Source organism: Tripterygium wilfordii, chromosome 19 (genome assembly GCF_013401445.1).
Source record: "Tripterygium wilfordii isolate XIE 37 chromosome 19, ASM1340144v1, whole genome shotgun sequence".
NCBI lineage: Eukaryota > Viridiplantae > Streptophyta > Magnoliopsida > Celastrales > Celastraceae > Tripterygium > Tripterygium wilfordii.
Window position 1 is genome coordinate 3,368,807 of NC_052250.1, and position 144,179 is coordinate 3,512,985.

The 144,179-nt window shown below is 37.4% G+C and overlaps 10 protein-coding genes and 1 long non-coding RNA gene across 18 annotated transcripts in view; 5 read left to right on the plus strand and 6 right to left on the minus strand.

Moving 5' to 3' along the window:
• The window catches only part of LOC119985841, an 18,076-nt gene extending 11,645 nt beyond the window's left edge, over positions 1–6,431 (plus strand). The window contains exons 1-3 of one of the 3 annotated variants that reach the window (XM_038830273.1): positions 3,254–3,443; positions 4,768–4,903; positions 5,378–6,431. In XM_038830273.1, coding sequence (XP_038686201.1) covers positions 5,398–5,991 — 594 coding nt within the window. In that variant the 5' untranslated portion in view covers positions 3,254–3,443; positions 4,768–4,903; positions 5,378–5,397 and the 3' untranslated portion in view covers positions 5,992–6,431. Of the gene's footprint in view, positions 1–3,253; positions 3,444–4,767; positions 4,904–5,377 lie in introns of those variants that run through there. The other 2 variants (XM_038830272.1, XM_038830274.1) reach the window with 2 other exon arrangements.
• Positions 6,432–21,888: 15,457 nt separating this feature from the next.
• LOC119985478 lies at positions 21,889–23,541 on the minus strand. The gene is made up of 4 exons (XM_038829773.1): positions 23,514–23,541; positions 23,334–23,398; positions 22,212–22,806; positions 21,889–22,111 (listed from the first exon to the last, which is right to left on the minus strand). The coding sequence occupies exons 1-4, from the start codon at positions 23,539–23,541 to the stop codon at positions 22,038–22,040; spliced, it is 762 nt and encodes a 253-aa protein (XP_038685701.1). The 3' UTR covers positions 21,889–22,037.
• A 2-nt stretch (positions 23,542–23,543) lies between these two features.
• Positions 23,544–25,413, minus strand: LOC119985479. Its single transcript, XM_038829774.1, has 3 exons — positions 24,266–25,413; positions 23,815–23,891; positions 23,544–23,706 (listed from the first exon to the last, which is right to left on the minus strand). Exons 1-3 carry the CDS (start codon positions 25,346–25,348, stop codon positions 23,544–23,546), a joined length of 1,323 nt encoding a protein of 440 aa, XP_038685702.1. The 5' UTR covers positions 25,349–25,413.
• Positions 25,414–35,906: 10,493 nt separating this feature from the next.
• LOC119985066 lies at positions 35,907–39,233 on the plus strand. 3 transcript variants are annotated; one of them, XM_038829233.1, is made up of 3 exons: positions 35,907–36,087; positions 37,383–37,706; positions 38,181–39,233. In XM_038829233.1, exon 3 carries the CDS (start codon positions 38,201–38,203, stop codon positions 38,795–38,797), a length of 597 nt encoding a protein of 198 aa, XP_038685161.1. In that variant the 5' UTR covers positions 35,907–36,087; positions 37,383–37,706; positions 38,181–38,200; the 3' UTR covers positions 38,798–39,233. The 3 variants fall into 3 exon arrangements, with proteins under 3 accessions (XP_038685161.1, XP_038685162.1, XP_038685163.1); XM_038829234.1 differs by having other exon boundaries at positions 37,571–37,706; XM_038829235.1 differs by lacking the exon at positions 37,383–37,706.
• An 11,169-nt stretch (positions 39,234–50,402) lies between these two features.
• On the plus strand, positions 50,403–58,103 carry LOC119985866. Of its 2 annotated transcripts, XM_038830313.1 has the most exons (4): positions 50,403–50,726; positions 52,416–53,993; positions 55,890–57,452; positions 57,535–58,103. In XM_038830313.1, exons 3-4 carry the CDS (start codon positions 55,910–55,912, stop codon positions 57,765–57,767), a joined length of 1,776 nt encoding a protein of 591 aa, XP_038686241.1. In that variant the 5' UTR covers positions 50,403–50,726; positions 52,416–53,993; positions 55,890–55,909; the 3' UTR covers positions 57,768–58,103. The 2 variants fall into 2 exon arrangements, with proteins under 2 accessions (XP_038686241.1, XP_038686242.1); XM_038830314.1 differs by lacking the exons at positions 50,403–50,726; positions 52,416–53,993 and adding an exon at positions 54,965–55,435.
• A 397-nt stretch (positions 58,104–58,500) lies between these two features.
• Positions 58,501–64,817, minus strand: LOC119985020. Of its 3 annotated transcripts, none has more exons than XM_038829171.1 (7): positions 64,576–64,817; positions 64,211–64,279; positions 63,919–64,086; positions 63,356–63,472; positions 62,827–63,036; positions 59,899–59,990; positions 58,501–59,377 (listed from the first exon to the last, which is right to left on the minus strand). In XM_038829171.1, the coding sequence occupies exons 1-7, from the start codon at positions 64,658–64,660 to the stop codon at positions 58,730–58,732; spliced, it is 1,389 nt and encodes a 462-aa protein (XP_038685099.1). In that variant the 5' UTR covers positions 64,661–64,817; the 3' UTR covers positions 58,501–58,729. The 3 variants fall into 3 exon arrangements, with proteins under 3 accessions (XP_038685099.1, XP_038685098.1, XP_038685100.1); XM_038829170.1 differs by having other exon boundaries at positions 63,306–63,476; positions 64,576–64,814; XM_038829172.1 differs by having other exon boundaries at positions 63,356–63,476; positions 64,576–64,807.
• Positions 64,818–79,528: 14,711 nt separating this feature from the next.
• LOC119985194 lies at positions 79,529–80,256 on the plus strand. The gene is made up of 3 exons (XR_005465061.1): positions 79,529–79,597; positions 80,089–80,145; positions 80,243–80,256. It is a non-coding gene; the product is annotated as an uncharacterized LOC119985194 (long non-coding RNA).
• Positions 80,257–88,541: 8,285 nt separating this feature from the next.
• LOC119985956 (probable aspartic protease At2g35615) lies at positions 88,542–89,980 on the minus strand. The gene has a single exon (XM_038830453.1). It carries the CDS (start codon positions 89,937–89,939, stop codon positions 88,653–88,655), a length of 1,287 nt encoding a protein of 428 aa, XP_038686381.1. The 5' UTR covers positions 89,940–89,980; the 3' UTR covers positions 88,542–88,652.
• A 13,069-nt stretch (positions 89,981–103,049) lies between these two features.
• On the plus strand, positions 103,050–106,794 carry LOC119985270 (ubiquitin domain-containing protein 1-like). Its single transcript, XM_038829516.1, has 4 exons — positions 103,050–103,316; positions 105,153–105,275; positions 106,210–106,329; positions 106,483–106,794. The coding sequence occupies exons 1-4, from the start codon at positions 103,280–103,282 to the stop codon at positions 106,545–106,547; spliced, it is 345 nt and encodes a 114-aa protein (XP_038685444.1). The 5' UTR covers positions 103,050–103,279; the 3' UTR covers positions 106,548–106,794.
• A 1,027-nt stretch (positions 106,795–107,821) lies between these two features.
• LOC119985044 lies at positions 107,822–115,752 on the minus strand. Its single transcript, XM_038829203.1, has 8 exons — positions 115,488–115,752; positions 114,257–114,312; positions 114,028–114,152; positions 113,011–113,170; positions 111,910–112,325; positions 110,781–111,266; positions 110,008–110,110; positions 107,822–108,270 (listed from the first exon to the last, which is right to left on the minus strand). The coding sequence occupies exons 1-8, from the start codon at positions 115,554–115,556 to the stop codon at positions 108,132–108,134; spliced, it is 1,554 nt and encodes a 517-aa protein (XP_038685131.1). The 5' UTR covers positions 115,557–115,752; the 3' UTR covers positions 107,822–108,131.
• Positions 115,753–139,572: 23,820 nt separating this feature from the next.
• The window catches only part of LOC119985976 (gamma-glutamyl hydrolase 2-like), a 24,788-nt gene continuing 20,181 nt past the window's right edge, over positions 139,573–144,179 (minus strand). The window contains exons 7-11 of the mRNA XM_038830484.1: positions 142,246–142,335; positions 142,098–142,160; positions 140,873–140,961; positions 139,947–140,039; positions 139,573–139,856 (exon numbers count right to left, since the gene is read on the minus strand). Coding sequence (XP_038686412.1) covers positions 139,823–139,856; positions 139,947–140,039; positions 140,873–140,961; positions 142,098–142,160; positions 142,246–142,335 — 369 coding nt within the window. The 3' untranslated portion in view covers positions 139,573–139,822. The remainder of the gene's footprint in view (positions 139,857–139,946; positions 140,040–140,872; positions 140,962–142,097; positions 142,161–142,245; positions 142,336–144,179) is intronic.

A 144,179-nucleotide genomic window follows, 5' to 3' on the forward strand; every position in this document is an offset into this window, starting at 1 on the left:
ATTGAATTAATTAGTGGTTTAATTAAGATGGTACCAGAAGTAACACATTCCGGATCGAGGCGTTACAAATAATGTCGGCACTCCACAAGGACACACTTTCTCTAATAAATCCTTTCCAAAATAATTCTTAAATCTTCTCTCTCAAAATACAATTTTTCTTTGGGCATATCCTATAACGTGGAAGATTTGTGAACTTGAAATTCAATGGTTGTAATAAAACAAAACAAAAGTGGGTGTCACACATTTGCTGTAAGACCTGCCATATCTATGGTTGAAAAGCAAGTTCACAGAGTTGGTCACACTTTTGGTTCATATAGGAGAATTTATATATATATATATATATATATATATATATATAAGTTTCATATATAAAGGTGGTTGTATTTGGTGTCAATATCAGAGTCAACAAATTTACACCATTGTACAATTCCAAAAAAAATTTCTTTCCATTTCCAATCACATTAGCAAAATACGTCTCGCTATACTTTTTGTTGACCCAATAACAAACCACCATGGTTGTTGCTCAATATTAATAGGAGGGGAAGGGATGGGGGCCTACAATCTATTTCACTAAAATTGAAATACAATATTTTTAATCACAACCCTCCATTTGATCTAATGGAGATGAGACTGACATGTAGATAAATTCACAATTTTACCTCTCTGTCGAAAAAAAAGCTAAGTTAAAAACCCCCAAACTCTACAACCATTCGCGAATCGCGATTTCTACTCTTTTTTCCATGTCTCACCTTCTACCTCTCTAATCTCAACTCTGGTTCCGTTCTTTATTCTCTCTCCCCTCTTCCCTTTCCTTCGACAAATCTTTGGCTCCATCACTTTGTCACTGTCAACAAAGCCACGACCCAAAAATGGATTCCCCATTGGTAATGGTAAGGGCAAACAATTCTTGTCATGGGTGAACCATGACCAAGAAGCATATTTACCACGGATAGGGGTAAAGACAAGCGATTCTCCTCTAACTCTTATTCGAGCTTGTAAATTGTCATTTGTCATGCCATTAATTTATCTAGGGTTTTTAATTTTTATGGTTTAGGGACTCTTTTTTTCTTTTCAGATTTTAATGAAATGGTTTGCTTCTCCAGATTATTCAATGATTTGATTAATTTGGCTTGATTGTTGTTGCTGTCGATGAAGTGTTTTGACTTGGTATCCATATTTGATATTGGCACAAAGTATTGTTTGAGCAGTTGATATGTTCTGGGTGATTGAATTTATAGGGTTTTGTTATGCTAAAAGTTTGGATAGTGTTATAGTTTGTAAGAGATCCTTGTAAGGTTGAATTGTTGTCAAATATTATCCTACTTTTAACTCTGGACTGTAGACCAAGTTCCAAACCTTACAAAGCAGTGAACAATATAGAAAAAAAAAGTCCATACTTTCCACTTTCTTGTTTCAATTGAACCAGTAATCTTGCATGACAATTTGTTCTTGTCTCATCTCTATGGTTGACATGGACTTTACGTTTGTCTTCCTGATGGACACCCTCTTTAGAACATACAAATTCAATTTGACTTGTTTCTATTTAAAAAAGTCTTTCTTGTCAAGAACCCAATTTGTTTTCTATAGTGACACCAATGCTCCCAAGCCTCATCAACTATAGCAAATTCCATGTCCATGTAAAGAGCCCAATCTTTATCATTATCATCAGTCATATTCACAACTTGTATAAAGGACAATACAATTTAGATGATAAGTATATGTTCACAACCTATACAACCTATATAAAATCACAGTAAAATTTAGATGAAAGGAAGCTGAGATTGAGAATGAACGACACTAAGGGGCTGTTTAGTTTGAGTGTTTTCCATTTTCCTTTTCTGAAAATATTTAAAAATATAGAAATGGTGTTTGGTTTATCATTTTCATTTTTCAGAAAATGAATCCTCATTTTCTGAAAATATAGAAAACGTCCAAAAGACGTTTTCAAAAACTGAAAACGTGATGAATAGTGTTGCTCCGTCAATTTCCGTAAGTTACCGCGTATAACTACTGCACTTTGGTGGTTGACGAGCTTGACGAATCACTTGACTCGGGATTTCTTTACCGTCTTCTTGGCCGAATCCTTCCTAATGACTTTCCCCGGATACTTCTTTATCCTTCCTTGCGACCAAACAGTGAGCATATGCCTGTTTGCGAGTGCCATCATCAAAATTCTTGACAATGTGGCATAGTGGCTTTGAGGAAATTTCTTCTTCTTTCTCTCCAACTCCCCTCTCTAGTTCTAAACCTCGACAGCTGTTGACGGTGATGGTGAGCAAAAACGAAACCCTTGGTCTTGTTGCGCTTATGTGCTTAGTTGGGCTCCATAGAAAAAGGCTTTTGTGAGTTTTTTTTTATGCATGTGTTCACAACATTTAATTGAAAAATTCACTGGTTAATGAGCTTTTGTTGGGTTCCATATAGAATGAGCTTTTGATAGAATATAGGCTTTAGCAAAGCAAACATGTTTTTCATTTTTAGAAAATAGAAACATAAAATAGAAATGAAAAATAGAAAATGAAAATAAAATACAGAAAATAGAAAACAAACCAAACAAACCCTAACATTCGCAATCTCATCAATTTCTTATAACAAAAGAAAGAAAGACTTAACAATTTTTTTGTTGAGAATGAGAATGAGAATGAAAGACGTAATAAAGTTTGAAAAAAAAAAGCTTTTAAAACTTGTGAATTAAACTCAGCAAAAGATATAAATCTTTTGAAAGCTGAGACTTCCAATAAAAGAAGTAAAATCTACCAAATCTCTCAACTCCCTACCCGTAAGATTCATTAAAACTGTGAATTAAACTCAGTAAAATATATAAATCTTTTGAAAGCTGAGACTCGTAATAAAAAACGTAAAATCTACCAAATCTCTCAACTTCCTACACGTTCAGTTGTATCACAATGATGATTTTATTAACAAAAGAGTCGTGAGAAGTATCTGAGATCGGTCGTCCCTAATGTCTTTCTCACATTAGCTTTTCATTACTGAGAGCGATTGAGTTTCAAACGGGAGGGAAAGGGAATAGGGAAGCGCGAACATTGCATAGTTCGAGGTTTTTACCCTAGGTTTTTTTAGATAGAGATTTAAAATTACGAGTTTATCTACGTCTCATCCCAGTTAGATTAAATTGAGGGTTGTGATTAAAAAGATTGAAGGTCAATTTGAGGAAAATATATTGCAAGTGTCATCCCGGGAAAGCCCTTTGCCCTAAATGTATTATATATATATATATAAAAGAGTGCACGTTAGGGAAAGAAACGGAGATACTGGGAGGCGTCCTTCCGTCTGATCTCAGCCTCTTCAGTCTTGGACGATGAACTCACAGATCGCAGACGATGACAATGACGACGACGACGACGAAGGCCGCTTCTTTAGGGATCTCCAAGAATCAGTTCAACAATCCACCAAAAATGTTTTATTTCTGAATCTTCATTCAGGTTTGATCAATGACATCCTTTGAAGTCTATATTTTGGTTTAATTTTTCTGTGCAAATGGTTGAACACTAAAATTAAATGAAAAATGAGACAAGTCGGTGAAAGAACAGCTCGACAATCTAATGGAGTTTTTTGAATATCTTCTATTGAGTTTTTCTGAACTATTATAATAACAAGTAGAAATAAAATGAACCAGAAGGATAAATAGAAAGCCGAATTCGAGAATGGCTACCCTTCAAAACAAGAAGAAATCACCAGCGGTGTTTTCTTTTTATAACCCTAACTAAAATAGCTTCAGCCTATTCTATTATCTTCTTCCAAAAATAAGTGTCGTTGCTTGACTCTCCAACCGGAGTTTTCACCGTCTATGGCATTCAATGTATGCTAACGACTATTAACGATCTTTTAAACTGGTTTAAAGAGCCGCCCTCCAAGTGTACATAACGTTGCGAACTTAGTCAAAACGTCACCGTCCCACAAACTTCCACCGTTGTATAATCCTGTTGCGCATGAGCAAGCATAAAAATGATTAACCCCTGGGAAATTGATTAAATACCTTTCTACAAAACAGAAACAGCCTTAAGTGTTTGGCAACAAATGATTAATTATGTTTTTCTAATTTAATGACTTCTATGTTTCCAAGTTTAGATGTGGCTGAAACACCAACATGAAAGATTTACTCATTGGATCATTGGAGTAGATTGCTTATAATTGCCATGTAGTCATCAATGTGTCTTTTGACAGCGTTACTGAGAATTATGTTCCAGATTTAGAGTGCAATAGATCATAACTGTGGGTACATTTTTGTTACAGAAGGGGAAAGAAAATATAAGAAGCGCATAACGAAGATCAATAATTAATAATTTAATAGTTGAGTTATCTAAATTTTTAGAGGAAAATTTTTGTGAAATGTAAGAATATCTTTAAGAAAACTGTTTGTTTGAGTGGATTCTTTTTTTTTGAGTGGCTATGTGAAATTGGTTTTGGTGGTTTTGATTTAATTTTTCAAAGTTTTCAAATGGTTGAACTCTAGAAAAAGAGATTATGTGATTCATTGATGCAAGTGAGAATTATTTTATAGATACATAATTTGAGTGAAAGGATGGTATTTTGAGCCATCAGTGGATTCGTTTTCCTGCAACTAGATCACATCTGCGAGTACATTGTTATAGAAGGGGAAAGTTTTTGGGAAAGCGAGACTATATTGTTTTGGAGTGTAGCTGAAGTTCCTTTGTAATTGTCTCAAAAGCAATTGTTGACTTGCATGGATGAATCGCACAGACTCGATCAAAGTGGTAATTCACGTTCAGATTTTTCTGATCACAGGCGTGGCTATGTTCTTGTAATTGGGGCTACCAATAGGCCTGATGCTGTTGACTCGGCACTAAGGAGACCTGGACTGTTTGATCTTGAAATTGTTTTAGGTGTTCTTGATGGGAGTACGAGGGTTGAGATTCTTTTGGTACTTACTCAAAATCTTATTCAACAGTTCTATTTAACCATTTTATTGGTTTGGATTAGATTTCTTATCCTTAATATGCAAACAATTACGAAGGAACTCAAATCATATTTAAAAAGTAATTGATACATATATTCTCTTATAATAGTGCATTAAACTAGACTGTTAGACTGTTTGGTATACAAACTATGTGCTTTCATTCTCTGTTCTCATTTCCAAGAAATTGTTTTCACTTTTACTTTGTTAGTCTGCAGAAAAAAGTATTTTGATATGGTAAAGACAAGACCTTGTGATTTCTATCCTAGAAAACAGAGTCCCTATTTAGTAGAAAATAATTTAGAAAACAGAGCATTTTTAACATTTCGACAGCATGGGTCAAAATTTTGAATTCTTGCAGGAGACCACATAAAAGATAACTTTTTTTATTTTTAAACCAGTGAGTGTGATACAGGATTATGATTCTTTGTGATGTTGCAGGCAAGCACTACCCTTGGAATATGGCAGAAACTGATAACTCGATCGATGCTCGCATCTACGGCTTCATGGTTGATGAACAAAAGACGAGGTTTCGGTGCAACTACTGTGCAAAGGAAGTGAGTAGCTTCAACCATCTCCAGAGCCATTTAGGAGGAGTGAGAGCAGACTTAAAACCTTGCATGCAAGTTCTTGAAAACATCACGAAACTGAGAGAAGTGATTCACTTGTTCCTGCTTCTGGTAGTGCAAGTAATAGAAATGAAGCGACATCGTGGTCGCAAGCGGAAGCTAGTAGATGCATTGGAAGATTCATTTACGAAACTGGAGTCGACTTTGATGTTGTTAATTCTCCTAGCTAGGAGAATTATCAATGCTACATTCAAAGAGGGTCAGGTGGAGTATGACATGCCAAATCTCCAAGAACTGAGAGGTTCAATGCTTGATGATGAGTTTGAAGATATGAAGGATCACTTCAACAACATAAAGAATCTTGGGCAGGATGCAACATACTTGTCGATGATTGGGTCAGAAGTGTCAAGCACCTTGTTAGTTTTCTGGTGGATTCTTGGGAGGGCACTGATATTTCGTCCTTGGTTGGTAATACTGTTGCCCTGAACTTATCGCTGGATCTAGTGATTGTGGCAGTTGGAGTAGGCAATGTAGTAGAAGTCATTGCTAATTCGGCGACTTTTCGGACCAAGAGATTCAACCTGGATTATAATAGGAAGCACACATCTGTGTTTTGGGCCTCACACTGCATTGACCTCATGTTGGAAAGGATTTTGATGACAATAAGGCTACATGTTCATAGGACTGTCAAGAATCAGATCAGCAATTCACCAAAAGTTTATTTGTGGATATTTATCGTCTAGGTTTAATCAATGACACACTTTGATGTCTATATTATCGATTTAATTTTTGTGAGATTCAAGACTGTAGGGTAGAAGTAGCTAGGGTTTTATTTCACCTCAATTATTACTATTTTTTTGTTAATTTTTTGGTCCTTGAGAAGATTGTTTCATGCTTCTGTGATTCTTGATGATTGATTTGCTTTTGGTTTTGGTGGTTCAGTTGATTTAATTTTTTTTATTTTTTCACATTGTTGGAACTCTAGAAAAAGAAGAGATCATGTGATTCATTGATGTCACACAACCAGTAGTTTGAGATTTATTGTAATTCTTGGATGGAAAATATACTTGGCCATAGATTACTTTGCATGGAGACTTTCGCAATCAAGTTGTTCATGGAAAAAATCGATGAGATATTAGCCAACTCTCGTATTTTATTCGGAATTGCTGCTGGGGTGGACTACTGTTTGGCATACTCGCAATCAAGATTAATGTTGAAACTAGCTTCACAAAATGTGGATGAGTTTGCTGGTCTTGGTATGATTGTTCGGAATCATCACGGTGAGGTAATGGTATCTGGACCATGATCTCGAGTAAGAGGTGTTGGTAATGCTCTGAATGCAGAATTAATGGCTATTAGATTTGCAATTAATTTGGCTATTAACCTGGGTTTTGGTAGCTTCCTACTAGAAACAGATGTCTTGGCCGTGGTTAACGTTTTGCAGCGTAACAAGGAATCTGTCAAAGCTTTAATGCGTAGCTTGCCTAGTTGCAAAGTGTCATGTGTAAGAAGAGAGAATATAATTCAGTGGTTCATAACATCGTAGCTTTGGGCAAAGAGGGAGGCGAGTATAGAGTATGGATGGAAGAGGGTCTCAATTTATTGCTTGGGATGGTTCAAAGAGAGACTTCAGACTTTTAATGGTTGCTTTGTATTGTATCCATGGCCTATTATTTTAATAAGAAGTAACGTATTTTTTATAAAAAAAAACTGATTTATTTTGACAGCGAATAAATTCTACCAAATAGTAGAAGTGCTTAAATTCTCAGTGAGAAATAAGTTATGTTTGGTGGAACGGTCCTGCTTGAGCAACCCCGTTCCCTAACAACCTTATTAAGCCAGCTGTACCGCTAGAAATTTTTTTTCCAATTAAGAGTGTTTTGATGGACTGCTAATATTTATATATATATATTTTTATTTTTAAAGTTTTATTTTATGTTTTTTATTATATTGTAATTAATTTGAAAATTTTTAATACAAAAATAATTTTATTAATAAATATAATATAATTTTTACAAGAACTATCATCATCTAAAATTTTATAAACACCTCACCATTTTTATTGCAATTTTTTTTTCACGTTGAAAATAAGAACACTTGCTCTAGCAACCAAACGAAGCCCATAGTAGGAGTAAATATTATTTTTGACCATTAACAGATATCCACTGTTGCAATTTAGTCCTCCACGTTTTAAACTGGTCACTAACTTTACTAATTCGTTCCACGGGCAACTTGGTTGAGTTTTGGTCAGTCAACGTATTACATGACACATTGACCAAAAACAATTATTAACAAATGGGGGAAAGGCAACAAGTATGGAGGTGATTTTGCCAGCATATAGATTTCTCAATATTTGGTGCAAGCATCTTTCAGGAAACCTTTCAAGTCCATCTATTCTTTTGAGGACCTATTTTGCCTCATGTTGGCTGTTGGCGGAAATTTTGTTTCTATTTCATTCATACAATGAAAAGGAAAATCATTACTGACCCCATCAACGAAGCCCATTTTTGGTGATGGCATTGGAACGCCCGTGGGTTTTGTTGAAGCTAGTTGAACAAGTCCACCAGTTCCTCTTGAAGCTTTCTTTAAACAATCATCCATGGGACCCGAACTCTGAGAATCGAGGTCATCCGAACCTTGATCATTCAAGCAATTTTGAGCCAGGGAAAGTTAGGGTTGAAGATGAATTTTATTTTTTTTGTTTTTAATTTTCTTTAATCTCAACCGTCGGCGAGATCCAATGACTAAGATTATGAGGTGTAATTTGTAAAATTTAAAAAAGAACAAAGTGAGGTGAACTCATAATTGTTATAATTTTAATTGAGATATATTTGAGGTTTTTTTTTTTGTATATGACACCCCCTGGATAAATTAATTAGACATATAACACATAATTTATATTTTTTAGGAATATAGCACTTTGCCGCTGTTGAGAACAGCAGCACTAGCTTGTCTTTCCCATTGCCGTTGTTGTAAATAGCGACATTAACAAAAATGTTAATGCCGCTGCTTGTAGTAGCGGGATTATATCAATGGTGCGCCACACACTGTACAGTAGATGACAAGCTTGTCTTTTCTTCTCTGCTTTGATTCATAATAGCGAATCTTAATTGACTATTCTACTTGAGCATGCAGTTGGGACATTGCCACATTGATTATGCTTCAGCATATGCCAACCAGAAAGAGGTAGTTATTTTGAATCCATACATACACGCACCATCTACTATTAGATTATTGCTTACATACATGAGTTGTCTTAGTGTTGTTATTCTTTGTGGTATTCATTTGTTAAGGTGTTGAATGCAGTCAAAGACGCAAGAATGGACGTGAATTTCTGTGTGTGTCCATGATGTGTTTTTGACATGTAGTATTGTGCGGGGACACATGAGCAAGGTAGACGGTTTGGGAAGAAGAAATGTAGAATTTGGTGGAAAAGGTGAAGAGGGACACGATTGCGACATGCATGACTTGTCCTCTCTGCAATAAACTCTTCAGAGATGCCACCACCATATTTGAATGCCTCCATACGTGTGAGTATTTTTGCTCTCATAAAATTATGTTTCATTTCACTTCAATTTGTCCATAGATGTGTGTTTTTTTTTTTTAGAATTCTTTCGTTATATGATGTAGATACAAATTTTGATTTCATCACTTTATGCAGATTGGTCATGCTCTTAAGAAGATGTTTAATGATGGTGTTATGAAGGGTGAGGAGATATGGATGTGTTGATAGTTGCAGTGAACTATTTATTGTAGCGGCATTAACATGACGAGTACGTGCCATTGTTTTAAACAATGGCTTCACTAAAGACAAAATCATGCCGTTGTTCTCAACAACGGCATGATGCTATATCCCTAAAAAATTGAAAATGAGTGTTATATGTCGAATTAATTTGTCTTGCAATGTTATATATTAAAAAAAATCGATTTATTTAGAGTGAGGTGTAATCAATAAATATTAGGGTACAAATAAGGTTTATCCACATGTTTCTTCCTTTCATGGCTCACCACTTTCCGGCTCCTGCTCTTCGCACTTCGCAGCAATAGCAGAAGTGTTGAAGGGTTTAAAAAAGAGAGTAGGGCTTAACATTCACTATATAATAGAAGCCCTAATAGGAGATAGCCTGGTTGGTCAGGTTGTCTGCCCAGAACCTTGAGATCCAGGGTTCTATTCTCACCGGGGGTTTGGGATTTGGGTAGTTTTCCATCCGCAGTGGTGGCCTTCATGCCCCTCGGGCATGGCTTAGCATGTATGACCTGTGGGTCTTTCAAAAAAAAAAAAATTTATTATAAAAAACGGCCGACATAAAATAAAGAAACCGAGATAGTGGGAGGCGTCCTTCCGTCCAATCTCATCCGCTTCAGTCTTACACACGATGAACTCAGAGATGGCAGACGATGACGATGACGATGAAGGCTGCTTCTTTATGGGGATCGTCAAGAATCTGTTCAACAGTCCACCAAGAATGTCTTATTTCTGCATCTTCAGGTAGGTTTGATCAATGACTTATTTTGAAGTATATATTTTGATTTAATTTTCATGGACAAATTTTAGACTACGTAGGTATAAGAAGCTAGGGTTTTATTTCGGTTTTATGATTTGTTGGCCCTCACTATCATTGTTTAATGCTTATGTGATTCTGGATGATTCTGGACAATCTAATGGAGTTTTTTGAACATTTTTTCTGAACTGATTTTAATAGCAAGTAAAAATAAATGAACCAGAACGATAAATAAACTGATTTTTTTTTGTTGACAGTGTTATATGGAAGACGTTGCGCTGCGCAGAGAGTCGCAATGAGAATTGTAGGCCAAACTTGCTATACTGGTTCAAGATATGAGACCAACAAAATCTAGCTGACAAGTTGCTCTCAATAGGGACAAATTCTATTGAACAACAACATTTGAAGAAACTAGCCTATCTTCATTATAATCTGCAGTTGAGGAATGCTCGATCGAGCACAAGTCAGTCTAGATGGGAACATTGGAGAACACTGTGTACCATGAGAAGAGAGGTTGAAGGGACTTTTTGCTTCCTCTGAATCAACTCGGTGTTCAAGCAATGAAGGTAAGAGAATGACTAATCTGGTAAAAAAAAAGAGTCCTTTTAGAGAAGAGGAGAATTGGTCATCAAGGCAACAATCCCACTTATCAATGTCATTTATTCGATTGATCGGCCCCTGAAACCATCCGTTGCTTATATTTACAACACGATTGATGAAGTAAAGGCTTCGATTGAGAAGGAATTAGAGAAGAGGAAACGTGTATTTTCAATCAGCTGATATTTTGGGCATCGTACTGTATTGTCCTCATGTTGGAAGGGCTTTTGATGACTATGTCAGGCCACATGTTTGGAACTGTCAGGCCACATGTTTATATAATAGTTTGAGTGAAGTATGGTATTTTGAGTGAGAAGTGTATTCGTTTTCTAGCAACTAGATCACATCTGCGAGTAATTGCTTCATCCTGGGTTGACATACAGTGCGACTTGTCAGATATAGTGGGCCATATGAGATATCCTTCAGCTTCGCCAAAAAAGGTTGATCGAATCATCAATTTGGAGCGTGAAGTGAAATGAAATATGATATTCCCAAAATACCCCCACTAATGGGAGAAGGCCACGTGGCGGAATAAGTTCCGGTGAGGACACTTCGGTTCTCGACCGAAGTGTATACTTCTGCACTATCAGACCGAAGACCACACTTCGATAACCATACTACAGAAGCATGAATGCACGAAGTCCAACTGATGAAGAGTCCTCATAGGACGCCAATTCTAGGCAGAGTCTTACTCCCCTTTGGAAAGGGATACGGATGGAATTTACCATCCGAGAAACCCTCTGGAAAACCAATGAGAGAGAGTCTGACTCCTACTACAACTCAAACACTTCAAACTCATATAAAAGGGGAACCTCTGCCCTCAGGTGAGCAATCTAACTCCTGCACTCTAAAATACTTACTGAGCAAGAGGCAACGCTCGAAGCAACGAGCCATCCTCCCAAGTTTAGTACCGTACTGACTTGAGCGTCGGAGAGGTCCCCCCGAGTACACCCTCGGGGCCCTACCGAAGCTTACGTTCGCTTCTTGTGCAGGAAGGAAGGAAGAGATCACGTACCAGCAAAGGAGAAATTAGTTATTCCAGCTCAATCTGACTTGGCTGATTTGTCTGATAGGTAGACCTGTTTTAGACATCATCAGTTTGGCGCCGTCTGTGGGAAGGAAGTACACTTCCCTAAAGAAACTCACAATGGTCAGATTGAGAAAGAATGTCGCTTCCACTTCAGAAACAAGTCGTCGAGTTGATGACCCTAATGCTCCCGACCGGGGGCAGGGTGAACACCCCCGTCATGAGGAGGTAGAACACCAGGAGGATGTTGCTGACCGAACCAACCAGTATAACCAGGACGCTGGACCGTCCCAAGTACCTTGCACTCAGGAACAATTCCAACAACTTTCCCGGCAGGTGCAAATGTTGACTGAACTAATCATGAACCAACAGACACAAGTGAACCAAGAAATCCCGCACAATGAGGAGGTGCGAAGTTCACACTCAGGTAGGTCTAAAGAACTAAGCCGAGGGGTGAATCCCGATGGTACCATTGGAGAAAGTACCAGAAGGAGAACTACCTACAATGAAGATGGTGGCCGACACCTAGATGAGATGAACAAGAAGATTGCAGCACTACAAGGAATGTCTCCAATGGAGGGAGTGTGGGACAGTACGTTGACCCCTTTAGCTCCTGAAATACTTGAAGCTGAGATGCCACGTCACCTTGTTGTTCCAAAACTGGAGAAGTATGAAGGGTTAACTGACCCCTGTGATCATATTCAGGGTTTCAAATCAATGATGGAGTGTCGGGGGGCAAATGCCCTGATAATGTGCAAGATATTCCCATCAACCCTTTTTGGACCAGCAAGAACTTGGTTCAATCGATTACCGAGACACAGTGTGACTAGTTTTGGGGACTTGTCCGAGAAACTTGCACTTCACTTCTCCGCCGCACGAAGGACGGCAAAGACTAGTTTGGATCTGATGAATCTTGACCATGAGCATGGAGAATCACTTCGATCATTTCTTGCAAGGTTCAATAGAGCATGCTTGGAAATCCCACATGTCCAGGTAGAAGTAGCTATTTCGGCCTTGGTAAGGACAGTAAGGGATGAAGCGTATGTACGCTCATTAACTAAAAAACGCCCGAAGACTATGGGAGAACTCTACGCTAGGGGAGATAAGTTCATGCAGTCAGAGGACATGATGAAAATTTCTCAGTTCTCTTCTTCCTCGGCCCCTGCCAAAAAAGGCTCGAGCGCCCTGGGAAAGACGGAGAAAGACTTACCCCCTCCAAGCAAGAAGCAAGGAAGAGTAGAAGGAAAGAATGACAAAAAGAAGGATGATCAATCTAGTAGGAAGACTGACCAGGGTCCAGTCCCTCGGTATAATTCCTATACTCCTCTTAATAATTCATTGCATAATATCCTTCTTGAAATAAGTAACAGGGATATACTGAAGTGGCCTAAGAAAATGAGGGCCCCGGCAGAAAAGCGTACTTCAGATAAGTATTGCCTGTTCCATAGGGATCATGGTCATGACACTGAAGAATGTAGGCATCTCAAGGATGAGATTGAAGGCCTCATAAGGCGAGGCTACCTGAAGCAGTTCACTTCAGATAGAGAAGGAAAGAGAAGAAGAACCGATGGTGATGATAGGGATAACGACCGAAGGAGACAAAGAAGAAGGGATAGGTCTCCTTGTCACCAGAGGGGGACTGCTGGGACAATTGGAGTTATAGTAGGAGGTCTGGCCGCAGGAGGAGAAAGCTCCTCAGCAAGAAGGGCTTATGCTCGAATAAATGAAGTAAGTAAGGAAAGAAAGAAGCCGAGAAGGGATGAAGAAAAAATTATTTTCTCAGAAAAAGATGCTGAAGGTATCCAGGATCCACATGATGATGCCCTAGTGATAGAAGCAGTCATCGCAAATTTCACAGTGAAAAAGGTTCTGGTGGATAATGGAAGTGCAGCAGATATCTTGTTCTATCACGCCTTCAAAGAGATGAAGATCTCAGAAGAAAAATTGAAGAACTTTTCGGTTCCTTTATATGGGTTCGCAGGGGAATCCATAGTTCCCAAGGAAGTCATATCCCTACCTGTTACTCTGGGAACCTATCCAAGGACAGTTATGCATATGATCGATCTTCTTGTAGTAGATGTTCAATCCCCCTACAATGCCATCATTGGCAGACCATTGCTGCACAAGGTTCGGGCGGTGGTCTCTACTTACCACCTCAAAATGAAGTTTCCAACTTCTAATGGGGTAGGAGAAGTGAGTGGGGATCAGAAGTTAGCTCGAATGATGTACTATACGGACTTGAAGGACAAGAAGAAGACCTCCATATCAGTTGGAAGCTTAGATGTTCGTGAAGAAGAAAAGATACTGAAGCCAACACCGGTTGAAGCACTTCTTCCAATAACTGTGGAGAAAGGAACTGAAAAGAAGTTATTTCTTGGGTCTCTGTTAAATAATAAGTTAGCTGAGGAGGTAACCAAGCTCCTCCTCTCTAACATAAAGAACTTCGCATGGAGTGCTCATGAGATGCCAGGAATTAGTAGGGAAGTCATCTCCCACAGTTTGAGCATCATACTGGGGACTAAACCGGTCAAACAGAAAAAGCGTAACTTCGCCCTAGAGAGACAAGCTGCTATCAAGGAAGAAGTGGGGAAGTTACTTGAAGCCGGTTTCATCCGAGAGGTGCGGTATCCAGATTGGTTGGCCAATGTGGTCATGGTAAAGAAGGCGAATGGAAAGTGGCGTATGTGCGTTGACTTCACGGATCTAAACAAAGCTTGTCCTAAGGACTGCTATCCTCTTCCTAAGATTGATCAATTAGTGGATGCAACTTCAGGCCACGAACTCCTTAGCTTCTTGGATGCTTATTCGGGGTACCACCAGATCAAGATGAACCCAAGAGATGAGGAGAGCACCTCATTCATAACTCCAGAAGGGACATATTGCTATAAGGTTATGCCCTTCGGACTTAAGAATGCTGGTGCCACATATCAAAGGTTGATAAACCATGTCTTTGCTGATCAGATAGGAAAATCAGTAGAAGCATATGTAGATGATATGGTCGTGAAGAGTAGAAGGGCGGAAGATCATCCTTCAGATCTTCAAAAAGTGTTTAACACTTTAGATAAGTTTCAAATGAAGTTGAACCCAGACAAATGCGCTTTTGGAGTAAGCTCAGGAAAATTCCTGGGCTTCCTTGTCACTAGTAGAGGAATCGAAGCAAACCCAGAAAAGGTTGAAGCCATTCTTCAGATGGAACCTCCGAAGTCTCCAAAAGAGGTTCAGAGATTAACTGGAAGAGCAGCGGCACTTGGGAGATTCCTTGCTAGGTCGGGTGATAAGTGTAGACCCTTCTTCCAGGCCTTAAAAAAGGCCAAGGAATTTCAATGGACTGAAGAGTGTCAGAAGGCATTTGAGGGTTTAAAGGAATACCTCGGACATCCTCCTCTATTAACATGTCCAAAAGAAGAAGAGGTATTGTACTTGTACCTTGCTACGACAGATCAAGCTGTAAGTGCAGTCCTTATCCGGGAAGAAGATAAAATTCAGAAGCCAGTGTATTATGTCAGTAAGGTCATGATAGATGCTGAGACCCGTTATACCGAAGCAGAGAAATTTGCTTTAGCATTGGTTACCGCGGCTCGAAAATTAAGACCCTACTTCCAAGCCCATACTGTAGTAGTTCTTACTGACCAACCATTGAAGAACATACTTCAGAAGCCGGATACATCAGGCAGATTGATAAAGTGGTCCATTGAGTTGAGTGAGTTTGACATTCAATACAAACCAAGACAGGCGATTAAGGCTCAAGCCTTAGCCGATTTTGTTGTAGAATGTATTCGACCAACCATGATAACACTGACCGAAGAGGACTACCCAAAATGGAACCTTTTCGTTGATGGTTCTTCTAATCAAGAGGGTAGCGGAGCTGGAGTACTCCTCTTCGGTCCGGGGGGCATATGTATTGAACATGCACTTCATTTTCACTTTAAAGCGTCAAACAATGAGGCAGAATACGAAGCGGTACTAGCTGGATTGAGACTTGCTGTCGAACTTGAAGTTAAGTATTTATTGATCAACAGTGACTCTCAGCTAGTAACTGAACAAATGAAGGGAGACTATGAGGCGAGAGGCTCAAATATGGTCAAGTACTTAGCTGCGGTCAAGAAATTACTGGCCAAGATTCCCAAGGTAGAGATCAATCGAATACCTAGGGAGGAAAATGCAAAAGCAGATGTCCTTGCTCGATTAGCTTCAGCCTGTTCAGCCAAAGGACCTACTTCGGTCAGAATTGAAGTCCTTCCTCAACCAAGTATTTCGGCTGAACTAGAAGTTGCTCCGGTTGAAGCTGAACCATGTTGGAAGGACCCAATCAGAGAATTCCTGCTTGAAGGGAAACTTCCTGAAGACAGGAATGAAGCAAGGAGTCTCCGGAAAAGGGCAGCAAGATATACTCTGATTGATGGAGAATTATACAGAAGATCCTTCACACTTCCATACCTGCGATGTTTGGCGCCCAGAGAGGCCGATTATGCCCTAAGGGAAGTGCATGAAGGAATTTGTGGAAGTCACATAGGGGGAAGAACATTAAGTTATCAGGTGCTACGTTGTGGATACTACTGGCCTACAATGGTGTCGGACGCCAAAAAGCTTGTTCAAAAATGTGATAAGTGCCAAAGGCATTCCAATGTACCCCACTTTCCTCCTAGCCAGATGGTGCCTATTCAGAGTCCCTGTCCATTTGCTCAGTGGGGTATGGACCTTCTTGGACCATTCCCACCAGCATCGGGTCAAAGGACATATCTTATAGTAGCCGTAGACTACTTCACTAAGTGGGTAGAAGTGGAGCCACTTGCCACTATTTCTGAGAATAAGGTAATAGACTTCATCTGGAGAACCATTGTCTGTAGATATGGGATACCAAGAGCCCTTACTGTTGATAACGGTAGACAATTTGTTGGAGGAAAGATGAAGAAGTTATGTGAAGAATTGGGGGTTGATCTCAGAGTCACTTCGGTCAGTCACCCACAAGCTAATGGGCAAGCCGAAGTGACAAATCGAGTGATCCTCCAAGGTTTGAAGACCAGACTGGATAGTGCCAAATGAAGATGGGTGGAAGAACTACCGAGTGTGCTATGGTCCTACCGAACAACAGCACGAACTTCTACTGGAGAAACACCCTTCTCCCTGGCATTTGGCTCCGAAGCCGTGATACCTGTAGAAATTGGAATCCCATCTACAAGGATCATTAACTTCAATATCCAAGAGAATAATGAAGCACTTCTGAATAATTTAGACTTGGTGGAGGAAGTTAGAGAAGAGGCTCGAATCAGAACTGCTGCGTACAAGCAGAGGACGGCCCGGTATTACAACCGAAGGGTCAAAGAAAGAAAGTTCAACAAAGGGGACCTTGTCTTAAGAAAGAAGGAGGCCGCAGGACAACACCCCGGAAAGCTAGGGGAGACGTGGGATGGACCTTTCAAAGTAATTGAAGCATTCAAGGAAGGAACCTACAGGATTGAAGACCCAGAAAACCCTGGGAAGAAGATGCGTCCTTGGAATGCTGATAATTTACGCAGATATTTTGTTTAGTTGAACAATAATTTTTCAATAAGTTGTTACTTATTAATCAGCTTAATAAAACAACAGTTCAGAAGTTGTTGCATAATCTCTTCATCCCAACATAAGACCCTTCGGTCCAAACAGGCCCTTCGGCCCAAAACTTAGAAAAATTTTCTAAGTCTCAAAATTAGGCCACTTCGGCCCTTAGACCCTTCGGTCCAAACAAGACCTTCGGTCCACATAAGACCCTTCGGTCCAAACAGGCCCTTCGGCCCAAAACTTAGAAAAATTTTCTAAGTCTCAAAATTAGGCCACTTCGGCCCTTAGACCCTTCGGTCCAAACAAGACCTTCGGTCCACATAAGACCCTTCGGTCCAAACAGGCCCTTCGGCCCAAAACTTAGAAAAATTTTCTAAGTCTCAAAATTAGGCCACTTCGGCCCTTAGCCCTTCGGTCCAAACAAGACCTTCGGTTCACATAAGACCCTTCGGTCCAAACAGGCCCTTCGGCCCAAAACTTAGAAAAATTTTCTAAGTCTCAAAATTAGGCCACTTCGGCCCATAGACCCTTCGGTCCAAACAGGCCCTTCGGCCAAAAACTTAGAAAAATTTTCTAAGTCTCAAAATTAGGCCACTTCGGCCCATAGACCCTTCGGTCCAACCAGGCCACGTCGGCCCAAAACTTAGAAAAATTTTCTAAGTCTCAAAAATAGGCCACTTCGGCCCATAGACCCTTCGGTCCAACCAGGCCACGTCGGCCCAAAGCTTAGAAAAACTTTCTAAGTCTCAAAAATTGGCCCACTTCGGCCCAGATACCCCTCGGTCCAAATAGCCACTTTGGCCGAAAGAATAATAAAATTCTCTAAGTATTTAAGTGTTATGCTTAAGTCTTGAAGTGGGCTTCTTCCGAAGCTAACACTTCAAATACAAAAAGTACCCCACGCCTGAAGAGCACTTCGGTCATGTAATGTTCTTCGTTAAAAGAAGCCACTTCGGTCAAAGAACTAACGTTAAGTAATATAATACTCTTCGAGCATCCCAAAAAGAGAAATATTATTACAAAATGGTATTAAATTGTTCATACAAAAAATAAAATAAAATTCTTAAAGTTGAATGTCTTCGGTTGAAGGGCGCAGCTCGGTCTCTAGAGGTTCAAGCAGGGTAGCTTCTGGCAAGATCGGTTCAGGAGGATTTGGTGGAGGAATACCCTCTGGCGTAAAGGGACGAACTTCGCCAAGCTCGGCTGAGTGAATGGGAGAATCACCTTCGGTAGGGATGACCTGAGGGGGATCTTCATCCGAAGTAACTACGGTAAGATCAACTGTGGAAGGATGTTCATCCCCATCCTCGAAATCTTCTTCATAATTCTCGTCATCTTCAGCCTGTCGACGAACTTCTTCCTCAGCCCTAGCAAGTTCAGCATATATCTCCTGTTTGGACTCCTCCAATTCGTCCTTTCCAACCAAAACCGGGCAAAGCTTATCAAGAACACTTGGATCTTGCCCAGCCTCAATTAGAGCATTCCTGGCCATTTTGAAGGCACCACGACCACCGAAGTAGTCTTCTTGACGAAGAGTTAACTTGAACTCCTCAGAGGCTTTGAACTCTTGAACCCCCAGGGCCTTGCCTTTGGCAATAGCCTTCACTCGTTCAGCTTCAGCAGTTTGGGAAAGCCTAGTGATCTCAGCCTCCAGCCTGGATTTTTCCTTACGGTATTTGAGCTCCTTGGCGTTAGCAGCATTTAGAGCTTCGGTCCTCTCCGTTAGTTCGGCCCGAAATGTCTCTAGCTCAGCTTCAGCTTTCGCCTTCGCCATGGCAGCTGCTTCGGCCCTTTCAATTGCTGCCGTTTCATTGTGAGCCATGTTCGCTATGCCTCCAGGAAGTGTAGCAAGAACAGAGACAACCTACATAGGCATAATGAACTTCAGTACTTCGGGACCAATTTCATCTGGAAAAATACCAAGTCAAAAAAGGAGAACCGAAGTTAAATGAAATCATTATACCTTCATAGCTGCAACGTTCAGCTCTGACACCTTGTCCGACAAAGCAAGCGCTTCGTATCGACTGAAATCAGCCGGAGTTGGAGCCTTCGTAACCATCCTACCCGCAATGGTTGGGTTATTGGCAGAATCACTCACCAGAACATCCCAGTTCGGTGTATGAATAGTGAGGTCCTCAATTTCCATCCTTCGAGGAGGTTGGGTCACTGGAAGAGGGATGTTGGCATAATCTGAAGTCCGAGAGGGGTTTGAGCTTAGTTGAGTCACCCTGACCGAACTATGAACAGTTGTGGGAGCGTTGAGCACATTGGCTGCAGCAGAAGTCTCTCCCGTTGTATTCTTCATTGAACGCTTCGGGTTCGGCTTCCTCCTGTTTCCCTTACCAATACCGTGCTTCTTGCCCTTTGAAGCCCCAGCGCTGAACATGTTGACGTAATCCTCCATGCTCGCCATATCTGCACAATGGATGACCGAACATGTTAATAAAGAAGTAATACAGACAAATGAATTTCTCTAAGTTTAAAAAGACCAACCGAAGCACACCTCTCTGTAGAATAACCGAAGAATAGGCATAAGCGGAATCAATTCTACCGAATGATAGAGAGACCGAAGGATTAGGAGGAAGGTAAGACTTCAATCGATCTAGTAATTCTCTATCAGTCTCAAGCCTGAGTTCGAGGGGATTATTGAACTGAAAAACGTGAGGAATACCGAAGGTTGTTCGGAACGGAAGGTTCTCTCCGGGATGAAGGGGGGCCTTCACAAAAAAGTAACCCTTCTTCCAATCTTTAATTGAAGCTTGGTAGTGAGGGGCTTCAATTGGAGACCGAAACTGAAAGTAGTACAGCCCGGCCTCCCTACCATGTCGACTCAGTCTAAAAAGGTGTTGAATGATAAAAGAATTGAAGGGTATTTTGTACTTGGCACACAAGTTGATGACGGTATTAAGGAAAAACCAAGAGTTCGGGGTTAGAAGGGTCGGACAAATACCGAAGATACGGAAAAAACTGGTCAGTGTAGGGGGATAAGGAATCCTTGCACCATATTTTAGAGAGTGAAGCGAAACGGCGAATTCACCTTCCTGTGGATGAAGAGGGTGTTCGTCTGAAGGTATACGACGACATGCCCAGGGGATACCGAAGTCCCTCTTGATGTTTGACACCCCATGATCATCCAATCCTAAACCAGATAGACAGGTCGGTTCAGATTCGACCTCGTCTCCCCCCGCTTGTTGATTGGGTGGAAGCTCACTTGGATCAGCAATTTCGGGATAAGCTGACCGAAGTACTGAAGCCTCGCTAAGGCCGGGGGTAGGAGAATCAATGATGTTCACTTCAGAGTCAGACGCAGTCTGTTCACTCGAAGTAGAGGAAGAAGACGCGTCTCCCGAAGAGGAAGATGAAGTGGAGGAACTTAGAGACATAATAAAAACAAAAACAATAGAAGGAAGTAAAGACTGACCTTATGGTATGGAAACTGAGAGAACTAGAGATTGAAGAATGTTCGGTTTTGCAAAGGAAGGCTTCGGTCGGTCAGTCAGATTAAACGCTCTAAATAGTAAAAATGAGGCGAGTAAAAATCGAAGAGAACTGCAGGCCACCTATTTATATAGGGGGAAGATCTGATCTAACGGTGCGTAGGTTGAGACGCTCTGCATCCTTCGATCTTGTCCGCAAAGATGAACCGTCGAACAAACATTATTACACTCATACTCAATTCATCATTAAGATACCTCGGTACGAGTGTGGGGGGCAACTGATATTCCCAAAATACCCCCACTAATGGGAGAAGGCCACGTGGCGGAATAAGTTCCGGTGAGGACAATACGGGAGACGTACCGAAGGGTACACTTCGGTTCTCGACCGAAGTGTATACTTCTGCACTATCAGACCGAAGACCACACTTCGATAACCATACTACAGAAGCATGAACGCACGAAGTCCAACTGATGAAGAGTCCTCATAGGACGCCAATTCTAGGCAGAGTCTTACTCCCCTTTGGAAAGGGATACGGATGGAATTTACCATCCGAGAAACCCTCTGGAAAACCAATGAGAGAGAGTCTGACTCCTACTACAACTCAAACACTTCAAACTCATATAAAAGGGGAACCTCTGCCCTCAGGTGAGCAATCTAACTCCTGCACTCTAAAATACTTACTGAGCAAGAGGCAACGCTCGAAGCAACGAGCCATCCTCCCAAGTTTAGTACCGTACTGACTTGAGCGTCGGAGAGGTCCCCCCGAGTACACCCTCGGGGCCCTACCGAAGCTTACGTTCGCTTCTTGTGCAGGAAGGAAGGAAGAGATCACGTACCAGCAAAGGAGAAATTAGTTATTCCAGCTCAATCTGACTTGGCTGATTTGTCTGATAGGTAGACCTGTTTTAGACATCATCAAAATAAAATAAGATATTTTTGTTGGGAGGTATCCAGATTAATATTTTATCTATTAGAATAAAATTTATGGTTGGATTGTTAGCAAACAAACGCGTCAAATAAATCTCAATCTCTTAACGATTGTGACTGAAGTTTGGAAGTGGGCGACAGTGAAAAAGTGGTCTATCTCCAATTAACTCTTATTAATTTGAAAGGTGTACAAGAGTAGCATCAGTTGTACTAATCCATATTAAGAAAACGTGCACAATCCAAATGAAGGCAAAAGCTGCATTCACCCTTAGGACACTGGAGGCACGCATCTCTGCAATCCATATCGCACACCATACATGGAAGACACCCCCAACTTGTTCTTTTGACAATGCTAAGAGTCATTTGGCGAGGTTGAATAGTAAATTCATCTCCCAAAACACATTTAAGATGAGCACGGAAATCACATTTTCCGCAATAAAACAGGACGCTAAATACCATTTCTTGGCATATCCCACAAGCATCCATTCCCATATCATAGTTGGCTAAGAAGAGAGGATGTTTATGTAACTTGAGATCACTAAATGTTTTTGGAATCCACGGAAGTGATCGACATTCACTACATAAATTAATGTTGTGCTGAAAATCAGATCCCCGGATGATGAAAAAACGACATGACATATTGAATAATTGTCCTGGAAGGATATATGGAAACATACCAAGAGCACAAATAGGGTGACCAGCATATTCGCATTGAGCACAATAGTAGTACCAATGCTTTGGATCTCTCTTCTTTTCACAAATATCACAGTAATAGGCATCAGAACCATCATCATTTGTATGATAGGTGAGCACTAGAGGATGTTCATGATCCCAATATCTAGCTGTAGACGGTAGTGTAGCACATCTATAATCTATGTCAAATGGACACTCATTGCATTTAAATAGATATGCATCTTTCGAACTGCAAGAGTAGCAATAACTATTATAATTGTGTATACGAGTGAAAGAGAGTCTGTGATCATGACCAGGATGTCTAATGTTTAGCGGGATTGATGCACATCGAACATCAGCATAGAAGTTTTTGCATTCTTCACAAGCATATACGAAGCCATGGCAATTATTAGAACAGAGAGAACATTCGAAAGTCCCATTGTCATGAGGCGCACTCGGAAGAAGGGTTAGGGGGTGGTCATGAAAAACAGGTCTTATTTGGTTTGGCAAGTCAATACAGGTCTTGTGGAGAAAAAAGCCACACTCCACGCACCTGTAAAATGGATGTGAGATAGGTCGTGTCAAAGATATCAACAAAATCTTTGATATCTTTGAAATTTATCTTTGACAATATCCACTCTTGACCAACCTGCTGATCTCTTCACCAAGCCACTCCTGCCAGGTCGTTTCAGAGACTTAGTTTCCAAACTCAAGCTTACTTCTACTGCACCAACTTGAGTTTGAGGGGGGATGTCAAAGATATCAACAAAATCTTTGATATCTTTGACAAATGAACAAAATCTTTGAATTTGTCAAAGATATCATTGATATTTTGTAGATATCTTTGACAAATTCAAAGATTTTGTTCATTTGTCAAAGATATCAAAGATTTTGTTGATATCTTTGACATCCCCCCTCAAACTCAAGTTGGTGCAGTAGAAGTAAGCTTGAGTTTGGAAACTAAGTCTCTGAAACGACCTGGCAGGAGTGGCTTGGTGAAGAGATCAGCAGGTTGGTCAAGAGTGGATATTGTCAAAGATAAATTTCAAAGATATCAAAGATTTTGTTGATATCTTTGACAGAATTGAATAGAAAGAAACCAACAAACCGAGAAGCCAAAAAAGGACCAGTCCGGCGACACGCACCAAAACCCAAACACAAAAGGATGGGTATCCAGCTCTGAGAATCGAGGCTACCAAAAAGCAAGAAAAAATCCACATGGGAACCCAAGAGGGCAGACAAAGGAACACCAAGACTGCACGCAGAAATCCGGAATGGGACCAAAGAGGGCAAATAGTAAGATTAACAGCAGCAAAACTCCGAGAAGGGACCCATCTCTAGAGAAGCCTTAAAAACGCAGTAAAAGGACTCCAAGAGAGGACCGAGATCTTAGCACCAAGAGCGATGGTAGAAACAGTAGGGAAAAGCAGCCAGAAACATGGACACCACCATACGGCAGCAGGAGGCCAAAGGAACGAACTGCGAGGAACCATGCTCAAACTGATGAAAAGGCAGAAGAAGCAATCGGGTCTAGCTAGGGGCCCGAGCAAAGGAGTACCCCTGGAAGAGCACGACTAACGGCGGAAGGAGCACCGCCACGGAGGACACCAAAACTCAAGAAAAGAGAAGAACATCTCAAAGGAGACCGCAACCGACTGGGGACGGACCCAAAACCAAGATCCCACCTAAGGAGTGTTGGACCAATGCTGTAATAATATGTGTTGTATCAATGGTAGTACGTACACTACTCTGGAGTGCCTCAACAGGAGTGGCTCCGATACCATGTTAGAGAAGTGAAAGGATATGTTAGAGAAGTAAAAGATCTGTATTTCACTATATGTTGATTGTGTACAACATGCCTTTATATAGGCGTTAGAAAGGAAAAGTAAGAAAAATAATGTCAATAAAGTAAATCAAAGATGTTGTTGATATCTTTGACAAATTCAAAGATTTTGTTGATTTGTCAAAGATATCATTGATATTTTGTAGATATCTTTGACAAATTCAAAGATTTTGTTCATTTGTCAAAGATATCAAAGATTTTGTTGATATCTTTGACAGGTCGGATGCAGCCATCACAACATTTATCCTCCATTTCATCACTACGACTTAATTTGTGCTCGTGACTGAAGTGCTTAATCTGTAGGGGGAATTCATCTTCCGTCAGCTCAATCTCCCTGACCAAATCAACAATTGCTTCTTGAGCATTCACGATTGAGTTATTTGTTGAAATCTGATTTTCAATCGCGCAGCCCACATGGGTAACAAACTGGCACTCCACACAATAGTAACCTCCAAAATCCTTGTCAAACTTGGTACGGCAAATTCGACAATTTAGTTGGTCAACAGGAGGAATGTCTTCTTTTATAAGTAGAAAGAAGAAAGTATGGGTGAGGGGGTGATCATGATGAAATATATTGATTGTATGTGGGAGTGAGATGCAGTCGTCGTGAACAATGATCTGACAAATGGTGCATAGGAAAGATCCGCCTAACGACCCAAAATTTTCAATTTCGAGGCCACAAGCATCACAGGGAAAAGAATATTCTGACCTCATAAAGGGAATAAATTGATGTTTGTGATTTTCTGGTTCCTGTAAGCACAAAGGTCGTTGGAGAGCCGTCTTTCCATCGAGGGTGAATGTGCAACATTTGCAGAAGTAAACAAAGGCACCACTGCCGTCACATGTGCCGCAATTGGAGAGAAGAAAAAGAGGGTGCTTGCGGTGGACAACATGCTTCAACTCTCTTGGCAAATCGCTTGCGCAACTCTTGTGAAGATGAATGCCGCAGAGGAGACATGCACAGCTTAGATGAATGTCTAAGACTATTTCCCCACAAATGCAACAATTATAACATTTATCCTCGTCTTCGTTAATGGAAGTCCACCAATGGTAACGCGTTTCTCCAACAACGTCTGCACAAGACTTGTGAAGAGAGAAAGAGCAGTCTTTGCAATTGTAGGTAGCATCCTTCACTGGATCCAAACACCAACCACAAAGAATTTCTTCATCATTCTTCATCTCTTCACTGAATACCAAGTTATGGGGATGAATTGAAAGCAAAATAATATCCTCGCTTCCTCTTCCTTCTTCCCCAATTAAATCAAAACGATCCCACTTAATTAACTCAGGAGAACCCATGATTTTTTACACCATACATACAATCAATCCCACGCACACTTGCATATTTATGTTATCCTCCCACATGGCCACTTGCATATTTTACTTCTAATAATGCAATTGGAATATATAAATGGAGCCAACTTTGTCTACATGATTGATTCTTTAGTTTTCTTTGAATGAATCAGTATCAGACTGACTTTACGCGTTTTGCTAATGTCAACAAAAATAATTTAATGTTAGTCTAACCTATTTAGTAACGTAGAGTGCATGTCATGGAATCTGGCTTCTTAATTAATTGCTCTCATGAAGTCAATCAAAAAAAAATTTTAAAAAAAAAAACTGATTGGGTAGAATTGTCAACTTTCCATTACTTGAATTAAGTAAGCCAAGTTGAGAAGCTGAGCAATTAATTAGAACCGAACTACGATATATTTTTAAACTAGCGGGGACAATTGATTAGAAGCTCTTAACTTAATTCAAGTAGAAATGCTGAGCAAAATACCTTACCAAACTAGCCCTTGTCTTTCGTTATTACGTTGTCTAATTCCATATTATGACTGAATTTATTAGGGATACATAATGGTATTGTGAATTAAGTAAGCCAAGTTGAGAAGAAGAGAAATTAATTAGAAATGAAACTATGAGATGTTTTTAAACATGCTGGGACAATTGATTAGAAGCTCTTATCCTCAACAAAGGTTTTATTATTTAGGATTTTTCTTTTTCAATGAAAAAAGATAGTAAACTTCACTGACAATTAAAAAACCTTACATATCATTGGACCGATGGCAAGGTTAGGTACCTAAACATTCATTTTTGTTCTTTTAAAAATAAACAGGGCAGTCCTGCAATTGAGCAATTGAGATGTGAATTTGGGAGAACCTAAAGGCATCCACATCAGATTACCTAAACATGGTTCTTTCCCTAAAATAGAGAACAAATATAGAGAACTAGTCAAAAACAAGCATGCATCAGATTACCTAGTGGTTATCTAAACTAGGTCACTTGAATAGTGGTTCCCTAGATGTAGGAAACCACTATTCAGTTACGTAAGAATAAAATAATATTTGTTCCTCATGTCCTGTGACACAGTTCTTCTCTCTCTCATATTCTGTGACGGTTCACTTCCTCTACGAGTTTTTGTTGATTTTCTTCTCTAACGCCGCCGACTAACTCTGGTGATAATTGATTGTTGCCGATCAGGTATCCTTCTCCCCTCTTCCCGCTTGTATCATAGAGTTCCATCGGGATTGATTTGTTTTTGGTTGGTAGGTATTCCTGGGTTTTGAGTTTTGGAATGGGCCTGACTTCATATGGGTATTTCATGATATGCTATGTGATATTTTTTTTGCCCTTTATGTGGTTTGATTTTGGTTTTCATGCTATTGGTTTTTTGTGATCCTACTTGAACTCAATTATTGCTGTGGATATGCTTCTATTTTTTCCTTTGTGATACATAATTTGTTGGACATTGATAAATACCATATGATAAAGAAGCTGAAGTATTTGCCAAAAATATATCATTAATAATTATTTTTTATTTTTCAATAAATTAATTCATTTTTTTTTATTATCGGGTCATCAATATGTATTTGATTATTGATAAAAACAATTATTTGGTTTATTATTTATAAAAATTAATGGAATAAATAAAGGAAAGAGACAAATATTATTTCAAGGGAGTAAAGAATATTATGGGTAATCTGATGCATGGTTTGTTGGATATGGAATATGTAAAATTTGAAACAGTGGCATTTTGTCTGTATTTTAAGGAATCTGTTAAGATAAACTGATGGAGATGCCCTAATATTTTAGTTTTCATGATACAAAAGATTCAATATTAATGCAACAACATCAAAACAACGCATATTGAAATGACTCTCTTCATTCTATGTCAAATGAATTCCACCAATGATCAACAAGATTTAAATGGAGTTGGGAATGCTTTAGAATTTTAAATTTAGAATTATTTAGTTTTTCATAAATTATTTTTAAATTTTAAATCATTAACCATTTAATTTGGGTAAATCATTTTTTATATTGGAAATGGACTTGCTATAATGGGTTAATTTAAATGGGGTCGAGAAATTAAATAGTTACTCGGGATCACAATAATATAGCATAGTAGTAATCAAATGAGCCTTTTGATTACTCATTTTGTTACTTGGGTTGGAGATGCTAATTAAATCAAAGTCCTCAATTTTATTTTAACTTTTTCCAACTTAAGTTGTTTGAGAAGCCATATAGGTACCGGAGATGATATGGAATTAGTTGTCAATTCAGCTTATCGACCATATTCTTTTTTAGTCAATTGGGGTAGAAGTAGTCACGCAGATGAAAACAATCGAGTAAGACTAATCAAAGTTAAACTTAATAAAGAAAACCGACTCTTAGAGGTCAGACACATTGAAGGTGTTAGAAATACCCATGTGTGCTGGCAAATACACCATCTAAGCATTATCTTAATCTGCTTCAGGATCTTGAAAGGGTCATACTTCTTAGGCTTCAACTTGTTATAGGTGCCGACGAGGAAACATTTACTGCTCAACAACACCAAGACCAAATCACCCTCCGCAAAGAATTTCACCCGTCTATGCTTGTCAGCAGCATCTTTATACTTAGCATAGATCTCCTTCGTTTTCTTCTTAACTTCAGCATGGATGGACTTGTTGGAGAATATCAGCAATGTAGAATTGTTGGAGAATTTTCAACAATTTAGATTTTGCTTCAAGGCACGGATTAACGCTTTCCTTAAAGTGTTATTTGCCTCCACCAATTGATGTGCACAGGATAGCAGCAAATACACTTTCAAGATACAATGAAGCACCACGTATTTAACCTTTGATGTTCGGCCTTTGCACAAAGGAAGAACATCCAAGAATGACCAAGAAAAACAGAACTTTAACAAGTGCTTGGAATTCTAGTTTGCAAGAATAGAATCCAAGTTTGAGAGTTTTGGAGATGACTTTTTGATTGATTATTGAATGTCTTGGAATGATGTATTTATAGAGAATAACACACCTTTTGGTGAAAGGTTGTGTCCAAAAAGAAACACACCTTTTTGGTGAAGGGTTGTGTCTAAAAAGAAAGACATCTCTTGTCAAGAGAAACACACCTCTTTTGAAAGGTTGTGTTCAAGAGAAGTTTTAAGAGAAGAGTTGTGTCCATTGGTATGAAACTACCAATGTAAAATTTTCTTTATTATTTTGAAAATATTTCAACAGGACTATGCTTCCTCCGCAAATTACTAGCAGCGACACTCAATATGGGATTACTTGGTAGCCACAACAAATCCACAGAATATCTAGTTATCTGTATTTATAGCAAAGCAAAAAGGGTTTACCAGTAGCACCATGAACAACACTGTTGTATGCAAACTCTGCTTGGGCAAGGGCATGATCCCATTGTTTTGGTTTATCTAGATAGTGCGAATGAGATTTTTCAACGTTTGATTCACTACTTTTATTTTCCCAACAGTATGAGAATGAGTTGCTTCCACAAAGTAAGCAAAAAATGGCTAAGAACCATGAAATCATGATCTGATGTGATAGTTAGTGAGACTCCATGCAGTCGAACAACCTCTTTGAAAAATAAATGGGCAATGTGCGACGCATCAAACTTCTTGCAGCAAGGCAGAAAACATAACACTTACGCACAAAGTTACTAACATCCCGTTGTAACTGAGGCCAATAGTATCTCCCTTCCAAGCTAGCCACTGTGTTATCCCTGAGCAAGTGGCCACTAAGACCTCCATCATGAAAGTCCTTGATCAATTTCTCACCTAATGACATTTGGAAAATGCAAAGTCTGTTAGCAAAGAATAAGTTACCCTCATGGATATGGAAATCTCCCATGGAGGCTTGCCTCGTCTGACACTTTTCCCAGACATCCTTGCAATCATCATCATTTGCATACAAATCCTTCAACGGCTAAAACCCGATGACGTCATGACTAATGGAGAACTAAGAACAATAATGCTGCTGGACGACTAAGAGCATCCGTCACATGCATGAATTTTTTGTGGGGTGGAAATGCCTTGAGGAGAACCTCTGCTCCTGTTGCTTGGGATAATATTTGCTTGCCTAAGGCGGAAGGGGGTTTAGGGCTAATGGAGCTCAGGGCTAGGAATATTAGTTTTGTTGTCAAACAACTGTGAAATATTCATATCAAAGCTAATTCTTTATGGATACAGTGGGTGCATCATCACTATCTGAATCATCTTTCTATTTGGCATGTTGGTCTACAAAGGAACTCCTCTCCTCTGTGGAATGCCATTTTTTATCTTAAAAACCAGCTTGTGTAGGATTGTGGAGGGTATAGTCAGGTCATAAGCCTACTTCAAAGTTGGCAAAATGGAGCTCATCTGTTTTCCAGTTATGCCTATGAATATTTCAGGGTTAAAAGGCCTATTGTTAGCTGAGATAAAGTGGTGTGGGAATCATGGTCTTTGCCTAGATATAATTTTATTCTATGGCTTGCTGTTTTAGGGAGGTTGAGAACAAGGGATAGACTGAGATTTATACCTACAGACACTTTCTGTATTTTTGCAGGCAAGAAGAGGAATCTCATGAGCATTTATTCTTCAATTGCAGTTGGACTTCTGACTTTTGGAGAAGGATCAAATGCTAGTTGGGGATTAATAGAATAATGGTAACTTTGAATAGTGCCATTAGAGGGTTGAAGAATGGAAGGAATGTCTCTGTTGCTAGAATGAAGAGGGTTTCTTTAGGCCTGACGGTGTATCTAATTTGGCAAGAGAGAAACAACAAAATTTTTGAGAAAACTTGTAACTCAGTTGGTTCTTTGATTCATAGGTTTCAAGTGATGTTTTTTACTATCATGTTCTTCCATGTCATGGATTCCTCCCTTCCTCTAGAAGTCTAATAGGTTGGTTGTTAACCTCATTTGGTCTTGGTTATGGTATGATGATCTGCTGGGATGGAGATGGGTCTGGTGGTCTTTGCTTGGTGTGCAGGTATTGTTGGTCTGGACTAGGCTTCTAGAACTCCTAATCTCTAGTCTAGTTCTTATGGTGGGCCAGTTTGACTTTGGTTTTCCTTGTTTGAGGATGTGGCTGTGTTCCTGCTGGCTTTTGAGTTATATGTCTGGTTTCTGGTCTGATTAATCCTGGTGGAGCTTTGCTTGCTGCTATTAAATCTCAAGTTGGCTTTATTGCTGCTGTTGATTATATTTGGGTTTGTGGACCTGCTGTTGAGTTTCATTTGGTTAGTTACCTTTCTGGTTTTCTCTGTGATTGCTGGTGGAGAATTGCTTCTTCTAATGATGGCCTCTGCTTGCTTCTCTGGCTCTTTTCTGGGTGTTGGTTAACCTCAAGATTTATTATGCCTCTACTGGTTTCTGGTGTTGATTGCCATGTTACTGTCTTCATGGTTGTTGTTTTAGTTAGGGAGGTTATCCCAGAAACCAGGTTCCAATACTGGTGTCTTGGTTAACCTCTTCTTGTTACTTTGCTGTTTTTTCCTTGTAATGATTAGCTAGTTTTTGGTTTTTGTCTGGGTGCTTTCTCCCAATTTGGTGCACCTGGCTTGTCAGGGTGTTTGTTGGCTTATATATAAACTTTCTGGACATTCCAGTTTTGTTTCACTTTTTGATCATCGATATATACTTACATTTTGATCAAAAAAAACTTCTACAAGAACGCAAACCACCTTGCATGCCTACCACCCAGATGTTTCTGACTATCGATGAACTTCAACGCTTGATGATCAGTATACATGATGAACTCAGCCTACATCAGGTAGGACTCCCAATGCTTTAATGCACGCCTCACATCACAAAACTCTTGATCATATGTGCTCCACTTCAGCTGCGAATCACCCAGATTTTCTCTAAAAATGTAATAGTTCTCTCAGCTTGGGAAAGAATAGCATCAATACATGTACCACATGCATCACGCTCTACTTCAAATGACTTCTCAAAATTTGATAATTCTAGGACATGCACGATACATAATTTCTCTTGATTAGTGCGAAACCCTTCTCTGCCTCATCATCCCAACTAAACTTTGGCTTCTTCAACCAATTTGTGATATGCCCCGTGAGAATGTTGAAATTTTTGAAAACTCTCTTATAAAATGTCGTAAGTCCATTTTGAACCTCACTAATGTTTTTATGTGTTGGCCACTCACAATTGCTTTGACCTTCTTTTCATCCACATGAACTCACTCAGAATTTATTACAATGCCTAGAAATAACATACTGATCGTCAAGACTCAAGAAACTACACTTATTTAAGTTCACAAAAAGTTTTTTTCTCTTACATCCCTTAAATGTGGCATATGCTCTTCCTCGGTCTTATTATATCAGGATATCAATACTTTATTCATTATTCACATAGACGAGCAAGGTCGCTATTATGACGTTTTTTTTAAATGTGGCAATGCACTACAAAAACTAAATGTTTTTATGACGCTAGTTATCGACGCTTCTCAAGAAGCGCCAACGCTTATTAACTATTACGACGCTCTTTTAAAAAAACGTTGTCAATTTATAAAACACATACGATGCTTTTCTATAGTGTCGGGGCAATGGTGATAACCCTTAACATGGTAAGTTTAATTTTATTCCTTTATTACTGTGAAGTTATGATTTAATGAATTGCCTTGGGACTTGCTAGTTGTTAGTACTACCGGTGGTGGATAAAAATAGTATGGCTCCCTAACACTGTGTCTTACTTTCCAGCTGCTGCTGCTTGTGCTGCTTTACATGTTCTTTATCACCTTTGTTTTATTTCCTCTTTCTTGTTTCTCTTCTTTTTATTTATAATTTTTATTTCTAAATTTCTAATATGTTCCTAAGACTTTATTTACTTGTCACACATAGGTGGAACTGCCACACTTTCGCTGCATTACACTGCGATCTTGACGAAGAACATTGAGAAATGAGGACCTGATCATTTTGGTGGCTAACCGCGCAATTTCTCTTACTGTCCAATTTTGTTTTATGTATGTTTTTGGGAACAAGCTAGCTAGTTTAGTGTTTTATGTATGTTTTTGGCTTATTATCACTTGTGGAGAATGGAAAGTGCTTGCTCAATTGTGTAAACAATGATTGTTTTTATGTTACGAAGTGGAGAATGGAAAGTGGTTGCTTAATATTGTGCTGTGATTTCAGTAGCCTATTGAATTCTTGCTGGGTGTTGAACCGTTTAATATGCTATTTTTGGTTATAGGTTTAATTTGTTCACAGTGCTTTTAAAACGTCGATAAATTAATAAAATAAAATAATTTGACATTTTAACGACGCTTTAAAGGAGTCGTTAAAACACAAATTTTAAAAAATAGAAAATTAAAAATCTTTTTGCGATGCTTGAGAAGTGTTGTAACTTAAAAAATAGATGACGCTTTATCCGTCTGCGAATAGCAATCCTACGTTGTAGATCACAGCGCTTTATTTCTCTTTTACGGTGGTGTTTGAAGCACCACATTAAATATCACTATCACTACATTTTCAAAAAGTGTCGCGTTATCATTAACGGCACGAATATTAACGGCGCTTGTTCGACGTTTAACAAAGCGTTGATAAATACCTTTAACGACGGTTTTTTATTATTCACGGCGCTTTAAAAGCGCAGTGAAAGACATCACTATTGTAGTGATGGCATGACTATCCACACACATCCTCCGACTGCCATCTTTTTTGGATACTAATAAAGTTGGCACTCCACAAGGACACACTTTGTCTAATAAAACCCTTCCAAAATAATTTTTAAACCTTCTCTCTCAAAATATCATTTTTCTTTGGGCACATCCTATAGCGTGGAAGATTTGTAAACTTGAAATCCAATGGTCGTAATAAAACAAAACAAAAGTGGGTGTCACATATTTGTTGTGGGACCCACCACATCTACGATTGAAAAATAAGTTCACAAAGTTGATTCACACTTTTTGTTCATATAGGATAATTTTTATATATATATATAAGTTTCAAATATAGAAGGTGGTTGTATTTGGTGTCAATATCAAAGTCTAATACTTTTACATCATTGAACAATTCCAAAAACATTTTCTTTCCATTTCCAATTACATTAGCAAAACACGTCTTGCTTTACTTTTTGTTGGCCCAATAACAAACCACCATGGTGGTTGCTCAATATTAATAGGAGGGGAAGGGATGGGGGCCTGCAATCTATTTCCCTAAAATTGGGGTTCATGGGGGCCGCTGTAGTAATAACTACAGCAGCCCCCGCTGTAGGCCTTTTGGGCTTCAAAAAAATTTTTATTTATTTTTTAAAAATTATATATGTGTAGTATTCGGTCTAACGATTCCAACGACATATTTTTTGTTCGAAACAAAAATCAAATTCATCGCGATCGAAACATCGAATGTTTTGAGTTTATATTCAACGGTTCAGAATTGTTATGCATTTTTCACATTAAATTTGATTTTTGTTTCGAACAAAAAATATGTCGTTGGAATCGTTACTCTGAATACTACACATATATAATTTTTTAAAATAAAAATAAAAATATTTTGCAGCTCAAAAAGAGCTAGAGCTGGGGCTGCTGTAGTTATTACTACAACAGCCCCAGAGAACTCCTAAAATCGACCTACAATCTTTTTAATGATAGGCCTCCATTTGATTTAACAAAGATGAAGCAGATATGCAGATAAACTCACAATTTTAACTCTCTATAAAAAAAAAAAGCTAGCCTGCCACCATTCGCGATTTCTACTCTTTCCTCCATGTCTCACCTTTTACCTCCCTACTCTTAACTCTGTTTCTGTTCTTTCTTCTCTCTCCCCTCTTCCCTCTTTCCTTTCCTTCAAAAAATCTTTGGCTCCGTCACTTCATCACTGTCAGCAAAGCCACGACCCGACAATGGATTCCCCATTGGTAGAGGTAAGGGCAAACAATTCTTGTCATAGGTGAGCCACGACCAGGAAGCATATTTACCATAGATAGGGGTAAGGGCAATCGATTCTCCTCTGATTTGAGCTTGCATATTGTCGCTTCTCATGCCATCAGTTTATCTAGGGTTCTTAATTTTTTATGGTTTAGGGAAAAAAATTTCAGATTTTAATGAAATGTTTTGCTTCTCCAGATTATTCGATAATTTGATTAATTTGGCTTGACTATTGCTGCCACTGATGAAGTGTTTTGACTTGGTATCCATACCTGATATTGGCACAAAGTATTATTGGAGCAATTGATATGTTCTGTGTGATTGAATTAATAGGGTTTTGCTATGCTAAAAGTTTGGATAGTGTTATAGTTTGTAAGGTTGAATTGTTGTATCAAATAGTATCCTACTCTTAACTTTGGATTGTAGACCAAGTTCCAAACCTTACAAAGCAGTGAACAATATAGAAAGAAAAAAGTCTTCTTCCCTCTTTAGAACATACAAATCCAATTTGACTTGTTTCTATTTAAAAAAGTCTTTCTTGTCAAGAACCCAAGTTGTTTTCCATAATGACATCAATGCTCCCAAGCCTCATCAACCGTATCAAATGTCATGTTCATGTAAAGAGTCCAATCTTTATCATTATCATCAGTCATATTCACAACCTGTATAAAGGACAATACAATTTAGATGATAAGTATATGTTCACAACCTGTACAACCTATATGAAATCTCAATAAAATTTAGATGAACGAAAGCTGAGATTGAGAATGAACGACAATAACATTCTCAATCTCATCAATTTCTTATAAAAAAAGAACGAAAGACTTAACAATTTTTTGTTGAGAATGAGAATGAAAGACGTAATTAATTTTGAAAAAAAAGATTCATTAAAACTGCGAATTAAACCTAGCAAAAGACAAATCTTTTGAAAACTGAAACTCCTAATAAAAAAAGCAAAATCTACCAAATCTCCCAACTCCTTACCCATTCAGTTATATCACAATGATGATTTTATGAACAAAAGAGTCGTGAGAAGTATCTGGGATTGGTCATCCCTGATGTCTTTCTCGCATTAGCTTTTCGTCAGAGCGAATGAGTTTCAAACGAGAGGGAAAGGGAATAGGGAAGCGCAAACGTTGCAGAGTTTGAGGGTTTTTACCCTAGTTTTTTTTTTTTTTGACAGAGTTAAAATTATGAATTTATCTACGTCTCATCTCCGTTAGATCAACTGGAGGGTTGTGATTAAAAAGATTGTACGTCAATTTTAGAGAGTTAAAATTATGAGTTTATCTACGTCTCATCTCTGTTAGATCAAATGGAGGGTTGTGATTAAAAAAGATTATAGGTCAATTTTAGGGAAATAGATTGCAGGTGCCCATCTTGGGAAGGCCTTTTTTTTTGTAACCGCTGGGGAACCATCACAAGACTCGATCCTTTGGGCCAAGTCCTATACTGTAAACCCCAAGGGGAGAGTCCAACTACTCCTGCCAAACCTCTAGGCAAGTCACCTCAAGACCTAACATGCCACTAACCTACACCTGGCCGAACATTCACGACGCATTAATGAGAATGTTTCGACTCGAACTTGGAATGGACGGATATCCCGTTGGTCCTCAAACCACTGGACCAAACAAGGGGGTCTGGGAAGGCCCTTTGCGCTACGTGTATTATATATAATAATAATAAAAAAGTGTACGTAAGGGAAAGAAACGGAAATACTGGGAGGCGTCCTTCCGTCTGATCGCAGCGGCTTCAGTCTTACACGATGAACTCACAGATCACAGACGATGACAGTGACGAGGACGACGACGAAGGCCGCTTCTTTATGGGGATCTCCAAGAATCAGTTCAACAATCCACCAAAAATGTTCTATTTCTGAATCTTCATCCAGGTTTGATCAATGACATACTTTGAAGTCTATATTTTGATTTATTTTTTATGTGCAAATTTTAGACGGGGTAGGCATAAGAGGCTAGGGTTTTATTTCTGCTTTTATAATTTGTTGGCCCTTACGATGATTGTTTAATGCTTATGTGATTCTGGATGATTGATCTGGCTTTGTTAACTTGATTGATTTCTTTTTTTTGAAGTTTTCAAATGGTTGAACCCTAAAATTAAAGCAAAATGAGACAAGTCGGTGAAAGAACAGCTCGACAATCTAATGGAGTTTTTTTTGAATATCTTCTGTTGAGTTTTTCTGAACTATTATAATAACAAGTAGAAATAAAATGAACCAGAAGGATAAATAGAAAGCCGAATTCGAGAATTGCCACCCTTCAAAACAAGAAGAAATTACCGGCGGTGTTTTCTTTTTATAACCCTCACTAAAATAGCTTCAGCCTTTTCTATTATCTTCAGCCTTATCTTCTTCCAAAAATAAGTGCCGTTGCTTGACTCTCCAACCGGCGTTTTCACCGTCTATGGCATTCAATGTATGCTAACGACTATTAACGATCTTTTAAACTGGTTTAAGGAGCCGCCCTCCAAGTGTACATAACGTTGCGAACTTAGTCAAAACGTCACCGTCCCACAAACTTCCACAGTTGTATAATCCTGTTGCGCATGAGCAAGCATAAAAATGATTAACCCCTGGGAAATTGATTAAATACCTTTCTACAAAACAGAAACAGCCTTAAGTGTTTGGCAACAAATGATTAATTATGTTTTTCTAATTTAATGACTTCTATGTTTCCAAGTTTAGATGTGGCTGAAACACCAACATTAAAGATTTACTCTTGGATCATTGGAGTAGATTGCTTATAATTGCCATGTAGTCATCAATGTGTCTTTTGACAGACTGAGAATTATGTTCCAGATTTAGAGTGCAATAGATCATAACTGTGTGTACTTTTTTGTTACAGAAGGGGAAAGAAAATATAAGAAGCGCATAACGAAGATCAATAATTGATAATTTAATAGTTGAGTTATCTAAATTTTTAGAGGAAAATTTTTGTGAAATGTAAGAATATCTTTAAGAAAACTGTTTGTTTGAGTGGATTCTTTTTTTTTGAGTGGCTATGTGAAATTGGTTTTGGTGGTTTTGATTTAATTTTTCAAAGTTTTCAAATGGTTGAACTCTAGAAAAAGAGATTATGTGATTCATTGATGCAAGTGAGAATTATTTTATAGATACATAATTTGAGTGAAAGGATGGTATTTTGAGCGATCAGTGGATTCGTTTTCCAGCAACTAGATCACATCTGCGAGTACATTGTTATAGAAGGGGAAAGTTTTTGGGAAAGCGAGACTATATTGTTTTGGAGTGTAGCTGAAGTTCCTTTGTAATTGTCTCAAAAGCAATTGTTGACTTGCATGGATGAATCGCACAGACTCGATCAAAGTGGTAATTCACGTTCAGATTTTTCTGATCACAGGCGTGGCTATGTTCTTGTAATTGGGGCTACCAATAGGCCTGATGCTGTTGACTCGGCACTAAGGAGACCTGGACTGTTTGATCTTGAAATTGTTTTAGGTGTTCTTGATGGGAGTACGAGGGTTGAGATTCTTTTGGTACTTACTCAAAATCTTATTCAACAGTTCTATTTAAGCATTTTATTGGTTTGGATTAGATTTCTTATCCTTAATATGCAAACAATTACGAAGGAACTCAAATCATATTTAAAAAGTAATTGATACATATATTCTCTTATAATAGTGCATTAAACTAGACTGTTAGACTGTTTGGTATACAAACTATGTGCTTTCATTCTCTGTTCTCATTTCCAAGAAATTGTTTTCACTTTTACTTTGTTAGTCTGCAGAAAAAAGTATTTTGATAAGGTAAAGATAAGACCTTGTGATTTCTATCCTAGAAAACAGAGTCCCTATTTAGTAGAAAATAATTTAGAAAACAGAACATTTTGAACATTTCGACAGCATGGGTCAAAATTTTGAATTCTTGCAGGAGACCACATAAAAGATAACTTTTTTTATTTTTAAACCAGTGAGTGTTATACAGGATTATGATCACTTGTGATGTTGCAGGCAAGCACTACCCTTGGAATATGGCAGAAACTGATAACTCGATCGATGCTCGCATCTACGGCTTCATGGTTGATGAACAAAAGACGAGGTTTCGGTGCAACTACTGTGCAAAGGAAGTGAGTAGCTTCAACCATCTCCAGAGCCATTTAGGAGGAGTGAGAGAAGACTTAAAACCTTGCATGCAAGTTCCTGAAAACATCAGGAAACTGAGAGAAGTGATTCACTTGTTCCTGCTTCTGGTAGTGCAAGCAAAAGAAATGAAGCGACATCGTGGTCGCAAACGGAAGCTAGTAGATGCATTGGAAGATTCATTTACGAAACTGGAGTCGACTTTGATGTTGTTAATTCTCCTAGCTAGGAGAATTATCAATGCTACATTCAAAGAGGGTCAGGTGGAGTATGACATGCCAAATCTCCAAGAACTGAGAGGTTCAATGCTTGATGATGAGTTTGAAGATATGAAGGATCACTTCAACAACATAAAGGATCTTGGGCAGGATGTAACATACTTGTCGATGATTGGGTCAATGAGAAGTGTCAACACCTTGTTAATTTTCTGGTGGATTCTTGGGAGGGCACTGATATTTGGTCCTTGGTTGGCAATACTGTTGCCCTGAACTTATCGCTGGATCTAGTGATTGTGGCAGTTGGAGTAGGCAACGTAGTACAAGTCATTGCTAATTGGGCGACTTTTCGGACCAAGAGATTCAACCTGGATTATAATAGGAAGCACACATCTGTGTTTTGGGCCTCACACTGCATTGACCTCATGTTGGAAAGGATTTTGATGACAATAAGGCTACATGTTCATGGGACTGTCAAGAATCAGATCAGCAATTCACCAAAAGTTTATTTGTGGATATTTATTGATGTCACACAACCAGTAGTTCGAGATTTATTGTAATTCTTGGATTGAAAATATACTTGACCATAGATTACTTTGCATGGAGACTTTGCTCTGACATCCTTCCTATCAGGTAGGCGTGTTCACGGTCGGTTTCAATTTTTTTTTTTTACATGAATATAATGGACGAAACAGTAGGGTTTTTTCGATTCGGTTTGGCTTTTAGTGAAGAGATGTGTAACCTTTTAGTAAAAACAATTGATCAATCAGTTTGGTTTTGATTGATTTTAGGTTTTGACGGGTTTTTTGAAAAGTCCTACGAGGGATATAAGTTGTGGAGAAGGGGTGTTGCAATTGAGTCAATAAAGTGTGTCTTGTGTGACCAAGATGATGAGTCTACCTTACATGTGATGAAGGATTGCGAATGGGCAAAGCGAGTATGGTTTGCATCCTTCCCTTTGGTTCAGGTTCCATTACAATCCATCTCTTTCTCTATGCACCTGGTTGGCTAGGATGTTGAGCATTCTTGATAAAGATCAGGTACTTCTCTTTGTGATTATTGCTTGGAGCGTTTGGCATACTCACAATCAAGATTAACGTTGAAACTAGCTTCACAAAATGTGGATGAGTTTGCTGGTCTTGGTATGATTATTCGGAATCATCATGGTGAGGTAATGGTATCTGGAGCATCATCACGAGTAAGAGGTGTTGGTAATGCTCTGAATGCAGAATTAATGGCTATTAGATTTGCAATTAATTTGGCTATTAAGCTGGGTTTCGTTAGCTTCCTACTAGAAACAGATGTCTTGGCCGTGGTTAACGTTTTGCAGCGTAACAAGGAGGACTTTTCAGTATGTTGTCATGCAATTGAATATGTCAAAGCTTTAATGCGTAGCTTGCCTAGTTGCTCAGTGTCATGTGTAAGAAGAGAACACAATTCAGTGGTTCATAACATCGTAGCTTTGGGCAAAGATGGAGGCGAGTATAGAGTATGGATAGAAGAGTGGCTTGATTCAGTGCTTGGGATAGTACAAATAGAGCCTTGTGACTTTTAATGGTTGCTTTTGTCTTCTATCCATTACTTATATTTTCTATAAAAAAATAAATTTATTTTGATAACAAATAAACTCCACCTAATAGGAGAAGTGTTTAAATTCGCGGTGAGAAATAGGGTTCTGTTTGGTGGGACGGTTCTACTTGGGCAACTTACTCCCAAACAACCTTATTAAGCTAGCGGTATCGCTAGTAAAAAAAAGCTCCAGCCTCGAACTTACATGCTACTATTATCTAAAAAATTTATAAACACCTTAACAAATTTTTTTTTTCACGTTGAAAATAACAACAATTGCTCTACCAACTAAACGGAGTCCTTAGTAGAAGAAGTAAATGTTATTTTTGTTCACTCACAAATAAGTCTTGTTACAACTCAATCCCTCGTTTCAAACATTATAAACGGGTCACTGATTTTATTGATTCCTTCCACGGACAGTTTGATTGAGTTTCGATCCGTCAACGTGACCCAACACATTGACAAAATGAAAAAATATTAAAAAACTGGCACATTGTTTCTTGGGGTCTACATATTTCTTCGTTTCATGGATTTTTTTCTCATGTACCATCCGTACGAGTTTTATTTCCCAATGTAACATCCGGTTGTAAATATTACACAATCTATCATTTCGAGCCTGCATGATACCACAAAAGACATGATAATACCTCACATGTCATTCATGTGTGAGCTCTATTTTTTTTAGACCGATTCATTCTCACATCTCCACAAAAGATGACACATGCATTAATTACTAGAGGCAACAACGTGTTGTCTATTGTAGTCAATAAAGAGATTATATAAATAATTTATAAAGGCTTTCGCATGAGAAGGATTATATCATAGAAGTAATGCGTTTTTTGCATGGTACGACAAACATTCACTAATTCCATGAAGAGTTTGACTCCCCCTCTGTTGTAGCAAATGCCAATAGAAAAAGATGTATTCCCATCAAAACCAACAGCAATCAACAATTTCCCTTGGTATTTCTCATACAAGTGAGTACCATCTACACATATCACCGGTTGGTAATACCTTAAACTTTCAATTGTAGGATCGAATGCCCAACATACTCGTTTGAACATTGGTACATTTGGGCGGTTAGTTTGTTCACAATTGCAAACAATAACCATCCCCGTATTTGATCTTTGGAGTGCATCCATGAACTCTGGTAGAACCCTGTACGACTCATTGATGCAAACCAATATCAATTCTCACAATTGTACCAGCAAGCAAAAGGAAAAGACAGAATCACTCTCGATTTTATAGATTTATAGGAATCACTCCTTGAAAGAAAGAAACTTTGAATACAAAACATCGTAATCCAAATTTGAAACAACGCAAGACTTAAATAACAAAGAAACAGCAACAAAATAGCTACGTGGTTATTCCAATGGCTAGACTTCAACCACTAAGACCTCCACAATGGATGCGGTTGACTTGGCTTGAGCAGTTGTTAACCTTCCTCTCTTCGTGCTTGATCCTCGGCATCACGACAACACTCAAGATATTACGTGCAACTATTGGTGTTAAGAACATATCATCAATTGAAGTGGCAAGCCCATTGTGGCCCAGCCCATCATCAGTACTAACGAAACTCAGCATATGCTTCGCATCATTTCCTCCCCTCAACAAAAAATTCGACTTTGTCGAATATTGGTGACAGTAACTCTCAAGCAGACTGGGATTTAACTTAGCCAACTCGCCTGCATTCATCCAGGAATCCTCTGAGGATGGTTTGCCAGCGAAGTGCACCAGGAACTTATGGTATCCTCCCTTTCGTGTTGAAACAAACTGGTGATCGAGGATGCTATCAGCCTGTTCATTCAAGTCCAGCATAGGAGGAACATTGGTTGTGATCTCTGATTGTTCATCAAGACCTCAATCAATAGCCGCATTATATTTAATCAAATCCGCCACATTGAAAACCGGATGTAGACGCATTAAAGGTGGAAGAAGTAGGCGGTAGGCATTTGTTCCAATCTTCTCAATGACTTGAAATGGACCAATTCTCCTATCATGTAATTTATGAATACTACTTGGCGGATAACGTTCTGGTTGAAGGCGAACCAAGACCATATCCCCCACAGCAAATGTCTCCTCTCGACGATGTTGATTGGCTTTAGTATGGTAGAGATCATTTTGGAGAGAGATTCGACAGCGAACTTCTTGATGAATGCTCTAAAATGTATTAACCATATCAAGATCTACTACACTACAATGTGGTGGAGTGGGTAGCGGAATTAAATCTATGGGTGCCTTGGGTTGCTTTCCATACACAACTTCAAAAGGGCTCCTACCTGTAGTACGATTAACGAATGCATTGTAGGCAAATTCTGATTGGGGTTGTAACATGTCCCAGATTGTTGCATGGTCTTTTACTAGGCAACATAGCAAGTTGCCTAAACTTCGATTGGTTACCTCCGTGAGCCCATCCGTTTGAGGATGGAAGGCTGTGGAGTACTGCAGCTTGGCTCCTAATTTGGCCCATAAAGATCACCAAAAGTGTCCTATGAACCTGGGATCATGGTCTGATGTGAGAGAACGAGGTACACCATGTAGTCGGATAATTTCACGGAGGAATGGTGTAGCCACATGCGAAGCATCGTTTGTTTTATGGCAAGGAACAAAATGAGCCATTCTTGAAAACCTATCCACCACTACCAACATGTTGTCATGCTTCCTTGTAGTTCTGGGTAATCCAAGGACAAAATCCAACGTGAGCTCCTCCCACGGACCGTTAGGAATGGGCAGTGGTGTGTAAAGCCCAGTATTCCTATGAGTGCCCTTGCTGTATTGACACACCTGGCAATGATCGACTGCTTTATGTACATCACGTCGTAACTTTGCCCAATAGAATCGGCTGCTTACCAATTTCACCATTTTATCTCTCCCAAAATGGCCTCCCAAACCTCCCGCAGGGATTTCTTTGATCACTAAGTCTCTGAGAGACCCTCGCGGCAGACATAGATGAGTTCCCCTGAAAAGATAGCCATCAAAAAGTATATATGGACACTGAGAGCTTACTTCTTCGTTGGTTAACTGTTGCCATGCGTCATGGAACTCCTCGTCTTCTGCATATTGTTCTTTCATGCTTTCGAACCCAACCACACTAACCACAAGGTTGGACAGCACATGTGCTCGACGACTTAGGGCATCTGCCACTTTATTTCAATCCCCTTACGATGTCGAATCACAAAGCAGAATTGTTGTAACTTGGCTATCTATCTTACATGTCGGAAGTTGAGCTTCTATTGTGAATTAAGATGCCTTAGGGAATCATGGTCTATCAGAAGAATAATTCATTGTGAAGCAAATATGGCCTCCAATGTTTGACCATTTGGATGATAGCATATAGTTCCAAATCATAAGCAGAATATCTCTATCGTGTTTCATTCAGTTTCTCGCTATGGAATGCCACCGGTCGCCCTTCTTGACTCAGGACCCCACCGATGCCCACCTGAGCAGCGTCACAAGATAACTCAAATATTTTGTTAAAGTCGGGCAACCGTAAGATTGGAGCGGTAATGAGTGCTTTCTTTACTAATTGGAACGCTTCCTGTGCTTCCACAGTCCAAGTGAACCCTGGTGCCTTTAGACAATTTGTTATAGGAGCCACAAGAGTGTTGAATCCCTTGATGAATTGGTGGTAGAAAGATGCGAGGCCATGGAATTCGTGCACTTCGAATATATTGTGAGGAATAGGCCACTCGGAGATAGCTTGAATTTTGACATGATCCATACTCAGCCCACGGTCTGAAATAACATATCCAGGAAATGGACTTTTGATTGCAAAAAGGCACATTTAGATTTGTTCACGTAAAGCTTCTCCTCTCTTAGAATGTGAAACGCCTCTCTCGGGTGAATTAGATGATCATCAATCTGTTGATTGAAAACTAGAATATCGTCAAAGTAAACCCCAACAGCCTTACCGATTAGTTTTTGCAGTACATGGTTCATCAACCTCATGAATGTACTTGGTGCATTAGAGAGTCCAAATGGCATGACGCACTATTCGTATAGGCCATCACGTGTTTTAAACATTGTTTTCCGTTCATCACCTTCACGGATTCGAAATTGATGGTATCCACTCCGTAAGTCTATCTTGGAAAATAACACAACACTTCTCACTTGATCCAATAAATCATCAAGGCATGGAATTGGAAATCTATACTTCACCGTAATTTTGTTGATTGCCCTGCTGTCAACGCACATGCGCCACGTGCCATCTTTCTTGGGTGTGAGGAGTGCTAGTACTGAACAGGGACTCATATTCTCCCGGAGATAGCCTTTCTGTAGTAACTCATTGACTTGGAGCTCTTTGTGTTCTTTGGAGCTCATACGGTAATGAGGAAGGTTAGGTAGTGTGGCACCGGGCACCAAGTCAATAGCATGCTCGATTCCTCTGATTGGTGGCAACTCGGAGGGCAACTCATCAGGAAAAATAATATTGAATTCATGTAATAAGGCATGTATCTTTGATGTGAACTTTGTGCTAAAGTCCTTCTTTGCTTCACGTTTGAGTAACAACAAGATGACCTGGGACTCCTTACAAGTTGCATGAAACTATTGTGGAGGTAGAGTTATAGCCAACATAGGATTCCCCTGTAGTTGGACTTCAGTAGGCTTCATGGGGCGTAGAGTAATCTGGTGTCCACCAAATAAGAAAGAGTAAGTATTTACGCGGGGTTTGTGAACCACATCCCGATCATACAGCCACGGTCTACCCAATAAGAGATGGCACGCCTTCATGGGGATAACATCGCACCACACGAAGTCTCTATAGTTTCTGCCTAGTGAAAAAGACACTAAACACCTGTGTTTGACTGGAATGGTTGTATCATCAATCCATCCAACCATATAAGGTTTGGGGTGTTTTTCAATTGTCAACCCAGCGCGTTCTATCTTGTCCTCAGAAACAACATTCATACTGCTTCCCCCATCAATGATTACTTCCAACGATTTACCATCTCTCTCAAAATGAGTCCGAAAGATGCGAGTCCTCAACCAGTCCTCATCTGGCATTGCAACCGCTTGTCCTGTGAGGATATGTCGCACAACACACATGGGCAATTGAGATGGTTCCAACAATTCATCGGTAGGCTCCTCTGAGAACTCTATTTCGTCCCCTTCATAAATCAATGCGATCTTCCTCCCTTTGCCAGGACACACATATGCATAGTGACCCAACACACCACACTTGTAGCACTTAGGACCAGCTGAATCTTTGCCACGCTGAATCTGTGGGTTGTTACTTGTAATATTTGGTACATTCTCCACTCTTTGTGTCCCTTGTGTATGATTTTGTCCCCTTATAGGCCTATTCTCATAGTTGGTTGTCGTTGGAGTGAACTGCTTAGTACCACTGGATTTTAATCGGGCCTCAATTTTTAGTGCCAGTTGGTATGCCTCTCGCACATTCTCCAATTTGAATGTATCAAGTTCTTTGCTAATCTCTGCACGTAAGACCTTTTTGTATCTCGCAAGTGATTGCTGGGAATCCTCCACTATGCGAGATCGAACAATTATTTCATGAAATTTTGTATTAAACTCCCGCATGTCTTGTTCCCCTGTTCCAACGAAAGGAGCTCCCGGTAGATTAACTCCTTATAATTATGAGGGAGATACTCTTCTTTGATGACATCCTTCATGTCACGCCAGTCAGTAATGGATGGCAATAGGGCCTGGTACCGTTGTTCTTCGAGATTCTGCCACCAAACGTAAGCTTGCCCCTTAAACTTCATTTTGATGAATAGGACTTTCTGCTCGGCCGTCATTCCAACCCAGTCAAAAAAATTCTCTACCTTGATGTGCCAATCCATAACACCATGGAACTCTTGATCTCCATCAAATTCAGGAACATCAGCTTTGACGTGCTTCATCACCTGCTTAGCCTGATCAAACTGGCCGTGTGGTCTGAGCCTATTTAATCCAGTTTCAAATTATGGTTGAAAAGATCGAACCTAGTCCCCAGAGTATCCAGGAATGTTGTTGTGGCCTCTGATAGGTATGATAATACCTATTGTTTTTCGTAGAAATCTCCCCCTTTTAAGCTTTTTTTTTGATAAATAATGAGTGTATTTATGTGTTGATTTATATTTTGATAGGTTGATTGCGGTTTGGATGAAAAGCGACGGAAAAGGGGCTGAATTGAAGAAAATGTCCACCGACCTTCTTGTGTTCAAATAGTCATAACTTTCTGTCACGTTATTGGAATCGAGCGAAATAAAAGACATTGGAAACTAGACATCTCAAGCTTTCCATAGCCTCTAAAATCATGCAAATAAGAGATCATATGGAGAAGTTATGGTCAATTTAAGATTCCTAGGGTAGAGCTGGAGATTTTGGTGAAGCAGTGTGCCTAGGCGTGCGCCTAGGCGCACTATTTGTGCACGCCCAGAATCATTTTTTTCCACCCAGTCCAGCGAGCATTGACGTGAAGATAACTTAAAGTATGTACCACGCCTAGGATTGCACCTAGGCGCGTGCCTAGGCGTGCGCCTAGGCTTGGTACGCCTAGGCGTGAATTCAACACGCCTAGGCGCACAAAACAGCTTTTGGGAAAGTTTTAATTCACGATTTTCCCTAGCCACACACAACTTTTGGACTTCGAACATATTTGCTGGAGAGCGAAAATAGAGGGGGAAAGTGATTCTTGGAGCTAGGAGGAGAGATTCTTCAGCTCAACTTGGATCTACTCAAACTCATTGGGTTTATTCATACTTTTCTCATCTATCTTCTTGTGTTTTTCTCTCTTTATGTGTAACTAAACCACTTTTTCCAAGGCTAGGATGAAGCCTTGGGTTTGATGACTTTGTGTATGACTTGATGTATATATATATGAGTTGATTTGGGTATAAATCTTGTGTTTCTATGTTTGATTGCAATTTCTTCACGCTTGTTGTGTTTGGCCAACACTTTAGGTTTTTGGATGAAATTGTTTGCAGAATTTGCTTAGACGATAATATGTCAAGTACATTATGCTTCTTGAAACTCTTGATTATGAATTTGTCTCCCTTTAATTAGGTGACAATTTATATGAATCGTAATCTCCATGGAACTTCATGAATTCCTTTGCATGTTTAGACCAATAAGATGGCTAGAATGTATTTAGGAATATCCAACCTAGACCAATAAGATGGCTAGTAATCAATTTTAGGGAGATTTGGCTTAAGTGCGCTAAAGCCGTCTTAGGTACGGATTCGTTATGCTCGAATTAGCAAATATGTGTGTGAATTTGTCTGCTTGCCAGTCATTTCCCAAGGGGGATTCCGAAGCCTTGGTGTTCATCTCATATTCATTAACTCATCTCATTTATATTAGTTGCATTAGTGATAGTTTGCATTAGCGTAATTTGCATCCTTATTCCAAGAAAATACCAAAAATACTTTATTGTTTGCTTGTCATTAGTTTAATTACTGAACCAAACAAACTTGAGTTGATCTTTACTTTGTTTGCATTGTCCATACATACATACAAGTATACAATTGGATTAGACATAACTCCGTCCATGTGGACTCGACTCTTGCTTATCATTGTGCTATAGTAGTACACTTGCTAGTAAGGTTAATTTAAGAACCAACAAGTTTATGGTGCACCACGCCTAGGCACACTTCTTCACCAAAATCTCCAGCTCTGTCCTAGGAATCTTAAAATGGCCATAAATTCTCCATATGATCTCTGATTTGCATGATTTGAGAGGCTACGGAAAGCTTGAGATGTCTATTTTCTAATGCGTTTTATTTCGCTCGATTCCAATAACGTGACAGAAAGTTATGACTATTTGAACACATGAAGGTCGGAGGACATTTTCTTCAATTTAGCCCATTTTCCGTCGCTTTTCATCCAAACCGCAATCAACTTATCAAAATACAAATCAACACATAAATACACTCATTATTTATCAAAAAGAAGCTTAAGAGGGGGAGATTTCTACCAAAAACAATAGGTATTATAATACCTATCAGCCTCTTTATGATGGTGTGTGGCCCTCACTTGCATGTTCAAACTCCAAATAATCTTCCTCCACTTGAATGGCTTTCCCTGTGTTTTTTGGATTCACTAGTGAGGTGGTTTTGGACTTCTCGTGGGACTGCTTCAGCTGGTTCATTTGTTCTGTGATTTGTTGGATTTGTTGGGTTAGTTTAGGGAGCTGTTGCAACGCCTGAGAGATTGCTGGCAACTGTTGTGCCAAGGTGACCATAAGTTCACTTTGTTGTGTTGGATTGGTAGGATCGAATTCCATCATGGTGTATTCTTTCCCCGTACGTGTTGGCATGACGTAATGCTTCGATACCAAGTTGATGCAAACCAATATCAATTCTCATAATTGTACCAACAAGCAAAAGGAAAAGACAAGAAAAGCTTGAGAATCAATCTCAATTTTATAGATTTATAGGAATCACTCCTTGAAAGAAAGAAACTTTGAATACAAAACATCATAATCCAAATTTGAAACAACACAAGACTTAAATAACAAAGAAATAGCAACAAAATAGCTACGTGGTTATTCCAATGGCTAGACTTCAACCACTAAGACCTCCACAATGGATGCAGTTGACTTGGCTTGAGCAGTTGTTAACCTTCCTCTCTTCGTGCTTGATCCTCAGCATCACGACAGCACTCAAGATATTACGTGCAACTGTTGGTGTTAAGAACATATCATCAATTGAAGTGTCAAGCCCATTGTGGCCCAGCCCATCATCAGTACTAATGAAACTCAGCCCATGCTTCGCATCACTCATCCCAATCACCAAACAACTGAGCAATGGCCATCTGTTTTGCAAGCCACGCTTTCTTGTAAGAAATTATGAAGTTGAACCGTGCCTTAATGACAACAATAATAGCACCGATGGTAATAGACATATCCTTTTTCACAATGTCTTTGATATAATCTGTAACGAAACCAGAATCAAGTTGAGTGTGGTCCTAATTTATAATAGGATTCGAACAAGTATGAACAGGTTGTATTCTCGCAATCCTAAAGAAATCATGCCCATCGGGCATCGATGCAATCAGTTTCCAGTTGCAGCCACCTCCTTTTTTGCACTTCAATATAAGACGACTAGGATCAGAGTGTGTTACTTTGTATTGCGCATGTGCTTCAATGTGGTACATCTTCATAGCATAAATCAGTTCTGCCTTTGTTGCAAATTGTGCTCCGACATACAAGTTTTCATTTGTATTTTGGAGTTGAACTTCTTGTTACATCCACTGACTATCCACAACTTGGTTGGCCCAGCTAACATTTATAAATTTTGGAGCTAGAGGCTCCATATAGTGAGTAGACGTCCCGACACCCATATTACCATGATGTTGAAGTATGCAGAAGGCCCTGCGTCCATATTGCTCTGAAACTATGAGAATGTCGAAGGCCCTACGCCCATATTGCCATGAAACTAAGACTACTGGTCAATCTCGTATTGATGCTCAGCATGAGCATCATCATCATTCTCCAAGATCTCGTCCTCTTCTTCAGAATCATCGGATCGAAGATCATTGTGGCTGAATGTATCAGTGCTGAGAGCACATATATCCTCTTGTGATATCAAATTTGGAATTACATTTAAGTTCACTGTGTTAGCCCTAGGATCCATATTCCCTTCAAAGCACAAGTAATAATCTAATCAGATGCATAAAGAACAATTATATATATATATATATACTCTAAACAATATTTATATATATAAATATTACATATATATAGATTACCTTTGCAGTAGTGTGTCGTCGATAGCAGCAAGTGGAGACTGAAGAAAGGTGAGAGGTGTGAGGTGGTGTGAGGGAAACATCCAACTGGTGGCAGGATTTAAGGGCAGCAGAACACATCAATTATTGGTGAGAGGTGTCTACTCCATGAAGTGATGTGTGATTGCATGTGTAAGGTGACCCATTGAGCATTATCATCTTTGTCTCCTTTTCTCAAACTTTATCATTTCTTAATGCATGTAAAAAAAAAAATAAGGTTGATATAGGCTAACACACGAAAGAGATGTAATAAATTATCATGTCTTTTTGTGGTGTCATGTAGGCTCAGAATGATAGATTGAGTAATATTTACAACCTAATGCTATATTGAAAAATAAAATCTCTGACTAAGGTCATGGATTTTAGTCTCACCTCCTCCAAATATTTATAAGGAGGTGTGTGAGCTTAATCTGCCACTACCTGAACTTGATAGTCTGTTCCTGCGTGGAAGCTGTTGACATCTATACTTTCATAAGCTTAATCTGATGGTGTGTTGTATATTGTATTTGTACTTGTATTAAAAAAACAATGCTACATTGAAAAATAAAATCCGTACGAATTGTACATGAGAAAAAAAAAAAACCCTTTCATGGCTCACCACTTTCCGGCTCCTCCTCTTCGCAGCCGGTGGTAGAAGCGTTGAAGGGCTTAAAAAAGATAGTAGGGCTTAACATTCACTATATAATAGAAGCCCTAAATTTATTATAGAAAACAGTCGACATAAAAGAAAAAAACGGAGATAGTGGGAGGCGTCCTTCCGTCCAATCTCAGCCGCTTCAGTCTTACACGATGAACTCAGAGATTGCAGACGATGACAATGACGATGAAGGCCGCTTGTTTATGGGGATCGTCAAGAATCAGTTCAACAATCCACCAAAAAATGTTTTATTTCTGCATCTTCAGGCAGGTTTGATCAATGACATACTTTGAAGTCTATATTTTGATTTAATTTTCATGTGCAAATTTTAGACTGTGTAGGTATAAGAAGCTAGTCTTTTATTTCTGTTTTTATAATTTGTTGGCCCTCACTATCATTGTTTAAAGCTTACGTGATTCTGAATGATTGATTTGCCTTTGTTAACTTGATTGATTTATTTTTTTGAAGTTTTCAAGCGGTTGAACTCTACAATTAAAGGAAAAAGTGAGACAATTCAGTGAAAGAGCAGCTCGACTATCTAATGGAGTTTTTTGAATATCTTTTATTGATTTTTCTGAACTGATTTCAATAGCAAGTAGAAATAAATGAACCAGAAGGATAAATAGAAAGTCGAATTCGAGAAATGGTTACCCTTCAAAACAAGAAGAAATTACCAGCGATGTTTTCTTTCTATAACCCTAACTAAAATAGGTTCAACCTTTTTTATTCTCTTCTTCCTAAAATAAATGCCGTTGCTTGGCTCTCCACCCGGAGTTTTCATCGTCTTATTAACAACCTTTTAAACTGGTTTAAAGATATGCCCGCCACATGTACGTAATACTCACCGTCGCACAAACTACTGCAGTTGTATAATCCTAAATCCATCGGATCGCGCATGACCAAGCATAAAAAGATTCCCCTGCAAATTGACTAAATACCTTTCCACACAACAGCAACAGAGCCTTAAATGTTTGGCAGCAAATAATTAATCATGTTTTTCTAGTTTAATGACTTTAACATTTCCAAGTTTAGATGTTGCTGAACACCAACATTAAAGACATACTCATTGAATCCCTTTTCTCATTGGAGTATTGATGGCTCATAATTGCCATGTAGTCATCCATGTTTTCTTTTGAACACGTTAGTGATAATTTTGTTCTAGATTTAGAGTGCAATAGGTCATGTAAAGTAAGTAATTTGAATGATTAGAGTACTGCTGTTCATGCAAGTAGATCTTAGCTGTGGTTACATTTTTTTTATAGAAGAAGGAAAAAGAATATATAAGCGCATAAGGAAGATCAATAATTAATAGTTGAGTTGTCTAAATTATGAGGAAAGTTTTTTGTGAGATGTAACAGTATATTGTTAATGAGCGAAGCTACAATTCTTTGGATATATTTGTTGTAGTTGTTTGCTTTAGGAAAACTGTATGTTTGAGTGGATTCAAATTTGTTTTTGGGTGGCTTTGTAAAATTGGATAAAAAATTATAACCTTTTCAAGTTATACTTTTCCTTGCAACATTGTAAATACCGAGTAAGTTTGTTACCTCCGAGGTTTGGATTAGATTTATTATCCTTACTGTGCAAACAATTTACAAAGGAACTCAAATCATATTTAAATTTTAAAAAGTAATTTAAACATACATTCTGTTGTAATAGCATATTAAACTAGACAGTGAGACTGTTTGGTTTGCAAACTATCTTTGTGCTTTCATTCTTTGTTCTCATTTCCTAAAAAATGTTTTCACTCTTACTTTGTTAGTCTGCAGAAAATGTATTTTGACATGGTGAAGACTGAAGACTTGTCTTCATTTGCTTCCTAGAAAACAGAGTATTTTTAACATTTCGACAATATTGGTCAAAACTTGAATTCTTGCAGGAGACCACATAAACAATCATTTTTTGGTGTTTTAAACCTGTAAGTTTGATACTAGCTCATGTTCACTTCTTACGTTGCAGGAAAGCAAGCACTACCCTTGGAACATGGCAGGAACTGAGATCTCGATCAATGCTCGCGAAAATGACGTGGAAAGAGAGTTCAGTGCAACTACTGTGCAAAGGAAGTGAGTAGCTTCAACCGTCTCCAGAGCCATTTAGGAGGAGTGAGAGGAGACGTAAAACCTTGTATGCAAGTTCCTGAAATCATCAGGAATCTCTTTTCAAACAAAGTGAATAAGAGATGGGCTTCACTTGTTCCTGCTTCTGGTAGTGCAGGTAACTGAACTGAAGCGACATCTTGGTTGCAAACTGAAGCCAGTAGATGCATCCGAAGATTTATTTATGAAACTGGAGTCGACTTTGATGTGGTCAATTCTCCTAGCTTTAGGAGAATTATTAGTGCTTCCTTCAAAGAAGGCCAGGTGGATTATGCCATGCTGAATCTCCCAAGAACTGAGAGGTTCAATCCTTGAAGATGAGTTTGAAGATTTGGAGAATCACTTCAACAACATAAAGGATTCTTGGGCATACACAGGATGCAGCATACTTGTCGATGATTGGGTCAGCACCTTGTTAATTTTCTTGTGGATTCTTGGGAGGGCACCGTGTATCATCAATCATCAGATATTTCGTCTTTGGTTGGTATTATTGTTGGCTTGAACTTATTGCTGATTGTGACAGTTGGAGTAGGCTATGTAGTATAAGTCATTACTAATTTGGCGACTTTTCGAGATTCAACCTGGAGTTTAATAAGAAGCACGCATGTGTGTTGGGCAATGAGCTTGTCTTACTGTATTGGCCTCATGTTGGAAAGGGTTTTGATGATTGAGACTGTAAAAGAGATTGTAGAGAAGGCCAAATTTATCACCAAGTACATCCATGGCAATCCAGCTCTTACGATCCTATTTAAGGATTTTTCTGATACAGATAGCCTTGTCGTGCGTTCAAATATCATGTTTTCAATGCCGTTCTTAACATCAGAGAACATTGTGTATCATCAGCATTCAGCAGAGTTTGAGGAGAATTTTTGCATCCTCTGAGTGGACCGAATCAACTCCGGGTTAAAACAAGAAAGCCAAGAGAATGACTAATCTGGTAAGAAATGAGTCCTTTTGGAGAAGAGGAGAATTGGTCATCAAGGCAACAATTCCACTTATCAATGTCATTTATTTGATTGATCAGCCCCAGAAACCCTCTGTTGCTTATATTTACAACATGATTGATTAGGCAAAGACTTTGATCGAAAGGAATTAGAGAAGAGGAGTTGTGTATTTCCAATCAAACATGAAGTATTCAATCAATAGGTATTTCATCTTTGATTGGAAATACTGTTGCCTTGAACTTCTTAATTGACCAAGTGATTGCACAAGTTGGAGTAGGCAAAGTAGTACAAGTCATTGCTAATTCGTTGACTTTTTGAACCGAGAGATTCAACCTGGAGTTCAATAGAAGGCAGATATCTGTATTTTGGGCATCATACTGCATTGTCCTCGTGCTGGAATGGATTTTGATGACAATGAAGGCCACATGTTCGTGGGACTGTCAAAGTAACAGATCAGCAATTCGCCAAAAAATTATTTGTGCATATTTATCGTCCAGGTTTGATCAATGACCATACTTTGATATCTATATTTTAATTTTACTTTTTGTGTACAAATTTAAGACTGTGCAGCGTATAAGAAGCTAGGGGGTTTTTTCCTCCTCAATTATTATTATATTTTCTTTTTTTATTTTTTGGTCCTTAAGAAGATAGTTTCGTGCTTCTGTGATTCTTGATGATTGATATGGTTTTGGTTTTGGTAGTTTGATTGATTTAATTTTTCGAAGTTTTCAAATGGTTGAACTCTAAACAAAGAAGAGATTATGTGATTCATTGATGTCACACAACCAGTAGTTTCAGATCTATGCAAGTGAGAATTATGTTTCTATAAAATAATTTGAATGAGAGGATGTTATAGAACGGGAAAGTTTTTGGTAAGGCAAGAGTATATTGTTCTTGAGTGTAGCTGAAGTTCTTGGGTCTATAAGTTTAGGCACTGTGTAAGTTATGGTTTGCACCAGCTTGGTACCTCAATAAAAATTTTATGTTTAAAATATTAATAATTTCTTTTACTCATCTTTACTTGTAATTGTTGGACAGAACAGAATATACTTGACCATACGTTACATGTAAATTTATTTTATGAACTTTCCATGCATAATTATCCAAAAGCATTGTCACTGTGGTTTTTTTAATAGACAGTTTAACATATGAAGTAAAAAATGCATAAGTGTATATGACTATCATTATTCGAAGTACTTCATACTAGATGATCATAGAAATTATTATTTATAAATTAGACGCTATTGTAGCCTAGTAGCAGTCCGTACAAAGTGCAAGGTTTGGTTCCTCCCTCCTTCAAAATTGAAATTAAGAATATAAAATGAAACAAGGATTATTTATAATACATTTAAGTAAACCAATTTGTAGCTTTATAAATAGTAAACTTTAATCTTTCTAATATGTATTTTGAACCTTTAGAAATGATAAATAGCCGTACTAAACATCTTAATCTTTTTAATGAGTTTTGGCATGTGATTTCTCAATAATGCTAGAATGGTAATAACTTATTGGATAAATTTTTAGTAATCAACAGAAATACCATTGACTTTTACAACAATTATATTTATAACTAATCAAATTATATATATATTTGAAAAATAAGCGTTTAATTGTTTTCCAAAACTGTCGAGCCAACTGGTGGATAACTATGAAAAAATGCCCGAAAGGCATGTTTCATATTTCGATATTTGATTCCGAGTGACGCCAAGAGGAGTAGGTGAGGCCTCAAGTAGGAAAACGAAAAAGGTTATTATAATTTTGAAAAAGTTCCATTAAAACATTATTTTCCTCTATTGGTGTTGAATTAGGTCTCTGATTCAACCAAAAGAAAGGGCGAAGACTGCTTGCAGCTCTGCTAAAATATTTCACGTTCGATTTACTGTTTGTAAAGAGAAGCCACCATTCAATTCTATCAACTCTTTAGCATCATTTCTTTGAGGTACATGTATAATATTGATCATAGGTTCTTATGTTGTTTCTCGATTTCAATTTTGATTTTAGCTATCTTTCTTTGTAATTCCATATCTAGTAATGCATAGCAATGATTGATCTATATTTTGTCTTGGTTAATCAATTATGTTAGAGATTAATAATCTAGACGTATTTCCCCTTAGGTAAATAAAATTTATTGTGCTTATGTACATATGTTGGATGATGGCTGTTGGGATGAGGGGAGCTGTAGTTACTACAAGAATACAGTGTGTAGTACATGTTTTTTATACTTTCAATTGTATTAAACAAATTTTTGAAGTTTTGTGGGATCCACATAAAAGATAATTTATAGTGTTTTGAACCAATAACTGTCCTGTAGTGCTTTTGCCACAACACGGGCCCCCCTTGACCCTGTAAGTTGTATATTGAATAATTCATCACAATTTCTTGTCACTCTGCAGGCAAGGATTACCCTTGGAATATGGCAGGAACTGATAACTCAATTGATGCTCGTGACTATGGCGTCATGGTTGATGAACAAAAGACGAGGGTTCAGTGCAACTACTGTGCAAATGAAGTGAGTTGCTTCAACCGTCTTGAGAGCCATTTAGGAGGAGTGAGAGGAGATGTAAAACCTTGCGCGCAAGTTCCTGAAAACATCAGGAAACACTTTTGGAACAAAGTGAATGAGAGAAGGGCTTCACTTGTTCCTGCTTTTGCTAGCACAAGTAACAGAACTGAAGCGACATCGTGGTCACAAACTGAAGCCAGCAGATGCATTGGAAGATTCATTTATGAAACTGGAGTCGACTTTGATGTTGTCAATTCTCCTAGCTTTAGGAGAATTATCAGTGCTACATTTGAAGAGGGTCTGGTGGAGTATAACATGCCAAATCTTCAAGAACTGAGAGGTTCAATCCTTGAGGATGAGTTTGAAGATATGAAGAGTCACTTCAACAACATAAAGGATTCTTGGGCAGACACAGGATGCAGCATACTTGTTGATGATTGGGTCAATGACAAGGGTCAACACCTTGTTAATTTTCTGGTGGATTCTTGGGAGGGCACTGTGTATCATCAATCATCAGATATTTCGTCCTTGGTTGGTAATACTGTTGCCCTGAACTTATTGCTGGATCAAATTATCGTGGCAGTTGGAGTAGGCAATGTAGTACAAGTCATTGCTAATTCGGGGACTTTTCGGACCGAGAGATTCAACCTGGAGTTTAATAGGAAGGAGACTTCCGTGTCTTGTGCAATGAGCTTGTCTTACTGTATTGGCCTCATGTTGGGAAGGATTTTGATGATTAAGACTGTAAAGAAGATTATAGAGGATGCCAAATTTATCACCAAGTACATCCATGGCAATCCAACAGTTATGATCCGATTTAAGGATTTTTCTGATATAGATAGCCTTGTCGTGCATTCTAATATCATGTTTGCAATGCCGTTCTTAACATTGGAGAACATTTTGTGCCATGAGCAGAGCTTGAAGGGATTTTTTGCGTCCTCTGAATGGACTAAATCAACTTGGGGTTCAAGCAAAAAAGGCAAAAGAATGACTGATCTGGTAAAAGATAAGTCCTTTTGGAGAGAAGGAGAACTAATCATCAAGGCAACAATTCCACTTATCAATGTCATTTATTCGATTGATCGGCCCCAGAAACCATCTGTTGCTTATATTTACAACACGATTGATGAAGTAAAGGCTTTGATTGAGAAGGAATTAGAGGAGAGGGAATCATTATACGAAGAAATATCGGATGTGATCGATGATATATGGAATGATTATCTTCATGTCCCACTACATGCTGCAGGATATTACCTAAACCCATGTTACTTTTACGCTGAAGATTTCTTTCTTGATGCAGAGGTGGATAATGGACTAAAGGATAGTATCTTGCAGCTGGTACACGATAAAACGACTCAAGAGTTGATATTTAAACAGCTTGAGGATTATAGACAAGCCAAAGGTGGTTTTAGGAAAGGCCGTGCTGTTCACATAAGGGACACTCTCCCCCCAGGTTAGTTAAAATTTCTGCTATGTCAATTCATATCTTGAAAACATTCCATGAATTGTTTTGCATAAATTTTTTTGGTTGACAGTGTTATGGTGGTCACAATATGGAAGAGATTGCCCTGAACTGCAGAGAGTGGCAATCAGAATCTTAGGCCAAACTTGCGATATTGGTTCAAGATACAATACCAACAGAAGTCTAGCTGACAAGTTGCTCTCAATAGGGAACAATCCTACTGAAGAAGAACATTTGAAGAAGCTAGCCTATGTTCACTATAATCTGCAGTTGAGGAATGCTCGATCTTTGCACAAATCGGTCTAGATGGGCTGGAGGGAGCATCCAGAAGGATGATTCGATCGTTGATGATGCACCGGATCATAAGGAACAATCTGTAACAAAGAAAAGGCACAGGTTGTCCCTCAAGAAATAGATAATGTGTGATCTCTGTTACTAAATTGTAAATGTACTCGGTCAATGTTGGTATAGATTGTTATTTTAGTTGTGATCATAATTAATAACTTCCTTTCTTAAAGCCCTAATGAGATGCTTTTCGACATTGCATTTGTCCTTTTGGTGCTCCTAGAAGTTGAAGTATGGATTATGCTTCTTGAAGTTGTTAAGGTCAACTATTTATTATAGAGTTTTTGGGTATACCTTTATTACTTTTTCCTTCTTTTGTTCTTTTGGTTTCAAGGAAGGAGTCAAGGACAATACTGTGGTTAAAAGCTCATCTATGTTCCTCAAGTAACTATTTCTTGTTTTTGCTTTTGTAACAAAGAAAACAAAGAAAAGGCACAGGTTGTCCCTCGTTGAGGCAATAGCAAGCGCCCCTTGTGCTTATTTCTATAGCTACTTTCCTTCAAAAATTGGTATTTGAACTCACCAAAACTACAGCTAACATATTGCACAATCACAACATAATCACAGTAAGTTTATTTGACAAGTATAACCGTAAAGATGCATCCCATTGAGAGGAGACATGAGGTATACTCTCGACGGTCTGCCACGACCCCAACAGCCAGTAATGCTGCCCTGGCATGTGTAGCACCCAACAGACCAAAAAATGTCCTGAATTAACTCATAAGTAGAGATGTCTAGCATACATATGATTGCTTGGAGATATGAATCTATTCATCAATGAAGATCTCTAATATTCATATATCCTTCTTTGAAGTTATACAAAGACCAGCTTAAAAGAAAACATACCAGCACAAAATGAACACAGAGCTAAATGTAGAGCTACAGAGCTAGGGTTGGTTGTTTTTAAAGATCAGAGATTTTCTTCAAAAGTGGTAGGAATTATCAGGCGTATACTTGCTCCTGATGTTATAATTGAACTTTGGGTTTTCATAATTAACTGGATTCATGTCAACAGGTTTCCTCTCTGGCGCAACTGCACTGACACCTGCCTCTCCACTTTTGTCTCGCTGACGATGTCTTGTTCTTTCTTTCTGGGTCTTAGACCTTGTAAACGAAGGAACTTCACCTGATCCGAAATATTCAGCATATTCTTGTCGTTTGGATGACCGGTGCTTGCTTGACAAGGAAGGATCCTTGAAGCTAGCAGATTTTATTTTTTTGGCCTTTGCTTCTGAATATTTATCAGTAGCATTCGGCGCATTGACCTGCTGGGTTTCAGAAAGAGAAGGAAGAGTACTCTGTCGGTGAACCAATGGCGTCTCAGCTTCATCTTCAGGCAACTTTAAGCGATCTTTCAGTGGTGTAAGGCCTTTCATGGCTCCACCTGATTTGAAACGAGAAGGGACGAAATAAAGAAAAATACCACCTAAGGCTTCCACTGCAAGTTTTGACAGATCGATGATCAGCTGTCCAAATGATGGCCACCCAGGGGACTCCTTCATGCTATCCATTACAAGAGCGGGTTTCTCCTTGCTTGTTTGGTCCTCATATTCACTTTCTGAATGTTGTTGCTGCATTTATATGCATTAAATTAAACCGAGAATAAAAGTGCATGAAAAAGGATAAGTAGCTGCAGCATGTAGACTCCATAGGCACAACCAAAATTAGATGCTTTCACAAAGTCAGAAACAAAGCATTTAAGTACTAAAACCACCACAGAAAGTGGGCGAAGCAGAAATACTGTTGATTTTTATATAAACTGTTCAGTTTAAAGAATGAGTAGGCCAAGATAACAAACAAACAAAAAAAAAAAAGAGAAGCAATGATACACTGAAACCATATACAAAAAGATGCCAGCAAACCTTCATTGGCCATGTTGCAAATATAGTTAAAAGGAGGCTTTTCGACATTTTCGCTTTCTTCTTCATTCTTCTTTTTGAGAATGCAAATCGACAAAATATTTTTTTCGGGACACTCACACAATAGGCTGTTAAAATAACTTTGAGGGACTATTAATGTGAAACAGTTGTAAGCATTCTAAGTTCACCGTTGAGCAGAAAAATTGTGGATGGCATTCTAAAATTTTACTTACAGCAGTTCTTGCCAGGAAAGACGGTTGAAATCCTTGCTGCAGGATGCACACAGCATATCCAACCAAGACAGCGCTAACAACCATAAACACATCTGCCAAAAACCCAAGAAATATGTTTCAGTAGGGGGCAACCTGAAAAATAAGTGACGATGAAAAAAAATACTGCTTGCATTTGATTTTTGGCAATGACAGACACATAAGCACCAAACATAAGGATCATTGTGTGTGGATGGAAAATTGATAGCCTCTCAAAAGCAGGTAGGCTCACCCTAATCAAAATTCAAAAGTGCTCTCCAACATCACTCTGTCTACCATGTCCCTCAATCATATCCCTATTGCTTATGCTGCTAGAACGGAAGCAAAACAATACAGGCTCCTCAGGTGTGTGGAACATAACCAAGCATCATAGAGATTTGGATGGTGTGGCCTCAGGATTTCTTCTCCAGTTATTTTCAACAAAGCATGCTCAGGAAATGGCTTTGGAAGTTTCAAAAAAACAAGGAGCATCTCCGGAGAAGTCATTATCGCTAAGTATGAAATGCACAGAAATGGTTGGATGTCAAAGTAAATAAGAGAAGCAAATGGAACTGGGGACTGGAGTTAATATTTTTATTAAATGGAGTTATATTAGAAAAGGGTGGGAAGAATGGTTTAACTATACTTGCTTAAAGGTTTGGAGGGGTAACAACATCTGCTTTTGGAGAACAAGTGGAAAGGTCAATCGCCTGTGAAAGGGAATCTCTGAAATTTACAACCTGGCTTCACAAAAATATACTTTCATAAGTGATTCTTTAGACACTTCCCCTGCTGGCCTATCATGTGACGTCGATTTCATTACATATGAACAGGATTTGGAACTTGGAAGTGGATCCTTTTGTGAGGTTCTGGCATGCTATTTATAACACAAACATCAATCCTTCTATAGGAGACAATCTCTACCAGAAACACACCAAAAATAATGTTTTCATAGTAAATCCTTATTACAAGGAACTAAGTAAGACCAATTTTCATGGGGATGCGGTTTAGGGAAAGATTTTGAAGGCAGATAACTCAAAAAGAATGTGAGTGTCTATGACTAGCAGATGCTTTCTCTGTCCAGAAAAAAAAAATGAGAAAATAAATAGTTTTCTCCTTCACAGTCCTTGGAATGAGAAAATATAGGTGTCGGGTCTGAATTTAATTGGAATTCACTGGGATACTACTTGTTTTGTTGACAAAGAGCCCATTGCTTGGAGTAACTTGGCCTTGGATAGAACTAAGAAGAAGATTACTCGATTCATTCCTATCATCCTATGCCTATCTTCTGGCTGACTTCACATGAAAAGAAACCAGAGACTTCAATTCCACAGAACCACCAATAGGTGCTTTAATAAAATCTCTATTCAACCAAACAATGTCAAGCAACCTTCCTTCAACATAACCTCAATAGGCCTGCTCTACTTGCTACTGACTAATCTTAATCCTTAATCTGTCTTAGCTATATTTATGCACAACGTTAAAAAAAGTCTTGAAGATAGTATCAATTAGAAATACTTTTCTTTTTACCGTTAGATGCAAGAAAGCTGCAAAAACCATACAGGTATTTCCTAGCATCAATTTTGATCCTCATTCATCAACTTCTATGATTCAATATTCATCTTCCCTCTTTTAGATTTTAAGTGTATCCATTTATGATGCCCCTCATATGACATATAACGAAGCCTTGTTTATATTTTTGGGGCATTTCACATCATTTATATATATTCTAACATATATTATAAGCACAACAATAATTGCATAAGACTAATAGGAACTACAACAGGTTAAACATTAATATTCAATAACACTGTTTCAACATTTTCGAGCACACAACGTAGATGAAATCCTAAAAGATGATAGACACCTTACTTCTTCTTCGTCAATTACTACTAACAACAGGAGATACTAGGCATATTATTATGCCAAGTAAACTGGATAGGCTGCCCCTAAAAGGTATAAATGAATGCATTAAGTGGAATTATATTGGAAATACTTTATAGTGTTTCTGAAAATGGTGCGAACATTTAGGGAGGAGAGGGTGGGGAAGCAAAACCAAGTTCTGTTAATGAATTTTTATGTTAATTCAATTTTCCATGCAACCATTAAAAAGGTTTAGTGTAAAGAAGAAGGAACTATGTAACCAGTAAATCCAGAAATTATATTAGAGTATTGCAGAGGGTTATGGCAGTTTTACCTTGACATCTAATCAACAGAATGCTAGGAAAAAAGGGTAAATTTTTGTTAAAGTGCTTGCTTGGGCATCCAAATCTCAGAAAAGCTTCATCGTTTTTCACTGATCACTAAATGGTTAAAACCCTAATCGTTTTAAGAACACAAAGCGGTCATGTAATTAAAACTTAAAAGGCTTCAATTTGACAGCCATCAACGACATAGCACCATTTTCTTCAATATCCCCACTCCTCACCATATGACTCCATGATTGGCAAGTAAACTACAGTAAGACAAAAAAGCTCATGCACCAAAAATCCAAACCATTGACCATGATTTGTTCTTAATTTTGGAAAGCCTAAAGTGGCTTCAAATCCCCTTTATATGTTTGGATCTATTTGGCAAGCAGCATATTTTGTTTGTGATCCTCTTTGACATTAAATACCCATCAATTTCAACAGTTATAAATACAGTAAATATTCTTCGAAAGAGAAACTTTAACTTATTCCATCCAATACCATAAGCATCTCCTCATATGGTAGAATGCACATGCATATACATAATAACTTAGAAGGCACCCACATAGACATGGATAACATTCAATGTAGCAGAAACTGCTAGTACACCCACAAATAAAAGATAAGAGGCCCCCTGTATTCAAACACATCACACTTGCTACAAGGACAAACTAAAGCAAAATTCACAAACAAATATGTAAATTAGATTATATAAGAACCAAACCTGAGGCTGAAACAGAACTAGATTGGTAATCGCACTCCTCTAGGTTAAGAGAGATTTGTCGAAGAGCAGCATTTCCTCTATCAATAACCAACAATGAACAGGTGGGCCGAACATATACCACATCGAAATCATTTGAGAATTTTGCATCCTCGCTGGGCCCATCTCTATAGCCAGCAATGTTTGACTTCCCTCCAGCAATGGTTGTCACACCTAAACACATTATTAAGTTAGCAAGTTTTACTTTACATAGAATGTACAGTTGCTTCCTTCATAACAAATTTCAATAAGGTTGTCAATACAAAGGAGGTTCCAGAACTTCTAATTTAAAGAGTTTAGTACTTGAAAGTATTCAAAACCTTAAACAAATCTGTCTTATATCATAATGCTGATTCCGTAGGTACAAAAGCTAATAAAAGTATATCTATTTTAGGTCCACTGTAGGTTTATAAAACCACAATTCTAAGATGAGCAGCAGATACCAGCATCTCCAATTTTCCTGATGGCTTGGTTTAAGGTATCAGCAACATACACATTCCCCTTGTCATCCATAGTAATCCCTTTGGGACGATTGAAACGAGAGTCATTTGGTTTTCCATCAACATGCCCTGTGTAACCCTGAAATGACCCAGCAACAAGTCTTGCCCTACTATCTGCAAAAACCCAAAAATGATCACTTAAGATCTAAATTATTTGTCTAAAAATTCATGAAGTGAATGATACACATTCCACATGTGAAAGAATGGAATAGAAAGGTTATGTTGGCAAACATAACTTCGTTGCATAATTTATTTATTTTTTCTGAAAGCAACAGTCGCCGAAATAATGGACACATACAAATTAAGAACTCCCAAATTTCAAGTGTAAAAGCAATTACATACATCTGGTTGCTAAGAACACCAAGAAAAGTAAGAGATCACAATAGCTTCAATTCGACTTTGGCTAATGAAATCATTAATCTATCTGGATGTTTAAGAAAAACTATTGACCCAAGACTTTGATATCCTTTCATTTCTAAAAACTCATTGGAAACACAAAATGGAGAAGTTTAAGTGCAAGAAAAGATTGCAGGGAAAAGAGAATGATCAACCGTACATTGGGACAATGGGGGAGTGATTTTAACAACATTGCTGTTAATAGCATCAACAGCGAACAATTCACCATCCTCAGAGACCCGAATCTTGTAAGGAACCACTCCGATCTCATTTCCTTCCACAACAGTCTCCACTAGATACCCATTCTCAAATTGAAGGACATTCCCATCTGTAAAAGAACAAAATACACACAATCGATCACCAAAAGTAAAATAAATAAAAAAATCAGGATGGAAAATTACAGAAATCATAATAAATTGCCAAAACAAACTAAAACCAGAAATTCAACAAACCTTGTTGGGGTGTTTTGGTAGCTGACCTGGTCCATTTCAGCAGAGAAGACAAGTGTTTGACCCAAGGTCCTGCATACCCAAAATCTTATTTAGAGCAAAACAAGTGAAACACTGAAACCATTTGAAAACCAAATGAGCGTAAATGGAGGAATGTACAGAATAAAATTAGTGCTTACACAGTTGTATTAAAACAATAAGATCACAAATTCAAATAAATTAAGTGACCCAGAGAAAAGTAATGAATATATCAAGGAAAATAAATCCAAGTAAGAAAGTAGAAGAATTTGAAGAAAACAAAGAACAACACAATAACCAGCCAGATCAAAAGAATCTAAAACTACTGGAGAAGAAAATCTAACTGTTACCTGCAGGAGCTCCATGAGCTTGAAATTGAAGTGTGCAAGCAAACAAAATAGCAACAACAGAAACATAGAGAACAAAAACTCTCATGGCTCTCCAAACCCAGCAGAAATTAGAGCGAGAAAGAAACGGCAGTAGTTTCTGAGCTAGATTTTCTCATGAAACGAAGCGCACACCGCTTTGGTAGCATATGCAATGTGGGTAATGGAATGGGCTGGTTCAGCTCGAGACCCACGGTGGAGTGCAGGATAGCTTTTGCATTTACTTTCCTTCTCTTTTCTACTTTTCTTTGATTTTTGGGGAAAATAAATTATTTTTTCTCCAAAAAGATAGAAAGTAGATTTTCAACTTAAAAATATCAGTATAGTTTTTTTTTAACCTTTTTTTTTTCAAATAAGACCACATGTCCATGGAAAAATCAAACTATATATACTAAAAAACATCTTCATCTCTAAAAATTCTTTCTTCTGTTTAAAAAAGTTACAAATTATTATTTATGGATAAAAAAATTAAATAATTACCCTCAATCGACAGGATGAACGTCACGCCCCCAACCCGAAGGTCAAAGACGTGACAACACTATGTACTTATGGGTAATCCTACAAACAAGCAAGGCTGATAAGTATCCTTTAACTCAAATTTTAATAATACAATTAACGCAATACTTTATCATATCAAAATTTAATCGAACTTTATTAAATAAATTTAAACATCCCAAGCTTTCAATATTTGGACATTTATTCAAATTCACCTAGTTCAAATCTTCATACAAAAAGTAAATAAAAAAAACTAAGTTCTCGAGAAAATAAAAAATAATATAGGGCTTGTTTGGGAATGCTGTGAGGTGCTGTGAGGTGTGGTGTGGTGTTGTGAGTTATAAAACTGTGGTGCTGTGAGGTGAGTTGAAACGTAAAAAGCTGTTTGGCGCATAATTTTTAAAACTGTGGTGCGGTGCGGTGCGTTTGACGTATCAAAATTACATTTATATTAGATGACTAATAATATTAATATAAAATCACTCAAGGTTTACCTTGTACATTAATCTAAAATACAATAATTGACCTAATTTGATTACGTAGGACAAGTCAACATATATTGTAAGTGTTTGGGAGTGTGGTGAGGTGCTGTGAGGTAAAAAGCTGTGGTGCTGCGAGGTGAGTTAGAACGCAAAAGCTGTTTGGCGTGTCACAAAAAACTGTGGTGCTGTGAGGTGTGTTGCAACTGAACACAGTTACAACACACTGCCAAACACATACATAACTTCGATCTCCCTTCCCATGCATCCCATGCTCAAGTATTTGAGCCTCTTCATCTGAAAACATTTGAAAAGTAAAATTGTCCTAAGCCCACTGCCCCACTCCACTTCGAAGACTCTAAAAGATTTGAACTTCGAAGTTGCGTCAATACCATCCTCCGAACAATTCTCTTGAACGACTCCAAGAACCGAGCAATAATTAGAGAAGACCAAATTAACAATTTGAAGAACGATTCGAAGTTGCATCATTTCTTTATGGGTATGATCCAATCACTTTTCAACCCCACTGATGTAGGGTTTATGACCCGCTAAAAGTATAGCGATTCCAAACCCAAATTATACTCGCAAGTGCACGAATCAATTGTAGTATAGAAGTGGCAAATACGAGTGTCGTACCCACAGGGACTGAATATAAAATATCTGCAATTCCAACTCTTTGTAATTATCAATGGAAACAAAATAAATAAGGATTAACACAAATAAACAAAACTAGGGATCCAATTTCACCAACTCTATTGTATTTAAATTATTTAGCCGACAATTATCATTTCATTCATGCATGTCAAAAATCAAGTCCCCTAATTTATGTAATAGTCATGGGCATCTGACTTACCACGCCTATTCTTAATTGCAACCAACCATGAGCATTTGGATTGGCTAAGACAATCAAGAATGCATTAGGATTTATGGTAACTTATGTAGTGATCACAAAGATCCTAGCATATGGCATTTATGTCTAGGTAACTTCGGTATTAATTGCAAGAAGCTTGTCTCAAATTGGACATGGGCATTTGCCTCAATTTGCATCATGGTAATCAAACCTAGATGGTAGCTAAGCATCAAGATTTGATTATCAATAAAGAATAGCTAATTAACACTTGACATAACATAAATAAACTAATAATTAATCAAACCAAATTTATTTAGACACAATAGAGTGGATCCATCATCACCCTAGTAAGAGGATTAGTTCCTCATACTAGGTTTACAAAACCAACAATTAATCTCACAAAATTCTAGAAAGAATATATGAGAGAATTGTTGTAAAAGAGAAAATAAAAACTCAAGAACTCACTCTCTAATTCTTCTTCTCCTCTTGTCTCCTTCTCTCCTCCTTCAATGTTGTTCTCTTTTCTTCCCCTAGCTCTCTATTTATAGGAATTTAGGAGCTATCCATCCATTGAATGACCAACCATGACAAAATAAGTGGAGTCACCATCATTGCATTTAAGTGGAATCTCCATCATTGCATTTAAGTGGAGTCTCCATCATTGCATTTAAGTGGAGTCTCCATCATTGCATTTAAGTGGAGTCTCCATCATTGAATGTCCAATTTGTACTATAATGATGGTGATGCATGGAATGATGTCAAATGATTTTGACAAATCATGTGGTGGCTTTCAAATGATAATCAAGAATTTGATCAAGATGGTAGTGGACAAAAGCATATGGGCTCTTCATGAAATGAGCTAGCAAATGTTGAACATTGATTGGTATGAATTGGGCCTGAAAATATAAAAATAAATACAAAGTGAGTGAAAATGATATTTGCATTTTAGTGGTGTAATAATCACTTTAAGCCCTAATTATGTGACAAATGCCTTAATAATTCATTATTAAAAGTGTATATTTTTGGCTCTTATCACAACCCCCAACCAGCTTATTGCTAGCCCCTAGCAATTTAAGCGTTCGGAAAATTCATATCACATATATGAAGAATCTAATTATCGCTTTAGTATGAATATATTTAAGAATCCACCAACCACTATCACTTAAACAAATAATTCTGACTAAATCTCATATCACCCATTCTATCTTAGCGTGATGTGTAGTGCGTAGCGAATTAAACGTAAATATGTGGCTTTAATATAATATTAACACAAACACTGCAATATCACAAGAATCATCAGACTCAATGAATAATTAATATCAAGGGATTTTATTTATTGATTTTTTTTTTTATTTTTATATATAATATTTTTATGTGACTTGTGCAATGCTCAGTCTCATTAAGCTTTCTAAATGACCCTTGTAACAAGCGTTCAACCAATGACTCCCAATCCAGTTGGCTCAGGGCATTAGGTGTAAAGACACCCCAACGGGTTTAATAACTCGAGTCAAAAAGGCTTCAAAACTTCGCTTATCACATGGGTTGATGTCTTGATTTTTCTACCTTTTTACGCGAACACTCACTGCTTACTGAGGCAAGAGGCCCGGTTACTCAGCAGAAAAACTTATAAACACTCCCATTTATTTATAATTGTTTTTTTCCTTTTTTTTTTTCTTTTTTTTCTTTTTTTTTTAAATATGAATATATACATGTATCCCAAGATATTAATATTCAAAGAATTCCAAATCAACTCAAGAAAATCACAATGTTCATAATTAATCTTAAATATCATACCCCACAAATATGTAATTCTGTGCAATTGATCCAATTATTAAATAAAATAGGTGAGACAAAACTAAAGTCAGAAAAATCGACAAGTGATTATGGGTTTTCAACTCAAATTGTTATCCACACTTCAGAAATAATCAGACCAATTCAGAAATATGACTTCCAAATCAAAAATTTTTATTTTATTATTTTTTTTAGCAATCATTAAATAGAATAGATATTTAACAAACAAACGGTTCTAAGACTCAATATTCCCAAAGCACCGCAAACAAACGGAATTTGTCTCAACACCAGGATCCTTGAGACTGGATGCTAGGTTACTATCAACCTAACTAAAGAGATGTACCCCGTAGCAAGGGCAAAAGGCTAACAAGGCCTTACAATAGGTTGTCATTCTCTAAGAGTTTCTGGTCGGCTCAATGGAACCCAAACCAAGGTCAACAGTCCTTTGTATCTCCACTTTGGGGCTTTACAATTATGGACATTTCGTCCAGTCCATGCTTAGGACTCCCAAATACCTTATCGGTGGTTGTTTCCTGGACAAACTACTAATTACTTAGCTGGTTGAGTTGGCATCCCTCCAAGAGATCAACTACAAGTGTTTCAAGCTTGCACCTAAGGTAGCACAGCACTTGCCTCCTCTAGCTACAAATTTTTTTTTTTTTCATTTTTTTTATCAAACCAGTTCCTCCCCCACTTAAAATCTTGCATTGTCCTCAATGGGAAAAGAAGAAAAATATATATATATATATATATATATATATAAAATATGAAAAATATATATGGAAAGCTATGGTTCAGAGAAATACAACCTGACAAAAAATATTTCTGGCCGTTGCATTGCCATGTTTTTACTTTCGTATCATATCCATGAGTGCAGCCAACATGTGCTCCAGCCTGTGTTGTCCATCCTCTAATGTTTATAGCCCCATCTCTAGCCGGGCTATTGCTGCTCATTTCCACGCTAGAGGAAGACTTTTTTTTTTTTTTTAGATAATATTACATAAAAATAAATAGATGAAAAAGAAGTATGGGTTGCCTCCCATAAGCGCTGTATTTATTGTCTGGGCAAGACAGAGTGTTCCCAACACTCAATTACCTGTATCTTGGAGAGTAATGCTGGAGACAGTTCTGTCAAGATTAGCTTCCAAATAAGGTTTGAGGCGCTGGCCATTAACCTTGAACTCGTTTCCCGTCTCCAAATTTTTAATGTCAACAGCTCCATGGGAATATACTCGAACAACTTGAAATGGACCATACCATCTTGAACGTAACTTCCCTGGAAAAAGTTTGAGACGAGAGTTAAACAAAAGTACCTTTTGACCAGGAGAAAATTCTTTCATTGCAATGTGTTGATCATGGTATCTTTTTGTCTTTTCCTTGTAAATCCTCGCATTTTCGTATGCCTCGTCACGTAGCTCATCAAGTTCATTGAGCTGCAGTTTCCTCTTCTCACCAGCTGCATCATAATCAAAATTCAACCTTTTTATTGCCCAGAATGCTTTATGCTCGAGCTCCACGGGAAGATGACAAGCCTTGCCAAAAATCAAACGATATGGAGACATGCCAATTGGAGTTTTATATGCAGTGCGATATGCCCAAAGAGCATCATTCAATTTTATACTCCAGTCAGTTCTTTTGATATTCACAGTCTTCTCCAAAATGCGTTTAATTTCTCGGTTAGAAATCTCAGCTTGTCCACTAGTTTGAGGATGATAAGCAGTGGCAATCTTATGTGTGATATTGTACCTGGCAAGTAGTGTAGACACACTCTTGTTCAGAAAATGCTTCCCTTCATCACTGATTATAGCACGTGGAGTGCCATATCTTGGAAATATTACACCCTGAAGTAACCGAATTACCACCTCACTTCTATTGGTTGGGCTTGCAATAGCTTCAACCCATTTGGACACGTAGTCTACTGCCACCAGTATATATTCATTCCCATGAGACTTGGGAAATGGTCCCATGAAATCTATTCCCCAAACATCAAAGATTTCAACCACCAAAATATTGTTGAGTGGCATTTCATTCCTGCGAGAAATGTTGCCAAGTTTCTGACAATTTTCACAGGTAGAGCAGAAAATGTGGGCATCCTTGTGAAGAGTTGGCCAATAGAACCCTGATTGTAAAATCTTTGCAGAAGTTCTCTGAGTACCAAAATGACCACCACAAGCGAATGTATGGCAGAATTGTAAAATACTCTGTTGTTCTTCCTGTGGCACACATCTTCGAATGATTTGATCAGCACAATGTTTGTATAAGTAAGGCTCATCCCAGAAATAATGCTTGGCTGTGGAGAAAAATTTCTTCCGTTGTTGGTGAGTCCAATTTTTGGGAATAACACCTTTTGCAAGGTAATTGGCAATATCAGCATACCAAGGCATCTCAATTTGTACAGAGAAAAGCTGTTCATCAGGAAACGTTTCATTCAATGGAAGCTCCGTCTTCTCACCATCGTTTGCTTGAACAATACGAGAAAGATGATCTGCTACAACATTTTCTGCTCCTTTTTTATCTCTTATCTCTAAATCAAATTCTTGGAGTAATAACACCCAGCGAATCAATCTCGGTTTTGAATCTTTCTTAGACAACAAATATTTGAGAGCCGCATGATCACTATAGACAATCACCTTTGATCCAATCAGGTATGATCGAAATTTCTCCAATGCAAAAACTACAGCCAACAGTTCTTTTTCCGTTGTTGAGTAATTAAGTTGGGCGTCATTGAGAGTACGACTTGCATAGTAAATGACATGTGGTAGCTTGTCAACTCTTTGCCCTAACACGGCTCCAATTGCATAGTCACTGGCATCACACATGAGCTCAAATGGTAAACTCCAATCTGGTGCTATCATGATAGGTGCAGATGTAAGTAATTGCTTCAATTTGCTGAATGCTTGCAAACACTCATCATTAAAATGAAAAGTGGCATCCTTGGAAAGCAAATTGCACAATGGCCTGGAAATCTTCGAAAAATCTTTGATGAACCGGCGATAGAACCCCGCATGTCCGAGAAAAGATCGCACACCTTTTACAGAAATGGGAGGTGGCAATCTAGAAATAACTTCAATTTTTGCTTTGTCAACGGCAATCCCCTTCTCGGAAATAAGATGACCAAGAACAATGCCTTCTTGAACCATAAAATGACATTTCTCCCAATTAAGCACCAGATTAGTCTTCTGGCATCTCTCCAGAACCAAGGCAAGATTGCACAGGCAGGTATCAAAAGATGATCCGAACACAGAGAAATCATCCATAAAGACTTCAATGATGTGGCCCACCATGTCAGAGAATATACTTGTCATGCACCGTTGAAAAGTAGCTGGTGCATTGCAAAGCCCAAATGGCATTCTTCTATATGCAAATGTCCCAAAAGTACATGTGAAAGTTGTTTTCTCTTGATCCTCTGGTGCGATCACAATTTGATTATAGCCAGAGTAGCCATCAAGAAAACAATAATGGGAATGGCCCGCCAGTCTTTCTAGCACCTGATCAAGAAATGGTAAAGGAAAGTGATCCTTTCTTGTGGCAGAATTCAGCTTTCGATAATCAATACAAACACGCCACCCTGTCTGCTTTCTTGTTGGAATGAGCTCATTGTTCTCATTAGTAATTACCGTGATTCCAGATTTCTTGGGAACCACTTGAACAGGACTGACCCATTGGCTATCAGAAATAGGATAGATGACTCCTACATCCAACAACTTCAATATTTCAGATCGAACTACCTCCTTCATTGATGGATTGAGGCGTCTTTGTGCTTCACGCGAGGATTTTGAATCTTCTTCCAGTAAAATTCGGTGCATACACATAGTGGGACTTATGCCTTTGATGTCAGCAATGGACCATCCAATGACACTTTTGTATTGTCGTAGCACCCTCAAGAGACTTTCTTCCTCTGAATCAGTAAGGTTAGCAGCGACAATGACAGGTAATGCCTCTTTAGCACCAAGATAAGCATATTTCAAATGATCTGGAAGTTGCTTCAACTCTAGCTTTGGTGGAGATTCAATAGAACGAACCACTTTCGGAAGTAAAGGACCGAGAGCTTCAAATGTACGAATCCACCTATGATTCACTGGTTGTTGTGCCTGCAAATATGCACAAAATTCTGCAACTTCACCATCGTCTTCAAATTGCAGTTCAGGAAACGCAAGACAAGTTGCCAAATGGTCAATAGATTGATGCTCCAAAAATGAATCATAAATTGAGCCATCAAAAGCTTCAATGCTAAAACACTCCCCTGTATCAGAAGGGTGTCTAGTAGCTTCAAATAGATTAAATTCCACCGTTTGTCCTTGTACAGTCATGGACAAACAACCCTTTTGTACATCCACAATAGTTCCTGCAGTGGCCAAGAAAGGCCTCCCCAGAATAATTGGTATGTTTCTGTCTTCCTCCATATCAAGGATAATAAAATCTGCTGGAAGCAGAAATGTATCAACTTTGACAAGAACATCTTCTATGATACCGCGTGGAAATTTTATTGATCGATCTGCCAATTGCAAAGTAATTGAAGTTGGTTGTAATTCCTTTTCGAGACCGAGTTGCACAAAAACTGAATATGGCATCAGATTGATGCTAGCACCCAAGTCTAGAAAAGCTTTCTCGAAAGAGACTTGCCCAACAGTACAAGGGATAGTGAAACTCCCTGGATCCTTTAGCTTTGGTGGTAGCTTCTTGTTTAGAACGGCACTGCATTGTTCAGACAACATAATCTTCTCATATGGTGCCAGTTTCTTCTTTCTGGTGCAGACATCTTTGAGAAATTTTGCATAGGGAGGAATTTGTTGAATAGCGTCAAGAAGCGGAATGTTGATCTCAACTTTTCTGAATATATCCATCATTCGCCGCATCTGGTCAGTCTTCTTCTCATTCACCAACCGGCTAGGGAAAGGCACATGAGACTCATTCATCTGATGCTTTGATAAGTCAGTTGGCTTGGGCTGAATTTCATCATTAGGCTTTTTGGCCTTTTCACCATCATTCTCTAAAAATCCCACAGTTGTTCCGCGTCTGGTGGTAATAGCATTGATTTGTTCCTTGCCTTTTGGATTTACTTCTGGTTGACTCGGCAATCTGCCCAGCTCCCTTTCACTTAGTCGCTCAGCAATTTGACCAACTTGAACTTCAAGTTTCTGAATAGATCCATGTATGTTGCTGAATTGTTGGTCGTACCTGTTGTTTTGCTCCGTCGTTTTCTGAATAAAATTGTTGGTGTTGAGAGCTAGAAGAGCCATTTGCTCCTCCAAAGAAAGCTTCTTTGGTTCAATAGGGACTTGTTGTGTCATCTTCTGATTGTATTGCTTATGCTGGCCTTGTCCTCCCCAACTGAAATTTGGGTGATTTCTCCATCCTGGATTGTATGTATTTGAAAATGGATTGTTGTTGGGATGGAAGCCACCTTGTCCCACATAATTGGTATGTTCTTGTTCAGAGTTCGAAGACATAGGACATGTTTCCGTGGTGTGGTTAGATTGAGAACAAATAGCACACATCTCAACTTGGGTTGCTTGTTGGGAAGATGAAATTGCTTTCATTAACATGTCAATCTTCTTCTCCATGGCTTGCAACTGAGGTTGGTTTTCTACTCTGGTGTGGACTTCATATACACCTTTTGGAAGTTTTACCCCTTGCTTTACTCTAGATGAAAATTGTTGAGAATTTTCACTTAAAGTTTCAAATAAGTCAAAAGCCTCTTCGCTGCTTTTCTCCATTAATATGCCTCCACAAGCTGAGTCTACGATGCTTGTGTTTGTTGCATCGAGTCCTTCATAAAAAGCTTGAACTTGATCATCTTGTGACAAGTTGTGATGTGGACATTTTAGCAGTAGCTGTTTAAAGTTATCCCAAGCTTCATAAAATAAGTCCCCATCTTTTTGCTGCCATGTTTGAATTTCCCTTCTTAATTGCTTCGTCTTCTGGGCTGGAAAAAATTTCTTCAAGAATTTTGTTGCCATTTGTTCCCATGTAGTGATCGATCCTGGGGTCAAAGAGTTGAACCACAGTTTCGCATTGTCTTTGAGAGAAAATGGAAACAACATGAGTCGTACTTCTTCTAACGTCAAGCCCTGAACAGATTGTGTCTTACAGAGTTCAAAGAATTCTCTGATATGTAGGTAAGGGTCATCAAATGTTGTGCCTCGGAAATGTGGGACTGCATTGAGTAGAACTGGAGAGAATGTGGCATTGCCTTGGACATTGGGTTGAAATGCTATGCTGGATGGCTGCTCCATATTCTGAGGTATGAATGAATTCTTCATTGGCCTCCGAGCAGGTGCATCGACTGGTGGATTTGCAATTCTAGCAAGAGCATTCTCAGGATTCCCTTCTGCCATATTTCCTCTTACTTCTCTTCTCAGTTGTGCAAGAGTTCGTTCAATCTCTGGATTGAATTTAAGAAGATTTGGATTTTGAGATCGACGTCCTTGCATAAAAGAAAATGTCAGTGATAATAACCCCTTTTTTATTTTATTTTTTTTATTTTTTTATTTTTTTTTTAACAAAATTAAAAGAGTGGATATACACAAAATAAAAAAATTAATATATATAAAATAAAAATAAATAAATAAATAAAATGGGGCATAGAGGCCAACCATAAATACTAACAGAACTAAAAGGTTATCTTAGGCGGCTCAACCGACCATATAAGCATATCTATATATATATACAGGTGGGGCAGTGTAAAGCCAACCACAAATATAAATAATACTGTATAAATAAATAAATAAATAAATAAATGTTACTGTTAGTGGCAGAAATTTAAATGTTAATAAGTTAGTAAGTGTTAGTGACAGTTATTATAAACAGATATGGGCGGTAGCAGTAGAACCAGCCGATAATATATAGTTAGATGGGGCGGTTAAGCCATCCACAAATATAAAACTGAAAAACCTTCCATTAAGGAGGTGTATTATACTAATATTAATATATACATATATACATATATACAAGAGTTAGATAACAATATATTAAATCAGTCCCCGGCAACGGCGCCAAAAACTTGATGTAGGGTTTATGACCCGCTAAAAGTATAGCGATTCCAAACCCAAATTATACTCGCAAGTGCACGAATCAATTGTAGTATAGAAGTGGCAAATACGAGTGTCGTACCCACAGGGACTGAATATAAAATATCTGCAATTCCAACTCTTTGTAATTATCAATGGAAACAAAATAAATAAGGATTAACACAAATAAACAAAACTAGGGATCCAATTTCACCAACTCTATTGTATTTAAATTATTTAGCCGACAATTATCATTTCATTCATGCATGTCAAAAATCAAGTCCCCTAATTTATGTAATAGTCATGGGCATCTGACTTACCACGCCTATTCTTAATTGCAACCAACCATGAGCATTTGGATTGGCTAAGACAATCAAGAATGCATTAGGATTTATGGTAACTTATGTAGTGATCACAAAGATCCTAGCATATGGCATTTATGTCTAGGTAACTTCGGTATTAATTGCAAGAAGCTTGTCTCAAATTGGACATGGGCATTTGCCTCAATTTGCATCATGGTAATCAAACCTAGATGGTAGCTAAGCATCAAGATTTGATTATCAATAAAGAATAGCTAATTAACACTTGACATAACATAAATAAACTAATAATTAATCAAACCAAATTTATTTAGACACAATAGAGTGGATCCATCATCACCCTAGTAAGAGGATTAGTTCCTCATACTAGGTTTACAAAACCAACAATTAATCTCACAAAATTCTAGAAAGAATATATGAGAGAATTGTTGTAAAAGAGAAAATAAAAACTCAAGAACTCACTCTCTAATTCTTCTTCTCCTCTTGTCTCCTTCTCTCCTCCTTCAATGTTGTTCTCTTTTCTTCCCCTAGCTCTCTATTTATAGGAATTTAGGAGCTATCCATCCATTGAATGACCAACCATGACAAAATAAGTGGAGTCACCATCATTGCATTTAAGTGGAATCTCCATCATTGCATTTAAGTGGAGTCTCCATCATTGCATTTAAGTGGAGTCTCCATCATTGCATTTAAGTGGAGTCTCCATCATTGAATGTCCAATTTGTACTATAATGATGGTGATGCATGGAATGATGTCAAATGATTTTGACAAATCATGTGGTGGCTTTCAAATGATAATCAAGAATTTGATCAAGATGGTAGTGGACAAAAGCATATGGGCTCTTCATGAAATGAGCTAGCAAATGTTGAACATTGATTGGTATGAATTGGGCCTGAAAATATAAAAATAAATACAAAGTGAGTGAAAATGATATTTGCATTTTAGTGGTGTAATAATCACTTTAAGCCCTAATTATGTGACAAATGCCTTAATAATTCATTATTAAAAGTGTATATTTTTGGCTCTTATCACCCACTAAATTGCTAATTTTGACAAATTTTGGCTAATTTTGAAAATAACTTATGACATATTGGGTTGGTTAAAAGGGTTTGGTAATCTTTCTAGACTGCTAGCGTCTACAATGAAGCATCTTTCGTATCCTTTGATGTATCGACTTCTAAAATTAGCGTTGATTTTACGTATAGCAATAGTAAGTGTTGAAAGATGTTTTTTTGGAATGAATATTGTCGAGACAGATTTGCGCAACCGAATGAGTGATCAATTTTTGAATGATTGTCTTGTATGTTACATTGAAAAAGAGGTACTTGAAAATATTACTAATGGTGTTGAAATATCAGGTTTTCAAAATAGGAAAACTCATAGAGAATAATTGTGATAATTACAATGTATTTTCTTATTGTTTTGAACTATTATTAATGTGTTTTTTGTGTTTGCGATCTATATTCATAAATTAATTACATATAGAACCCCAAAAAAAATTTCAAGGGCAACCCCCTACAACATTTTTGTGCCCTTATTGATTTCAATTCCTAGGTCTATCACTGCTCAAGCCTCTTCATCTGAATGCACTTGAAAAGCAAAACCGTGAGCTATAAGCCTGCAAGTAGACAAACTGAAAAAAAAAAATTCTAAAAAAAACACTTTAAAAACTTTTCTCTTTGCAGTCTTACTATAGTCTATGTCACAATAACACAATAATATCAGTCACAATACCCTTAGTTTAGCCCTTTAAGGCACAGGTTAGTACCCTCAGTTTACTCCCTCGGTAACGGGTCGATACCCTCAGCTTAGCCCCCAAGGAATGGGTCAGTTCTCACAAAGTCAAGAGAGACATAAAACAATCCACATTAAACTCCGTTGCAAATTCACATACACTTCGGCACAGTTTATTAAGGAGGATTCATAGTACGGAACAATATGAATTCATACAACACTATACAAAACCATACGAAACAGTATGGAGCCATACAAAATTATATAAAATCATACGAAATCACCGTTAAGATTTTGTCCATATCAAAAATACATAATAAAATTCTTTTCATATCTCATATGACAAAAATTCTTTGAAATAATTAAAATCCTTGAAGTCATTCGACAAACTCAAAATCATTTTTTTAGCCTTCTCAATAAATAGTTTTTTTTGTTTAATGTTTATTATACATAGCTCTTGCTTTTTGGGTATCCCTTTTTTTTTTTTTCTCCTGAGGCGTTATTTTAGCAGGTAGGTTAATTATTTTAAGAGCTTGTTAATTACATTTTTAATGGAAGCCTTACCCATAAGGCCCGTGAATCTCAAAACTCCTAACCCACATCAGGGCCGTTTTTTTAAATTTTATTTTAGGTTTTATTAAAGATTTTTTTTCCTTCTAATTGTCTTTAAAAATTAAATTTTTTTCTAAATTTTTTTTTCCATCGTTGCCGAGGTCAAGACTTGTAAGGTTTTTATTACATCTCTTACTCTTAGAGATGATCTCTACTTGCGCCGCAATGCCCAGGCTGAAGAAATTCTCTTGTATTCATTTTCTGAACTCTTAGTGATGAAGGTGATGAAGATGATGATGACTATGGCGAATGGTGGGGTGGAGGATGATAGGAAGACTTGATCAAGTCATTGCATGCCCTAATTTCACTGGATATTGGAGTTGAAGAATAATCTTACAGGAAGATTTTTGCCCTAATTCAGAATTAAGGATTCTGGTAAAAATAATTTTTTAAAAAGGTTTGACCCGTGGACAAGACTTATTGTAAACAAGCCGGCCCCGCTTGATGGACCAAAAATAACTGCCCGGCCAATAAGCTGTCGGCCCATTTGACACCTCGAGATATATTGTAGAGTTGTGGAAACGTGAAAGAGAGAAGAAGGAATGAAGGGTATGAATACATGTATGTTTAGGTATTTAGGTAATATAGGGAAAAAAAAATATTTTTAACCCTATGGTTCCTTAATGTAGTATATTTTTTTTTCTACTTGGTTTTGTCATTCATTCAATATTACATCATTATATCAAAAGTTCGGGGTTTTACACCATACCTAAAATATTAGGGGCATAAGGCGGATCTTTTCTTAAGGTCTAAACAAATTAAAGCAAACATTTTTTATTCTAAAAGTCTTGCCTTAACCTAGCCATGAGATGATTTGATATACAGGAACATTTATAAGAAAGTGAGTTAAATTTGATCTTAGTGATATGAGGGCAAAACAAAGAGTTGATTTGGTCTTGCCCCTATTACTTATATTTACTAGCCAGAAAATTATATCACTCAAAAGAGTTGGATATAATTATAAACATTTGTGAATGTTGGAGTATTAGATTGAGTATGATGAACCTTAATTGCACTCCACCTTTTACTAAATACACCCTAAAAAACACTAAAAACCCTAATCTATACACACCCCTCATGACCCAACTATTTTCCTCTTTATTCTCTCTCATTCTCTCCTACAGAACATTTCCCCAAATTGATGGACGAGTCTTGGTGTAATACCCACTTTAAAAAAAAAATGAATGAATGAATGAAAATGAACCTAAATAGTCAATTAGAACAATGGCAAAATCGTAAATAGGGAGTGGTAAATTTTGATAAGTGCTAGGGTGGAAAGGTCTTTTGGAAGAAAAAAAAAGTTTATTCCACTAACAATCAGATTTGGCTTCCCGTGTAAGCCATATCAAAGAACCATTTCTTTGAGAGTTTTCTAGAACAAGGGAAAAGGTGAGTAGTGGATGATGGGTGGCTTGGGTAGTGAATCCGGCGTGGTCAGAATAGTTTGAAGCTTATAATTGTTGTGTCTACAGTTGGGTTTTCTCTTGTGAAGTGTTGGAAGGACGATTTGAATTACAAGGGTGTGAGAAACTCTTTAAAGTAAGACTTTGATCTTTTGATTTAAATTTCTGGGTGAAGTAAATGGTTTTAATGGAGATATCTCTTGCTTGTGATGTTGTGATTACCAAGAATAGAGACTAGGGCCATGCTCAAGAATGTTCTTGAAGGGAAATTGAAGATTTGTGTTTACGAAGGTAAGGGTTTTAATAGCCCTGTACATCTGAATTTGAGATTTAGAGTGTGTTTGGATTGAGGGATTTGGGGGGAAGGGAAGAGAAGGGAGGGGAGGGGGAGAGAAGAGAAGGGAGGGGAAGGAGGACTATTTTTCTCTCTCCCATGTTTGGATAGATAAAAAAAAGAAGGAAAGAAGATTTGTTTAATTTACTAATTTATCCTTATTTTTATGTTAAAATATTATGTACAAGGGTAAAATAGATATTTAACTTACAAATAACTTAATTAGTAATCTCTTCCCTCCAAATGACTCCATTTTGGAGAGAGAATTTTAACAAAAATTTAATGAAACCTTCCTCCCAAATCCCCTCAAATCCCTCCCCTTAATTTTTAATAAACTATCCAAACAAGAGAATAGGAAGGAAACTCTATTTCCCTTCCTTTCCCTTCCCTCCAAATCTCTCAATCCAAACACACTCTTAGTGTGGGAGCTAATATGAGATTACCCCAGGTATATGAGCTGCTGGAATTTTTGTTGAAGTTGGAAATTTGGTGGAAATACACACGGGTAAGTACCAAGTGGTGCTAAATGTGAGATTTTATTATTAACAATGATAAATGGAACTTATTGGAGCCTAATGAGGTCAGATGTGAATCTTTTGTAGTGAATCAGGTGAATTAAAAAAAATCATTATCAAGGAGGCAAGGAAAGTAATAAAGCTTTCAAGGGTAAGTGTGATTTATGGATCAAGCATATCTTATAAGCCTTTGAGTTATGAAAAATAATTGTGTTGGATTTGGATGTTGGAGATGTGGATATGAGTTTGACATGATTGGGAAATATTGAAGTATTGGATTTTCTTGAACTGGTTGAGTTATATAATTTTTGGGATTTGCATTGGTACGCTGTTATGCTGTCGAATTTTTTTTAACATGTCAATAATAATGGGGACACATTGGGAGATTCTAAGTAGGTAAATTATGTTTTGTTTAGGTGACTAGTTGACCGGTGGATTACGCGACCACTGGAGGAAGTAGATGGTGTTTTAATTGCTAATACCAGGTGAGTGAATAGGTAACTTGTTCGATACATTGGATTCTTTTTCTCTTATGGCCCTGCACTTTCTTCTAGATGTGGATCCAATATGACTTTATTGATGAATCTAGCATTTTTGGTTATGTTACCGTGCTTGATATATGATGGTATCGCTCTCTTGTACGTTATGGGACAAGCATGTTTTATGGCTCTTTATTATGTTCCTTAATTCCAGTCTGACGCTGTACTAGTCTATTCGACTTTTGGTCATATGTTTGTTCTGGGAGTTACTTTGATCAGGATACTGTGTGCTAACGACAGTATTCATTAGCCTTGGTGCACCAAGTATGATTCGACACCGAGTGTGCTGCCTGTTACGGCACTGAGTGTGCTGCCTGATTTGACACTGAGTGTGCTGCCTGATTTAGTACTGATTGTGCTGCCTGTTATCGCACTGTATGTGCTGCCTATTTATTCTATGTGGAAGTCCTCCCGTCTGATCACTATTCCTAGGTATCTATTGGCTTATTGATCATGTTGTGCATGTTTAATGTTATCGATATCCCGTGTTTGTTCCAGCATGCTTGTCCCCTCCGCTGAGTCAGCCTTTTTGGGTAGAGACTCGGGTTGGTGAGTCTTTGTATGTGATATGTGAGCATAGATCATGTGATGTGATAGTGAATGGTAAGAAGACTTTGGCAAATCTTATTGTTTTAGATATGATGGAGCTTGATGTGATTTCAGGGATGGATTGGTTGGCATCATGTTTTGCGACTCTTGACTTCCGTCAAAAGGTAGTTAAGTTAGAGTTTCCTGGAGTACCACCAATTATATTTCAGGGTGACTATACTATGTTACCGATTGCCCTGATTTCAGCATTGATTGCAAGGAAGTTGTTACAGAATGGATGTCAAAGATACCTTACATTAGTCAAGGATAGTGAGCATAGAGTGGAGAGTCTTGATCAGGTTCGAGTTGTATGGGAATTTGTGGATATTTTTCCAGATGAGTTGCCAGGATTACCCCCAGAGCGGGATGTAGATTTTAGTATTGATCTGGTTCCCGATACTCAACCGATATCGATACCTCCATACCGTATTGCACCATTGGAGTTGAAGGAGTTAAAGGAACAGTTACAAGATTTGTTGGATAAGGGGTTGATTCGCCCTAGTGCATCACCTTGGGGAGCCCCAGTGCTCTTTGTGAAGAAGAAGGATGGCTCTATGAGATTGTGCATTGATTATAGACAATTAAATAAGGTGACAGTGAGGAATAAATACCCGTTGCCCCATATAGATGATTTGTTTGATCAGTTACAGGGTGCTCAATGTTTCTCCAAGATAGATCTTCGTTCGGGTTATCATCAGTTGTGGGTTAAAAAGGAAGATATTCCAAAAATTGCTTTTCAAACATGTTATGGGCATTATGAGTTCCCGGTGATGTCTTTTGGGTTGACTAATGCCCTTGCAGCATTTATGGATATGATGAACCGGGTGTTTAAGCCATACTTAGATCAAGTTTCTTATTGTGTTTATTGATGATATTCTAGTGTATTCTAGGAGTGAGGAGGAACACGAAGGACACTTGAGGATTGTATTACAAACATTACGGGAGGAACAATTGTATGCCAAATTCTCCAAGTGTGAGTTTTGGCTAGACAGTGTAGCTTTTCTGGGGCATGTGGTTTCGAAGGATGGTATTCGGGCTGATCCTCAGAAAATTGAAACAATTCAGAATTGGCCGAGGCCTACTACAGTGATTGAGATCCGGAGTTTCTTGGGTTTAGTGGGCTATTCTCGTCGCTTTGTCCAAGATTTCTCTAAGATCGCGGCTCCTTTGACTCGGTTGACTCAGAAAAATGTGAAGTTTCAATGGTCAGATAGTTGTGAGGAGAGCTTTCAGAAGCTCAAGGATTGTTTGACTTCAGCTCCGATTTTAACTTTGCCGATGGGGACGGGTGGATATGCAGTATATTGTGATGCTTCCAGAGTGGGATTGGATTGTGTTTTGATGCAACATGGTAGAGTCGTTGCTTATGCTTCTAGGCAGTTAAAGAAGCATGAGCAAAATTATCCCACTCATGATTTAGAAATGGCAACAGTGGTGTTTGCCTTAAAAATTTGGAGGCATTATTTGTATGGTGAGACTTGTGAAGTATATACGAACCATAAAAGTTTGAAATATATCTTTTAGCAAAAAGACCTGAACTTGAGACATCGTAGATGGATGGAGTTATTGAAAGATTACGATTGTACAATTTTGTATCATCCGGGTAAAGCTAATGTTGTGGCAGATGCTTTGAGCAGGAAGTCTATGGGTAGTTTGGCTCATATTTCAGTGAGTAGAAGGCACTTGGTGACAGAGCTCCATAAATTAGAGGGTTACGGTGTGCATTTTGAGATTGGTAATTTGGGTGTATTTTTAGCACACATACAGCTTCGTTCATCTTTATCAGATCAGATTAAGGCATCTCAGTCAAAAGATCCGGTAATACTTCACTATATTCAGATGGTTCGTGATGGGAAGAAAATCGGATTTAGAGTTGATTCAGATGGAGTGTTATGGTGTGGTGATCGTTTATGTGTTCCAAAGGTGGATGACTTGCCGAGGCTTATTTTAGAGGAGGCTCATAATACTACATATGCTGTACATCCTAGATCTACAAAGAAAATCAAGATCTAAAACAGTTGTATTGGTGGGAGAGAATGAAAAAGAATGTGGCGGAGTTTGTTTCGCGGTGTTTGGTGTGTCAGCAAGTAAAGGTTGAACATCAAAGACCAACGGGGTTGCTTCAGAGGATTGAAATACCTGAATGGAAATGGGAGAGGATCACGATGGATTTTGTGATTGGGTTACCCCGATCCCGCAAGGGATATGATTCTGTTTGAGTGATAATTGATAGATTGACGAAGTCAGCCCATTTCCTTCCGGTGAAAACTACTTATACTGTAGCAAAATATGCACAGTTGTATCTGGATGAGATTGTTAGATTTCATAGGGTTCCTGTATCTATCATTTCTGATCGTGGATCGCAGTTTACAGCTCGATTTTGGAAGGCTTTTCAGGAAGCCTTGGGAACCTAGGTTGATTTGAGTACCGCATTTCACCCTCAGATCGATGGACAATCAGAGAGAACTATTCAAATCTTAGAGGATATGCTGCGAGCTTGTGTACTTGACTTTGGAGGTAGTTGGGAGAGACATTTGCCTTTGACCGAGTTCACTTACAGCAATAACTATCAAGCTAGTATTCAAATGGCGCCTTTTGAGGCTTTGTATGGAAGGAGATGTAGATCTCCTATTGGATGGTTTGAGGCAGGAGGATATAGTCTTTTTGGTCCTGATTTGGTGCAAGACTCTGTGAACAAGGTCCAATTGATTAGATATAAGTTGGTAGCCGCTCAGAGTATGCAAAAGGCCTATGTTGATCACCGTCGTTGAGATTTGGAGTTCGCTGTTGGAGATCATGTTTTCCTTTGAGTATCCCCGACGAAAGGTGTGATGAGATTCGGTATGAGAGGAAAACTCAGTCCTCGGTATATTGGTCCTTTTGAGGTACTTGAGCGAGTTGGAGCAGTAGCCTATCGATTGGCATTACTGCCTTACTTGTCTAGGGTACATCCGGTGTTTCATGTGTCCATGTTGCGAAAATACCTACAGGATTCGACACACGTATTGCAAACACAGTCGGTCCAAATAGAGGAAGATTTGTCATATGTTGAGCAACCAGTGGCCATTGTGGATAGACAAATAAGGAAGCTTCGTTCAAAGGATATAGCATCGGTTAAAGTGGTTTGGCGGAACCACACTAGTCAGGAGGCCACGTGGGAACTGGAGGATGTTATGCGTGCCCAATATCCACACTTGTTTGAAGCTACTGGCTCGATGTAAGGTATATTTCGAGGATGAAATTTCTTTTAAGGGGAGGAGAATGTAATACCCACTTTAAAAAAAATGAATGAATGAATGAATGAAAATGAACCTAAATAGTCAATTAGAACAATGGCAAAATCATAAATAGGGAGTGGTAAATTTTGATAAGTGCTGAGGGTGGAAAGGTCTTTTGGAACAAAAAAAAAGAGTTTATTCCACTAACAATCAGATTTGGCTTCCGGCTTTGTCAGAATAGTTTGAAGCTTATAATTATTGTGTCTAAAGCTGGGTTTTCTCTTGTGAAGTGTTGGAAGGACGATCTGCAGTACAAGGGTATGAGAAACTCTTTAAGGTAAGAATTTGATCTTTTGATTTAAATTTCTGGGTGAAGTAAATGGTTTTAATGGAGATATCTCTTGCTTGTGATGTTGTGATGTTGAAGATTTGTGTTTACGAAGGTAAGGGTTTTAATAGCACTGTACATCTGAATTTGAGATTTAGTGTGGGAGCTAATATGAGATTACCCCAGGTATATGAGCTGCTGGAATTTTTGTTGAAGTTGGAAATTTGATGGAAATACACACGGGTAAGTACCAAGTGGTGCTAAATGTGAGATTTTATTATTTACAATGATAAATGGAACTTATTGGAGCCTAATGAGGTCAGATGTGAATCTTTTGTAGTGAATCAAGTGAGTTAAAAAAAATCATCATCAAGGAGGCAAGGAAAGTAATAAAGCTTTCAAGGGTAAGTGTGATTTATGGATCAAGCATATCTTATAAGCCTTTGAGTTATGAAAAATAATTGTGTTGGATTTGGATGTTGGAGATGTGGATATGAGTTTGACATGATTGGGAATTATTGAAGTATTGGATTTTCTTGAACTGGTTGAGTTATATAATTTTTGGGATTCGCATTGGTACGCTGTTATGCTGTCAAATTTTTTTTAACATGTCAATAATAATGGGGACACATTGGGAGATTCTAAGTAGGTAAATTATGTTTTGTTTAGGTGACTAGTTGACCGGTGGATTACGCGACCACTGGAGGAAGTAGATGGTGTTTTAATTGCTAATACCAAGTGAGTGAATAGGCAACTTGTTCGATACATTGGATTCTTTTTCTCTTATGGCCCTGCACTTTATTCTAGATGTGGATCCAATATGACTTCATTGATGAATCTAGCATTTTTGGTTATGTTACCGTGCTTGATATATGATGGTATCGCTCTCTCGTACTTTATGGGACAAGCATGTTTTATGGGTCTTTATTATGTTCCTTAATTCCAGTCTGACCCTGTACTAGTCTGTTCGACTTTTGGTCATATGTTTGTTCTAGGAGTGACTTTGATCAGGATAGTATGTGCTAACGACAGTATTCGTTAGCCTTGGTGCACCAAGTATGATTCGGCACTGAGTGTGCTGCCTGTTATGGCACTAAGTGTGCTGCCTGATTTGGCATTGAGTGTGCTGCCTATTTATTCTGTGTGGAAGTCCTCCCGCCTGATCACTATTCCTAGGTATCTATTGGCTTATTTATCATGTTGCGCATGTTTAATGTCATCGATATCTCGTATTTGTTCCAGCACGCTTGTCCCCCTCTACGTTGATTGAGTTACTATTCATTCACAGAGTCTTGTGACTCACGCCTGTGTTGTTGACATTTTTTTTCCAGATATAGTTGATCCAGTAGAGCCAGGTCTGCCTACAGCCAGATAGACTTTCAACCTCCTTATTCTGGTGAGCCCAGCATATATAGTGCGGGTGTGATTATGTATTATTTTGGACTCATGTATTATCGTTAGTTTACCGACTCTAGATGCTCTGTTAACTACAGATAAGATATAATGATATGCAAGGCCATGGGCCAGACTGTGTTGTAGCTATTTTCATATCACGTATATTTTGTTTCTTTGATTATATTAGTGCCAAACCACCTGTTCAGAGGCTTGCTTGGCCTCAATGTGCTTAGGTTCATTAAGGTCATGCGCCGGTCACGTGTCCTCATTTTGGGTCGTGACACTTGGATGGAGTCTTTACCGGAGTTAAAACAGTTGCAGTTCATCTGTTACACAACGAGGTGTGACCAAACTAGATCTAAGCAAGTAAGCATTAGACTAGACAAAAACTCCAAAAAGGCTTTGCATTTCAGGTGAGTTACGGCGGGGGACTTCATGATGCCCCCGAAGTTGGCGCTCTCCGGTGACATTCTTGGAAGCGGCAGCGTAGGTTACGGTGAGAGAGGTGAAGGGCGAAGGGCTGGTGAAGACTACTATTGGAGTTTAGGGATTGTTTGGGTATTGTCTTAGTGGAAAGTCATGGTCCATCCACTCTGTTTCTCTTCTTTTGCAGATCTAAGGTAGCTTTTGTGCTTGTTTGCTTTATCTTGTTTCAGGGTTTGTATGACTGGGAGGAGATGGTGACGGATGCGAGCGGTTGCTTGTTCAGATTTGATGAACAAGATGAAAAATTTTATTTTTTGTTTTTTAATTTTATTTAATCTCAGCCATTGATAAGATCTAATAGTTGAAATTATGGGTTGAAGTTTGTAAAATTTGATAAAAACATAAAATGGAGTCAACTCATAATTATTATATTTTTAATTGGGATTTATTTAGATTGTGATGTACTCAATAAATTATTGGGTGCAACTAAGGTTCATCATTGAGTATAAAACTTTTTAAGGATTGAGTAATGGTAAATTGTGTGTAACTAAAGATGTTTGGGGTACAAAGCATTATCATGAGTTCTTTATAGGTTAGGAATGTCTCCATTTTGAGCCTAAAGAGTTTCTAATTTTGAGTTTCCACTCCTGTTTGCCTACCAAAAAAAAAATATTCATTAACAATGTTATTGAGATGAGTCCAACGCCTAACAGACGATTGAGAGATGTTGGAAATGAGCTTTTTGGGCTAAGATCGCCCATGATAGGCTTGACCAAGCCCAATCATGTAACATTTTCATTTAAATTAGAGGAGGGGGGTTGTAGGTAATTACAACTAGGTTGGTTATATAATCCACAATGATATATGATTTTGAGTGTTAGGTTATTAAGAGGCGACATATCCAAAAAAATACATATTACAAAAATGTGTGATTCATTGGATTTGTATCCACATGAGAGAAGATATTATAAGAAATGAAATTATTATATCTAATTAGTATTAACACTAATTGAAAATAAATTGTGAAAAAATCATTTAAGATTGCTTGAACATGTACAACGTACGTATAGATAGTGGTGTAGAGGTGAGAAAATTCAAGAGAATTTGTATAGGAGAGAGTATGAAGCAAAGAGGAAGACCTAAAAAGACATGATTTGAAGTAGTAAGAAATAATATGGATTCAATAGGAGTTTACAATAGTATGATCCTAAACATAAATGAATGATAGAAATAAATATACGCAGTGGATTCCAATTGATATTCTCATAGACTCATGTATCTAATCCCAAACTTTAGGGATAAATACTCAAATAACCGTGTGACTCGAAGAAATGTTACAAACCAATGGTGACTCTCTTTGTAAATAGTCTATCGAGCAATATATTTTAGCAGAGCTTCGGACAATCTTGACCTTTTATCTGCTGGAATATATTAAGTGTTTAGTGTGACCATTTTCTTTTTGAAGTGCCCAAATAGATATATTAGAAAGATTGACGTAGACTATAAAGTTAAATGCAATTCTATTGGATAATTATGTGATAATGTTAGGAGTTGGAATTCGAAGAAATTGAGTGAAAACTAATGTGAAGAAAAATTGAAATGGAGAGAAACTATATAAAAGAAAATAGTGTATATTATAAATGAGAAAAAGTATCTATAAAAAAATTGACAAAAAGTGAGATTTCATTCTTTGGACTTGTGTTCACCAACTCTTTTGTTTTCTTTTTTTGAAATTCCATGTTCAAATTATTATATTTCTAGGCAAATCATTTTTTGAGTTATCATCAAGTCATGAATCCCTTAATTGTAGACCATTCATTTTGTGAAATTGAGAATATTGCACAAAATATTTTAATAATTTGCATTTGAGAAAAAAAAAAGAAAAGAGAGGATAATATTTAATTTGGTAATATATTAATAGTTTTCATGCATAGACTTAAGCTTGATCAAGAGACATACAATATCGTTTTTCAAATTTAACAATAGACGAAATTGTAAGATAATCAAACTGCGGTGCAGTCGGTCGGAGCAAAAGAGACTTTCTTTTGCTGGAGGTCGTATTCCACTTGAAAGTTCACCTGAGCCAAGTTCCCAAAGATGGAAAACTCTTCACTAGGAGCTATCAGCATGCAAACCAAATTATCAAATTTCGCAAATGTGTTCAAAGGTGGCAAATGAATATCTGCACCGGTGAAATGGAATACCATTTCTGGCAACTTGCTTCTGACCGACTCCGCTTGAAAGCACAAGTCCAAGGTTCCAGATGGGTCTGCCACTGGGTTCACACCAATAGCCTCTTTGACAATAGCTTCCAATTGATTGTATAGGTTTGATTGCAACAATGTCAAGGTTGTTCCAGAATCAATTACGATATTCCCTTGACTTTGAGGAGCCTTTGCTATCTTGCCTCCAATGCTAATACCTTCAAGAGTAAGAAAGTAGAAAGTAGGAGGAGATTTGGATATAATTGGAGTTGAAACTACTTCCGATCTTGAGAGGATTGCAGCTTGTCCAAATCTAAGCTTACTGTTAGTGCTTGATGACATTGGAAGCAAACAGTATGAGAATTTATTTTCTATTTGGTCTGCTAATTGAGAAACCAACGATAATGGTCCCCCGCCAAGGCCAACGAGACCTGCAACGTGACGTGTGAACGTACCATTGTTTCGATGTCCACATCCGAATGCCGATGCAGGGAAAGAAACTTGTTCACCATTGCTGGAATCTAAGCCTATGGTTTCACTACTCAAGATCCCAATTGTATATGATCTATCACCATAAGAATATGAGTATTTGCACTCTTGTGTGCTCCCACACATCGATTTTGGTAGAGCCTGGCACAATTTTGTGGCACAAGAAAGCTCCTTGTAGGTAGAGGACTTACTAGGATTGAATAGAGGAGCATCTTGTTTGTAGCATTGGTCGCAAGGAGTGCATTGAATCCAAATGAGGTCACTTCCAGTGTCTGCAATAGCAAGGACTTCAACGGGTGGGGAACCAACATAGATTTTCATGAGATAGTCACCTCCATTTGGAATAACCACAGATTCAATCTCTTCCTCATTTAAATCCAAAGATGAGTATTGGAAGAGATTGATTCGGGTATGTGAACGTAAAACCGCATTTCTCAAAACTTCTAAAGGAGTAAGAGAGTGATTATAGAACGGGGACAGAATCGAATCACGATGAGTAAGATCAACGCTGAAGCTACTTCTTTTAGTTTCAGCTTGAGATTGAATCCAAAAGCTAAACAAAATGAAAACCAGAACAAAGATGATCGATTTAATCATTGTGGAAGTGATTGGACAAAAGATAATGAGAGAGAGCGAGAGAGAGAGAGAGCGAGAGATGATAGTTGTGAAGCTGCAATTGTTAGATTTATATAGAAGTGATTATGCTGTTTACTGTAACAGACTAGATAAATGGTTAATTTTTGCTTGTAAAACTGGTTATGCTGCAATGAAATTGTTGAAAATTTTCTCCGTAATTGAAGGTGGAATCTGAACCTTACACAAAATCAAGTGTCTAATAGAATAATATTTGATAAAGTTTGTGTGAAAACACGATGATAGATAGATAGATAGATACATGGGTCTTCCAGTGTGATAGAGACATTCTTGGTTTCATATTTGGTGTTTTCAGTGTGAACTACTCTTGGATGTATATATACATATATATATTATATGTTGTGAAATCAAATAGGGAATCCCAATGACTTTTGAAAAGGAAGAAAAAGAGTTTCATCGTCATCTTCATCTACTGAAATTTCTGTGTTTACTGTGTAATTAGACTGAATATTGAAGAGGCAGGGATCCATTGAAGGTCGACGCCTCCCACCATAATCTTGTACGAATTGGTATAAACACAATCAATTATAGTTTCACTCGACCTAAATGTGATCAGATGTAAAATTAAGTAGCCGCTCGAACTAAGAGCATCCACGGTGACGCTCTTGAGCACCACTCCAAATACCTCAATATTAAGTGTTAGATTATTATACACCCATAATGACGAGACTCTTGAGCTGTAGGGAGAGTGCTTAATAGGGGAGAGAGAAAGAAGAAGAACAAGAAAAGGAGAAAAATAGAAGAGAGAAAAATATGTGGCATTCTTTGATTGGTTGTGTTTATCACTATTCAATCATTTCGACACACTCCAAATATGAAGTGTTGGTTAAATTTCTACATGTTCTGGAGTGTCAAATATTGTTGTCCATTATGAGCAACTAGCACTACATTTCACCATAAAATTATTATTCAAGTACTCCAAACTCTTGTCTTTGTGATGCTAACACTAATAGGTGTGCTCAAGAGAGACAAGTGAGTTTTCGGTCATGCGAAAGTCGCACCTAGCCCGCATCAAATTAGGTTAAATAGAGAAACTTAATCTAATTTTTGTATTACAGCAATTGTACGAGTAATTAAATTTTTAAAAACTACAAATACTTAAATAATTTTAAAAAATTAATATGTGCAATCCTTAAATTTCGTGAGTTGTTAGAAATTATTATATTAAACTAATGTATAATTTATCTCAAAAATATATTATACCTAATATGCCATGTAATGTAGATGTTGCTTAGATAAAACCTTAATCGCAAGACTACATAGAAAATCTCTCATATCAACTCTATTATCAGTCATCATTGTTTTTTACTTTTTTTTTTATTTATAATGTTAAAGTTGATAAAGTCGTGTGAACCATTGGACACACAATGATAGATTCCGTTATTGTAAGTGTGAATATCTTTGGATGTATATGTAGCTAAATCAAATAATTGGCTGCACACACACACACATATATTTTGTTACGTACTTTAAAAAATGAATCTAGACTTATAGAAGACTACTAGTTTTTTTAAGACTAATAGATATAAAGTTAAAACGAGGATTTGATTGGAATTTAAAGGATGAAATGATGGTGGGATGAGAGTGAGAGTCACCCTTCTTGTTTTTTTTGGTTGATTTTGGGATGATGACGATGGTTAAATCTCAAACCCATTTCACCCTATATTCTCTCTTGTGGAAAATAGTCAAACTCATCAAAATGTTGAGAATGGTTATTCTCCTCAAGAGAGAGAGAATGAGTCTAATATACAGACAGATTATGCTACCCATATGATAAAGTAATCACATCTACATTAAACTATTAAAACTCTTGCGCTCGTGCTTACTCTGTATTTCATACCAAATATGGTCATGGTTATCCCACTCTCACCTCATAGTCACACAAGGGCGGACGTAGGATTTTATGTTAGGGTGGACAAAGCTAAGCGAGAGTCCGGAATTTTTTTGTTATTTATTTATTATACTTTTGAAAGTATGAAAAATAATACTAAAGTACGGAAATTTTGTTGGGTCTCTAGGGATGGTGTCTCCGTCTCTGGTTGACATCGTTCGATATGTTGAGAGAAAATAAAGAAACCAACAGAGAGAGGAAGGGAGGACAGAGCATACCTTAAGGCACACATAACAAGTAGCAAATCATTCATCCGATAAACTAGCAAATAGTAAGCCATAACACACACCTCACATTTGTCCTTGAGAATCTGAGACTGACTAGGACTTAGGAGAGAAATACAAGAGGCAGGGCAGGATGGCTAGGCTATAGCGTGGAGAAAATTTGGGCGAAATGGCACTATCAGGGTGGACAGGAGTTGGATTACATGGTGGGCAAAAAGTTTGGCTAAAAGCCCAAAAAAATCTGGACAGAATAATTTTTTTGAGGGTGGGCAATTGCCCTCACCCTTCGCTCCAAGTAAATCCACCTTTAATCACACTTATTCAATTATAAATCAAATGTCCTGTAAAATTCTTGTTACATAATTTTTTTTGTTGTCGGGTTAATAGGGTAATTTTAAGTTCCCGCTACTTGGGTATTGGAAGTTTCCCATTCATTAACAATTGATAGTATGAACTAAGCAAGATAAGACGGTCTTTTTCATAAAGTGAGAGACATCAAACATGTATAAATTTTTAGTAAGATAAGAAGACAGTCTTTCTCATAAAGTAAAAAGAGACCGTTTCCTGCTTCCACATGCCACCAATTGCAGCCACATATAATATTTATATGCTTTGATAAAGGCATTGTGTGAAGTAATAAACAATTGTCCACCAAACATCTTCTCTAAGAGCAATTGTAATCGTCCCATTTTGTAAGGTCAATAAAAATCAATATTAGGTTCCAACTCTATTACATAAAAAGTCAAGTCAAACACGTCTCTCAATACAGTTACATCAACAAAACACTCCCAATATAACCACATCAACAAAACACAAATTCCTATATATTTTTCCTTTCCACCCAACATGGAGGCCAATCAATTCTCATTCCCTCCATATTGTCCACAATAAAACTATACCAAAACACAATCTTCTAATACAGCCACATCAGCAAAACACATATCCCAATATAGCCACATCAGCAAAACACAAAACTCAATACAATTACATCAGCAAAACATTAAACCCCATACATATTTGTTGGCCCATACAAAATAATACCATTACAAGTGCTCCCACTCGTAACACCGTACAAAAGAAAAGCGGTACTGCTACGTATCTATAATAAAATCATCCATAAGAGTCCACATAAAAAAAATTACATATTCGGATTCAGCATATAAAACTCTTTTCAAAAAGACTCATTATTGATAGGTTTAACCTAAACGTTCTTGATGAGATTGCTTTATTACATTGTTTTTGAAACAATATATAAAATTTTGCAACGGTTAAAATAATATAATTACATACATAATAGTGTAATAAGATACTATGTTGGTCAGAAACAATGTAATTAGTTATTGTCTTAAAACAATATAATTGCCGCATGATTATGGACGGTTATGTATGAAAAACTCTAGATATATATCATTTCCGAAAGAAAAGGGACTACAATTGTTATTATTACATAAATTCATTATCAATTTGTTTCCCTAGGGTACCAATAGTAGAATGTATATTTATTACTCTTTGTCAGTTTCTTTGTTAGATTAAAGAGGGAGCAACATGCAACGGTGAAATGCTCCTCTTTAAATTGGCTCAATTTTTTGATAGGCTTGCACTCATTGAACACCTTGCCATCTGTAGATAGATAAATGTCTGGAGAATACGGTTGAATTCTTGTGAGTCTCAACAAGTAATCATGGTCTTAATCGTATTATTGTTGTTAGAAATTAGGAGTAATTTTAAAAAGAAATTGAAAAAATAGCATTTTTTTAGTAAACACTACCTTTCACATTCTAACCCAAAACTAATATAGTTTAGGTGCTGCTCACTTCTCAATGGGAGGAAGTTCCAATACATTTTGAAGACTCTTCTTCAAAGGGGAAAATAAAACTAATAAAACAACAAAAATTACAAAGGAAATGTGTAAAGAAGGGGAAGAAATACACAACACAATTTATGTTGATATATTTGCTGCCTCCAAATCTCAATCAAACTCATCACAAAAGCATCAAACAATCATCATAAGTACAAAATAATAATAATTGCGGAGAAATTAAACTCTAGGTTCTTATACCCTACAGTCAGATTTAGACATCAAAATCCAAATATAAATGTCAAAGTATTTTCATGCAACGAAGATGGGAAAATAAATAGGATCTAAATGCAGAAAATAAATAGGATCTGGAGACCCCGCAATTCGTTTAAAATTTTAGAGTTTATAATTTGAATCCAATAGTTTGGGATGTGTGCCACATCATACCACATTTTTATTTTTCTATTTTTAAAAATTATTTGACTTTTCCTCCATCATTAAATCTGAATTGTAGACTTTAGACAATTGTGGAGCTCTTAAAAATCCAAATAAATTTTTTGGTGGATTGGTGATCTGATTCTTGAATGTTCCCATGAACATGAACGTATAGCCATCATCATCATCGTCATCTACTGTAATCTCTGTGTACATCGCCGAAGACACATACGTTCGCTTCCTACTAAACTCCAGGTTGAATCTCTTGGTCCAAAAAAGTCGCCAAATTAGCAATAACTTGTGCCACATTGCCTACTCCAACTGCCACAGATCACTTGATCCAGTAATAAGTTCAAGGCAAGAGTATTACCAACCAACGATGAAACATCGATCTGTTGATTGATGATATGCGGTGCTAGAATCCACCACAAAATTAACAAGGTATTGACCCTTCTCATTGATCCAATCATTGACAAGTATGCTGCATCCTGTGTCCGCTCAAGAATCCTCTGTGTTGTTGAAGTTATTCTTCATATCTTCAAACTCATCCTCAAGTTCTTGGAGATTTGGTATTATGCCATACCCTGCTGGCTTTCTTTGAAGGTAGCACTGATAATTCTCCTAGGAGAATTTACGACATCAAAGTCGAATCCAGTTTCATAAATGAATCTTCCAATGCATCTACCGGCTTCAGTTTGCAACCACGATGTTGCTTCAGTTCTGTTACTTGGACTACCTGAAGCAAGAACAAGTGAAGCCCTTCTTTCGTTCACTTTGTTCCAAAAGAGCTTATTACTGATGTTTTCATGAACTTGTGTGCAACGTTTTATGTCTCCTCTTACTTCTCCTCTATGGTTCCGGAGACGACTGAAGCTACTCACTTCCTTTGCACAGTAGTTGCACTGAACCCTCTTCTTTTTCATCAACTATGATGCCGTAGTCGCGAGCATCGAATGAAATATCAGCTCCAGCCATATTCCAAGGGTAGTGCTTGCCTGCAAAGTCACAAGAAATGGTTATCACTATACAGCATACAAGGCGAAGGGGGCCTGCAGTGCTTGTACAACATGCAGTGTTAAGGGGGCCTAAAGTGGCAAAAGCACTACAGGATTGGATTCTGCAATTAAACTCACTGGTTTAAAACAATAAAAGTTCTGTTTTATGTGGATTCCACAAAAATTCATAAATTTTCATCAATACAATTGAAAATGTTAAAAAAGTGCACTAGACACTGCAGTTCTGTAAAGGGTAATCACTACAGCACCCCACATCCCAGCATATATAGGTCATAATTTTTGTTTTTCATTTGAATCAAGCTTAGCACTGACTATTTCTGTAAAACCTGGTTTCTCGTGTTTTGTTTCATTTTTTTGTTTTTTTATTTTCCTTTTTCATGAAAAAATCCCAATCAAAATTGGGTTTTAGTCCTTGTTTTCCAAACTGTTTACTAGAAAATAGACAAGGAAACAAGAAAATTGATTACATTCTAATTTTCACAATTTTCCTTTATTAAAAAAAAAAAAAGAACCCACTTCAGGATGAGGTTACCTGCTGTGGGGAAACCTGGGACTGTGCCCAACCAGGGGCTGGGTTCTGAGCACAGTAGCACCCCACAGCATTTGATGGGCACAGCCCCTGGTGTGGGCACAAGAAGTTCCTCCATATCCACTTATTCACATCATATCAAAGCAAATTTTCTGCATTTAAAGAAACAAAAACTAAAAGAATTTTTATAAAAAGAAAACAAAGAATGAAAGCACAAAAATATTTTCCAAACCAAACAGTCCAGCCTGAACTCTAGTTTAATTCCTATCTACCAGATTAGTATATTGTTCATCACATTTTAAATATGATTGACTTGCTTTGTAAATTGAATGCGTATCAAGGGTAATAACTAATAAATCTAATCCAAGTCTCGGAGGAAATAAAATTGCATGAGATTGATGATATTCCAAAGACTGTTCTGAATCTCTATCCAATTTTACATGGCCTTCTGAACATCTAGTGCATTGAGTGCCCCACACTTTAACCCCGAAAGGTAGAAGAATCAGATTCGGAAAAGAAAACCCCTCTGCCAATTTCTTATCATTTTGAAGGGTTGGCCCTGGTTAATACCTTTTGTTCACTATTATAATCATTTCAGAAAAGTCAATAGAAGATATTCACAAAACTCAATTCGATTGCTGAGTTGCTGTTTGACCTAATTGTCTAAGAAAAACGAGTAGATCTAAAAATACTAGTTGTGTGACATCAATGAATCACGTAATCTCATTTTAATTTAGGGTTCAACAAATTCAAAATTAGGAAAAAATTAAATCCATCAACCAACTAAACCTTACATAAGCATGAAACAAATAATCACATAGGCATCAAAAAAATCATAGTTAAGACCAAGAAAGAAAATATCTGCGGAGAAATAAAACCCTAGTTTTTTACACAATACAAGGTCTTATTGTTACACCATACTGGAAAGTGGAAAGACGCCTCCCACTATTGTTATTTTTTCTCGAGTGCTTCTCCAGAGAACCAGAGCATTGGATTTCTTTTGACCCTTTTTTATTTTTTTATAATAGATTAAATTTTTTTGTGTGGATTAGAGTAATAAGATTGAGACACCATCACACCAGTGTGCAACTATTCCCAGACCCACAAACCACCTACTCCACTAACGGGTATGGGGTGATTAGAGGTGTAATGTGGGTCGACCCATCTTGACACGGCTCACAAGTAGGGCTACAGCTCGGGTGAGCCGGCCTGTCAGTCCAACTTCCGCGAAGGTGAGCCGACCAATCCGTCTAACTTCCGCGAACTTATAAACATGAGGTTCAGCCAGCATATGGCTCTAAAGCCGAGCCAAGCGGGCCAAAGACTCAAATTTAAAAAAAGATATTGAAAAGAAAATTCAAAATACTCTTAATAACAACTAGTTTTTGACATGATTTTAAAATCCGATTGTGCCCCCTATTATATCGTGAAAATCATGTGCCGGCGGCTATGTATATTTTCACAAAAATATCGTATGAACATCTGAACCGTCATACTCGGCGATATAATTGTTAATCTGCAAGAAATCGTGTATCGACGGTATGACAATTATCTCCGCAATCACCTTCTTGCTTGAAAAAGCCTCATCCTCCACCAATGACTGTAAAATAGGACATTCACATTCATGCTTTCGAGCTCTTGATCGAGCCACAAATTCTTTGTTCTTGGTTATGCGCTTATGCCTTCTATTGCCAGAGCTGTTATCAGATTCCTTAACCCTCAGCCATTAGAAGAACCCAAGGCCTCAAATGGATTGGTAAAAATAGAGCCACTTGAGACTTGCAATTGCTTATTAGGCTCCAGAAAATCAAACCCATGACCAGAATTCAAGCTCAGAACATGACTCGCCAAATGCAAAACACCATGGATGCCAGTCATTGGTGAGTCTTTGCTAAAGGGTCTAGCAAGGAAGTCTTTGAGGGTCTAATAGCATAGTATATGAGGAGGAAGTATTGAATTTGAAAGGGTCTACGACTCTAGACTAGAGAGTCTAGATATTCGTAGAAGTCTTATCCATGGACATGGGCCTTTTTCATAGGACTTTTTATGTTTTTCATGACCTTTTTTCAAGGGTTAGTGACTTATTATTTTCATGTTTGGTAATTGGTATTTTTGTGGGGTTTTTTTACCTTATGTTTCAAAAGTGGACTATTGTATGTGCTCGAATCTACAATTATTGAATTGTTAACGTAATTTATCTTGAGCTCTTCTATAGCGAATCCCGAAGAACAAAACAAGATTGAGGAATAGATACTCGGTCACCGGTGGGGTGCCTTCCAAAGAGCCTCCTATGATCAAGTCAGTAGGGGAAGGAAACTTTGATGAGTATATCGTATGTTAAAAATGCAAAGTATGGAATGTTGTATGAATACTGAGGGTAAGATGAAGGCTGAAGGTAGGTTTTGAGTGCTCAGTGTTTTCGTCGTATTCATGAATGAGACTGAACATGCATTCTTTGGAGACGAAGAAGGGTTTATATAGTGGGGTATTGAGCAACCAATACTGACACGGAGTACAATCGACAGGTCACAGGAGATCGTGGAGAGGTGGTGTCAGGTGTCAAGACAAGTGGCCTGTTATGATTGGCTGGACATGGGTTCATACGAGGTTAGACGGCTCAACGTGAGGTAGTGGCTAAGGGTTGTCTGACATGGCGTGTTCGATTTAAAGGTCGTATTTGGCTTGTTGGGGCCAAGTTGGACAATGATCAGTGCTGACCGTTGTTTTTGGGTGGCTAAGTCAGGACAAAGAGATTGTGATTCAGACATACGATTGGCACGGGGTGAATTGCAGTAGACTTGGGTTGGATGTTTGATACTTGAGACGAGCGTTGTTCATGTTCACTGATCACCTATGCTTTCATTCTCCTTGGCTTGGACGCCTAAGTTACCAATAGGCTCAGTCGCCTAATGGGCCTATTGGACTAAAGTCTTTGTTAGTGTTGATTTGCTCTTGCCTTCTTGGATCAATTTTGACTAAGCAGGTTGATCGAATTGTGTGTTGACTGAATGGTGGATCAAGATGATTTTTTACCACTACATTATGTCTCCCACTCTTAGAGTTAAATGAGGTGTCACTCTGAGAGTAGTTTGTCTGTGGTTGTTGTTCCTAAAAAGTTTACTCAGGCGGCCAAGGTTGGCGGGCCTGGAGAGTTGCTCAAATAGCTATGTTAGCTAACTTGGAATGTTGCTCAGGTGACCAAAATTGGCGGGCCTAGAGAGTTGCTGAAGTAGCTATGTTAGCTAATTTGGAGTGTTGCTCAGGCGACGAAGGTTGGTGGACTTGGAGAGTCGCTCAAGCAACTATATTAGTTAACCTGGAATGTTGTTTAGGCAGCCAAGGTTGGCGGGCCTAGAGGGTCAACTCAAGCACCTATGTTAGCTAACTTCTAATGTTGCTCAGGAAGCCAAGGTTGGTGGGCATGGAGAGTTGCTCAAGCAACTATGTTAGCTAATTTGGAGTGTTGTTCATACGGCCAAGGTTGGCGGACTTGGAGGGTCTACTCGAGGACCTATGTTAACTAACATGGAATGTTGCTCAGGCAGTCAAGATTGGCGGGCCTGGAAGTTGTAATGATGAGCATTGAAGTTTGTGCATTATGAAATGATGGGTGTTGATTATTTGAGGAGTCTTGTCTTGTTAGGTTACGCATATTTAGGGTGAGGGTAACGTTTCTTGTTGATGTGGCGAGTTGTGATTCACGCCTTTTCGAAATGGTGGCTTAAGGGGAGTTGAGCAGGCGTGCGGGGTGTTTGATGGGTTACCGTTTCTTGAAACGGTGCGCCTCATCATATCATTCATTCTTGAATAATTTTGCCCTTGGGGGCTTAGTATAAATAGTTGATCCTTGGCTAGTTTTTTTCTCATTCTACCTTTGTTTTCATTTTTTAGAGAGAGGAAGAATTCTAAAGAGAGAGGGTCTCCCACTGTAAGTTTGGGTTCTGCTATAGAAGATAGTGAAGAAAGGCACCTCGACCTTTAGGGGTGGTTCGTCCGCCAAGGGTTGTACATCCACCGTCGAGATTGATATGTTGGCACCCCTTATAATCTTGTTTGACAATTATAGGCGTATTGACAAGGATTATCTTGTTTAGTATTTGAGCCTCAACAGCCTCAAACTCAGGTTTCAAACCATTAAGAACTTATATGTATGTCGTCGGTCAAGTCGTTTAGCTTCAATAGCAGCATCATTAATGATATCACTAAGGGCTCATATTGGGCTAGTTCCTTGCATCGAGTATGCAGATACCCAAAGAAGTTGAAAACAAATAGGCCTAATGCTGCTTGAGAAGCATGAGAGACATCTTGATGTAGCTCAAATATCCGAGAATCACACTTTGTATATATTTTATTCAGTGCAGTCCACAAGTCATAAATAGTGTCATTATACATGACCATAGATTCAATCTTTCATAAAATTTAACATCCATCCAAGAATAATGTAGTTGTCAGCCTCCCACTCATGAAAGTCAGTCGGCCTAGGCTTATTTTCAAGTAGTCACTTTGATTTCCGTTTTTAAGTAGGCTTATTTGGAAAGTAACAATTTTTAAAGCGTTGCTACGTAAACTGACTTCCATTATTTTTTAACTGAAATTCATTGTTTTTTCTTATGAATTTCATTGTTTTCGCTTAACTTAATTATTTTATAAGAATAGAATGACATATTAAGATCAGTGAAATAACTAAATGCACTGTTTTAAATCAATAGAATAGCCAGAGATTTGACACAATTTCAATGGAACAAACTATTAAGATCAATGGATTAAATAAATGGAATAACCATAGGTCTGTCACAATTTTAATGGAATCACATATTAAAATCAATGGAATAACTAATCCATAAATTTATATCAGTGGGATAACCAGATGTCTGACAAAAAAAATCAATGAAATGATATATTAAAATCAATGTAATAACTAATCCACTGATTTATATCAATGGAATAACCAGAGGACTGACACAATAATCAATGGAATGTCATTTTTAAAATCAATAGAAAAACTAAATTATGATTTATTTGAATTACACGGTTTATTAGTTCAACCACTTAAGGATTGTTGTTATTCAACCCATCAACTACTTCATTCATCTCCCAACGCAATGTCTTCATTATTATTCACTATATCCTAATTGAAATACATGACAAAAATATCATATATCAGTACATAAAATCAATGGAATGAAATTAAAAACAAAGGAATAACTAAATCATTATTTTAAATAAATGGAATAACCATTTCTATGAGAATTAAAACAATGGAATGACATTAAATTCAATACAATAACGATATGTCGACACCAAAATTAATGGAACAAAGATATGTTTGAGAGTAAAAATAATGGAATGACACAAAAATCAATAGAATAACTATCTGTCTGAGATTAAAAACTATGTAATGACACCAAAATCAATGGAATGATAATCTATTTGACACCAAAAATAATGGAATAACCATCTGTCTGAGATTAAAAATAGTGGAATGACACTAAAATCAATGGAATAACCATCTTGTCTAACAAAATAAACAATGGAATAACCATTTGTCTGAGATTAAAAACAGTGGAATGATACAAGAATCAATGAGAAAACAATGGATTTTGAATTAAATTCCTCTATACATTCAGGACCATGAAGGAAGAATTAAAAATATACATGGTTAACAGGTCAAAACTGGGTTACAATTGGTTCACAAATGAGTTTTCACTTTTCAACAACTATTCCAATCATCCAAGGGTTGAAACCAATAGAGCTCATCAAGGAAAGTCCAACGGTGATGGTGGTTCGTGAAAGGGTGGTCTACAGTGATCGGATCGGTCATGGTGCTTCTATGCTTAAGCTCAATGGGTCAACCTTGGGTTCCAGCATTGAGGTGAAGAGAGAGGGATAGGATAGAGAAGGAGATAGCAAGGGGGGAGGGGAGGGTAAATATAGTATACAAATTCTGAATTTTAAAATTTTTTCAATTTGATAAATGTCATAGATATGCCACATAAACTTGGGATTGGTTGGGCTAGCAATGTGTTGGGCTCTGTAACATTTTCCTTACTAGTAACATACAATAATAACTACATTTAGTTTATTTTAATTAATCTTTATATTTAGTTTATTAGTAATTAATATTAATTATTTTTACAAAAATTTAATACAATTTAATTTCACTTGAAATCAAATAATATACACAAAAATGTCAACAGAAATGGTGGCAGCAAAAATGATAGAGAATTTTAGTAGCAGATATGCTGCTTGAATGCTTTGATAGTGTTTGGTTGAAGTTTTGCTGGTGACATTTATCATCTATAGCATATTGTGATAAATTACATAAAGAAGTATTGTACATATTAGTTATAATAGTGAAATATTAATGTATCCAAACATAAAATTTAATTGCATAAATTAATATATTGGATTAAAATAAAATAATTTATTATAAATTAATAAATTAATTAAATTTTTAAGAACAATTAATTTTTATAATGTAAATATTTATTAAATGAGAAGTATTTAAAATGAGAAGCCTTTGTCATACAGATGCACAAGTCCTATGTTGACTCGAGCTGAGAAACTCAAAGTTGGTATCTTATATGTAAGGGTATATTTGGTATAACAGTAATTAAATACGGGTAAAATAGAAAAAACTGACGAAAAGATTGTGAAATTGTACAAATTTAAAGCACTTTAGAAGTAGTATAAATGTCCTCAAAAAATCTATTGGAATATGTGCAGACAAATTATTGTTTGGATGACTTGTAATATTTATATTAACAAGTACTATAAATATTGTAAAAAAATATGTTCCAAACGTGGTCAAATAATAATTTTTTTAAACAAACTGGTATTTTAATGGTGTAATTTAACTGCAGCAGCTCCCTCTCCCATCCTTTCCCGGCCGACCCCCGTGACCCGGGCTGTCCTACTGCTGCCATAGTCACGTGACCAAAATTATTAGTGACAGTTAAGCTAATGACAAATTCAATTTATCTTATATTGTTTAATAAAACTAATAATTATAAAAATAAGGAAAAGAAAAGGATTCCATGACTTCACACGAAAAAGAAAACATGACAATGACAGCGAAGCCAACCACCAAATTGGCTTTTTTACTCCTTTTTTAAATTATTTTTAATTATTTAAATATATATCATTTTTAAAAAAAAATCGTCTTAGTACAACCCACCGGAGAAACCGCAGCGACTTCTCACCGGAGAGGACGAAATACTCGCTTCGCTTGCTCTGTCACGAAATGCGCCGCCCCAAAACGCCACTTCGACTCGCGTTTCAATGAAGTTTCTCTGAGCTTTCCCTCTCGCTCTCTGTATTATATAATATATTGTATGTGTATGTGTCGTTCTTGCCTTTTGGAAGGCGTTTCGGATATTGTGAGAACAGGATGGGTTGTGGTGGATCGTCTCAGGCCAAAGCAGACGGTGAGTTCACTCTATCTTCTCTCTCTGATTCTCTTCGGTTCTTCGACAGTTTGTTGTTTTTCAGCTAGATGAGTAATTCATCAAAGATGGACAAGACGCGAAGAATTCTTAGCTCAACTGAGTGTGGTCGCTGTTTTATTGTTGTAATTTTTGTTAATTGATGAATATTTAGTTGTTGATTTGATAATCGCTTGTTTGTTTAAGAATTTATGTTATTTTTGCGAGTTTGATGTGTTATTTAACAAATGTGTAGCTAATCTCTATGTCTGCTTTGCTTTTTAGTGTAATTATCAGTTGTAATGAAATTTGGGTGTGAATGATTATGCATTGCGCTTTATGTACAAAAAGGGATTGATTTTAATAAAACTTTGATCAGATTATCAGGACTAGGGATTTCTTACTGTCTAGTGCTCAATCATTATAATACTGAAATTTACATTTTTTCTGTACAATCAAGGATTTCCTTGACTTGTATGGTGGTGTGCTTTGATGTAAAAGTTCCTACTTGGACAAAAGGTTCACTAATGAATATATTCAAGATCAACATTAATTATGTTAAATAATTTTATTTTTGATTTAGGGCAGGGCTTTTAGCAAATACACGGGTTCTGGTGTTACCGGGTCAAGAAAATTTAAATGCAAAACAGGTGGTTTTGGTTAGTTTTGATTAATATTTTGGAAAATTAATGATGATTCGTTATGTTAGTGTGATTGGTCAAATTTATAAATTTGTTATACGACCCTAAATGTCTGATATTGTGAGTCTCACTTCCAATCCACCATTTCATACCATATAAACAGTGTTTCTCCCCACTATTGATTAACGTCTTTTCTTTGATTCTTTGTAATTTGTATTGTGCTTGTGGAGACTGGGTAGCTAACTCGCATTGCTACTTTTGCTTCCATCTTTCTGATATCTGCTTTCTCCTTAATTTTCATGGGTTAACTTTCAAGGCAACATATTATAATAGTATGAGTGATACATGAGCATTAGGAGCTGTTTCTGGTGCCGTGGTAGTCAACTTCAAATGTTTAAGTTTGAGTTCTGGGAGTAGCCACTCCATCTGACAGCACTAAACTCCATATATTATTATCACCCTTATCTTTTGTCGTTCCCCATATTCCAACACCCCCAAGTTCGCTCTGATTTTTCTATTTGGGTTTGATTTCTGTGATTTTATATGGTGAGTTGGATGTAGTCATATCCCTGCTGCTAATTTCTTTTAATTTGGTGACATCATAGAGCATAATGTTCCATTCTGTTACAAATGCAATCTTACAGGTTGCTAGTTTTAAGCTTCCTCTGTTGTTTTGAATCTAATTGGGTTTGCGATTTGATAACTATCCGTGTTTTTCCCTTTTGAAGAGAATCTGTGCTCATATAAACTTGTCTAGTTTGCCATATACAAATAACCTCCGAGAAGCCTTAGTTAGGTTGAATCTCTAAGTTCTAACTCGAACTTCTTCTTCTTTCTCACTGAATTCTATGCACCCACCATTATAAAAACATGCACATATATTCATTGTGTAATATCTTTTGTGTCCTTCCCTCTATTTAGGTGTTAATTTTTTCGCTAATATTGTTAACCTATCGGAATTTCGTCTATTTTGTTATGACTGCACTATAGCTGAAAAACAGAATACTTTTAGGCAGAATTGCTTGTTAATTGGAGTGCATGAGGTTCTACTGTGACAAACTATTTTTTTTCCTGTTGGCACAAGACTGCTGCCATCATATCTGTAGAATAAATTGGCCCAAGTTTCTGTTTCTGTTATCAAATGTCTATTAAAGTTCTTGATTAATGAGTATGTGATGTTGAAACATGTTGTTGACAGGGACTGTGAAGAAGATCCGAAAGCCAAAACCATGGAAGCATCCTCAGCCAATAACTAAGTCTCAGCTTATTCAGCTGCGTGACGAATTTTGGGATACTGCTCCCCACTATGGTGGCAGAAAAGGTAGGTCACATGCGGTTCATAAATCATGAGCAACCTAACAAATGTGAAAGGGTTATAACCTATAAGTGTTGAATAAGTTATATTTATTTCAAAGTAGCAAAGCAATAAGATTTGGTTTTCAAAATTATCCTCCTGTTATGGGAAAAATAAGTAAGTTATATGCTGCACTTATGGAATCACAATATATCAGTTTGAAAGTGAGATTTCAAATTTCAAATTCTAGGTAATATGATTACATATTGTAGTTATACATAGGATTGCACTACACTGGGATTTTGTATTGACGTAATAAAAAATGAAGACAACATGCAGGAGCAGTTTTCATGAATGCGCTTTTCATTTTGCTTTCATATCTTATGGAAATTCATGTATTGGTTTCGTTTGTGTAACTGTAGACTCTTGAGAATTACAAGTGTATAATTGAATGTCCATGCATGCAAACCAAGATTACTAATCTATCGAGTACATGACACTCTTTTTTTCTTCACTGAAAATCAATACAGAATAATGTCCAAGAAATCCAGAACAATACCTTATTATAGAAATGTAACTTTATTAGCAATCAAACATACCACGGGGAGGTATAATATACATGTTTATGTATTTATGTGCACATACGCAACGGGGAGAGTCACTTTAGTCTTTGATGATATCAGAACTGTATGTCTTTCTGCTGATATATATGACTAAAAGAAAACCGAGGAAAGTTCTCAATGGTGTTAGTCTGTTAGGTACTAGTGTACTACCATTTTTCTCAAATGGGAGGTTATTGTGGTCACTTTCCTGCATGTCTTAATTTTGCTCTCGCAATAACAAATAGAGTTGAACAAATTGCATGATACCAATATCTGTTTCACGTTACTAGATTATATTCATATATGTTCTTTTTTTTTTCTCGAGTCTAAAAGTGTAGATATCTGTTTAATGTTACTAGAGATTTGGGATGCTCTACGAGCTGCTGCTGAGGCTGAGGTAACCCTTGCACAAGCAATCGTGGATAGTGCAGGCATTATCATTCAAAATGCTGATTTAACAATATGCTATGATGAAAGAGGTAATTCTTTGTTAGTCGTTAGTCTAGTTAGACATTTTAGCTACTACCTACACCTTTACGCTTTTTACGTCTTTGGTTTTCTTGTAACATATCCTATGCTTGTGTCTGTGATGTCAAATTCCTGCCAATGTGCCTTATCAATCATTATTGCAGGTGCAAAATACGAGTTACCCAAGTATGTTTTGAGTGAGCCGACCAACTTCATCCAAGACACTTAAAAAGGAGGGGAAAAATGCTGGTAGAAATTGGCACCACACCCACTCAAGATTGAATGTAAATCATGTATATTAACACCATATCTGATATCCTCTCTTTGATGGAGTTGGGAAACTTTCCCAACTTTTAAAGCCTTTTCATTTGCATTTGCTTGAACTTTCCCTTCTATGTAACTTCCTGTGGTAAAACCGAGCAAAACTTCTACATTTATTTCAATTTTAGCAGTTTTTGTGTATTCTGCAGCAGAAATCAGGGGGTTGTCGTAATTGTTTCCCTTGAATTGTGACGGAGATGGCCTCTGTAGGCTAACATATTTGGTGCAGGGAATATGGAAAGGCTAGTTGGGTCTAAAATTGGAGGATTCTTGCATTTTATTGAGCATGAATAATTTGGCAAATGAAATTCTGATTCGTCTACTGCTGAAATCCACCAATACATGGTGTCAGTTAAAATGCATTTTGGTTCTGTGGTGTTCTTCTGCATCAATTTTCCCTATTCAAAATAGGTGCATGACTGCATGGCTTCTCATTTCCCTCCATTAAAAGGACTTAACAGTGGGGAGAGGGTACTCATTATAGTGTTTCAACTGTACTCTACTTTATCCGGCTAGGTCTTCTCTATGGCCATTCGGCATGGGATGGGTAGGCAGCCTTTTACATGGCTCGACCCATAACATGATGGGCCGACACATACACATGCGCAAAGATGAATTTTTGCTCCGATACCATTTGTCCTGAGTTCATGCACCTTTAAAAGAACATAATAGTGGAGTGAAGAGTGACTATTCATTATATAGTGTTTCATTAGACCACATCTAAGCAATGTGGGAGCACTAAGTTGCATCTAAACGATTTGGGATGCATTACGTGTTGTACATCTGAAACGAACCGAAGCACTGAATATCATTTCAGGGTAGCTGACTGATTTAAACAGGACCGATTCAATCTTTCTATCATAGATGGATGGCCTCGAAGCAAATTTCCTCAACACTCCGTTTCCATATTTCGTATCAAATTGTTGTTTTGGCTTTTGAGCAGCTCATCAGCATTTGTTCTTCGCAAGACTCAGAATCAATGAAGCATGAAAATTTCCATATAAATCTCTGAATTAACAGCATTTCGATGAAACATATAGACCAAAAGTTATTAAGTTTGGAACCCAGCAGCAAGCGATAACTCAAGAGGTTTAGGGTTTAGGCCAAAAATGAAACCAGTAGCTAGCAAGAATTCAGGGGATGCTTAGCAACCCAACTTGAAAACGTCATACATCTAAAAAGGGAACAAGTATTTTAATGACATTAAAGTGTTTAAATATAAGCCAAATGAGATGCAGAAAAACTGGTGCAATTTACTAAGGTTTTGACTGTGTGAAGCAGTCTACATTTCTACTTCAGCTAATCTCCAACCAGCCAACCTACCTAGGAAGGACAGTTGTGGACACACAGCAGACTCGTGACATATGATAATATTAATTTCCAAGTACTGTGGATATTTGATATGTACAAGGTGCTCTATACCACTTCCTAGGTGAACCCCCAAAAAAATAAAAGCAAAAAGAAAAAGAAACACAAGTCACTCGAATGCACCTCAAACCTTCTTGAAGAATGAAAGGATGTTCCCTTGTTTAGGATCCTTAGCATTTCCCATCTTTTTACTCCCTGTTTTTACTGTGGCATTAGATTGAGCTGTGTGCCCGGCTGCTGGACCCTTCTTGACAGCAGGTTGCCTGTAATCAAAACCCACCCATCATTTAAAACAGGGTTGCCAGATGGAATATATATAATATTACTACCATGAAAAGATCAGGTGGCGAGTACTGACATTGAGACTGTATTAGAAAGCATCAAGCAAACAATCCTAACTAATGGCATTATTTATAAGCACACAGTCATTGATTCTCGAGAATTTTTGGATAGAAGATACAGCCCAAGAAGAGCAAAATAGGACGGAATAACAAGAACAAGCGTTAATATACTGCTCTTTCTCAGAGCTTTGCTTCAGCAATAGGTCATGGAGAGATGACTATCCTACACTATAATGGCTTGTTCCAAATTATCTATATTGAAGGCGTTTCATGTAAGGCAAAGCCTTCTACAAGGAAATCATAGTATAGCCCTATATCTACTGGACCCATTGCATATATGTAGCTTCAAGGCATATATGTGTGTATGATTACAATACAGGTATTTAGTACAAAGCAAAACACAAATTAGTTCAGATTTATGCACATGAACCAGCCATTGTAATGAGAAAACAGCTGGTCATTGTTGTCATACAATTAACGAATGACCATGGTGCCGCTAGTGAAGAATACTTTTGTCTTCTTATAATGACAGATAATACATGAAACATACACATACATAATCTACTATTAAGAAAAGGTGGATTCTTTGAATGAATATGTTTCACAACATTTGCCCATTGTTCTGGCAGTCACGACTTTCTCCTGGGGATAAAACAGAAGAAACCAAAAAATTTAAAAACTTTAGGGTTGTTGAGTTAAAGATGTTACCAATCTTTCCAATTAGAACTTCACAACGTAATTTATTAACAACTAAAATGGTGCATTCTTTGGTTGCAGAAGAAGTGCAACTTGATTTAGTTCTCTAATGGAAGTACATAAAAACTAAATAGACCCATATGTCATAAGCATTGCTACTTTCAATCCTTTAGTCTATCTAAGATGCATGAGTGTGTCATCACTTTCTGAAATTTATGTTAGTCCTTAGAAGAGAGAATGACAGGGGTGACCACTAAAAGGCCAAACGAAAGAGAACAAATAAGGTAAGCAAGAACAATAATAACTTAAGGCGTGAAAGATATGTTTAGAACTCAGACTCAACTGAAACAAACAGAGATATGTTGAATAGTTTGCATTTTGGGAAGACATTTCTAAGGCCATGCCAGTACGTACATGTGAAAGGCATTTTCATATGCCTGAGTTATCTATAATAAAAATAACACAACAATAAAATAACAAATAATCAATTAGACAAACCAAACTAAAAAAACCAACTGGACCAAAATCGACTGGTTCAGTTCACTGGTTGGATTTGGTTTGGTTTCTTTGGGCACCTAGTTCCGTCAATGTAAGTCATGCAAATTGTTGACTGGAACTCTTTTACAATGACAGGAAAACTGTCTCACGAAAAGCAATTTTTCTTTCATTTGGGCAATTACATAAGATATTAACAAAAGATGTCATTTCTAATTATTTGGTTAGAAAATAAAAAACTCTAAAATCACCACTATTTTCCATCAAACCCAACAAAAGTAAGAATATTCTGTATGGTGTCATTTCTAATTATTCGGTCAGAAATAAAAAAGCTCTATAATCACCACTGTTTTCCATCAAACCAAACAAAAGTTCACTCATCAGTAACCCAACAGTGGTGCAGCTATTGATAAGTGTGCAAAGCAAATCAAGATAGGCACTAAGGAATTGCAGTAGAAAAACTTTAACCTGTTAATAGCATTTGTGGCTGTACTATTGTCGACTTTTTTGGTTGCATTATTGTCAACCTTCTCTTTATCTGTCTTCTCCCCCTCCCAGACTACCTCAGTTACTGCATAAATACCAAATAAAGTGAAAGAGCTAAAATGGGTGAAGACAATGCTTGTGGTAATTATCTAATTACAAAGTACGTCCAAGAAAACAGTATGCAGACAGCACCCCCCTCCCCCCCCCAAGTACCATCCAGAGGAAAATATACCAATAAATCGTATTTGATCATACTTTCCTAATAAAGGCACCCTAAGGACTTTGGAATAAAAAATATCCATGAACGACATCTCACTGAAATTAGTGATAGAATGGAGGCAACCTCTGACAAAAAAAGTGTGTTTAGGAAAATGCATGTGTTTGCTATTTTCATTTTTCATGAAAATTTCCAAATATAAAGTGAAAGCATCTAAAATGAAATGTTACGAGAACACCAAATGAACAACTACTTCCTCAAGGAAAGAAATCTTTTTTCAAAATTGAACCATCCATCTTCTACCTCTAAAAGCAAACAAATAAGAAAGAACAAATACTTTAAAAACCAAAACATCCATTAAGTAGAAAAGACAAAAACATCAATGCATATGAGCAAAAAATACTATGTTCTGTATCATAGATATACTAGTACGGCTCAAAAATGACATGAACTTTTTTTTGTTCTTTTACCTTAGGACAATTCATCGAATATGAGATGACTATGAAGACAAAAGACCAATAACTAAGCTTGGATATACCTTCTCTTCCACGATCATCAATCCGTGTCTTCAACACTTTTCTTCTTTTAGGTGACTTTGGTGCAGAATCCTTCTTCACATGATTTACAGCAACACAACTTTCGATCTTATCTGTTGGGGAAGTTTTCATGTTCATACTTTTTCTGACAGGCGATGAATCTTCTCCTGACAACTGGTTAGACATATTGTTAGTGGATTTCTCTTCCTTGACCTTTGTTTCTTCCTTTTTCTTATCGAGATTCAGATTGGATGTTCCTGAAACTGAAGCTGTAGTAGTTTGTTTCAATTCTAGACATGATTTCCCTTTTGGATAATCAGGAGATGCTATGTTGACCACATCTTGAAACTCCTCCTCATCTGAGTAATCAAGAACTACCCTCCTTTTTCTAGTGCCCTCAACATTCGAAACTCGTTTCATGTTGACATCTTGAGCATCATCATCGCTGCTTCCATCTTCTAATTCATCATGAGCAGAAATTTGAGCATCTGAGCAAGAAAAAAAACCATTTATGGGTAGGAAAATTTAAATATAATAAGGCATGAGTGTCCAAAAGTGGAAGTGTGGGTTATAAACTAGAAGCCCTTGGGATTATAAAATAAAATTTGGCCTAAAAATTAACCATCAACATTTAGCCTACCCCCACTTTTAAGTAAGGTAAACAATTCTCGTGCACAAGACTCTTGCAGTAGACGGGGTCGGGGACAGACAAAAGTACGCAAACTTTACCCCTGCATAATATATGGAGAGACCGTTTCCAAAAATTGAACTTGTGATCTCTAGGTTGCACCACTGCCACTCTACCACTAGGCCACTGTCCCCACTTTTCAGTATATAAGAAAAAAATAAAGAAAAAAAAGCCAGTTGGATTTGGAAGAACATTCTTTGTTCTGTTGAAAGAAGAGTAGGCTTTTTTCTGTTGAGAGGGAGGGAGGGAGGGAGGGGGGCGGGGAGGGAGAGGGAGAGAGAGAGAGAGAGAAGGGTACGACTCAGCTAACTGATGAAGTAGAAGCTTTTTTTTATACAGTGCAAAATAAGAATTAGTTAGCACTAGTGCACTACCACTTTCCTGTCAAAAGAGAGATTGTCTCAGGTTTTCACTATATTAATAACATTCAAGCAGAAACCAACCAGTCGGATTAGGAAGATCATTTTTGTTTGCTGGTGGAGAAGTGGGCTTTGGCTTTGCAGATGCACGTCCCCACATGTTTGCTATTGCTCCTCCAGTTCCAGAGGCAGTCTTATCGTTCTTGACCTTATTTTTATTAGCAGGAAAAGGATCTTTGTTAGCAGGAGGCTTTGTAGCCCGATCACAAAGTTCAGCACCATTGCTTTCAGTTTTGACAGCTTCAACCTCATTTGGAGACTTCAGACTGCCTTTTGGGACTGATTGCTTAAGATTGGTTTGTTGAGGTGGCGGAACTGTAACATTCTGTGGCACAGAACTTTTTCCCGAAACTCCTATACTTTTGGCCTGTGTAGCTGTTATGCTTCTAGCAGCTCCCTCAACATTGCGCTTGACACAAGAATTGATAACCCCACAGAACCTGAATAAATTCAACCTTAGAGATCCAGCCATCCAGGAAGAAAAGAAAAACCTTCTACTTGTAAATTGAATATATAATATATTGATACCTAACAACAATCACATGCAAAGTCCCTGACAAGCGCATTTGCATAAATGAAATGATAGGAAAAAGGATAAAATGACATACATAATGAACAAAGAAACATGTATTCAATCAAGGAAATCTATAATATATCATACAATGTATGGCAACGGAAGAATAATTATAATTCAAAAGTACGTGCCCTTTCTCATTGCATGTTTGACAGTATTTTCAGGTTTGACAATTAAAAATACCAACCAATATTAGACTCAAAGGCAATGGTCATATTACAACACAACAAGAGTCACCAATCAGTCAATTATTCATTAATCTTCAAACTGCTTCTGTACTACAAATTGTAAACATTTTAGAAAGTTTTTACAGTGATGAGGACATATTCTCACTGGGTCAGATCATAAAGTAAAATTCCCAGATAGATCTATGGACGAATTCCTTGTCTCAAAATAATAACAGCAAGTCAGCAACACAAAGGGCCATGGATCTCCTAACAGAAGAAATTCTTGTCAAGAAAACTGAGACAGTACTGGCTGTCCTCTGAATTCCTAGATTAGAAAACAAAATCAGTACCTAGAGACTGGAATTATTTTAACATAAATCATACCTATTATCTCGCAAACAATTGTCAACACTAACAGGTTGTTTGAAAAGTTCCTCTGCCTGTACAAACTCAGCATTCCAAAGTGCTGCTGGATCCTTTGGGATGCAAGCTTGCACACTGTACACCAGAATTGAGCAGGTGCCATCAAAATCATGTTTGGCTTCTGCATAAAATCAGAAGAGTATGTTCAATATTTAAACTGCTTTTCATGAGTTTGCAAAAAGACAAACATATAATTGGTAATGATGCTCAACCATGAAAAACATGATCCAATTCACATTACACCACATTTTACGAGAGTTGCACATAACAATTATACTGGGAAACATACAACAGACATTATAAATTGAACACATGCCGCGAACCTTCTAAGTCCTAACCACCATATAATCTAGCTATTAGAGCCCATAGTTTTCTAACCAAAAGCTCAGGTACCAAGAGGACAAACATATTCTGCAAAGAGATAGAAAGCGGCATCTTTCTTTCCAATAAACTTGGTTCAGAAGAGTAATATCTGCAGAAATCTACATATCATGCTTTCCATGATCAGACAACGCCAAAAAAAAATTAACAATTCTTGCTTCCCAGTAAAAGCCTCCATCAATAGTGTTATAAAACCTCTCTAAAAATCGAAGCCATTTCTAACTGAAACAGGAATATTGCCAACTCACACACTTTAAGAAACTGAACTAATCTTCAATACCCACAGCTCACCTCAACCTTTATGAAATGGAGGCAAGGATTGCATTTCTCTATTAGCAAAGTACATTCTGGTGATGGGAAAGAGTAAAGATCGGAGGAATTTTTAATAAACCTCTAGACATGTTCCTATTTAATAAGGAAGAAATTTTATAGAATGAACTAACAACTGTGCAATGGAGTATATATTTTAGCACCAATCATAGAAGGGAACAACACACATGGGGCAAAATACCATAAGTATACTAAATACACATAGACAGACAGATATAAAATTTTAGCATATGAGAATCATATGATACTTAGATAAAAAAATGTAACCTTCAAGTTTTGTCCCCGAAACAAGCCTTATATGGTAACTTGGAGGAGTGCTCTTCAGCCAGCCCGCCAAGGTATATACTACTTCAAATCCATTTCCGTTTTTCTCAACAAACTCTTGAAGCAACCTGGAGATAGCAACAGCCATTTGCAAATTGAAAATCATAAGGAAAAAGAAATACGGAAAACAAACTAACTAACTTCTAGCTTAGTCATGGAGAGGCGATGGTACCTCTTTGCAGCATTTGATGACACCAAATAGTTGCGACTTAGCCACTTGTAGGAAACCTAAAAGTTATGACATTTGCATAAGTACTAAAAATACTGGTTCTAAGCTAATAAGGACAAAGCTACTATTCAAAAAAGTTACTTATCTCCGAAATATGCTGTCTATGGGAGAAAAATAGTGTTACTTCCACCAAGACTACACGTTTGAGAACTGAATGCAACGGTTTTGCCCAAGTGTTTTAGCTCTAATCATGTGCAATCTTGGTTGAAAGTTTGAATTATCTAGCCATGTTTAGAAACCAATATACCTCAGGCCAAAATATTCAAACCGAAAACTTTCATCTGAAAAGTCTGCCTTAGTCCAACAAGAACCACATTTTTTTTCTTCAATTAATAAATCAAATCCCTTAGCTGGAATCCAAATATGGAACAATATTGTTCATTAAAATTTTCAAAGTAACTAAGATGAAAAAAGAAAAAACTGAATAGACACATAATACACAGACCAAATATTCAGTCAGTGCTAAGTTGTTCCCGCACTGAAAGAAAAGAAAGTTAAACCATCTAGAGGTTAAGTCAATGACAGTAGGACACATAATCTCACGCATTTATCTTTCAAAATTAACTCAAAATCGCCAATCCAAAACGAAAGCCTGGCCATTAATGCGATTCATCTATTTAAAGATAAAGAACACTTGAGTTGGTAAAGAACGGCCACTTTGACTTTGTAAAAGAACGTACACTTGAGTAGGGCTTCAGCAGACAAATTTCTTACACCATCAAAAACCATATTATGATCCAGCTTTTACTTGGTTAGATGGCCTGAAATCCTTAAGTTAACCCGGGAAGAGAAAAAGAGGAAATATAAAACAATACACCCAATTTCTGCGTAAATTTGATTTCTTTATATAGCGAAGAAGTGAAGAACAAATTCACAGCATCCACTTCAATCTTTTCTCACGTTTACCTGGGAAAAAGCCCCCTTTTCCCTTTTTCTCCGTGCCATACAAAATTACCATTAAATTGAAAGCATTTTTATCCACACCAAAAAACAGTAGCATAAATTTATTAAATCAGTAAAGGCGGATGTAACAAAAATACAAGTTGAAACCAAGAAAAACAGTGACAACCAACAATTAAAAGAGTAACAATTACAGGAAATCGCACCCAATTAGAGCAACAAAATCGATCAATCACAGGGTTAGAGAGACAATAAAGGGAAATTGGAGAAGTACCACTTGGAGTTTATCGGAGACGAGAGTTTGGATCTCTTCCAGAATGCCTAGGGTTTCCATGTTCGCCATCTTTTCTTCTCGTGTTCGCTTTCGACTAGGGACGACGAAGAAATCGCACAGTAATCCCTGACGAACGGAATCAATCAAAAAAAAAAGACGAAGAAAGCGTCGATTGATCAGCTTTTCACAGTTTGTTGGTTGTTCTGAGGGTTTCCCACCACAACGATGGCGCTAATTTTCCCGCCATGATATTACTCTTGCTCGATCAGGGCAGTATTTATCCGAATTGGGACCAGCAGCGTCGCATGTGACTTTTTTTTTTTGTGTTTTGTTTTTCTATGCGTGAGTGTGTAACAAAAATAAATGTAAATTAAATTCGATTTTTTATTTAATCAATTCATGATGGTTAATGAAGTTTATAAAATTTTTAAAAGAACTTTAGTGATGAATATGCATACGTCTAGGGAATGGTGGCTTGGGATTTAGAGACTTGGAGTGTTTTAATGATGCTCTATTCGGGAAAAATATTTGGAAAATGTTGAAATTTCCTACCTCATTAATGGCTCGGCTTTACAAGGCTCGTTATTTCCCGACATGCAATATTCTCCAAGCGGGCATTGGAACAAATCCGTCTTATACTTGGAGAAGTCTTTGGCAATCTATCGGATTGGTGCGTAGGGGTGTTAGGTGGAGGATTGGTAGTGGAGTGGGAATACAAATTGGAGTGGATCCGTGGCTTCCAACCCCACACAGTTTTAAACCGATCTCTCCTTTACCTATTGGAATTGGTGATAACAGTGTAAATTCTTTGATCATTGACAACTCAAGGACATGGGATGATGTACGTGTTCGTTCCATTTTCTTACCTTTTGAAGCGGAGACAATTCTCTCTATCCCTTTGCCTCGTGAAAGAATGGTGGATGAAAGAATTTGGCATTGGGAATCTAGTGGCCATAACTCAGTGAAGAGTGCCTATCATCAAGCAATAAGGAAGAATCAATCGGTGGCAACTAGCTCATTTAGTGAGAGGTCGGGTTTTCCTTGAGAAAGGTTATGGGTAGTTGGTGTCCCTATAAAAATTTGACATCTTTTGTGGTCTGCAGTACATAATGCCCTCCCTACTAATTCAAACCTGCTAAAGCGTCATGTTGGGAATTTTTCGGGCTATCTTGGTTGTGGTGGTTTGATGGAGAATGTTGAGCATGTGTTTATGCAATGCTCCCTGGGTGCCCATGTGTGGGATTCTATTCCCCTTGCTGCAGATCTTCGAGTGGATAAGCATCTGAATTTCCCAGATTGGGTGGTTGTTGCTCTTCATAATGGATCACATTCTGACTTAGTAACTATTGCTACGATGATATGGGCATGCTCGTAACGCTACTATACATGAAGGAAATGCTTTTATCCATGATGATATCCTCCAAAAGGTGTGGCTGTTCACCAATGAATTTCATTCTGCAGTGGCTACACGAAATGGTGGAGGAGTTGGTCCACAAGAGGACATTGTAAGGAATAGGGGCTGGTTGGCTCCTTCTGATGATAGATTAAAATTGAATGTTGATGGAGCTATCTTTTAGGAGTGTGGAGGCATAGGAGTTGGTGCTATCCTACGGGATCATCATGGCAGAGTTCTGTTTTGTCTTTCTGAGATTGTTATGGTGCGTGTTGATCTTATGTTTGCCGAGCTTCTCGCTGTGACTTGTTCTCTCCGGTGTCTTGAAGCAGCTGGGTTTCGAGACTTTGTTATTGAGTTGGATGCCTCCAATGTTGTAAGGCTTTGCAAACATATGATTTCTTAGACTCACGAATGGGCCACTTTGTTAATGAAGTTAAGTCTATCATGTGGCGCCTTGGGGTGTCTCAATGTCAACACTCTCCTCGCTTGGGTAATGTTGTAGCTCATTCTTTGTGAGAATGGCCAAGAATGTTAAGAGTTCGATCAGTGTGGTCAATTTCTTGTCCTGTTGAAATTGAGCCCTTTGTTGCAAAGGATCAATTTCACCTATTATAGTGTTGTTTTTCTTAATGAAAATTTTCTTCTCAAAAAAAAAAAACAATATGCATACGTTAATATGCCCCTTTTAGTTCTCGTTTGGAACAGAGGATAAGACTCCGTATAATATCAGTGTTATCAGACCCGGACCAACCCATCGGTCGGACAGGTTCAACCGGTGTTTGCCAGCAAAGCCGGGTCGATTCATGTGTTGGCCCGAACAAGCAAGTGACTCGTTTCAGACCGCCAAAAACCGCGGGTAATCCGTGATCCGTGAAGTCAGACGAGTCGAGGGTTAAAGTTGAAACACAAAAAAAATTGAAGAAAAAAAGAAGAAAAAATGGCTGCAATCATATGCAGCAACAGACACCGAGCAAGTTGGTGTTGGGGACGATGCCTAACAACTTGCAGTTTTGGATGACCTTTGTCATCCCATTTGGTGTGCGAAGCTTCGTGGAGAGAGAGGATTTGAATACATCAGGGTTCATCTCCGGGAGAACCAACTTGAACTTTCAGCTAGATCTTTCCAGTGAGCGGCTACCGATCCCTTGTTCTCTTGTTGCAAGTTTGGGGTTTTGTAGGGTCAAAATAAATTCAATTACAAAAGGAGATAGAAAGTCAAGAGACTAAATGGCCAAACCCAACTAGAATGCACATTTCAAAATTTCATTGTGGACCTCTTGGCCCAAAACGTTTTATTTTAAAATTATAGCAAGTTTTAAATTTATAATATTGTTTGAATTTATAGTAATGTTTGAATTTCTTATGAAAATAATATCTTGGTTGCTAATTATCTATTTCGTAGTTGGTACTTAATATAAGTTCACAAAATCATTTTAATTAAGTGAAGATTGATTTATTCTATTATTATTATTATTATTTAACAATGTGCGGTTCAACCCTTGACTCTTCAGGCTAACCGGTTGAACGTTCAAAAACTATCATCGCGGGTCGATGCACGGGTCGGTTCTAATAATACTGTATAATATAAAATTATCCTCTAATGAAATTATTAGGTGTTTGGTGGTTTTTAAAAAAACTAATGATAGTATAATTTTATACAAAATTAGGCTCTTATACGACGCATGTCGTATAATATTAAAACACTTCCAACTCATTTTAATTTTATATGGAGTGTATAGGAAAAGAGATAACATGAAAAATGATAAAAATACCCTCTTAAAAAACAAACTTTAGTCACTTACCACTTTATACACTTAATATACTTTTTAAAAAAATTTATCCACACTAGCCACAAAACTCTAACGATTTTTTATATTTAATTTTTCATAAAAATTAATAAAAGAAAAATAATTAAAAAATAGTAATTGTTTTAGTCGAGGGTAGTTCATACATATTACCCCATATTTTGTACTATCATTTTATCTAACAATCAACCAAAAATTGTATTGTATAAGAATTATACTATACAAGCCTAATATTAGTTTTTTTCCCAAGCACTAGATAGGATTAAATTATACATCCACTTATCCAATGATTAACTTATACATTGAATGACAAAATTATACTATCATATACGGAGATCCAAACGGAGCCTTAAAAAACTGATAACGATATTTGAAATGTATTGCAAGCGTAGAAATCGTGGAAGTAATAAATTGATGAAGAAAGTATCATTCCTACGATTATATATTGACAAATAATTGAGTATCGATATGACTATGGCTCACATTATTTGGAGAATCGACATTGTGTTTTGATTAACAACTAACGATAACAAGTAAATTAAGGGCTTTTTACACACAAGAACAAAATATGTGAGTAGTATTCCAATAAGAATAAGCCAAAAAGAAGTTTAGAAATAAAGACAAATGTTATAAACTTACAAAAATACCCTTCCATTTTAAAATAACACACGTCTTCTTTCTTCTTCCTCCTCATATTTTCTCTCTTCTTCTTCCTTCACAACAACCATCGGAGGTTGGCCGTTCGACCATCATTTTTGACTAACAAACTATCGAAATGAAGCTCTAGGTCAACCAGACCAAAGCCCAGCCATCATTGACCATCGATTATCACTTGAGTCATTAGAAAAGTTTCGTAAATCCCGGCCACCATTTGAAAAAGGGCTACATCCGACCAATACGACCAACGCTGACGATCATCAACACCCCCAATCAACTCCACGGACCAAGGCGCATCACCTTTGAGGTTTTATTGCTTTTTCAAACTCCTTTTTTCCTTCTGAAATCGGATCTGAATCTGCACAAAAATACGTATGGCACGTCAATATTTTATAAGTTTGCCATTTGAATATCCGATATGGGCCTAAACTCAGGCTCTTTGGACATCCGATATGAGCTTAGATTCGGAAAGTCAAACTAACGCACAAAACAATTTTAAAATAAATTGCACTTCACAAACTCCTCACACACATTTGTACTTGTTTGAACTGTCTCTAAATTCTTTTGGAAATCTCAATCACTCACGGCAAATTGTGAATACATTGCACTATTGTATTCTTTATAATTTTTTTGTGTTTTAAAGAGATAAACACATGCATTTAGATGATGTAAAACTCTCTAGTTTTTCACTTTGATTTGTTTGTTTTTCGAGTATAAATCATGATTATCCAATTCTATATTGGTTTTCCTTGAAATAAAGATACACATTAATCTTATTAAACAAAAACACTTAAGAGTGAATCTTTTGTTATTTCAACTAGTATCTACATACATATACATATATATGTGTGTGCGTATATATATATATCACTCTTAACAAAGGCAATATTATAAACCTTTAGCAGCAACACACACTTATTCAAATATAAAACTAAGACAGTTAATTATTCAATCAAGATGCAATCCAATATATTGCACATTAAATTGTATATGGCTTTCGCATTCATCTTCACTTAACAATTAGTTGTTGGTTCTCAATGGGGATTGCTTCCATGATCAATGATGTCAAGATATCTTTTATTATCCCAGTTGGCTTTCCAGAATCATAATCATCACCATATTTGTAGATGCATTGGAGAGTCCTTGCCATGTTGAAGCAAATCTTCACAATTGGTTTTGAAAGATCACTCTTGGCACCCTCTCTGTTCAACATCCTCCACGCATGTCTTATCAAACCCTTAATGTAATTCTCTGCTTCTTCTTGTGATACACCTCTTTCAATCATGTGACATTTCACAGATTTTGGTACATCTTCAGTACCTGCATACTTTACAAATAATGAAATTCATAGAAAAAATGGATTAGTAAAGGAATAAGAGAGGAATATTTAACCTAACATCAATGTAGTTGATGAATAGAAGTATAGTGTGCGGTAACAGACACGCCATATACTAAAACTCTAAATTGATCGATGTATTCTATAAATTCATTTTCCAAAGCTTTGTATTGTTGGGAGCAAAACATCCTCCAATTAAAATTCAAGTAAGAATAATAGAGATAATAATTATCCCACAATGCCAGATAATAAGAGAATAAGTCATATCATAAGCAAGCAATCAAAGAAAAGACAAAGATAAAGAACACAGAGATTTAGAGTGGTTCATTGATCAATATAATTTAATAGGCTACATCCACTTAGTTGCTAGGCTTCACTAGCTCAAGAAATAAGAGTAAAAAACACCACTCACTCTCTCTACAAGAGTCAACCACACTCACTCTTCTTTTTCTATAAAACAAAAGGTTAAACCTAATTTTTTTGTTGTTTTCGCAACTTTAAATCACTTCTTATGCGTGGTTGATTGATCGAATTCAATTCTGAAAAACTTTGACAAACTACAACTGTTAAAGAAGTAAAAAGGATTTGTATTTCACTGTGTGTTGATCGTGTACAACATGCCTTGATATAGGCCTTGAGAAGAAAAGTAAATAAGGAAGAAAAATAATTACAATAACTACCATTGAGACAACACATATTATTGCAAGAATCATGGAAACAAGGAATCAAGGACATCAATGATATCGCAAGAATCATGTAGTCAAAGAAATCAAAGTTATTGTTGATATCTTTGACATCCCCTCTCAAACTTAAGTTGGTGCAGTAGAAGTAAGCTTGAGTTTGGAAACTAAGTCTCTGAAATGACTAGGCAGGAGTGGCTTGTGAAGAGATCAGCAGGTTGGTCAATAGTAGATATTGAGCAGAGTTGAATCGTTCCCTGTGTGACATGCTGACGAGTAAAATGACAATCAATCTCAATATGTTTGGTACGCTCATGGTAGACATCATTGTGGGCAATGTGGATTGCACTTCTATTATCACAAAATAAAGGTGTAGGACTGGGAGATTGAACTCCCATATCTCCAAGAAGCCAACGAAGCCAAACAATTTGTTGAGTGGTAGTAGCAAATGCACGATATTCAGCCTCAGTACTAGAACGAGCAATTGAAGTCTGCTTCTTGCTTCGCCAAGAAATGAGAGAATCCCCTAACAAGATGCAAAAACCAGTGGTTGATCGTCCATCAGTGGGATCACCAGCCCAATCAGAGTCAGAGTAGGCGCGCAACTCAAGTGAGGAAGCAGTAGAAAAATGAAGGCCATAATAAAGAGTTGCTTTGACATAACGTAATATATGAATGACTGCTTCATAGTGTGAAGAGCGAGGAGCTGACATGAATTGACTAACAACATGAACAACATAGGCTATATCAAGACGGGTGATAGTAAGATATACGAGACTACCAACCAATTGTCGATAGAGGGTGATATCACTGAGAGGATTACCATCAGAAGGTGTAAGCTTGATAACCATCAGAAGAAGGTGCAAGCTTGATATTAGGTTCTAGTGGAGTAGAGGTAATCTTACTATCTGTAAGACCTGCCCAAGCAAGTAAATCAGAAGCATATTTAGCCTGAGATAAATAGTACCCTGTAGTGTCTGAAAGTACTTCAAGACCAAGAAAGCAACTTAGAGAACCAAGATCCTTCATCTCAAATTGTTGTTGGAGATAGTCCTTAAGATCAGTGATACCAGAATAATCATCTCCTGTAATAATAATGTCATCAACATAAATTAGGAGAAAAACACAGCCTAGGTCTATCCGACGAACAAGAATGTCGAGTCATAAGGACTGGAATGAAAACCATGTTGAATAGTGGAGCTAAACTTGGCAAACCATGCGTGTAGAGCTTGTTTGAGGCCATATAAAGCACGACAAAGGCGACAAACTGTATTAGGGGGATGTGAATAGCCAGGAGGAGGTTTCATATAGACTTCTTCAGCAAGATCACTATTGAGGAAGGCATTCTTCACATCCATCTGTGACAATGCCCATCCTCTAGCACAGCAATAGCTAACAGACTGCGTACAGAAGTAAGATGAGCAATTGGAGCAAACATCTCTTCATAATCAATGCCATACTCTTGAGTAAAGCCTTTAGTAACAAGACGGGCTTTGTATCGCTCAATAGAACCATCAGACTTAGTTCTTATTTTGTAAACCCATTTGCAACCAATAGCAGACTTATCTGGTGGGAGAGATACAAAATCCCAAGTATGAGATTTCTCAAGTGCTTGCAATTCTTGAGACATAGCTTGTTGCCAAACATGATTAGAATTGGCCTCCGAATAAAACTGGGGCTCATATAAGGTAAGAGTGGTGGCAAAACATTGAAAATCATGAAGTTTAGTAGAAAGTTCTCTTACCCGGGTAGAGCGTCGAAGAGTAGGGAAACTGGTAGTGTCTGCAGCAGATCCATCAGACAAGGAAGACAGTTCAGGAGCAGGCAAAGTAATTTGAGTGTCACCTGTATGAGACTTAGAGAGAGATCGTTCATTAGGAAATAGATCAACCATGTTAGCGTGACAAGGAAGAGATGAGAAATGTGATACTGAGGAGAAATGTGAAGTCGTTTAGAGATAGGATCCCAACATCTATAACTTTTATGTTCTATCCCATATCCAAGAAAACAGCAAAGACGAGTACGAGGTTCTAATTTAGTGTGTTCGTGTGATTGAAGAAGAACAAAACAAACACATCCAAATACTTTGACTAAATTGTAGTTAGGAACATACCCATAAAGACGTTCATAAGAAGATTGATTACCGATGACTGATGAAGGGATCCGATTGATGGTAAACACAGCAATGAGAGTTGTTTAACCCCAAAAACATGTAGGACAAGAAGCAGAGATAAGAAGAGCACGAACAGTATCTAATATGTGTCGATGTTTACGTTCGGCTCTTCCATTTTGTTGGGAAGTACTTGGATAAGAGCGTTGACAAATAGTGTCATGGTCATGTAAAATGGTTAAGAATTTAGAATCCTTATATTCCATGGCATTATCAATGCGAAAAGTTTTAATAGGACATGAAAACTGAGTTTTAATCATCTGAGAAAATTCATGATAGATCGTAGTAAATTCAGAACGAGTTTTCATGAGATAGATCCACGTAAAACGAGAGTAATCATCGGCAAAAATTACAAAATATTTGGATCCCCCCATAGAATCAATAGGAGAAGGTCCCCAAATGTCAGAGTGCACAAGGTTAAAGGGTGCATGAGAAACAGAATCACTATTATTGAAGGATAAGGCAGATTTAGCTAAAGGACAAGTTAAACAATCAAAATTATTATCAGAAACAATTCCCAAATGACCATGAGAAACAAGAGACTGAATACGACTAACAGAAGCATGACCCAATCGAGAGTGCCAGAGACTTAAAGAGGAAGCTAGAACTGTGGATGCAGCGAACTGATGACACGGGATATTAGGGTGTAAAGGGTGCAAAGGGATAAGCTCATACAGTCGCCCAACTTTACGGCCTGTCCCAAGCGTCTATCCCATCTTCGAATCTTGTGCAGAACAGCCATAAGGAGTAAAAAAAATATTAAGACCAAATTCACATAATTGACCAACGGATAACATATTCAAAGTGATGCAAATGTCGCATATGTCGCAAAATTGGACCAAGACACTATGAACAAGATTGTCCCAGCAAAGGTGGATCAACTCAGGGCATTACTTCCAGAACACATCTTTTCGCTGCCACAACTGATCATACTGCACAGGAGAGTAATGAACATGTACCCACAACCACTCAACTGACCAGTGATCTTGAGTCACTACTTCTTCAATTCCTTTCTAACTCTGGTAACCATTCTATTTCAACATCCACCACTGTGTCAGGTAAATCATCATCATGGTTCTTTGACTCAGCATGTTGCAATCATATGACTGCTGACTCTACTCTTTTCACTTCCACACACTCTTCTTCTCATTTATCATCTATATAAACTGCCAATGGTTCAATGATAAAAGCTAGTCATATTGGTCACATATCTACTCCAAACCTACCAGTGTCCAATACATTTCTTATTTTGGACAAGTAAGTATCATATGGCCAGATAGATGACAATATCAACACTTTGAAGAAGTGTCAACTTTCTTTGTTTGGTGTGCTTGAGGAGTGGCAAGTACTGTGTCGAGATGTCGTGGTTGATGGATTGAGAGCCGTGTTTCCTCAGAAACAAGATCATCAAGGGCTTGATCAAGTGTGAGTAATGGCTTCTGATGAAGTAAGTCTGCACGAGTAGGCTCAAAAATATCTTGTAATGCCATAAGAAATTGAATTTGCCGGTGATGGACTTTATATGTGGTAAAAGCTTTGGCATCTTCAGTATTCTTCCAGATTGGTTTAGTAGGAGTGAGTTGATCCCAGAGAAACTGCATTTGAGAGTGAAAGTCAATGACAGATTGTCCGGATTGTTGACGTAGCTGATTTAGATTCTGAATTATCTAATATTGATAAAAGAGGTCGATGGCAGTGTAACGATGAGCAAGATGATCTCAGAGAGTTTTGGCCGTATCAAATCAACCAAAATGAAGATTGATGGAGGATACTGAAGTATTACGAAACCAGGTGATGATTTGATGATTTTTGCTATCCCAAGTTTCTAAACGTTCAACAAACTTACCATCAGCTTCATTTTTGGACTATGTAGGTAGAGTGAAATCACCAGTGACATAGCTCTAAAGTCTCTTACCCTTGAGGAAGCCGCACATGGCTTGTGCCCATAAATATAGTTTCACCCATCTAACACAATGTTGATAGGTTGAGAGGGATCTGATTTGTACATAAGTGCAATAAATAGGTGCAAAATGACAACCAGATCAAGGAATGACAAAAGAAAGGATTGCAGTAGGCAAGAAAGATGAAATAGGATTTGAATGTGAGAAACTGATATGAAATAGTGCAATGATTACCAAGGCTCCGATACCATGTTAGAGAAGTAAAAAGGATCTATATTTCACTATGTGTTGATCGTGTACAACATGCCTTGATATAGGCCTTGAGAAGAAAAGTAAATAAGGATGAAAAATAATTACAATAACTACCATTGATACAACACATATTATTGTAAGAATCATGGAAACAAGGAATCAAGGACATCAATGATATCACAAGAATCATGCAGTCAAAGAAATCAAAGATATTGTTGATATCTTTGACAACAACAACATAGTTGATTGATCATCTTTAGTAGTGGATCAATTGACTTTCACTATTTGTCTCCAAAGAAACACCTCCAGCTCGCCACTATAGTCGTTCATCGATAACCATGTATGGTCAATCAATTGACTTCAGCACTATCCCAAAAATTGCATCTTCTCCAGTAGCATCAGATGTGGAGTTTGATTCCACAACTCAATAATCTCCCACTTGGAGCTAATTCCTTAAATACCATAACTTTATGTTCATAGCAAACACCCATCAACAACCACCATCTCATTTATGCCTTTTGTAAGAGCCACATACTCTGCCTTTGTAGTTGAAAGTTCAATTATTTTTTGTAACTTAGAAGCCCAGCTAATAGCAATAACACCCACATTATACACATATCCCATAGTACATTTGTTGTCTTCTCTATCACCTCTCATGTGTGCATCCACAAAACCTTGCAACTTTATTTTTTCAATCCCAAAACATAAGGCCGTATTAGTAGTGCCTCGAAGATACCTCAATATTCACTTCACTACCCCATGGTGTTGCTTTCCAGGATTATTAATGTGTCGGTTTACTACTCCCACTACATGAGCAAAGTCTGTATCTCTATGCTTGTTTCAAGCCATAACGACTCATATTCAATTTGCATACCAAGTCCTTGCTCAGTGCTAGAAATCCCTATGGCTGCCTCATCTAAATTTCCTCCTCCAAATTCCCATGAAGAAAAATAGTCTTGACGTCTAGTTGTTCTAAATATAGATTCTCAGCTACCACCATACTCAACACTAGCATTGTTGAAAGCTCATTACACCACTCTTTCCTTGTACATTTTACTCCCATCCACTTCTTCCTTTGTTTCTAGGCTTCACTAGATCAAGAAACAAGAGTACAAAACACTGCTCACTCTCTCTACAAAAGTCAGTCGCACTCACTGCCTCCTTTTATGAGAAACAAAAGGTAAAACCTAATTTTTCTACTATTTTTCGAAACTTTAAAATTTAAATCGCTTCTGATGCATGGTCGATCGATCGACTTTAGTTTTGGACAACTTTGACAAACTGCAATAATAGTCGATCAATCGCTTTCAATAGTTGATTGATTGACTTTCACTCTATCTGCAAAGAAACACATCTAGCTGGCCGCTACAATTGTTGATCGATCGCCATGTATGGTCGATCGATCGACTTCAGCCTTGTCCTAAAAATCGCACCTTCTCCAATAGCATCAAATGTGGAATTTGACTCCGCACCTCAACATTTATTGTATTCTTAAGCTATAAAAAGAAGTCAAAAACAAAAGAAAAATGAACTGCGATTAACATACCGTGGAAGTTCGCAAATCATTGGTAAGTCGGACGATTAGAGACGACCAATATATTAGCGAATGATGGCCATTTTTGAAGCCATCGATCGATATCTCTGTAATGGGGCATCCTGATCCTTGCATCATATATGCAAACACTATGGAGGCATGGCCACCAACTGAAATTCATGACTTCTTCAAGTACTGATCCAAACTTGGTATATACCCCCTCTTATACCACTTTGCTTCCACATAATGTGATTCACAAAGTTTTGTCCACTGCCAGTATCAAATTGTACAAACATTAATTAATAATACTATTGTGAAACACAGATTATTTCACGGTATCAAGTGCACGAACTATTATTTAACGATTAAATAAATTTTTTGGTCATTGAAAGTAAAAGATGGTACAGTTTTGGTTACCCAACGTGTGAAAATGTATAATGAGAGCAACACAGTTTCCTCTATTTTAACTAAAAACCTATTTTAGATGATTGCTTATCTAACATCAGTCCAATCACATACATTATTTTAACATCAAATTTAAAATTCTCATATTTTACAGGAGAAAAGAGAGGAGAGAGAAGACAAGCTGGAGGAGAGCGGAGATAAGGAGGAGAGAAAAAATATATAAAATAGTAATTTGATAGGTTTTAGGAATGGTGGACACCCAATACCTCCACCTTAAATGGGGTATCAGAAAATGTATCATATTGGGTGCCAAGACTGCAATGGCAAACAAGTTTTTTATTTATTTTTATTTTTTTGGGTACTTAACCATAATATATTTTGGGTGACTAAAAACCAAGGGAGATTTAACTAAAAATTTAATTACCTCTTCGATAAGGTAGGGCAAGGGGTTGAATCCATGACCTAATAGAACACTATAAGCCAACTCATTAGCATAATTATGCATGCAAAAGTATAGTATCTTCATATACCCTGGAAGGTCCTTCATAGCATTCAAATCCCATCTGTAGCACCATTAAAAAAATTAGATAATGAAGAGCAAAATTCTTCGATCGATCAACTTGAGTTGAAACATACCGTTTAACTGCATCTGTGAATAGTTTGAGCTCATCTAGGGGTCCATATTTATCGTACATGTCATCAATTGCATTTAATATGCATCCATATTTAGTGAGTCCTATCCTGCATTTGGAGAGCGGGGGCTCAAAAATACCTATTGCCATAAGGTAACTTTCCACCAATCCATCCCTCGTAAAGGGTAGGTTCTTTTTGAATCCAATGTTCTCCCACCACCTGATTAATCAAGTACCAAAATTGAAAATTAAATCATGATTTGTTCCTAATCAATGTTGTTAAAACCGATCCGGTGAATGAAAAATTCTCTCACATAATTTTTAAAACTTAAAATACATATTTCAATATAGAGTTTTTTGTGACTCCAAAATACTTTTATGTCATTTATCCAATGCCAACATATTCCATTATTGGACTAATGACATTTAGCATTAAATTATAGCTAACGACATTAAATTAGGTTTAAGATATTTGACTTCTCTATTCAATTCCGACAAGAATAGTGTGCATTGCACCAGGGAATCTGGGATGCTCAGTTCCCATATTACTTGATTCGTTCTAATAATCTATCCCATGTTTAGAATTAAATAGTGTGCATTGCACCAGGTATAGATAACCTTTATAATAGGAGGCCCAATACACCATTTAATTCTACACATTTGCCGGTTTGGTAGGGCGGCTCCGCTTGGAGTCGCTTTGCTGCTCCGCACTGTCAAACAGGTCAAAAACGACCAGCGGATCCGTTGGCCCATGCCAGCGGATCCGCTGGCCTAAGGAGCTTCTTTTACAGCTTCCCCTGCCTCCTTATTTTTTTTTTTTTAATGTGGGACCCATGTTCATCATTGTGTTTTTGACTTTTTTACATAAATTAGTGTGGGTCTCACAACTTTAATAATATATATTTAATGCATTATTTAGTTTTATAAATATTTTGCCAATAAATTTAATATTTATAATTAATATTATAAAAATTAATTTAATATTTATAAATAAAGAAAATACACATTAATAAGCTTCATATAAAAAATTATTATTTTATTTATTTGACTAATTAAAATTTTCAGTTTTGATATAAAAAAAAATTCTAATGTACTTAAATTAATTTTAATAATAAATTATATTTATTAAATTAACTTTAATAACAAAATGAAAAAAAAATGATTATTAAATTCAAAATAATACTTTTAGTCAACAGTTTTTTCGCTAGCGTCAGTTTTTAATTCACCAAACACCTTACAGCATATTTCAACAGCTTTAAGCTCATCTTTTTTCCTACAACATTTCCACTAACATTGAAAATCAAACTTTCCGCTCTACCAAACGGAGCCAATTAGAACTGAGCACCCCAGATTCCCATGTAGAATTAAATCTTGTATATTGGGCCATCATTCGAACTTGGGACTTTGGTCCTAAGTAAGGCTTTGTTTGTTTTAGAACGCTCTCGCATAATAAACCTTTTGTTCTTGATATGTTTAGGTATCATGTGAAAATAAATCACTTGGTGATAGTCTAGTTGGTTACCTCTTCGGACTTACGTTACTTGAGGTTGATAGTTCGAACCAACCACCTGGCATATTTTCTTATGGAATCTTGGTTCTGTGGGCTTATCCCACTTTTGGACCTCTACTCGAATGGGTTTCCCCCCAGTCTTACCTATTCCCAACGTGGTATGGGAGTTATGCCGGTCCGAGATTTACTCCCATTCAACTTTTCGAATGACATGTTCAGTTGGATAGCTTCTCGATTTAAAAAAAATTATTATGTGAAAGTAAACATGACGTACCTTGATAGCTCTTTTAGCTCTCCTTGATACATGGATTGCACCAAATTGAAATCCAGTTTTGCTAGCTCAAGCAAAGTCAAGTTCTTTGTATTAATCTTTTGGTAGATCTCAATGAAATTCCTTGCCTCAACTCTTGGCATCCTCCAGTGTAATGGAGTTTCCAATGATTGTTGAACTTGTTCACAAACATCAATCTCCAAATCCCCCACCAATGCCTTCAACTTGATCCCCACCAACTCCATGCATTTTTCCAAAATAACTTCTCCATCCATTCCCATATGTGAAGTTTCATACAAACTCAGAAGCCCTGCAACGTCATCGCCTACCTTATCCAAGAATTCCCCATCTCTACTCATGAATTTGTTGAACACATCTATTACATCCAAAATAGTTATTAGCACGAGTAGATACCCATACAAACTTAAAAGCTAAAGCTTCTAAGCTTTGAGTTAGTTAAGACTTGTATCCCACATCGGTTAGGTATAAGTCACCGATGTGATTTATAAGTAGTAAGATCCAACCTTTCTCAATTAAGAATATCCAATTTATAACAGAGTTCAATCTTATGCTGTTTAATATCTTTATACTTAACCGTTGTGAGGCTTCAATCACATCCTAAGTCCTATATAACAAAGTTAAAGATTGAAATAAATAGTAAGCGAGATTAATGTTGTCACCTGTGCTAACGGGAAAGCTGTGTTCTCGCAGGACTCGAAACTGCAAGGCGGTTGCGTAAAGATCATCGGTGTGATGCAGTGGCGGACCCACTGCATAGTCACTGGGGGCACGGGCCCCCAGTCAGTTAAAATTTTTTTCACTAAATATACCCTACATTCTTAACAATTTGACACTAAGGCCCCCAACAAAAAAATAAAAGGCCCCCATTACACACACTTAACCCACTAACTAAGACCCAACCCAACTCTCATTCACACACTTAGCCCATTAACTAAGACCCAACCCTCATTCAACCCAAATAGAAAAATCCCAAAAATCAAAACCCTCATTCTCAATTGTTAGTGTCTACAAAGAAGCATATTTCGTATCCTTTGGTGTATCGACTTCTGAAGTTAGCATGGGTTTTGCCTATAACAATAGCAAGTGTTGAAAGATGCTTTTCGGGAATGAACATTGTCAAGACAGATTTGCGCAACCGGATCAGTGATCAATTTATGAATGACTGTCTAATATGTTACATAGAAAAGGAGTTGCTCGGAACTATTACTAATGATGTTCTAATATCGCACTTTCAAAATATGAAAACTCGTAGAGAACAATTATAATAAATTATAATGTAGTTTCTTATGTGTTTAAAATATTATTAATGTGTTTTTATATTTATCGTTTATATTTGTAAGTCGATTACATAAAGAACCCAAAAAAAAATTCCGGGGGCGCTGCCCCCGGACCCCCGGGTCATTTTTGTGCCCCCGGTAACTTCAATTCCTGGGTCCGCCACTGGTGTGATGGGAAGACTGAATTCGATTAAGCGCCTCGTAGATTTCATCTTCAAAGTGGTAACCTACTCCTATGCGCTCTATCGAGTCAACCTGCCTCAATAGGTCACAAGGATCGATTGTGGTCGAAAGCAATCTTTTGACATCTTTCTTTAGCTTCTCCAGCTGAGTAGAATGTGTTCTTATATTGTATGGAGTTCTCAAGGAGTCAATGAACTCCGGGTTCCACATACTGTGCTGGCTTTTTTGGTCACAAGACACACAATATATGGCTGTGTGAAAAGGCTGCTCGCCTTTATACGGCTTTGCTTATGGTTCCCCAACTCTTACCCTCCTTTTTGAGATCCTAGAGAGGTGGAATATATGCTGCGGTGGACGAAGGAAGTCTTGGAAAGCTGGAAAAGTTGAGAAAAAAAAGAAAACGAAAGAAATGTACGAGTACTCAATGGGGCCACAACCATAAAGGGCTATACGACAACACTTGGGAGGCCACATTCAATCGCTTATGAAGAATGATAAGAGTGAGGATTGAATAGACTAACTACCATACTACCTCACGTCATTTCATAGCTAAAGGGGGAACCATATGAAAGGACTTGTAGGGAGCAACCACAGCGTTGCAATGTTATTCCTAACAATAAAATGTATTGAAAGACTGTTTTATTGAGATGGTTGAGAATGAAAATGGAATGTTATATGTATTGACACAATGATGTAAATTTGTTGACTTGATTTTGAATTTAACAGAGGTGGGGTATAATATTAATTTTTGGTGAAGTTTTGTGTGTGGTTTAGGTGGGCCCAGATTTGGAGCTAACATGAAGATCAACCATGTCTCTTGCTTGTAAGTTTGGCCCAACAAATTTGGGGCAACAAAATGTTACCATTGAAAAACCTTTTTATCCTGGTCCATTAAATGAGACAACATACCATCAAAACTACACCATCGCAATTGTTAGTGCTTGCTCTACCAAGGGTTTTCATTCATCAATGTAAACTGGAATTCTAAACCTTAAATCCTAATATAAAAAAACATATAACTTAGGAGTGACGGAGATATGGTGTCACAGAAAAGTTTTTAAAATAAAATTTAAAAATATAGTGTTTTTTTTTAATATTTGCTCACATCATTGCAAGTTTACTTTTATTCCACCATAAGATTTATAATCTGTGGATATAGAAAGACAAAGTGACAGCGGTTGATCCTTTGCCCCAATTGGCTAATTTTGGTCTTTTAATCGCTCGGAAAAAAAGACTTTTTCAAGTTGAAGATTATAATAAGCGAGGTGATTCTTTATATATATATATATATATATATGGATCACATATACTAAAAATATTAGTTTAAGGCAACACGCATTTAATGCGAGTACTTGACATGAATTTATAATACAACATCGTGAATCGTGATCTGTGTGGTCCAATTGATTTCAAGTTTATCGCCGGCACAACAAGATCTATTTCACACACACTAGGGGTCTGGTGACAAAAAAAAGGGGTAAAATGATATTTTTCATCCATAAATTATTGGTCGAGTTTCATTTCGTCCCTTACCTTCTTCTTTTTCTCCCTTTTTTATCCCCCAACTATAGAAAAGTATCATGTTTGTCACTCGAATAAATTCGGGGATGGAAAAATCCAACTTGACATCCTATTATTCATCATATCATATTTTTCCCGCGTGTCACATAGGTGTCACGCAAGCATTTCCCGACCCCAATCTCACTTGAAGGATAAAAATGATACTTTCTAATAGTTGAGGGATGAAAATGATAGAAAAAAAGCTTAGGGACGAAAATAAAACTCATCCATAATTGAGGGACCAAAAATATCTTTTTACCCAAAAAATGGTCATTCTCATTTCTATGGGAATGGTCAACTATTACATTTTTTATATTATAATCTCATTAATGGAACATCTCATTAAAATATAAGGGTATTATGGTCAATAAATATTTCATAAAACGTTTTTGACTTGAGGGTTTATTCTTTTGTAAAATAGTTTGTTAAGAGGATGCCGAGATTCCAGCAAACTCATCCGAAAGAGAGTCCAGGGAAAACATAATTTTGTTAGCTCAACATTCCTAAATTATCTCCAAGAACTTTTCAGCTAAAACACGACACCATAAGGTCAAAGCCACGATCGTCTTGCGTATCAAATAAGAAGACATTTGTACACTACTTTTCATGTAGAAGCATTAACATAATGGCTGCTATTAGCCATGTTCCCACATTTTCGAAATTGAAGCCTACAGACCTGTAAAGTGGAGACTTTCACGACTTCGAAGATAGCTGATATCCTCCTTGAAGAAGACTCATGTCCAAAGAGGGGTTGTCATGATCCTCATATCAAAGAGAGAGTTGTGGTTATGAAACCCACTAACTCAGTCACTTCGGCAAGCAACTAGAAGGTAATTTTACCACGATCCCCATGATGTCCCATGACAGAATACATGAAGAAGAACAGAAGAAGTGTCCATCACTTGGCACTATAAAAGAAGAAAGAAGAGAAAGTTATGACTACCTTGCATCAAACACAGACTCAATGTCTTCAATCCTTTATTACTCTCTTAGGCATGGCTCCGATCACTTATCTTTTTACTTAGCATGACTTCGTGCCAGCTCGTCTTTAAATTTATCTTTTTAGCCCCCGTGACTATGTCTTTATTTTACCTTGTAAAGCACGCCACATCTCATGATGTAACCATTTTCAATGAAAATTCTGATGCATTCCGGTAATGTGTTGTTTTTCATTTTCTTTCAATAGAAGCTCCTTTCATTCAGTGATAGTCTTCTATTTCTTTTTCTTTTTTTTTTTTCAGATTGACACTCCAAGGATTTTAAGTCATTTTTTCAGAAGACAAACCTCGAGCTAGCAGCTTTGTGTTCTCTAAATTGCACACAGTTCGCTTGGTGCAGATGTCAGGTTCAATGCAGAATCCTACAACAATCCTATCAAATCCTTTGGGCTGACAGCAAGCCTTGACACATTTACAAATTCATCATCCACATCCACAAAACTCATGTTCCTGATAGCAAAAATTGTGAGATCTCCTATCTAGAACAGAAGATAACCAACAGTTTGCTAGTACATGAAAGAGATAGGATCGAATAGACTAACTACTGCACTACCTTATGCCATTTAATAGCTTTTTTTGATAACCTCGAAAATCGCCAGCCCAACGGTTACTTTAAAACCCCTGGGCTAGATCCAAACTTTGGGCCACACCTTATTATATGATAAGTCTAACTGGACCGAAATCCTGTGAAGAAATACCGTCGAGAAAAGGATAAAGCATTAGAAAGACATTCTAGTTATAGGATAGTGCTTCTTTCTTACCTGAAAGGATTAGGGGGGCTTCCAACCGATTCAGGGTTTGGGGGCCTTACAGTATAAATACATTGCAGGACCTGCTTTGGCTCAATTTGAGCCATCAAATTAGTTTTTAGAAGGACCAAAAAAATGATGAATGTAATATTGATAGTGTTTAGATCATTATCATATTTTTTTTTAGTTAAAAAAAGTTCAATTCATTGACAAAATTGTTTAAGTTTTGAACTCAACCAACTTTAATTTTGTACATTACAAACGCTAAACTTCATATCACATCATCTCATAATAGTTTTGTAAATGACGGGTCAAACATTTTTTATCAACACAATTCAACTCACAATTATTACAATTTTAAAATATTTTCCCACATAATTTTAATTTACTTTGATTTTCGACCATAAGATTTATCATTTTTTTTTATTACTTATACCCTTAAAGTGTTACTATTTCAACTCTTGCCCCCACTAGGAGCAACTCCCATGACAACTGCTAAATTGTGTTGCTATAAATCCTTGAATAGTGTCAAAATGAGTTTATAACATTTTTTCATTCCAATGGGAGTTGTTATAATTGGAGTGGTAAAACATCATTCAATGTAAGCCCACTAAATTGAGGCTCATGTATTCATCTTTTCATCTAACATGAGAATCTAACGTACCGATTTTAATATTTTCAAAATAAATTGTCTAAACTTAAATATAAAAAATTGGAAAAACAAAATTCCCCCTAAATTGAGATTTGGAATTTTAGTTTTAAAACGTAAACCGCCTAAATCTAAAATTTAGAAATTTTTGGCCGCAAAATTTCTCATATAAATGTGATCATTATCTAGTTGAATTTCATTATCTCTATCAAGTTCTCTATTATTTGAATTTCAGCTTCCCTCCAGTTTTTTACTTTATGAATCGTTTTCCAAACATTCTTGAAGATATTTTCAATATTGAAAAGGATTATGAAGACGACTTCGAATTGGTGGTAGATGCAGTAGCATAAGAAGAGGAAATAACTATTCGAAGACAATTGGCTCCTCATTGCGGTTCCGTTCTTGGCGATCAAGTGATTAATCGTAATAGATTGAAGGGCACGAAAGATTGTGGAATGACTAGTTCTCCATGTATCCTATTTATTTTGATAATGAAAGGATCATTTTGGCCTCTGAACTTCATTTAGAGTCAATTTAACCCCTCAACTTCCAATAATGTAGTCCGTTAGTCCCTGAACCCATTTTTCGTCAATTTTTGCCTATGTGGCAGGTGTTTTCCGTTACTTATATAACACGTGGGTTTCAGACTTGCTGTCACATCAGCTAAATAGACAAAAATTGTAACGGAATACAATTTTGAAAGTTCAGGGGCCAAATTAGTTCTAAATGAAGTTCAGGTGCCAAAATGATCCATTCACGAAAGTTCAGGGGCTATGTAAATACTTATCCCCCAAACAATAATGACATGTTGTGATTGTTAGCCCTAGGTGAACAAAATAATTTTCAAGGGATGTTAGGCAGTATTGATTGGATGAATTGACGATAGAAAAATTGACCAACTGCGTGGCATGGGATGTTTACTGGCTGCTGTCGTACACCAACAATAATACTATAAGCCGTTGCTTCATATAACCTTTGGATATGACTTGCTTTTGTTTGCTTTCGTAGTTTATCTTCCAGCGCAACAACAAGACAACAAGATCCATTAATTTGGACGCAAGTGAATGCCAAATCACATGCAAGCAATCAATAATGAAAGTAGGGAGCCATCTGGAATATATCTTTGATGATCAGTTCATGCGTACGAGTGACTCGATTTTAGTTGATAGACTAATCTTCCTTTTTGTCTTTAAGAAAAATATGTTTTGCAGGAAATTATAAAAGAAAAATAGAAACACCAAATGAAAATTTGTAAAGAGAGACAACCAGGCTCAACTCTAAGGAAAATTACTTGGTCTAAGAAAACTAACTATGTTTTAAAGAGGATTTCTTTTCTTCTAATCTGATTCTTCTCTTTAAAACTAATGGAATTAGATTGTTGATAAATTTAATATCCAGTGTTGACAAGGCTAGCATTGGCTAGACATGACGCACTTGGAGTGGACACCCAAGATGAGTCAACCCAAGAGTTCCCAACTGCCGTGGGCAGTTGGGGTTTTGAACCAAATGGAAGTTGTAACTTCCCAATCGAAGTTACAATCCCCAAGAGACCATTTGTGGTCTCACAAGTGCAAACAATGAGATTCATCTTCTTCCTCTGGATTATGCTATCTTTCTGGACAAGGACAATCAAACAACTCGTGGAAATCAAGGTATACTTTTATAGTATGTCTTAGACCATCAATACTATGATATTGACCATGAAAATGTGTTTTTCATGTCTTTGAGCATGTGTTGCCATCTATTGTAAAAGTACCATATCGTTTGATGTGGGAAATACCTTATAATTTATAAGGACAAGCCCCTTCCTTACTTCTAACAAGACCATTTCCTATGCTTGAGTGGATTGGGCTTAGTCCACTTGCTTGGGTCTAAGGAGAAACAAAGTTGTGCGGGCCTGATGTATCCACGGAAACCGAACAATCCAAAGCGGATAATATTGTTTGTATGAGTGGGTGTGGATTCACAACATGGTATCGGAGCAATTCGATCCAGTTGGACATGACCTCTACTCCACTTGTTGGGTCTTAGCATAATACAACCCACAAGTGCAGGGGAGTGTAAAAGTATCACATCGTTTGATGTGGAAAATACCTTATAATTTATAAGGACAAGTCCATCCCTTACAACTAATAAGGCTTTTTCCTAGGTTTGAGTGGGTTGGGCTTACCCCACTTATTTGGGCTTAAGGAGAAACAAAGTCTTGCGGGCCCGATGTATCCATGGAAATCGGATAACCCAAAGTGAACAATATTATTGGTATGACTAGGTGTGGATTTATAACAGGGTGTCGGAGTGGATTTACAACGTGTGCTCGATCTTCTGGACCTCCATCCAATGGTGTTTGGGTCACCTTTGGGCCTTTCAAATATGGATCATCCACAAGGTGAGGGGTACTATATGAACACTAACCCGTATGGTTCACTTGTTGGTCTCGCATAACCGAGCCCACAAGTGCGGGGAAATGTTAGACAAAATGTCACACATTGCTTGGTTTAAGCCAAGTAATGTGGTTTATAAGTTGGAAACCAACATCAATCACTTGAGAGCCCTTTTAGGGACAAAACCCACTTGGGTCTTTGACCCAATGTGAGACGATACCTCAAATGTTTCTCTTCTACCCATTCTTCAAATTATCAGATCGTATCGGAGCAATTTGGTCCAATTGGACATGACCTCTATTCCACTTGAGTCTTGGCATAACCTAGTCCACAAGTGCGGGGAGTGTAAAAGTACCACATCGTTTGAAGTGAGAAATATCTTACAATGTATAAGGACAAGCCCCTCCCTTACTATTAACAAGGTCTTTTCTTATGCCTGAATGGGTTGGGCTTAACCCACTTGCTTGGGACTAAGGAGAAACAAAGCTGTGCAGACCTTATGTATCCACGGGTATTGGACAATCCAAAATGACCCAATTTAATTATCTCCACTTAGTTTCTTTAATTGAACTATTGATAAACAACTTCAAATATGTGTTGGATTTAATTTAAGGATAATGCTTGAGACCCTCCAAAAGACCCCCATTTGATGTGGAGTATTGGATGTGAAGTGAACCATACATGTGTGTTTTTAATCAATGACTATTTTAATGCCACATAGATTTGAGAGACTTTTGGAGGTTAAATTTTGAAGATCTCTAGCATTGTCCTTAATTTAAAGGTCAACTTCAAAAATTAATACACTTTCTGTCAAATTTAGGATGGTCAAAATTCTATTTTCCAACCCTTCCCTACCCAACGCTCACGAACTACTCAACTAGTCAACTAAACATACCTATTGTGAATAATACGGCTCAATTCAACGTAATAAATAATGCGGAAACAAAATAGAGAATAATGGCAAAACACGAGTTTAATGAGGTTCGATAAATTGCCTACATCCTGGGACGAAGTTAATGATAGTTTTACTAAACTGATCTTTCAAACCCCCGAAGAATGCTGAGGCAGGTACTCTGATGAGCCAACTGACTGGTATGACTTACAGTAGTGCTGATGGGGTTTCCATCTATTTTTCGGGGTTCGATAAGTTGTCTCTTTGTATTTTGAAAATTTTACAAGAGCTGTAATGAACCTACTCTTTTTTCACTTAAATGAACCTTCTGTTTGCCAAAAAGAGAGCTAAACTGATCTTTCAATCCAAATTTTGCTTCAAAATTAACCAACAAATTAAATTTTATCTCACTACATTTTTCTTTTGCAGAAATAATTGCAGGCCCTAGACTTTTAAGACTTAAAACTTAATTACACCTTTTTTTGCCCCTGACTGTCAACCAAACGAAGAGCCAACAACTAAAGAAAGCACTAGTAACAAGCTTCAGCTAAGAGGTCATAGGTTCAAACCCCCAAATCTAACTTGCTTGTTAAAAGTAAAAGCCCACTTTGGCCGGATGGCACAAGGGCATTCTCACTACCCTAAATTATGTTAAGAACTCAAAATTATGTTAAAAACCAGGTTCGGTACACGTCCATACACACATCCAACAAACTCATACCTTCCTAAACCAACCACACAAGCCCAGCCAATCAATAAATTACTCGCAACATAATATTTCGATCCTTCAACTGTCTGGACTAAATCTAATTTAGATTTGTAAGAGTGAGAACCAGCAGTCAGTAATAAAAGAGTATCTGTTGAGCTAATATGTAATCTTCGCAATACAGAACAACGTAAACATACACTTGGACTTGAAACAAGCTGCCTGGCGACTCCAAGCGTCGTTCACCATGAAACTGGTGAAACAGGGTTTACATTTTCAACAGTCTGGTAATCATACAACATCAAGTATACATTATAATTACATAAATAATTCATATAGGAATCACCTGTACAATATTCATCATCCAAACCTACGTAAAGATGTAAACTTCATCATATCCCCTCCTAAAGTAATGCAGAACAAGAAGAAAAATGAGTTAAACTTAGCTATTGAAGTGTCAAAACATAATAGTCTTATAGAACTTATGAGCTTACCCTGCCTTCCCACAATATGTTGGACTGTAATTATAGATGAGATTGTCCAGCACTTTTTGAACAGGTGGCCTATTCAAGGACTTCCGAGCTTGACTGAATGCATATAAACAACCAAAGTTAATTCTTTTTCTTTCTGATGTCCTCTTTGACTACTCTTAGCACAAACTACCATGTGACACGAGTAAAGAATTTTGTGATAAAAACCATTGAAAATAGCAAAAACAGGATAGCAATGCCTGGTGCTCTTTTTAGAGAGCATTTTAGGAATAAGTGGTCACAAATCCATTGAGAATCCATTCTTTTCTCAGAAGGGAACAATACCCATTCTCGATGATGACAAATAGACGGTGACAAATCCTGTCTATTTGTTGCTGTACCCTTGCATAATTGAGAAAACCGAAAGGAAAACTTTAGGGTTTTGGTTGCCAAATGTTTCACCCAATTGCATTTTCTTTTTGAAAGAATGCATAAATTTACTGAGAAAAGAAGGGAGCAAGTAGCTCTGATACAAAACGAGTATACAGGTAACAGAAGAAAAGAAGGACCCGCATTCAAAGTATAATTGTTAGACATTAAAACATTTTTCCACTAAGCAAATCAAAATTTCCAGTGACATCATTGAATTAGAAAACATTCCTGTACTTCGACATTAACATTTTTTTGAATGGTTCATTAGATATAACATAACAACTTATTTTACCCCGAGTCTTGTGAAGAGCTTCTGACTAGTTCAAAGCTGTCAATTGTAAGCATACCACTTGACATGTAAAAATTGAACTATAATCTTCTTCACTTATTGTAACATACATTCAAGACTAAATGATGCACACATATGAACAACAAGATTCTATTTCTAAGACATCAAGAAAAAAAAAACATATAGCACAATGTGATACAAAATTTATTCATCCTCATCAAGTGCTCACCTGATAAAGAAGTTAGCAGCTTGCTGTGTCACTTGAATGGCATCTTCAGAGTGTGGAATCATTGATGAGCCCCATTCAAAAGCATTTTTCTGCAAAGTATTTGATCAGTGACTACGATAATTGAAAAGGCCGTTATAAAAATCCAACAAGGTTCAGTAACTAAATAAAATACTAACAATCAAGCAGAAGTATATACTCATGTAACCGACCCCAAATTTTTGAAAATTTTTGGGATAAAAGCACAGGTGATGATGAATCAAGCAGAAACATAAATTTCATAGATAAAAATAAATAAGTATTATTCTTTATGCAATATTGGAATTAGATGAATTGTACAACATATCATGTTGCCAAACAAGGCATCAGTGAACCCTCCTGAGACATTAAGGTAAGGCTAAATTATACCGGAACATATTCAGCATCATTTTAGCTCTTTCAAAAACACGTGTAATGTATACAAATGGCCCTCTCAGCTACCTCCCCATCCCCCCAACAGAAAAAGAAAATGTAAAAAAAAAAAAAAAAACCAAAAATCCAGTGGTAGCAAAGAAAGCAACTTTACCATTGCTCTCAAGCTCAACTCCCCTCATGTTTGCTTGAGTATGTATATAGATAGAACACAAACACAAATTCACGGATAAAGGTATGATTCATGAAAGGTTTCTGCATATATGAGCATATGCAGATGCCATACTAATTATCAGCAATTCATGATAGTACACATGGATGTTGCCACTGATGCCATAAACAATTATCACATTGAATAACTCACTCCTTCAGGTTAGGGAATAAATAAATAAATTTCTTCCTTGCGTTTACTCCTAGTCATTGCATTTACATCTAGTCACACAACATCATGCTCCTAAATGAAATTTGGTCCAATTTGATAAAGTAAACATGATTTATGGGTTGTTATCCTTTTATCTTCATAATTACATAAATTAATAGAAGCAACGAGAAATCAACAGCCAGTACACAAGGCTCCCAGAGTGGTGGCCCAGTACACAATGGAGCCGTTGCCTGGGATGCAGTTATATGCAGCCTAATCCATTGTGGCAAAGAGAATGTGAAGGTTGCAGTGAAGCACAATTACCAAGGAAACAGTTTTCTTTCGGCGGCAAGAATATGTAACGGGAAAACAATGCTATATATCCAATAACCATAACCATTAGCCCAGTAAGATAATATATGCCTAAATAATTAAGGAAACATATAATGAGAATACCTCTGGATGAAATTGAAAAGCAGTAACAGGATAACTGTAAGCTTGTGCTGTGGAAACATAGACCTGCCACGAGATGATTATCAGAAAAACACCTAGAATTCTTCAAGCATACCGAATAATTATATAAAATCATTGCAGAATGTACTACCTTATTGCTGTCATCTGTGCTGGTGGTCAAAATCTTGAAAAATCTGGATAGGTCCTCATTCCCTTCTAGTCGTTCCGGTGAGATGCCATACTGTGACATTTACTAATCAGATATTCAAATAAAAGGTTTATTTTGTACTTTTAAGCATAGGTCAAATCATTTAGATAAACACAGCATCAATTTAAGACTCGTGTTCAAAACACAAGGGAAGAGATGTAGAATATATAACAAAAAGAAGTTATGTTATAATCTATGCACAACCAAGTTCAAGTTTTAAGAATACAGACACAAAAACGAATTTCAAGCTTTCAGCATGTTTCTGCATTCCATTCCTAAAGGATGAAAATACCCAACAGTCCTAGGGTACATAGTAAAGTAGACTAACAGATCCATACAACAAAAGGATAAAGAAAAAGTATACTCAAACCAGTGTTGTCACGAGGCGGCCGGGCGCACGCCTAAGCGCTCCAGGCGAGGCGAGGCGCACCCTAGGTGCCTCGCCTAGCCTCAATCGCCTGGCCTCAGCCAGGCGTGGCCTAGGTGCGCGCCTCAGACCAGGCGCAAGGCTGGTCAGGCGTGCGCCTAGGAGAAATAAGGTTAAGTGTGTTGTTTTTTGGGTTGTCGATGGTGAAGGGAAGGCTTGTAAGCAACGTTTGGTTTGTTCTCGAGGTTGAAGATGAAGTGAAGAAGACAGACTCTTTTTTTCCTTCTAAAATTAGTATTTATTTTATTTTTTTATGTGGATGTTGACTTTTTGTACAAAAGTAGACATGACACATATCAGAGCATAATTACTCTATTAGTCTATTTTCTCAGGTCTGTTCAATTTTCCTTAATTTATCATTATAAAATGGTTTGAATTTTTCAAGAAAAAGTAAAAAACACATAACAGGAGTGATTTATAATATAATTTACACTTACTAGTATATGTATGGTAATCCATTTATAATATAAATAAAATTACTTATATTACAATGAGCTAGATACCTTGTGCAGTCCAGGAATTTTAAGCTTTATCATATATTTATCATTTTTTTTTTAAATTGCGCCTAGCTTTGCTAGGGTGCGCGCCTAGGCGTGTGCCTTGCGCCTCGGGCATTTGATAGGTGGTGCGCCTTTGTGCGCCTCTTGCCTTTAACAACACTGACTCAAACACCATATAAATTCAGAGCCACTATCTGAAGTATGTGATGGTTCTACTCTGGAACATATTAAGTCTTTTCGACCTTGTATTATTTTGATGATAATTTATATTGAGTAGCTATCAGCCACATTTTGTTTAGGTTTATTAAAGCTTTCACTATATGTTTTGTTTCTCTTTGCTTGCATATTTGCTGATCATTAACTATGGTTAGTAGAGTGTTGTTAAAGGCGAGAGGCGCACAAAGGCGCACCACCTATCAAATGCCCGAGGCGCAAGGCGCGCGCCCGAGCAAAGCTAGGCGCAATTTTAAAAAAAAATGATAAATATATGATAAAGCTTAAAATTCCTGGACTGCACAAGGTATCTAGCTCATTGTAATATAAGTAACTTTATTTATATTATAAATGGATTACCATACATATACTAGTAAGTGTAAATTATAATATAAATCACTCCTGTTATGTGTTTTTACTTTTTCTTGAAAAATTCAAACCATTTTATAATGATAAATTAAGGAAAATTGAACAGACCTGAGAAAATAGACTAATAGAGTAATTATGCTCTGATATGTGTCATGTCTACTTTTGTACGAAAAGTCAACATCCACATAAAAAAATAAAATAAATACTAATTTTAAAAGAAAAAAAAGAGTCTGTCTTCTTCACTTCATCTTCAACCTCGAGAACAAACCAAACGTTGCTTACAAGCCTTCCCTTCACCATTGACAACCCAAAAAACAACACACTTAACCTTATTTCTCCTAGGCGCATGCCTGACCAGCCTTGCGCCT

What these genes read in the sequence shown, in the direction of transcription:
- LOC119985478 (XM_038829773.1), bottom strand. Translation starts at nt 23,541, where the DNA reads ATGGGTCCCTTCTCGGAGTTTTGCTGCT. An exon ending in CTTCTCGGAGTTTTGCTGCT is followed by an intron (nt 23,399 to 23,513) that starts GTTAATCTTACT and finishes GCTTTTTGGTAG; the next exon opens with CCTCGATTCTCAGAGCTGGA. An exon ending in TCACCCTATTTGTGCTCTTG is followed by an intron (nt 22,112 to 22,211) that starts GTATGTTTCCAT and finishes TAATTTATGTAG; the next exon opens with TGAATGTCGATCACTTCCGT.
- LOC119985479 (XM_038829774.1), bottom strand. Translation starts at nt 25,348, where the DNA reads ATGGGTTCTCCTGAGTTAATTAAGTGGGATCGTTTTGATTTAATTGGG. An exon ending in GTGATGGCTGCATCCGACCT is followed by an intron (nt 23,892 to 24,265) that starts GTCAAAGATATC and finishes AACACTCCTTAG; the next exon opens with GTGGGATCTTGGTTTTGGGT. An exon ending in TTCTCTTTTCTTGAGTTTTG is followed by an intron (nt 23,707 to 23,814) that starts GTGTCCTCCGTG and finishes CCTTTTCATCAG; the next exon opens with TTTGAGCATGGTTCCTCGCA.
- LOC119985066 (XM_038829233.1), top strand. Translation starts at nt 38,201, where the DNA reads ATGGCAGAAACTGATAACTCGATCGATGCTCGCATCTACGGCTTCATG.
- LOC119985866 (XM_038830313.1), top strand. Translation starts at nt 55,910, where the DNA reads ATGGCAGGAACTGATAACTCAATTGATGCTCGTGACTATGGCGTCATG. An exon ending in AAGGGACACTCTCCCCCCAG is followed by an intron (nt 57,453 to 57,534) that starts GTTAGTTAAAAT and finishes TTTGGTTGACAG; the next exon opens with TGTTATGGTGGTCACAATAT.
- LOC119985020 (XM_038829170.1), bottom strand. Translation starts at nt 64,660, where the DNA reads ATGAGAGTTTTTGTTCTCTATGTTTCTGTTGTTGCTATTTTGTTTGCT. An exon ending in CACTCCCCCATTGTCCCAAT is followed by an intron (nt 63,477 to 63,918) that starts GTACGGTTGATC and finishes GGGTTTTTGCAG; the next exon opens with ATAGTAGGGCAAGACTTGTT. An exon ending in TAGTTCTGTTTCAGCCTCAG is followed by an intron (nt 59,991 to 62,826) that starts GTTTGGTTCTTA and finishes GGTTTTTGGCAG; the next exon opens with ATGTGTTTATGGTTGTTAGC.
- LOC119985956 (XM_038830453.1), bottom strand. Translation starts at nt 89,939, where the DNA reads ATGATTAAATCGATCATCTTTGTTCTGGTTTTCATTTTGTTTAGCTTT.
- LOC119985270 (XM_038829516.1), top strand. Translation starts at nt 103,280, where the DNA reads ATGGGTTGTGGTGGATCGTCTCAGGCCAAAGCAGACG. An exon ending in GTCTCAGGCCAAAGCAGACG is followed by an intron (nt 103,317 to 105,152) that starts GTGAGTTCACTC and finishes TGTTGTTGACAG; the next exon opens with GGACTGTGAAGAAGATCCGA. An exon ending in AATATGCTATGATGAAAGAG is followed by an intron (nt 106,330 to 106,482) that starts GTAATTCTTTGT and finishes TCATTATTGCAG; the next exon opens with GTGCAAAATACGAGTTACCC.
- LOC119985044 (XM_038829203.1), bottom strand. Translation starts at nt 115,556, where the DNA reads ATGGCGAACATGGAAACCCTAGGCATTCTGGAAGAGATCCAAACTCTC. An exon ending in TCATCAAATGCTGCAAAGAG is followed by an intron (nt 114,153 to 114,256) that starts GTACCATCGCCT and finishes TGCTATCTCCAG; the next exon opens with GTTGCTTCAAGAGTTTGTTG. An exon ending in GCCACAAATGCTATTAACAG is followed by an intron (nt 108,271 to 110,007) that starts GTTAAAGTTTTT and finishes TTTTGATTACAG; the next exon opens with GCAACCTGCTGTCAAGAAGG.